Consider the following 144179-nt stretch of genomic DNA (forward strand, 5'->3'; position numbering starts at 1 on the left):
AGCCATGAACCTACTTGTCAAATTATTTTTGATCCTTTGAAAATGATGGACTATGTATAAAATGACTAATTCTTAAATGTTAATGCAATGCTTTTTTTAAACTCCTTGAAGCATAGCTGAAAGTCTACACTTCAATCAAATCTTAATTGTTAGATTTAGAATCCACTGATCAAGCCCATATAGAAAAAAAATAGAAAAAACTTATATAAGACTTGCATAAGATGTGGCCTACTTTATATAGTGAATCATATAAGGCTTACATGATTTACTCATGAAAGTGGCCACTTTCTCATTACTTTCATATATTGTTTTAGTAAGTATCCAAAACATACAAGTTTCATTTATATAATTTTTCTATGGATCTTATATCTGTTTTCACTCTTGTATGCTTTTCATACAAGTTTCACACAAGACAGATACAAACTTTATAAGATTTATATACATCTTTTCCATATGGGAGTACAGAAGCAAATTCCAAAAACCTGTTTTTATTTCAGTAAATGGACCACAGGTCAACTCTTTCCTAGTCTTCTTTCCCAATTTTGAGCATTTTATTGTCATTTGTGCAGATGACAGACTTAATACTTTTTTAATGTGACCAGTAGGAATATACTGGAGCTACTTATTTATTCATGTTTTGTACGGAAATTATGATGTACTATTACATATTCAGATTGTTCTATATTAAATATTGAAATACAGTGACATGAAAAGGGGATTTATTCTTGGTGTAGTCAATGAACATTTACCATCCTGATTGATTGCATAGCAAGTGTCCATTCATTTAGTACAAATTCACAGTTATCCTATATATGTGCCACCCATTTCCTAACACACAAACAAAATTCTAGTCAACACAGACTGTATATCATCTGTTATTTTACCTACTGAAAAACACTGGCTCTCCAGGCATCAGTGAGTGCCTGTTTTATGTGTACATGTATAGTCTGTATTAGCTGAATAGCGTGAGGTATACTTGATATTCTGTTGCTAAGTCAGAGATGACACTGAGTGACTTGAGAAGGAAGCAGTCAGGACAAACGGCGTTATTACTCATTGGTTAGTCATGCAGAGTGGAAAGTGTAATATTAAGAAAAGAAAAGGCAAATTTTATATTTTGTAGGAGAAAATATTCTTATGCAACACACATGTTTAATGAGATAAATGTCGTTTTTGTTATTTATTAAACCATATAGCCATCCACAAATCTAGGCATCTGTCCAGCTAAATGTTATTTCACATTGATCTGTGGCTAATAGCTTGTGATACATCATTCACCGTCCACTCATGAAATGAGAAGACAGCTGCAGGATGAGATGCAGCCCCTAGCATTTGTCAAGTTTCATCCTCTCGCCATATGTCCTGTCACGCCTGACGCTGTGAAGCAAAAAACACAGAAGCAATCTTTAAAATGAAAGAAATGCATCTTGAGACCTGACAAATCTCTCACCACTAACAGGGGCTCGTATTTTGTCAGCTCTGTGATCTGTTGCCTTCTGGCAATGAGCTGACTGATTAGTTCATGAGCAACCTAAATTTAAAGGAGTGCCACACCTGCATGTCAAGTTCAGGAGTAGCGTAGGTGAGTAGATTGTGTTGATTTTGGCGTATTTCAAGGATGTAAAATAGACAACTGAAGAAGTAACAAACATGAGAGTTTGGTATCTCATGACAACATAAATGAATCAGCTCAGCAGGAACTGCAGCTCATCACCACTAATGTGTGAGCCAAGTTCAGCTTTGAGGCCTCTCAAAGTCCTGCGTTTGTCTGGCATTTAATGCTCTTCGTAAATACAGGCTTTGTAAAACTTTGTACAAAAACTCAGATTGCACTGACACAATGCAGTACTAAATCTAGCCCAAAAAACTTTGCATACAGCTGGCTAATTATATAGCATATGGCATGATATCACAAACAAAAACTTTTGTAAAGGAAAAGAAACACTTATACGTGTACACTAACATGTTTTTCTTCTGTTCCTCTTGCTTTCTTGGGAGGTATCTCACAAGTCAACTCTTTAGAAGAATTTATGAGTTGGTAAAATCTTTATGGATTGTGATGGCTGCAGTTACAGCTACACAGTGGTAATATACCAAACATCAGTGTAGAGGCTTACTCATAACACTACACTTATATTTTTCTTTCTTTAAATATAGGATTTAATTTACAGGATAATAAAGAATTGGTTTAGAATTAATTTACATACTCTTATAATACTGTATTCTAAGATAAGTCCACACATTTTATTTTACACTGTTATGTATGATTTAATCTTTCTCTGTTTTCTGAGTTAGCTCTGTGGCAGCTGCTCCCAGTCCCTTGGTTGATGAGTAAGTGGAGACCTGATCATACCACTGGATCATGGGGGTGGGCGGGTGGAATTTGTTATGTTAGATTCAGTTGGGTTTTGTGTGTTCTACCCCTTTCTGTAAGTTTGTGTGCTGATCAGCCACTATTTGTCTCGTTGAGGTAGGTCAGTTTGTTTAAGTTAGTAGTATTGTTTGTGTTCAGCTTTTGAATCGAGTTTTGTTACTTTTATGGGCCCAAGATTTGGATTTTTCTGTATAATTTAACCAAATTTGTTTCTGGGTTAAATAAAAAAACTTGTTTTGGACTTTAACCTGTGCCTGACGTTCCTTCACTGCTCGGTCCATCACATGGATACATAGAAAATGTATGCATTTGTGTACATAAAAGTGACACAATTGGAAATGTAATCAGTTCAGTTTCTAGTTGATGACTCAACAGGTCTGATCCGGGTTACATTTTCACGTTGTTCAAAACACTATTCCTTTTAAGGTGTCTGTTGGATTTTTTTGGTGTATTTTATGAGTGTTGATGGTTATCTTTATTCCAAAGCAGTCTTCCATGACTTGTGTTTGTACCCATTTTATCAAATGATACCAGCAGTTGAGAGAAGTCTACACAGAGAGAGCTTCTCTCTGTGTAGACAAGTATAGGATTTATGCGCACAGCTGTGTTTTGTTGCTCTCGCTCCCTCCCCTTACCCCCATCCACTCTACTTTCATACAGTTTGTTTCTAAGTCCTTGAAATCATCACCAAAAACTGATTTTAGGACAGCACACCATAGGTTCTGACATAGTCCCCCCTATACAGTACCAAAAGAAAATGAGGACTGAGACATTTAGCAATAACAGCTGCCTCTGTTAAACAAGTAAACAATCATAATATTTTAATGCTGGATTCATAGAAACAAATAGACAGATACTGGAAGTAACAATATATGTTTGTAAGCATACTGGGTTACAGGGCTGTAGCTCATTCAGGTAGAGTGGGTTGTCTGCTGATTGGAAGGTTGGTAGTTTGATCCCTGGCTGCTCCAGCCTCAGTCTGAACAAGGCAAGTTGTATAAAATCCTTTGAGTGCTCACCAATGTAACCAATATCACCTCCAAATCATTACTGTGCAAGTAGATCTGACAAATGAATTTGTTCTGTGAATGCATTGTTAGGAAATTTTACTGTTGAGCTTCACACTGTCACACTGCTTTGACACTGCTTGCAAACAATGAGAAAAAAATAAAATGGATACAGGATGAGGCATGTCCTTCCTGCACACTGGTACATGGCTGAGGAGCTGCAATATTGAGGGTCAACCCTCAATGGAAGATGTGGACTGGGAAATCTTAGACACTCGTTGAGCTATTAGCTCTGAACTGTGAAACAATTTGTACCCAGCTGCTAATAAACAACATTATTCAATCCTAACTGATCTACGGGTTACATCAACATCAAGGCTTCTATAGCTGAAGCCTTGATGTTGCTGCAATCACCCAGGCACACTGTCCCACACCATGATAACAATAAAACCTGTCACATGCACTAACATGTCATTTGCAATCGCTAAACATTGATTAAACCATTAATGTGTCTTAATATTCCAGGTGGGGGGTCAAGGTGATGAGACTTAGTGCTCAGAGAGAGAGAGCTCTGAGGGTATAAGTTGGTCCTTTGTTAGCAGTTTTATATTTGTCCATATTAACACAATCTTCAAGGGTGTGGGCACTTGGCTGTAATTGATTTTTTACTTGCTAATGGTGGTTGCCTGCACATGGGACTAGTAACTGCATGCTTCAAGCACTCTCTGTCCTAAAATGAATCAATTCCTTCGATTGGTATGATGTTAATTTTACAGGAAAATCTTTCTCCACTTGAGCCTGTGGCTTTCACTTCTTAGTCAAGAGGTTCACATGTAATAAATTGTTGTAATTGGAGATAGTCAATACTAAATTAGCACGGGGGGGGGGGGGCGGGGGGTTGTTAAGAGAGCCTAGCAAAAGGTTAAACTATATAATGTATTTTGTTGCTTTCTATTTGAAGAAAACAAAAAGAAGTTTTAGTGATTCATATTGAGAAAAAATGTAAAAAATGTAAAAAAAAAAAAAGCAGGTAATTCAGTAACATAATTTTGTTACAAAGTCACAAACTATTTTCATATTTCACATATGTAAAGCTATATCACATAATGAAACGGCACCCCAGTCACCACTCACAGACAGACCTCCCCTGTCCCGGCCTCACTGAAATACAGAAGGCTGTTGATTAGTAGATCCTCCACAGCTGCCCTCCCTGCCTGCCCACCACTACACCCCGAGCTTGCTGTGCCACCCCTCTCCTGTAGTACAGGGTGGGCCATATATATATGGATACACCGTAATAACAGCAAGAAGGTCCTGAGATCAATTCCAACATCAGGCCGGGGTCTTTCTGTGTGGAGTTTGCATGTTCTCCCCGTGTTTGCGTGGGTTCCCTCCGGGTACTCCGGCTTCCTCCCACCGTCCAAAGACATGCAGCTTGTGGGGATAGGTTAATTGGATAACCCAAATTGTCACTAGGTGTGAATGTGCGAATGAAAGTGAGTGCGAATGGTTGTCTGTCCCTGTATGTTGGCCCTGCGACAGACTGGCGACCTGTCCAGGGTGTACCCCGCCTCTCGCCCTATGACAGCTGGGATAGGCTCCAGCGCCCCCCGCGACCCTGAAAAAGGATAAGCGGAAGCGAATGGATGGATGGATGGATGGATACACCGTAATAACATGGGAATGGTTGGTGATATTAAAGTCCTGTTTGTGGCACATTAGTATATGTGAGGGGGCAAACTCCTCAAGATGGGTGGTGACCATGGTGGCCATTTAGAAGTCGGCCATCTTGGATACAACTTTTGTTTTTTCAATAGGAAGAGGACCATGTGACACAAACTTATTGGTAATGTCACAAGAAAAACAATGGTGTGCTTGGTTTCAACGTAACTTTATTCTTTCATGAGTTATTTACAAGTTTCTCTTTGTTCACAGCCATTGACATGTCGAAGAGGTTAACATGTGAAGAGCGGATCGAAATTGTGTTGATATCTGGTGAACGCAGTAACCGGGTCATTGCAGCAGATTTCAATGCAAGACACCCTACGAGACCACCCATCTCCCATGCTACAGTTCAGTGTTGGATTTGCCAAAATGTGGACGCAAGAAAACTGTCACTAATGAAGAAACATCAGTGGCTGTCCTAGCTTCATTCAGCAAGAGCCCACAGCGTAGCACTCCCTGCATGTCACTGGAGAGTGGCATTAGTCGAACATCCCTTCGGCAGATATTAGCTACTCACAAATGGCAGCCTTACAAACTCCAGCTACTGCAGCATCTCAACGAGGATGACCCAGATCGGCGCAGAGAATTTGCAGAATGGGCAAAACAAAAATTGGAACAGGACCCTCAGTTCACGCAGAAGATTTTGTTCAGTGATGAGGCAAACTTTTATGTGAATGGTGAAGTTAACAAACAAAACCACCGTTATTGGTCCGACACTAACCCACATTGGATGGATCCCTCCAAGACTGTTGGAACAACAAAAGTGGTGGTTTGATGTGGTATATGGGGTACAACGATAGTGGGTCCAATCTTCATCAATGGAAACCTCAAGGCCACTGGATATTTGAAATTGCTACATGATGATGTGTTTCCCTCTTTATCCACTGAAGCTGGCACGTTCCCTGAGTTTTTCCAGCAAGATGGTGCACCACCACATTATGGGTGCCAGGTCCGAGCATTCCCAGATGAACAGTTTCCTGGAAAGTGGATTGGTCGTCGTGGGCCAGTTGAATGGCCCCCAAGGTCTCCCGATCTGACCCCCTTAGACTTTTATCTTTGGGGTCATCTGAAGGCAATTGTCTATGGTGTGAAGATACAAGATTGGGTTCCGAGAGACTGGATTCCTAATAAATCCCAGGCCTGTTATGTTTTTTTTTTTTTTTTTAAAAACCATGGTGTGATATAATCGACATGTCAGTACTGAGGCTCAAGAAAATACATCCAGGTAATAGCCTGCATGCAATTTCTTGTTTGTGTTTCTCTCTCGCTCGCTCACTCACTCACTCACTCACTCACTCACTCTCACACACACACACACACACACACACACACACACACACACACACACACACACACACACACACACACTTCTTACTGGTGCTATTATAAAAGCAGATGCCATCATTCATTATATACTGCCATTTTGCCTGCAGCTCCACAAACAGCACAAGGTTAGGGAGGGTGGGATTCTGCCTCTCATTAAACCACCTTGTCAGTTAGGGTGGTAATCCAAGCCATATCAATCAAGCCTAATTGGAGTAAGGCTGCAGAAAATGCTGCACTAACAGATTAATGATTCCCTAGTGAGTGAAAGGAGATAGTAAAAAAGAGAAGTGTGTGTAGGTGATGGGATTTTCTGCTGGGTCATTTATACCACTGGCTCCTTAAAAAAAATCCTGATGGCGCTTGTTAGCTTTAAGTCATACTGCATTTTTGTTCAAGGTGTATGTGACTTTGTCTACATTAGGAATAAGTACTGATCATTGACTCCTTTTTATTAAGACCCATAAAATGCAGAAGTGTTCAATTCCTGATCCACAGATACTGCGAGTTTTCTCTTGTTCAGTACAATGGACTTATGGTTCTGTGGGATGAAAATAACATGCAGAAATAATTAAAAATGCTTCAAATAAAAATTTTCTAAATGTCTTTTTCTTTTTGATGTTATGTATTTTATACAGAAGAAATTCTGCATTCTTTGTTATTTGATGTGATAAGAATTCCATTACTCAATTCAATTTAAATTGTATTTATGTAGCACCAAATCACAAAAACAGTTGCCTCAGGGCACTGTATATTTTAAAGTAAAGACCCTACAATAATACAGAGAAACCCCAACAATCATATGATCCCTTTTGAGCAAGTGCTTTGGTGACAGTGTGAAGGAAAAACTCCGCTTTTGACAGGAAGAAATCTCCAGCAGGACTCAGGCAGGGGCAGCAATTGGTCATGACCAGGTTAGGCTGAGGGGAGGAAAACACAGTGAAAGAGACCCAGAGATGAATGATAACTGATGATTTAATGCAGTGGTGTATAAACATTTAATGAGTGAAATAGAACAACTCAATCCATCATGGGAAGCCTCCAGCAGCATACACCTATTACAGCGTAACTAAGGGAGTTAGAGATTCAGGGTCACCTGATCCAGCCCTAACTGTATGCATTATGAAAAAGGAAAGATTTAAGCCTAATTTTAAAAATAGTGAGGGTGTCTGTCTCACAAAAAAGTAACAAAGCCTGCTAACTGGGATCTCAGGGATCCAGGTGACCTTTGCAGTTTCTTTGAGGTCACATCTGCAAAGTAAGCGCATCTTAGGTACGTTGAGATCAGTGGTTTGTGCTGCAGCTCATAAACCGCAATGGTTTGTTTTTATTTCAGCTAAAGCTGCCACTCTGAAGGAAATTAACTAGCTTGCTGCTGGTTATATTCAAGGGTCAGTAAACTTAAAAGTAAATGTACAGTAGGTTCTAGGAATAACCAGAATGCACAAGCTTAATATAAAGGAGTATTTAAATATTTCTGAATATTTTTATTCAGAACAGTGAGCTTAATGCAGAGTAAACATGCAGAAAACCACACCGAGTACCACTTTTGTCAGGAAACTGAGGCTACAATTTGCACCAAGAGAAGAGAGAAGTGTGTGTGTAAAAATGTTTCATGGTCTGAGTCTCAATTTCTGTAGCTACATTTGAATGAAAGAATCAGAATTTAGTGTAAAGCACATGAAAGCTGTCACGGAGGAGCAGGGAGGACTCGGCGCAGACTGAAGTCTCAGAAAAACAGGTTTATTTACACGCTCCAGGTGCACTATATACAGGTGAGGGAGAAGGGGGCCAGGGTTCCCAGGGGTGCAGAGCGGGGTCGGGAAAAGCGTCCAGAGTCTCCAAACCAAAACACGAGAAATCTGCATACAGAGAACAAGGGTTAGCACGGAACTTTTACGGACAGAGCTCAAAACTGGCTGAGGCTAAAGTAGCACTGACGAGCGTGATTCAATAGTCCAGCGGCGAGGTGCTCTCAGTCACTGCCTTAAGTAGCGGGAGCAAACAGGGTGAGGAGCCACAGGTGATTGCCTACAGGTGGTGGAGGCCGGGAGCTCACAATGAGCTCCGCCCAGGCAGCGAGCAGAGAGAGAGGAGAGAGAGAAAAGACAAAACATAACATGTAGCCACACAGGGCCAGCCGAGCAGGCACGGGGACCGTGACAGTACCCCCCCCTCAACGGGAGCCTCCCGGCGACCCACCAGGCTTACCCGGATACCGACGATGGAAGTCCCGGATCAACTCCTTGGCCAGGACAGCCGACCGGGGCACCCAGGACCGTTCCTCCGGCCCGTAGCCCTCCCAATCCACCAGGTACTGGAAACCCCGTCCCCGGCGCCGAGTGATGGCGTACACCTCCTGACCATCCACAAGCTGGGCGGGCGGAGGGGCCCTAAGAGGGGGGCACAGCGGGCTGGAGAGCACGGGCTTGACCTGAGAGACGTGGAAGACGTTGTGTATGCGCATATTGCGCGGCAGCTTCAGGCGAACAGACACCGGGTTGACAACAGAGTCAATTTCAAAAGGCCCAAGGAAGGTGGGCGCCAGTTTCTTAGACTCAGCGCGAATAGGCACAAAGCGAGTGGACAGCCATACCTTCTGACCCGCGGCGTATGCAGGGGCAGGGGTCCGACGGCGATCAGCGAGGGCCTTGTTTCGCTCCTTAGTTCGGAGCAGGGCCGCTCTGGTAGTACGCCAGGCCCGACGGCACCTTCGGAGGTGGTGTTGCAGAGAGGGGACCGCATGCTCGCCTTCAAGAGCAGGAAACAGCGGCGGTTGGTACCCCAGAGAAGCCTCGAACGGCGACATTCCCGTGGCGGACGACGTGAGGCTGTTATGAGCGTACTCAATCCACGGTAACTGGTCGCTCCAGGTGCCTTGGTTGTGGGAGACAACACAGCGAAGGGCAGCTTCCAGCTCCTGGTTGGCACGCTCCGTCTGTCCGTTGGTCTGAGGGTGAAAACCAGATGAAAGACTAACCTTTGCGCCCAGGGTCGTGCAGAACTCTTTCCAAACCCGCGAGGTGAACTGAGGGCCTCTGTCGGACACGATGTCGTCAGGGATGCCGTGCAGCCTAAACACATGTGCCGTGAGCAGTTGAGCAGTCTCCAGTGCGGTCGGGAGCTTTATGAGGGCAACAAAATGTGCAGCCTTAGAAAAACGGTCCACAATGGTTAGTATTACTGTGTTACCTGAAGAGGACGGCAGCCCCGTGACGAAGTCCAGGGCGATGTGGGACCAGGGCCGGCCAGGAGTGGGGAGAGGCTGGAGCAACCCGGATGGCGGTTGGTTGGGACGCTTGTTTTGAGTGCACGTGGGACAGGCGGTCACATAGTCTCTAGTGTCTTTTATCAGGGAGGGCCACCAGAAGTAACGTTGCAAGAAGGAGATCGTGCGATGAAGTCCAGGGTGGCAGGAAAAGCGGGCGGTGTGACCCCACTGGAGAACACGTGACCTGACGGACGTGGGAACATAAAGCCGCCCTGGTGGGCCCGTCCCTGGGTCGGGTTCGGTGACTTGCGCCTCGAGGATTTGGGATTCAATCGCCCAAGTGACTGCTCCGAACACGCAGGAGGAGGGGAGGATGGGCTCAGGGTCAGGGTCTTTCTCCGTAACGGTGAACAGCCGGGAAAGGGCGTCAGGTTTTACGTTTCGTGACCCGGGCCTGTAGGTGAGAGAAAAGTCAAACCGTGAGAAAAACAGAGCCCACCTGGCCTGCCGGGAGTTGAGACGCTTCGCTGACCGGATGTACTCCAGGTTTTTGTGGTCTGTCCATACAATAAAGGGATGCTCAGCGCCCTCTAGCCAGTGCCTCCATTCCTCTAGTGAGAGTTTCACAGCCAGCAGCTCTCGGTCCCCGATGTCGTAATTCCGCTCCGCTGGTGTGAGGCGGCGAGAGAAGAAGGCACACGGGTGGAGTTTACCTTTAAAGCGCTGAGACAGGACTGCCCCAACCCCCGTCTCCGACGCATCCACCTCCACCACGAACTGTTGGTTGAGGTCAGGCTGTTGAAGGATAGGAGCGGTGGCAAACCTTTCCTTTAGGCAGGCGAACGCCTCCTGGGCTGGCGGGTCCCACTGAAACGACACCTTCGGGGAAGTAAGTCTTGTGAGAGGCAATGCGATCTTACTATAATCTTTAATGAAGCGCCTGTAGAAATTGGCAAAGCCCAAAAAACGCTGGAGCTGCAGGCGATTTGGGGGCTTGGGCCAGTCTAGGACTGTTTGGACCTTTGCCGGGTCAGGCTTCAGATTACCTTGAGCGATGATGTACCCCAAGAACGCCACTGAGTCTACGTGGAAGTCACATTTCTCCGCCTTCACAAAGAGTCTGTTCTCCAACAGGCGCTGGAGAATCTGTCTCACATGGACTTCGTGCTCCTTCACAGTCTTTGAAAAAACAAGAATGTCATCGAGGTAGACAAAAGCACAGCGGTTAATAAAATCCCTGAGGACATCATTGACTAGCGCTTGGAAAACAGCAGGGGCGTTCGTCAGACCGAAGGGCATTACCAAATACTCAAAATGACCAAGATGTGTATTGAATGCAGTCTTCCACTCGTCTCCCTTTCGAATCCTCACTAGGTGGTAAGCGTTTCTCAGATCGAGTTTGGTGAACACTGTAGCCCCTTGAAGTAGTTCAAAGGCAGAGGAGAGAAGGGGCAGCGGGTATTTGTTTTTGATCGTGATTCTGTTGAGGCCACGATAGTCTATACACGGCCGGAGGGTTTTGTCTTTCTTGCTGACAAAAAAAACCCCCGCACCTACAGGAGAAGAAGAGGACCGCATAATGCCCGCGGCCAGCGAGTCGGTGATGTATTTCTCCATTGTCTCTCTCTCAGGTTGGGTGAGACTATACAAGCGGCCAGAGGGAAGCGGCGCCCCCGGGAGGAGGTCAATGGCACAGTCGTAGGGCCTGTGGGGGGGGAGCATTTTTGCTTTGTCCTTGCTGAATACTGCTGCCAGGTCGTGATAGACAAAGGGAACAGCGGACAAATCGCACTCCTCTGTGGGCTCAACTGTGGTTAGCCGAGTGACCGGGGGGGTGGCAGTTTTAAGACAGTTCATGTGGCATTCCACACTCCACCCCGTAACACGCTCTTTCTTCCAGTCTATCTGGGGGTTATGTTGCACCAACCAGGGGTAACCTAACACAAGTGGTGCAAACGGTGTCTTGAACACGAAGAAGCTAATCCTTTCAGTATGGTTACCGGAGAGTGTGAGAGACAAGGGTTCAGTAATATGAGTGATGTCTGGCAAACGTTGGCCTGATAAGGCAGACACACGGAGCGGATTAGGCAAAGCTGTGGTAGCAACGTTCAGCTTTGTGGCTAGTGAGATATCAATGAAGCTCTGCTCAGCACCAGAGTCTATTAATGCAGAAAGAGGGTGAATCGCTGTCTGTATCATGAGCTTTGCGGGCAATGTTAAACGTGGATGGGAGTGTTTACCAGACAGGTCGCCCACCAGTACCCTCTCCATTACTGGTGGGCGCGCTCTTTTGCCAGAGCCGGGCAGGTGGAGATAAAGTGACCCTTACGGCCGCAATACAGGCACTCACCAGCGGAGAACCGACGCTGACGTTCCGCGGGTGAAAGGCGGGAGCGTCCTATCTGCATCGGCTGCTCTCCTTCCTCGCCCCCGCTGTACTCACGGGCTCCTCGTGACTCGGGGGATGGGTCTCTTGTTGCCCGCGGCTCCCGCGGTGCGTGCCTCCGCACGCTCCGGCGCGCACGCAGCCGATCATCCACCTGAATACACAGCGACATAACAGCCTCCAGAGATTGAGGGAGTTCACGCATCATTAATTCGTCCTTTAGGTCGTCATTGATGTTGTTTAGTAATGTGGTCCTTAATGCCTCCTGCCCCCACTTTGTTTGCGCTGCCAGGGTCCAAAAATCAACAGAATAATCAGCCATGCTGCGCTTACCTTGTTTAAGGTTGAGTAAGCGGTGACCGGCGGCTTCTGTGCTGGAGCCCTTATCAAACACAGCCTTAAACTTGGAAAGGAAGTCAGCATACGTAATTACAGGGTTTGCTTGAAGTTGAGCCTGCGCCCAGGTCAAAGCACGGTCACGTAACAGCTGAACGAAATAGGCGATCTTGACCTCATCGCTAGAAAAGACATGTGGCAATTGGCGAAAATGCATAGCGCACTGCATCAAAAACCCCGCGCACTTCCCCAGCTCCCCCGTGAATGCCTCAGGTGTGGGCAACAGCTTATCCAAAGACACAGAGGAGAGAGGTGGTGCAGCAGCGCTTGCAGCAAAGCCTGATGTTACCTGAGGAGATGAGGCAGAGGCTGGGCGCTCCGGGGGGCTCGCCTCGGGGGGGCTCGCCTCTAGTGGTGTTCGTTGGGCGACGGCCAGAGCCAAGGCGGCCACCTCTCCACTTAGCCGGACTAACATCTGCTCATGCCGGTGTAGTAGCTCCTCCAAGGTAATCGGGGCCGGGGCCGAGGAAGCAGAGTCCGCTGAGTCCATGGTTGGCTGGACTATTCTGTCACGGAGGAGCAGGGAGGACTCGGCGCAGACTGAAGTCTCAGAAAAACAGGTTTATTTACACGCTCCAGGTGCACTATATACAGGTGAGGGAGAAGGGGGCCAGGGTTCCCAGGGGTGCAGAGCGGGGTCGGGAAAAGCGTCCAGAGTCTCCAAACCAAAACACGAGAAATCTGCATACAGAGAACAAGGGTTAGCACGGAACTTTTACGGACAGAGCTCAAAACTGGCTGAGGCTAAAGTAGCACTGACGAGCGTTATTCAATAGTCCAGCGGCGAGGTGCTCTCAGTCACTGCCTTAAGTAGCGGGAGCAAACAGGGTGAGGAGCCACAGGTGATTGCCTACAGGTGGTGGAGGCCGGGAGCTCACAATGAGCTCCGCCCAGGCAGCGAGCAGAGAGAGAGGAGAGAGAGAAAAGACAAAACATAACATGTAGCCACACAGGGCCAGCCGAGCAGGCACGGGGACCGTGACAAAAGCACAGATACGCCAGACTGTGTATCATAATAGTTGGTGTTATTCAAAATGGCTGTTGTTCTTGATAGAGTTTCACAAAATGTGAGTTAATGCAATTCATAAATTAGAGTCTTTGATTTCACAAGTAATGTTACAATGGCCAGTACAAAAACAATATTCATAGTTGTCTTCATTGACTTATCCCTGCAGGGCAGGGATAGCTCAGTAGGTAGAGAGGTTGGGGGTTTGACTCCACTGAACAGCTACCCTGAGGTACCCCTGAGCAAGGTACCGTCCCTACACACTGCTCCCTGGGTGTTGCATTGGGTGAATGGGTTAAATTCAGAGGAGCAATTTCCCTACGGGGACGCACACACATTATAAAACATCACTTTACAACAACAGTTGTCTCAGTGTGCTTTATATTGTAAGGTTCTACAATTTGCCCACAAATGTTAAAATTAAAAATTAAAAAAAAAACCTTTGAACTATGATGGTCTATATACTATATAGACATATATGTAGCATATAGACTAGTATCGGCAGTTGTGGATTAATCTGCTGCTAAACGTAGATACCAACAGTTTCAACTCTTGTTGCCAAAGCATAGTAAGCAGCTGTTTTGAGAAATTCTTCTCTTTTCCTAAAGATGTGTTTAATCATTAGGAAAGTGCATGGAATGAAACACACCTAGTTTATAGGATATCCACTTTAAGACTATAAAAAATTGAAAGGAGAAATTTGACACTAAGAATTTTGACAAAAATAAATTACCGGAATTTTAAGCAATCAATCAATGTCAGTTTCACACACAGGACTTTTAGCAGAGCCTGGTATTTCAGCACTGCTGTCTCAGCTCTGTAAAGCATTATTCTCAGAAGGAAACTTTGGGCTGCACGCTAATTCTTCTCAGCTATGTCACCATCTGATGCTCGCCTATTTGGCAGGTAAACACTTGGGATCTTATTGTGTGTCTATATTTAGACTGGAAAGCTGCTCAGTGTGACACCAAAGGTGCAATTGTACACAGCAATGTATATCTATCTATATCTATTCAGTGAAAACTATGGAATTAGATTTCTATCAAACGATGTGTGTGAGAAAAAGCTTATAAGCAAATAAACAGGGGCCACTACTGTGTAGAGGGGAATTAACACCACACCATAAAATTAATTGGCTGCACTCTGTCACCCAGGAGGCCATCCCCAGATCCCCCTGTCTCAGAAACAACAGTGCTATTGCAGGTCACCCTTTGCACCCTGCCCATCAACTGTTTGGCCCGCTACCCTCTGGTTGGTGCCTCAGGTCAGTCAGGTCCCACAACTCCATTAACAGGTTCTCCCACTGGACCGGTCGAACTGTTTTTTGATTCTCTTTTGCCACTGATTAAAGCATGCAACTAAAGAGGCATCTTAGCAAAGTGCCAGTCATGGAGAAAAATAGGGACAAAGCAAATAAAAGAACAGCAAACAGATGAAAGGGGAGTAACAGTTAAAATGACTGAAAGATGTATTGGAGGATGACAAGATGAATGATGGATGGTAAAAGAACGGAGAGAAGATATAAGGGCTGGTTCTGGGGACTGCAGCGTGCCTGACACCATGATTCCTTTGAAATGTTACTAAGCCTTTGCTCTTCTGTGTTGAAACAATTCATCTCAATTTACTCTGCTGACAGTTGTGAACCAACACTTACAACTTACTCTCTCTCTCTCTCCCTGTCATTTCTAACTTGATCTCTTTTCCTCCACCAATCTAGTTTATCCCCCATACTGTGGATCTCTTCTTTTGGTGGTGGGGGTGGGGGTTAATGATTTTATTGATGTTTTTTGTCACTTCTGCTACATCTGCTGTTGTTATTCATTAAACAAGAAGTAGCTAATCACAATTGCCATGTTCAGTATATTTATTACTAGTGCTATAATTTCAGTATATTAAATGGTACATATGTGAACTCAGTTTACTCACAGTGAACTCCTTTCCTTTCAAATGAGGAAAAAATAATAATTTGGAAAGGTTGGGAGGACACTGGCAGCACTGCAGCTTCAGCCCTGGTGGTGTGTGATGTAGACTGTACATTTGCACTCTTCATCACAAAAATGGCCACATGTATCTCCTTAGGGGTCCCTAGAGAAAAAATGTTGCTGGTGGGCTCCTTACTTTCATGATATGCGAGTTTGATTATTTTTCCAGACCTCCAGAAACCAATCAATAAAGCTGAAATGATCATTTAAAGTTGATTTGTCAGGTAACAAAAAAATCTATGAACTGGTTCTAGCTTGTCAATTGTGGAAATCTTCTGGCTTTCTATGGCAGTTAATCCAAAATCTGTCCTTACTTAATTTTCTAAGATATATTTTGTGGTATATACTGAATTATTAAAGAAAATCGCTTTTAGTTTACTCTGTTGTTAACCAGCTGTAAGTAACATGAATTATACTTAAGGGGCATCCACCATGCTGAATCACAATGATTTTGAGCAAGAATGCCAGACCTTAATTTTTCCTGGCTATCACATCCAGGTCTTTGGTGGAAATACCACTGACATTTTCAATACAGCTGAGAGACATAATCTCTAACAAGGCCTAACTCTGCCACTCTGAAATCCCCTCCCAAATGTAATGCTTTACTAAGGAGGTATCCACATTCCCTCTTAGTCTGATCTCTATCTACAGGGAGTGCAGAATTATTAGGCAAGTTGTATTTTTGAGGAATAATTTTATTATTGAACAACAACCATGTTCTCAATGAACCCAAAAAACTCATTAATATCAAAGCTGAATGTTTTTGGAAGTAGTTTTTAGTTTGTTTTTAGTTTTAGCTATTTTAGGGGGATATCTGTGTGTGCAGGTGACTATTACTGTGCATAATTATTAGGCAACTTAACAAAAAACAAATATATACCCATTTCAATGATTTATTTTTACCAGTGAAACCAATATAACATCTCCACATTCACAAATATACATTTCTGACATTCAAAAACAAAACAAAAACAAATCAGCGACCAATATAGCCACCTTTCTTTGCAAGGACACTCAAAAGCCTGCCATCCATGGATTCTGTCAGTGTTTTGATCTGTTCACCATCAACATTGCGTGCAGCAGCAACCACAGCCTCCCAGACACTGTTCAGAGAGGTGTACTGTTTTCCCTCCTTGTAAATCTCACATTTCCCCTTCAGTTCGCTTATCAGCCTCGTCTCGGAACAGAGGACGCCATCATCTACCTGCTCAATCGTGTCTACACCCATCTGAACCAGCCGGCGAGCACTGTGAGGGTCATGTTTTTTGACTTTTCCAGTGCTTTCAACACCATCAGGCCGACCCTCCTGGGTGATAAGTTAGCAGCGATGCAGGTGGATGCTTCTCTGGTGTCCTGGATTGTTGATTACCTGACAGGAAGACCACAATATGTACGTCTCCCACAGTGTGTGTCTGACAAGGTGATTAGCAACACAGGGGCACCACAGGGGACTGTCCTCTCCCCCTTCCTCTTCACCCTCTACACCACAGACTTCAGCCACTGCACAGAGACCTGCCATCTTCAGAAGTTTTCTGATGACTCTGCGGTGGTTGGATGCATCAGCAGGGATGATGAGACAGAGTACCGGGCTGTGGTCGACTCCTTTGTCACGTGGTGTGAGCAGAATCATCTGCAGCTCAACGTGGCAAAGACCAAGGAACTGATCGTGGACTTCAGGAAGACCAGGAAACACTTGACCCCTGTTTCAATCCAGGGGGTCAGTGTTGACATTGTGGAGGACTATAAATACCTTGGAGTACACATTGACAATAAACTGGACTGGGCTAAAAACACCACAGCACTTTACAGGAAGGGCCAGAGTCGTCTCTATTTTTTGAGGCGACTGAGGTCCTTCAACATCTGCCAGAAAATGCTGAGGATTTTCTATGAGTCTGTGGTGGCCAGTGCGATCCTCTATGCTGTTGCATGCTGGGGGAGCAGGCTGAGGGTCGCAGATGCCAACAGACTTAATAAACTGATCCGTAAGGCCAGCAATGTTGTGGGGATGGAGCTGGACTCCCTCAAGGTGGTGTCGGAGAGGCGGATGCTGTCCAAGATAAAGACAATGTTGGATAACACCTCCCACCCACTCCATGACATGTTGGTCAGTCACAGGAGCACGTTCAGTGAGAGACTGAGATTACCGAAAAGCACCACTGAACGACACAGGAAATCATTCCTGCCTGTGGCCATCTCCCTGTACAACGCATCCACTTAACACACTGTTTGCTGCTACAACTACACATGTTTCTTTTCCAAATATTTATTTATAAGTGACTTATGTATGTATGTATGTATATATATGTATATATTGTACTATTCTTAGTTAGCGTATTGTCTGTCTTGTCTTAATGTTGGTTTAAAATGGAGCACTGTAACAAAAAATAATTTCCCCCAGGGATCAATAAAGTATTCTGATTCTGATTCTGATTTGATGATGGACCACAGGTTCTCAATGGGGTTCAGATCAGGTGAACAAGAAGGCCATGTCATTAGTTTTTCTTCTTTTATACCCTTTCTTGCCAGCCACGCTGTGGAGTACTTGGACGCGTGTGATGGAGCATTGTCCTGCATGAAAATCATGTTTTTCTTGAAGGATGCAGACTTCTTCCTGTACCACTGCTTGAAGAAGGTGTCTTCCAGAAACTGGCAGTAGGACTGGGAGTTGAGCTTGACTCCATCCTCAACCCGAAAAGGCCCCACAAGCTCATCTTTGATGATAGCAGCCCAAACCAGTACTCCACCTCCACCTTGCTGGCGTCTGAGTCGGACTGGAGCTCTCTGCCCTTTACCAATCCAGCCACGGGCCCATCCATCTGGCCCATCAAGACTCCCTCTCATTTCATCAGTCCATAAAACCTTAGAAAAACCAGTCTTGAGATATTTCTTGGCCCAGTCTTGACGTTTCAGCTTGTGCGTCTTGTTCAGTGGTGGTCGTCTTTCAGCCTTTCTTACCTTGGCCATGTCTCTGAGTATTGCACACCTTGTGCTTTTGGGCACTCCAGTGATGTTGCAGCTCTGAAATATGGCCAAACTGGTGGCAAGTGGCATCTTGGCAGCTGCACGCTTGACTTTTCTCAGTTCACGGGCAGTTATTTTGCGCCTTGGTTTTTCCACGCGCTTCTTGCGACCCTGTTGACTATTTTGAATGAAACGCTTGATTGTTCGATGATCACGCTTCAGAAGCTTTGCAATTTTGAGACTGCTGCATCCCTCTGCAAGATATCTCACTATTTTTGACTTTTCTGAGCCTGTCAAGTCCTTCTTTTGACCCATTTTGCCAAAGGAAAGGACGTTGCCTAATAATTATGCACACCTGATATAGGGTGTTGATGTCATTAGACCACACCCCTTCTCATTACAGAGATGCACATCACCTAATATGCTTAATTGGTAGTAGGCTTTCAAGCCTATACAGCTTGGAGTAAGACAACATGCATGAAGAGGATGATGTGGACAAAATACTCATTTGCCTAATAATTCTGCACTCCCTGTAAAAACTTCAGCCACACACTCACGTCACCATAATAACATTTAGATTTCTGTGGGAAATCAACCTTCTAACATACATACTAACCGGAAACCTTTTATCCCTACACTGCAACCTTCAGTGTCATTCAAATATACAGCAATTGCTTCTTTTGCTGAGTGTTTGATTCACTGTTGTATCCTTGTATTTAATGTTTGCCTCTTTTATGTTATTGCCACAAATCTCAAATTTGGATTATTTAAAAAAGAATGGCCATGTTTTAAGTATGTAGCATTATATGCTCTTTGAATATCTGATTATTTCCATGTTGTTATTCAGCTATAACCGGTATTCTACATTGTTGGAGACATTTGAAACCCACGTTGCACACTACTGAAAGACAGGTGACTAATACCTACAGTAGCGGTCCTCATTTTTTTTGGTCTTCATCACACACAACTAAATAAATGCAAGCACTGAGTCAATGAAGACTGCTCTTTACTAGATGGATGATGTTTAAATAGCAATCCATAAAATCGACATGCGGAAACAATGGAGAATTTTATATGGCTCTATTAGGCTTCCTTGCTCGTAGAAACCAAAGAGAGGAATGATAAAAGTGAAATGCCTGACTTTGGACATTTGATTAATGTTCCTCGCTCGACTCTTCCTGCTAAAAACATCTCTTTCTGTTTTTCCTCCACATCTTCCTCCCTTCTTCTCTGGCTCTCAGTCCTTTATTTTGTTTCCTTTTCTCTGGCAGTATCAGTGTCTGTTTATCACATCACTGTTCACTTGCCAAATAGGCCCACTGTCAACAATAAAAATCCAAATTTAATAACCTCAATATCTCACTGTGACCAGTTCAGTGACTGCACTACTACTGTTAAACGCTCACAAAGAGACAAGAAGGCTAGGTTTTATATGAATTTGTTAGGAAATACATTTGATGAAATTTAGCATGAACACAGAAGATCAAAGTCGTTGTAACTGAAAGCTCCATCAAAACATATCTTGTAATTCTTTTCATCTAATTAAATGTATTTTGAATCTCGATATTTTTTGAACCACTTCTCTATTAATTTGCTTTTCATTTAAATTCTGTGTATTCACCTCAGCTGCTGCAGTGATATAGCACAGCAGAATCCTTGATAAAATATCCCTACACTGAGACCAGAGTCAAGAAAAATATGTTGTGTATTTAAATATAGTATGGCATCTCTTCATAATTAAAAACTGAATTTAAATGGCATTATCCCTACTGATCGAGGTTGGGATGGTTAAATGTTTTGTTAACCAAGCTTTTATAGAATGCTTAACTGAAAAAAAAAATGGCAACGTAAACGTGAATACCTGACTACTTAATATTTAGAGATTTATGTTATTTCACTGGATATAAATCTGGTAAAATGTGATTTTAGCAATTAAATTAAGAAAATTAAGGACAAAAAAGAAACCATTTAATAACATCTATAACATAATGTAAATACTCACACACAGTGGTAGAAAGCTTGGCTTAATATGGGCATGGGGTTTTAGTCCAAGCAAGTGTTGAAACTGTTAAAATGGTGGATGAAGGGGAAATAATATTTAGTCATTGTGCTTATTGGCAGTCACATGTACAATTGACAACTGAAGATGAAAACATCAAAAGGGCGGCACGGTGGTTAGCACTGTTGCCTCACAGCAAGAAGGTCCTGAGTTCAGTTCCACCATCAGCCTGGGGTCTTTCTGTGTGGAGTTGGCATGTTCTCTCCGGGATCTTGGACTGTGGCTTCCTCCCACAGTCCAAAGACATGCACTTAGTGGGGGTAGGTTAATTGCAAACTCTAAATTGCCCATTGGTGTGGATGCGGGAGTGAATGTGAGCGCGAATGGTTGTCTATGTGTGTGACAGACTGGAGACCTCCAAAACATAACTATCCAGAGTTGCGACCAAGGAACAGATTTTTAGTCTCATATGCTTCACTCCTCCTTTCATCACCTAAAAGCTATAGAGACCGTGTCTTCTCCCAGACCACCAAAAACAAAAATCAGCAAAAAACGATTTAAACATAAAAGAAGAACATATCTTCTTCCACTGCAAGAGTAAAACTGTGAAATGTGGATTTTTAAACATTATGTCTCTCTCTTCTAAGCCTGTTTAGTAAATTATTCAACAACTGATCAACATATTGATTTACAGAAACCTTGTATCAACAGGATTATTATGTTAATTTAAATGACTTACAGTAACACCTCCGAGTCATACTACTGTAACTGTCTGAATCCTTAAACCAGAGACTGAAAACAATCTTTTACTCCAGCTTATTAATCAACCAAAGACTCCCCCGACAATTCATTTGACAGTCTAACTCTTTGCCTTTGTAATATTATAGAGTCTTTACCTTACAATGTAAAACCCCTCTGAGGCAACTGTATAAATAAAAAGTACATACACTGTTAAGATTAACAATTTATATAAAACTACTGACAATATTAGAATACTATGAAAATTGGTTGCATTATCTTTTTCCTCCACATTTTTGTGAAAATCACATTCAGGGTGTACACTTCACCCCTGGCGTCGTTGCCCACCTCTCAATTTTGAATACACGTAGACATTGAGGGCTAACAGGAGGGACTATGCGCTTACCTGCTGCTCTCTGGCAGGTAGCTCCATGCCCTCCTGGGTTTTAATTGCACCTTAGAACACACATGCATCAACACTACAATGAGCGGGTGGAGGGAGGTTTGGAGTCTTCTCTCACCCCCGTTCTCTGCGGCCTGCTGGAGCGGGGGGGCTAGGAGGAGTTAGCCGTCCAACTGCGGTCTGGAGTGTGGGGCCTCCCTGCTGCTGCGGAGTCGGGGCGGTCTGCCTCTCCCCACCGCAGGGAAAAGGGTAACACCACCTGGGTCTGGGTGCAGTTCCCCCCTCCAGGGGCAAGGGCACCTAGACCCGGTTTGTAGAGTACGCTTGGGGAGTGTGATCGTGTGTACAGCGTCTCTTTATGTCTGTCTCCACGTTGGTTGAGTGTGGAGTAAGTGTATATGAGAGCATGAGGGTGGGGATGGATGTTTGTATCTGTGTGTGCCTGTATTTCTGTGTCTATATGTCAGGTTGGGTATCAGACGCCACCTCTCTGGGGACATCTCAGGCCCTCCAAGGTTTGGAGGCCTATCTCCACCCACCACCACTTCCCCTGCCAGTGGCGGACTCCCTCAGGTGTCGGTGCGTTGGTGGTTCTTTGTGTCTGGGGATGGGCGTCCGGGTACACACCGGCTCACTCCTTGGCAGCCGCTTATCGGGGCCTGATGCCTGGGGCTCGCTCGGGCCACTTCGGAGGTGGGGTGCCCCCGGCCTCTCGGCCTGGGGCTCGGTCACTCAGGCACAGCTGGCTGCCGGCGGAGCTCACGGGCGCGTCAATGCAACTCCCCCTGGCTTCTGCTCCGCGGCTGCTGAGTGAGCCCTCATCTGGGACTCTCCTCAGCTCTTACTGGGACAGTGGCGCGGCTGCCCCTCTGTTGGTCTTCCTTGGTCTCTTGTGTTCTGGGGGCCTCTGCATGTCTGGAGTTTTGATCTCCTCCATACCTGCTTCATACCCTGGAGGACGGGGCTGTGTCTCCCCACACTCCCTAGCAGATCGTTACATGGAGAAACCTTTGGAATGCAAGCATGCTGATCCACACAGGTATGCACACAGGTATGCACACAGGTGTACACACGGGTATTCACAGACGCGGACTACAGCTTTCTTGGCTGCTGCCTCAAAGCACACTGTGCGCTGTCTATCTTGCGTGCTGCACAATATCGTTTATTATTTAGTATCTACTGATATCTACTGCTAGCTAGTTTATTGTGATGGTGCTTTTTTTTTATATTATGTTGCTCTTTGTTGTTTGCTTTCTCTTCTGTTTTTTTTCTCCATACAGGTGACCCAGGTGTTTTGTTTTTTTTGTTTGTTTTTCTTTCTTTCTTCCCCCCTTCTCACCGTCTCTTCTCCCCTTTGGTTTTCTTTCTCTCCCTCTCTTTCTTTCATTCTTTCTCCCTGTCCTATCCCCCAGTCATGTCTGTCCCGTTTGTAGCAACTGAAAATAAAATAAATTCATAATTATAATAAAGGTCAATCAAATGGACCAATATGGCAAGGCCATGATGATCCACTTGGTAAAATAAATCCGCTTGGCATCTTTCTTGGCCTTAAGACAACAATTCTGATGGCTAAAGATCCAAACGGGACACAAAAAAATAAATAAGTAAATAAATAAAACGACTTCCGCAGTCACCAGATTTTAATCCAACTGTCATGGTCCGGGTGAGTACGGGGTTTTTCCACTCCGCTGGGTTCCACCTTCAGGCAGAGACTCCAATCAGCTTCCACACCTGGTTCCAATCAAGTCACCAGTATATAAGACCAGCATTCACAACAGACCTCTGCCAGATCTTTTGCTAACTCACGACCCACCTGGCAGTCGCACTTCCCAAGCTAAACTACTCACATCTCCGCCTGGATGCTGGTTCTGTCATCTGGTTGCTTCCTTTCCATCATTGGACTACACCTGCCTGCCTCCCTGCCAAGTCCCTCACTCCAAGTATATTCTGGATCCTCTCTGGACACTCCTCATCCGGAACCCCTTGGACACCCCCTCCTCGCATGACACTTTAACCTACAACGCTGACTGCGTACCTCCATCCAAGCCGCTGCCCCTTTTTCCATTCCCAGGATCCATCCGTGAAATCTAGCACCTAGTCATAGCACTCAGAGTTTCATGTTCATAGTTTGGCCTCACAATTCACAGTTCATAGCTTCCACAGTTTCCCGCTTTGTAAGTTCACTAGGCACTGTAAATAAAGCACTGTGTTCACGCCCAAAAAAAAAAAAAAAAAAAAAAAAAAAGATTAACAATTTATATAAAACTACTGACAATATTAGAATACTATTAAAATTGGTTGCATTATCTTTTTCATCCACATTTTTGCTTTTGGTGAAGGAGACTCCTTCTCAAATAAAAGATAAGTTTAGTTGATGCTAACCTGATCTCATGGCAAAAAGTGAAATACACGTCATCCATGGACAAAAGCTTTCCTGTTACAGTCATCATCAAATTCAAACAAATGCCATAACTAAAGTGAAAAATAACACTAATGAGAGCATAAAATAATCTACATAAGACTCCAACTATAGGTATAATTATAGCTGTAAGGGATCAAAGAGGCAAACAATGACCCCTTCAGTCTTAAAATATGGACCATTTCATTCCTTTAAATTGATGAAAAATGTCACTTTGTTTACATTGACACAAATCAATAGATGTGAGCTTTCCCTGATGAAAAATGTTGCTCGTGGAATCAAAAAACAAAACACAAATAGCAAAAATCCACAACCAGGAGCGAATCATTACAATAAATGTCATGAAGACTGTGTTGTGTGTGAACATACAGAAAAAACTGAAACACTAGTCCATGTGAAGTGCAAGTACAGTATCTTTGTATGCTGGACAGATACTTTCTGGGTCTGAAACCCTACAACAAGAGCCCATCTGTGCTTCACCTGCTTTCTCCTGTAATCCCTCATTCTCCAAAGCAATTACTAGAGCTCGGAACTTCAAGGTGTCATCCAGTTAATTTTCAGTGACGTGCCACTCTGGCAACATGTGTGCAGAATATTCAAGTCGGGATCGATAGCGACGCCTCTTCATCAGTCAGCAGAGCAGCTCAGTGAATTGAACCCTGCCACCAATGTCATTTTCTGTTAACTTAAATTGGCTAAATTGCATCAGACTACTTTGCCTATCATACTATTTATCCTACTGATACAAGTCCTATATCTCCTCCATTCTGTGTGTACAATAACAGGGGTAAGCTAATTGCTGCACCCATACAGAAAACAAGAGTAACCTTCAGATATGCTGTCTAAGCTGTTTGTTTTGGTTTCCTTGCTGGTAACCTTTTCACAGTAAATCCTGCCTCTCTTTCTCCCACAGTCCTTTGCATTCTGGGTTGTAAGGATCTGTCTACTGTCAGATAAATTTGATTATTTACCCCAATTATGTCATTTTGCTCACTGTCCAGGAAAGATGGTAATGTATATGTGACTCACAGTGACATTTATAGGTAATGGAAGATACCATGCAAATAAATTATGTTGCTATTTCTCTTTCTCTGTGTCTTTTCTTGTAGTGACTTTATGCAGGGATTGGAGTTATAAGGTTGGCATGTGTGACATAACTGTCTAGTAAAAATATTCTGATATTCCTGCACCAGCTGCAGGCTCAAATTCATCTGTAGTGCTCTGTCTCAGCATGAATTCACACTTGGCAAGGTTTTAATGGACCCACATACTCACATCTGTTGTTCAATCCATAAATACATTTTACTTACAAATGTGTCACCATTTAAGGTGAAATAAAATAAAGTATAAAATAATTTCTTTCTCATCACACAAAAAGAAAGAAGAAAACAAAAATATTCAGGAGCTAGAAAAAACCATCAAATCCTTAGAAGAAGCCTACACGTGCGACCAAGATCAAGAAATAATGAACAAAATATGCAAAACAAAACTAGAGTTAAATGAAATTATTAATAAAAAAAACGCACTTCCTAGTACAAAGACGTCGCTTGCAGAATTTTGAACACAGTAACAAATCAGGTCGATTTCTAGCTAACCAGTTAAAAATAAAGAAAGAAAAAACAACTGTAGGTACTGCTAAAGATTTATCAGGAAACACAATATATGACCCTGGAAAAATAAACAACATTTTTAGGGATTTCTATGAAACTCTATATTCACCACAAATAAACCCATCTAAAAATGAAATTGATCAGTTTCTTGACAACGTAACTCTTCCAAAATAATGTTTAATGTTTAAAAATCCACATTTCACAGTTTTACTCTTGCAGTGGAAGCAATGGCACTGGATTCGCCACTGACGCCAGGTGAACTCCAGGAAGCCCTGATAATTTTAAATTTCTCAATTTTAAATCCATGTAGACATTGAGGGTTCTCGGGAGGGGCCGTGCTAACACCTGCTGCTCTCTGGCAGCAGCACCATGCTCTCCCGTGTTTTAAATGCACCTTAGAACAACACGCGGCAACACTACACATGAGCGAGAGGAGGGAGGTTTGGGGTCTTCACACATCCCTGTTCTCTGCTGGCCATCAGGGCGGGGGGGCTGGGAGGAGGTGTTGGCCGTCTGATTGGGATCTGGGATGCGGGGCCTCCCTGCTGCTGCGGAGCCTGGGGCGGTCTGCTTGCCTCCACCCCGGGGGAAAGGGTAACCTCACCCCTGGAGGGGGAAACGGCACCTAGACCCGGGGTATATAGTATGTTTGGGGAGTGTGACTGTGTGTACAGTGTCCATGTATGTCTATCCCTATGTTGGGTGAGTGCTGAGTATTTGTATATGTGTGCATGAGGGTGGGAATGCATGTTTGTATCTGTGTGTGCCTGTTTGTCTGTGTCTATGTGTCAGGTCGGGTCTTACGCTCCACCTCTCTGGGAACTCCCAGGCCCTCCAAAGGCCTATCTTCCCTCACCACACTCCCTGCCGGTAACTGATGCCCTCAGGGGTCGGTGCGTTGGTGGTTCTTGGTGTCCGGGGCTGGGCGCTCAGGTATGTACCAGCTCACTCCCGGTGACTACTTGGCGGGGCCTGGTGCCTGTTGCTCGGTCAGGCCTCCTCCGGGGCAAAGGGGGCCCTCGGGCCTCCGAGCCTGCGGCTCGGTTCACTCTGGCACATCTGGCTGCCGGCAGAGCCGGCGGGCACGCCACTGCAGCCCCCTCTGGCTTCTGCTCCGTGGCTACTGGGTGAACCCTTATCTGGGGCTCTCCTCAGCTCTTCCCAGGAGGGTGGCGCGGATGCCCCTCCGGTGGGCCTCCTTGGGCTCTCGCACTCTGGGGCCTCTGGATGTCTGGAGCCTGGATCTCCTCCATGCCTGCTTCATGCCCTGGGGGACGGGGCTATGGCTCCCTACATCCTCTAGCAGACCATTACATGGGGAAACCTTTTGAATACAAGCGCGCTGATCGACACAGGTGTGCACACCCGTGTTCACTGTTCATAGACATAAACTGCACCTTTATTGGCTGCTATTTCCAAGCACATTGTGCGCTGTCAGTCCTGCTTGCTACACAACAATATTCAATATTTAGTATTTATTGCTGTTTACACTTAGCTAGATTAACGTGATGGTGTTGTGTTTAGTATGTTGCTCTGGGGTTTTTTTTGCTTGTTTTCTCTTCTTTTTCTCTAAACAGGTGATCCAGGAGATTTTTTTTCTCTTCTTCAGTGAGAAAGTGCCTTTTCTCACTGTCCCTCTTCCCTTCTGTTTTTCTTTTCCTTCATCTTTCTTTCTCCCTTTCCTATCCCTCAGTCATGTCTGTCCCGTCTGTAACAACTGAAAATAAAATAAAATAAATAATAACAACAAAGGTCGATCAAATGGACCAATATGTCAAGGCCGTGATGATCCATTTGGCAAAGTAAATCCATTGGGTATCCTTGTTGGTCTTCAGACAACAATTCTGATGGCTAAAGAACCAAACGGGACAGGCAAACCAATGTAATTGGTGTCCTCCCTTTGGAAGGGGGCCTGTGTGTCCTGTTCTGTCGCGGCTACCTGAGCTTGAACATGTTGTTTTAGAGCTTAGGGAATCTGTGGGTCCCTGAACAGAAAAATTCCACCTAGGATTTCAAATTTATACTATAGGTGCATCTTCCAAAAAGTCTCAGACTAGTTTGGATCTTAGTGACCTTCACCTCAAGGTCAAGTTTTCTTAAAATCCTGTGAATGGGATAAGTCAAGAAGGAAGCCACCAAGAATTTTCAAATTAACATCGTAGATGCATATACTAGGAGGTTAAGGTGTAGCACTGGTGGCTGTCAGTGTTTTCAGACAGTGCATTAATACTTGGCAAGTGAAGGGCCTTAATCTGTAGTCTGACACATAACAAACACAATTTGATAATGAATTGTAAGGTCTATTGGCAACTAACAGAAAAAAAGCATACATTGCAGTAATCTCATTACTGCAACAAAGCAATGCCATTTCATTATGAAACGGTCACCACAAGGTCCCTTGAGGATAATTACATGCCTACCATTTTTTTTGTGATATACACAAACCTATCCATTGAGACCATACAATATAGTGCACAAATGATATATGTGCCCTTTGGTTACAAAGATGTATAGCATGAATGTGTGGTGTCTGTGTCCTCAGTAGAAAATAATCTTTGCTTAATGAGCTGAGGTAGAGAGCTTTGCTCTTTTGCTTTTAGGTGCTTGGGTCATTTGATGATGACACCAGTGGGTTGGTTTCCTAGCATGGTGGAGTCAACAAGGACCAGGAAATGATCCTGAGGAAGATATTGTCATTATCCTTGTTTAGACTGCTGGCGCTGCAACCCAGGTTTGAACACAGTGCGTTCGTACCTTTTCTGAATGACGTCTAAAGAAACTGCCTAGTTATTGTTTTTAAAAGGATCCCCTTAAATTTTTCATTTACCCCAGATTAAAACAAGAAAAGCCTAATTGGCTCAGGTTATTATCTCTACTCATGTGCTTGTTGAAGCTTGGGTTACAATCCTGCTCTTATGCACCTCATTATTTCTTAGAGGCTCTGTTTTATTCTGCTCCCTTTATGTCTATCAGTATAAAGCTCTTGTAAACACACACACACACTGTCACACACACACCCACAGGGTAATGAAAAAAAAAAAAAAAACAGCCTTCATGTCATCTGTGTTAGTCTGTCTGTGAAGATCTATGACACCAAATGCAGTCTTAAAGACCTTTGAGACATTGCAGCTGTGCTTTTGCTGACACAACAAGGTTATAGAGAAGTGACCATCTGACTCTGCCAGGCTGAAGGACGTTTTCAACAAAGCAGCATGTGCTAAAATATAAAAAAAGGAAAGGAAAAGAAAGAAAAGGAAAATAATTAAATCATTTGAAAGCAGGAGTACCCAGAGCCATTTGCCCACATCATAACCAATGTCCTCCAGCAACTGTTGATAACAGTGTAGTTGAATACGCTAGACTGGTTGGATGGGATGTATATCTTCGACATGAAAGCCATGGGCCATTTCATTTTTCTATTATAAAATCACAAATAAACTGCACAGCAAGATGTCCTACATGCATTGCTCATATGGCTGCAGATTTACAGCACCACAAAATTAACATTTAATTACATTTTATCAGGACTTTAAGTCTTCTCACTGATTTCTGCAAATGAATCATGACAAATGTTAAGGGTTTTTTTTCAGGGAAAATATAAATTTGACAAAGTTATAGTCAAAGAAAATAATGCATAGTGATGATCAGGTTGATGGACTGTACTACAGTCAACTCTACTCGGACTCCTGTATTCATTGACAAAGGTTTAGCTTGTTCTTTAATCTGAGTTGCTACATATGTATAATTCTGGTGTGCCAGTGCTTCACTTGGATATTTCCTTATTAATCTCCTTTTCTGTGTTTGTGTTTATTACATTGTGTTTTTGAGAGAAATCAGCATTTTAACTGCACAAATTTTTTAAGAATAATATAAATATTATTTATATTATTATATTATATTATATATTATTTAACACTAAACTCACCACACACACATGCCTGTATTTTGTTGTGCCAAATTGGTGTGAAAAAAGTTCTTGGGGCTGTAATTCCAAAATATTTGGAAAACTATTACTTTGAGAACTGCCATATTGACATGACTGACATTTTTTAAATTTTTTCAGCTGCATATCCATATCTGTTGTTCTAGCACATACTGGTGCCATACTAGACTGAGATATAGTGACTGGAGATATCCATGAATAAAAACAGTTCAAGGCAGCTAGTGATTCGTTATCCAGAATGAAGTGAGAAAACTGCAGCTGTGGACAGAAAAGGTTGAACATGGTCAACATCAATACATGGATAGGTTGTTGCATTCAAGCCTTGAGGTGTGCCAAGGAAACATTCCCCACACTATCAAACCATCTGGGCTGCAGGGTTGGGCTGACGGATTCTTGCTGATGAAGCCAAATTCTGAGCAAACCATCTGTAGCCTCAGCAGAAATGGAAACTCATCAGACCGACCTATGTGTTTCCAGTTATCACGTATCCAGTTTTGGTGAACCTATTTAAGCTCCAGCCTCAGATTGTTGTCCTTGGCTCAGGGGAATGAAATCCATATGCGTTCTTCTTTGTAACCCCAAAAGTAAAATACAGTATTTTAATATGATTAAAATAGTGTTGTTGTTTTTTGACTACACCTAATGCAATTTTATTATTATCTAAAATATACTGCGAGAAACATTAGTATCAAACAAGAAGACACAAATAATTTATCAACTAAAGAAACCCTTACAGGAGTAAATAAAACAATAAACAAGCCCACTAAGCTGAAAAAGTGTTAAGAGTAAGTCAGATGACTTTTCTCAGCATTCTTGTAATACTGAGAAAAAGCTATTTTTGGGAAGACTACAGTTACATCACCACCAGATCATGTTTGTTGTCACGTTCATAAGAGAACACACTCACACCTCCAGTGAATGTCATGCAGTAAAGGGGGAAAACAATCAAGCTCAGTAGCGAAGTCACCTCAGTTCACCTTATTTTTTAAGTTGCAAAGTAAAATCTCTTTGCATCTCTTTGTTTCACTGTCCCTTTTGTCTATTAACATTTTTTAATGTTTTAAAAAATTTTCTTTTTTGTGTTCTTTTTTCAAACACAACATTTTATATGTTGTGTTTTTTCAAACACAACATATAAAAGAATGCACCATACTAAGCAAAAGGCTTATCCGCACCACCTCACTGAAGAAAACGTTTTAGTCTCTTCATTACTCAGAGTTGTTCTGAGAGTGTTCCTAAATCACTCTATGCTGGGAGTCCTTGCTATTAGCCACAGAAAGTTGCTTAAATGAATGAGCACCAAAAATGGTTTCACATACTCTTGATTACAAGTAAATGCGACCAGTGGGACATTTAACATCATACAGAGTGGACATTCTGACCTCTACGTACTTGTCTTCTTTCCTGTTAACGTAATATAAACAGTATAGTCAATTTTTTTTATTGATTTAAAGAATAACTACGTTTTCTTTTATAAAGTATCTAAGCCATTAAGAAAACTCTTAAAGTTAAAACTCTGTGTGAGCAGAAAATAGCAGACAGTCATAGGAGTGAAATAAAATGACTCACCTCCACAGTTGGAGATGGTGGGACAGATGGTTGAGTTTATGAACTATTTTTGCAGTCCAAAATTAATTGTGTGGTTGTAGTTAATTAATGTATGTAAACTTTTCAAAATAAAAACAGTTATTACATATTGTAGAGAAGAATCACAACTCAGTCATAAAAGTGTGTGATATCATTTTAAAGAAATACAAATATTGTCAAACATTAATGACAGTGAGTTAATGAAACTGCACAGATCTCATTATTGAGATATGCTTTTTTATATTGCAAAACTTAAGTCTCACAAAATATTGATTTTAAAACAAGAATACATAACAATAACATCACAGGGAGAAGAAAAAATGGCATTAACTTGAGTGCATGTGACTAGTATCATCATTTTAGTCGATATAGGAAATGAACTGGTTCTTGTATACCGCTTTTCTACTCTGAGCACTCTTTCTACAACTTGCCTCATTCATCCCTATTCATACAAGCACTTTTTCTATGTAAGTCCTTTCTAAGATTCACACACGTTCATGGCTGGGTGCACCGGACAGCAACTTGGGGTTAGTATCTTGGTCAAGGATATTTGGCACTTGACTGATTGATCTCTTTATGAGGTGATGTGAGGTGAGCCACCTTCAGCTGAATGTGGCCAAGGCTATGTCTACACTAGCCCGGATAAATTTAAAAACTGCGTTTTTGTCTGAAAACGCTCCGGGTCCACTTTATCGTTTTCAGCCGGTTTCACAGAGTTGTGCGTCCACATTGAAACGGCCGAAAACGCTTACGTTTCAGTACTACGCATGCATGTAAAACAAGACGATTCGACTTGCATCATTTCTTTCTGCCATTTACGTACTTTCCGGCTCTTTGAAACACCAGGTACAAAGTTGCAAAAGCAAGTGAGAATTAAAGAATTTGAAGAAAAGCTATCTGGAGAATGTACAAACTGATATCAGTCTTTAATAGGGCTGTCAATATTGAGCGCAAACAAAACTGCTGTATAATCCCTCCGCTATCTTCGTTTAATTGGTCACATGACTGCATCACAGGACTAAAATGTGTCATCGTTTTCGTTCGCTGTCCACACTGCAATGCGAAAATGGCGTTTTCAAATGTATTTGCTTTGGAGAGCGTTTTCAAAACGCTGCATTTTCCTTGCCTGAAAACGTCTCAGTGTGGACAGAAGGCCAAAGCGGAGAGAAAAAGATGCATTTTCAAACGAAAATGTATTAGTGTAGACATGGCCTTGGTTAGCTCCGTATGCGTGGTTTGAATATGAGTGGGAGGCAGGACATGATACGACATTGGACTAGTTTAACACATTATAACAGGTGTCAGATCAACTGGTTGGTAGCCTGGTAGATCTGCAGTCAATTTCACATGCTAAGACATGTGATATTGAATATCATGGCATTATTGTATGCATTATTCCAGCTCAGTACAACCCTTGAATGGCACTGAGACTGACTATCATTTAGTTTCCCCTGGTTTGAAAAAAGGTTCTGATTTGCTTTGGTTCTGGTAATGATTATAATTTAGAAATTTCTATATTTAATTGCTGGGCTCCAATCTGCCTTACAAAGCAAAAAACACACTAACTAGCTTACACACTTAATAATATCAATTTAAGAAAATAAAAGTTTGTTGTTAAAATATACATTCAATAACAATGGATATTTTTTGAGGGTGGAACAAGGAAAAGCAAAAAAAAAAATTAATACCTTCACTGAAAATGAAGTTTCAACCCTCGTGGAAAAAGCTGAACAAAAATAGTCCCTCAGTATAGGCTGAAAACGATTATATTATTATTATATTACTGAACACTGAAAATAAAACCTCAATTCTCAGTCTTTCTCCTATAAGTTGCCCAGGCCTCTCTGATGCCTGTAGTGCATTGCACTCTATCGTTGGAACTGAAAGCACATTGCATCAGCAGGACCTGGACGTTTTTAGTCATTCAAGGTCTCCAGCTGGAGATCTCCAGATCTCTACAGTGACATGTATTATTGAATTATCACGTACTATTATGTACTATTGGATAAACTGATATGTATTATTGCAGAGATTTCAACTCTTTTTTTAGATTGCCTTTGTTATTTATTCCTACATTTTGAATGCTATTAGTTTTGCTATTGATTTATGCTCATAGTTATAGTTTATAGTTTCTTAGTACTGCAATTCCTGCTTAGCTACCTTACATACTTGATAATATTTATTTGAGAAAAAAGCCTTGGCAGTTTACCATTTTTTAAAAAAATCCATATTTTTTGAAGATGGAACAAGGAAAAGCAAGAAAAATATATACGCTCACTGTCTTTAAGACTAGCTAAGAAGTAAATCATGCTAGAGAGAAAAAAGAAAAACTATTCTGTCTACGTAGATAGAACAAACTAATATAGAAAAAAGACACCTGTGCCTGTCATGTCATGTTGGACATCCTCCTTGAACATTCTTTGGATCCATGTTTTAAACTGTTTAGCAAGGGAAGGCTTATTTAATTAACTGATGGATTAGACTTGACTAAGAGAAAAGTTGGAGTTGGAAATTCATGAATAAAAAAATCCCCACAAATCTAAAGCTGGTGTAGATCCATCCTGCAGCCCAGGTTCATAATACTGACATGATACTGAATCTATACATTCAGTACATTACATAAATACGTCCCTTACATTTACAGGAGGGGCATGGGCAGTGATTGCATCCATTCAGTGGCTGTTGTGTGATTGGCTGTTCAGAACCATATTATAACCAAACAAGCTGTCAATCAAAATCAGTAAAATATGACAAAAATAGATGTGCGTCTGTTTTGATTGCAACTAAAGGATCCCTGTCTCATGCTCTGTAAGAAGACTGTCTGGTTGGACAACTGTGGTATGTGGACACAAAGTGAACTTCTGTCTATATACTGCGCAGGTTTTGCTTCATGCTGCAACCAGTTTTGGCTAGGGAGATGACATAAATAGACATTCTTGTTTTCTTTTATGAACATTCTGTTGGCAATACTTAAAAAACCAATGCTGATTGATATTATATGGTGAGAATGAAAAGGTCACCTGATCAATAACATTATTAATTACACTCAAATAAATTTCAGACTCCATGTGACTCGAACTGAGACATTAAGGACATTTTTATTTCCACTGAAAATCTGTTTCACCTTATTCACGACTACCATTTCCTGTTTTCCTTAGTGGGAAAATAACAACAGACTGCTACCAAGGGCTCACCATGTAAGAGTGAAGGCTTTAGGGAACTGAACTGAGGATGTTTGCTTTGTGACTCAGTTGTTTACAAGCTTTTTCCACAGTAAGAGAAGAGTGATGTATTGGGAGCTGTCAGCTGGCCTATAAAACTGTACATCAGGGAGAAAAGACAGCAAGAAGAAAAGCTCTTAACAAGTTCAGTGGAAAACATTTAAGTTTTAATTTATGAATAAAAGAAATCCACTGATTTTTCAAATAATATAAGAACTGTATTATTTATCATGACCACTGCAGTCAAATTATTTAAGTCTATGAATGACTTCAGATGACCTTTGAAATTTCTGGCTTTACAAAAATTAAACCTTGCAAGGCAGTTTTCAACTGCCATGAAACTAAGTACCTGACATCACACAGTTGTCAAACTGTTGCAATTTATTTCTGTCTCAAGTTTAACATAGCCTTCACTCTGCCTTCAAAAAGGAAGCAAAAAGCATTTTCTCTTCCCAGTCACTAGAAACCAACACATCCACCTGAATTTGATGTAATTTTAAATCAAAATGATGTGTAGCCATGACAATCCTTGCTTTCCTAGTGTTTTATGAGAGGCAAAGCAACTTAATAAAAAGTTCCTTTAATTGACCTTCAGCAGTCTAGCTTTATAAAAACAACAACAACAACAGAAAACTGGCTACTCTTCACCACATAGAGCTTAACAAGGCTTCAGAACACTCCGATCCATTCTTCCAACAGTTCTACTTGAGCTAAGCAGGGCAAATTAATGTGGAGCCACAGTCACCAGAATGTGGCAGTAGAAATGGAAAGTTCCACTGGTGATGGCAGCCAGTAGGATATCTGGCCTAATGTGTCCTTTGATGCATGGGCCATGAGGTAGTATTGTTACCCTCAATATAACAGTCATCTGTTAATGGAGTTGTACTACATCTCACATTTAATTGAAATTGCTTTAAAATGACTTTTTCCTCCATGCCTATTGCCATGACACCTCTATCCTAATGTCTCAGTAAGAGGATAGTATGACTTTCAGTGTGAAAGCCATCCTCTGTTTAGCATTCCACCTCAACTGAGCTGTTTGCACATTATCTGTGGAGCTGTTGTCTTTTAAGAGAAGAGGTATGTTATCAAAGTAAACAACATAATTTCATGACAATAGCAAGTGTTATTGTGAAAAAGGCCTTTTTAATTCATCTTCGTCATTGTGTATGTGGTGTGTTGCAGTGATGGATTGTAACAATATGACAACTCAATCAAAGCAGGGCTGTGATAAAACCCACACAAATGGACAAAACTATCTCAAAGACCAACTCATAATCTAGAGTCACCCAGAGTTTTTTTTTAAGGAAGAGATCTCTACCAGAACCAGGGATAAAGGGTTACGTCAGGTCTTAGGTGAAAGAAAAAAAGGAAAAAGAAGAGCAAAGAGGCCACAAGGCTAAATGAATACAGGGAAGCCTAGATAATAACTGCAGTTAGCATTCTAGACAACAGCTACTCACATTGTTGAATGTAATCTGCCGTTTTCCTTACTCAGTGATCACATTGCAATAATGTTTTTCATTACAAATCACCAAACATGTCTTTGTTTCCCTAGCAGTGTGCTACAATCACCAGATTTCAGTTCATGTAGAGGAAGAAAAAGGTGGAGCCATCTTACAACGTTCGAGGAGTGAAGATACGGGCACGTCTTTTTTTAAATTATACAAAAAGATGAAGACGACATTAAAAACAGGAATCCAGGCACCAAACAGCTGTTAACACACAGCACTCACAAAAACAGCATTGTAACACAACTTTACAGTGATATTCAAGCCGAGTGTGTCGTTACCTAATCTTATATATGTAACAAAAGCAGTGATGAGCAGTCATTGTGGCTTCTAGATGTATTTTTAAAGCAGTTTCGCTGTGGTTGTGACTGTGTGGAACTACTCTCTGCTTGGTAGTGAATGATTACCATGCAGATGTCAAATCTGTTAAATGTAAGCAGAGCAGTGAAAAATAATGTGACTGACATTAACATGGGGATTACTTTTCTGATAAATACACCAGCCTGGAAGGTAAAATTAGCTTTTTTTGTTTTTATTCAAAATGGCTGATAGATAAACAGAGTGGTAAGAACAACTACAGATTCAGCGTGGCCCGTCGTGTGAGCATGTCTCTCTAAATCCTGTCACACAATCACATGATGAGATAAGCTTTGATTACATCTACTTCAAAAGATACTGAGCTATTGACTGAGCTATTGTGCTCACTCAGTCAACACTTTGCCTTACTGCAGCTCTGAAATGCGGACTCTGAAACAGCCCATGAAATGGAATAATATTGGGTATCCACCTAACTCCTGACTTTAGATTATTAACACTCACCTTTGTTTTGATAATGAAGAATTTCTCAAACCGGAGAATTGCTGTTCTATACAAATCAAGACTAAGTACAATACTCAGGCTGGTGATGCATATGGATCTGTGTGCAATTAAAGAAATATGAGATTGTTATTTTGTGCACTTTGTTCATATGATTTAAATATTTGTTGTTTGAAACAGATCAACCCTGGACACAGCAAGTTAGAGTGATTTTTTGTTCCATCTCCTGTGACTTAAGACTATGAATAAAACATTCAAGATAGAAGGAAACACAGAGGGCACAGCCTCTGATCCTCCCACAGGCCAGAGCAATGTAAAGGTTTTGGTTTTGACTTTTTAAAAGAATTTATTATTTTACTTGAGTGATTCTTTGTTTCTCTTTTCTTTTTCTCAGTGAGTGATTAAAGAAAATTGACCATGCATGTCTCACATCCTGTGTTTGGATTGTGGAAGAAGGTGGAGCACTTGGAAGACTGCAGGTAGATACTTAACAGTACTATCATCAGACTGCATCATGGCTCCCAACGAAGAAATCAAACTGCATGAAATACAGTAACAAAGGAAAATCATCATCTCTACTCATCTTGGTTTGTGTCAGTAATCAAATCACTTAACAATGCACTAAGCTAAAGTTATAGCTAAAGAAATATAGTGATTATATATGAAGTTATGGTGTAGAGTTAAGAGCAGTATCCATTTACATGTACGTAACGTAAGTCATGATGTAGATTTCCAGCTGAAGCATAATTCAGGCATTAAGCACAGTCCCAGATAACCTGTATTAAACTTGCACCCTGTATTGGTTTTATGGGTTAAAGTTAGGCCAGTCTGGTGTGTCTCACCTCTGCCAATTTGGACCTCTCATGATCATATTGTTGCTTTTTTCAGTATTTTTAGTATTTCTTTCAGTTGTCAGACACTTAATACATGTGAAGATACAGGATGATATTTGTGTTTCAGCTGGAAAGGTGCAGAATGCTAACAGAATGCTAACTAAGCCTGTTAGCTTTACCTGATAACTTAGCACTTCACCCTCCCTTCCCTTCAGTCTTTTGTCAAGGTATTGAAAATCTCAGCACCTCACCCTTTTAGGAAGCCCCCGGTTTCATCACATCATGCAACTAAATATCCACAACAATGGAGGAGAAACTTGTTGCCTTCTGTGGTGCCAGCATGTCATTTCAATACATTATGCAGTGTTAAGATCATACATATCTCTTTTTGATCAGACTGCTTCCTGTATCCTTTTAAAACATTCTATTACCATGTTATTTTGGCACACATGCTCCACTACACCCCCACACACGGTTCAGTTTTTAATGTGCTAACTCACCCCAGGTATCATCTATTCTTCCTCTTGCCCTCAGGGAAGAGATTTAAATCAAGTCCAAAACCAACAATTAAAAAACTGCTTTTTCCTGCTTCCCCAGTAAAAAGCGTAACCCCTCCACCTCTCCCTAAAAGTAGAGCTGGATGTTGGATTTAAACATGTTGCTCTCATCTATTGTTCTACATTCTTATTTAGAGCTTATCTTTAGTTCTGTTTATTTATACTTTAGTCTTTTGGTATTTTCATTTCTCGCTGTTTAACAGTTTCCATGGTTTTTCACTGTTTTGTGACCACTGACAATAAATATCTATATGTCTTCTTATCTTTATAAGTTACCGCTTTTACACAATGAAATTGTGGGCTTTGTTTGTGCTCTTGGTTAAATGCAGGCAGCTTTTGCAGAGAAATGATGAATGGATTTTTGACTGTTATGAAAATTGCATTGGCTATAAATCAGTTTTAGTAACCCTCTGGGACTCTCAAATTTGTCCTCACAGAGAAAAACCAGTCAGCATCCATCTTCCACAATAATCTATTGCTCTACACTTTTTGTCCCTGTAATCTATGGGATTAACAAGATAACTAGCAGCTGCTCAGCTTTTGCTGCAAACAGCTCTACAATAAAGCAGGCCACCAGTAGAGAAAGAACTTAAAATGACCCCATGGCCAAGTCTAATAATAAAAAGTATTAATTTGCTCACTGATTGTTTTTTGTTTTTTTTTTGTTTTTTTGAGAAAAAAAAGCAAAGCTAAGTCAGACAAAACACACACGAAAAAAATTCACCAATCAGACATTTTGCAACTATATTGAATGCTGTTCCTGCCCTCTGTCTTTAATACATACCCAGAAACATTTGCACTGTATCCCTAAACCCGTCCTACATTGTCCAAAGGTCATATGTGAATTTCCACAGTTTACTCTGTGCAGAAAAGTAATTCATGCATGATTGAGACTTTTATTGCTTTTTAAAATTGTATTATTCTGTTCTAATTTAGAATCTCAAAAGTACTGAAGATTCATTAAAGGGTTGTGGGGAAATTATGATGTGTTTCTAGTATTTCCTACTGAAGATGCAAAAGTAGGACTAGCTGTTGTATTTTTACCTTTTAATTTCATCCCACCCATTTAATGATGACTTGGGGTTACAGCTTTATCCCATAAAACTGGAGCTGTTAGTCAAGATGAAAATATATAAAATGCTAAGTGTGTCTAATTCTCTATTACACTGCACAAGACTCTGGGAAATTTTAGAAAGCTTTTAGGAGGCATGATATGAGAATGTGCTCATATCATGCCTGATCCTTCTGCCTTCACTATGGCACAAGACACTTTAACACCCCACTCACACAATGTTCATTCTCAGATTTCGAACTGTAAATTTACAGATTGTTTTATTTTATTTTATTTATATATAGCTCACTCACTTACTGCGCATAATGTCCTCTTTGTATATATTCACTCACTGCATACAATGTTCTTTCTCTTTTTGCACAGTCGAGTAGCGTATCAGGTCACATTTCACTACACGTTGTACTTGTATAACTATGCACGTGACAAATAAAGAATCTTGAATACAGAAGAATAGACTATGTGGTTTTTATCATAGTAGCCTGTGAGAATAATTTCTGAGTTTGCACAGAATATTATGCACATAATTGTGAAGCCAAAACAACTCTGACCCTTCAGAACATGGACACTGGACATATGGGATGTCCTGTGGAGTCTGAAACCAGGACACTGGCAGCAGATCCTGTGGGTGTTTGGGGTTACAGAATGGAGCTACAGTGAATCAGGCTTGTTATGGTGAATCTTGTGGATGCTTAGTGTGATTGGCATATGCGAGGATTAGAGGACTTGATTTTTTTTTTGTTGTATTCCTCAAGCCATTTCTGACCAGCTGATGGAGTGTCTGGATTGGTCTGGATGGGTGGTGCATGTCAATCTAAATCTAACCTAATTCAGAGTCAGTCATGAACCAAATTTTAAAGACCAGACAACTGACTCTACTCTATCCTTTTTAAATGTATGCACCCATTTGTGCTCATTTGTAAATCAGTAAATTTTAGGACCTTGGTTAGAAACGTTAGGTTATGTTTAACTTACAATAAAATAAAGTAATTTAGTGTTTTCCATGAAGTGATGGAAATACAATATGTGTGTAATTGTATTACTTATGCTGTGGGGGTATAAATTTGTAGGGGGCAGAAGACCAGAGGCAGGTTACCATTACATTAATAGTTATATTTTAGTCTGAAAACTGAAAAGGTAAAGGTGAAGATTCATTATTTTTCTAAGAAATGAATTTAAGCAAGTGTAATGCCTTCCTAATGATGGACACACAGCTTTGTCTTGTCTGTATCTTGTGATATCTCGTGATTATAGACAGAAGTACTTCTGTCACAGGAGCTTTTCTATCTGTAATGTTGTCTCAAGAGTCACATGCCTCTGTTGACTACATGTATTTTCAACACCTCGCTGTTATGGCCTGAGGTGAAGGAGACACAGTGAGAGAGAAAACTGAGATAATAAGGCCTATCCCCAAAACAAAGAAGCAAAAAAGAAGGGGCCATTCTACTGTTGACTCTCTTGCATCTATCTCAGTGGGGAATCTAGTCAGAGGTTGCTAATGCCGTGTTCACACATGCGCCTGCATTCTGTTGTCTCCTGCTGTTTGTGTTGCATACACAGGAAGCTGGGGACAAATCCCACAGTCAGGAAACAGTGGAACAGGGAGTTGCTGAGTAACAGTGAGTGGTTTTCTGCTTGAATCTTACAATTCAATAACACGATGCACACATTACTAAAACTTCCACGAACACAGGCTACTCAACAGAGCATCCCTGGTAGGAAGAGAGAGTGTTGCCATGGTAATGCACAGGGAAGCGGTCAGCCAAAGCCCTAAAGGTGGACCTTCCTGAAAAGATGCATATATGCATTCCCACGGAGACTCAGCTTCTTGTGGCAAAAACACAAACAATAAATCTTCTCCTGTCCTTTACAGGACAACATCATGAAAACATCAATTAGTTATATTGCTGCTCTACATTGCATGGTATAATGGTGTACCACAGCATAAATCAATTCTTATCAAGAAATATAAAAGTGTAACCATTACATTAGGATACAGTAAAAACATCCGAACATGGATTAGTTGGTATCTAAATAAAAGGCCGCATAATGCAAGTTTCTCTTTGTATTATTTTCTTCAGTCAGAAAGACTTACACCAGAATTTGTTAATCCTATGACTTAAATGTGTTTATTTATTGGGACAGCCTGAGCCTGTGGGTTTTCATTTGGGATCTATTGGTTTTCAATTGTAACTTACATCTGGACTGAGTTTAGCTTTTGCTTTGCAAATCAGTGACTCTAAAATATAACTATATTCTGACATTGGTAATACAGAATACAAATAAAAAATAAATATGAATACAAATAAATAAAAATGTCACATTAAACTTGGAGGCTATTATTAAGTATCTAGCCTGTAACCTCACAGTACCATGAACAGCAACTTCAAGAACGCATGCTGAAGACTTTAACAATTTCCACTGTCGCTGCAGAAACAAAAACTCATTCTCTTTTAAATTCCCATTTTGCATAACACAAGCTTTTCTTGGCGTCTCCCCATCCACTGATCTCTGGCTCACATTCATTGCCAACACCCCTCATCACTTCTTTATGTTAAGGTGTGAATGAAACATGTCTGCCAGGGTGAAACTAACACCACTCATTTCCAAAACAAAGGAAAGTTTGCAAAGTTGCATTTGTCATGTGAATCCTCATCAACGAGAGGCCGCAAAGACCCAGCACAGAGGGCCAAATGGGAAATTGCATTACATTAGATAAGCTATACTAACTTCCGTGGTGAGATTTAGTATGCAGTCGTGTTACACTGGTTTCATTTGCAGACTGATAATGCAGAGTTTAGAATTCAGCACATGGCTTTCCAGCTCAGATAGGGTCATCCCATACACTTGAAGAGAAATTCAAAGAGCAAACTATCCACAACCAAATGTGCAGTGTGTCAATGATGTTTTTGTTAATAACTAAAAAATATTTTCTAAAAAGCTCATCACTGCAAAAGACTGAAAGTTTACACTTACACTTAAAGGTTGATGCTAAATTTAGTACTTTCTACACTGTGATGAAACACATCAGTGCTAGTGTTAATGTTGGTATTTCTACCAAAATCTATCGACCTATGTCATGGAATGACCTTTTAATGAAAGACTAGCATCCCTCTAGCTGCTCTTAAACTAAAATCTACCTCAGTGTTTTAAACTAGCACAGACAGAGTCTGCCTCAGTTCCCAGATATTTCCTGTTGTGAAAAGAAACTAGTTGCTGTACCTATTCTTGTCTGACACAGAGCAGTCCAGGCTCTTCTATGTTGAATTGTTGTTGTTATGTGACGTGCCAAATGTTTTGCAGCTGGCTCACTCTGGGAAAATATCTGTTATCACACAGTGTTATGTCCTGTTTTACCTAATACATACAAAAATAACATCCACAGTGATTTCAATATATTTTATTGAAAACTAAAATGAGAAGAAAATTGTGAAAGTGTTAAGATTTATTATGTAACCACTATTGCCAAAAAACTTTAAACATCAAATCTGTATCATTACAAAAATTATGATCATTACAATTTTGCCATAGCAATAATAATTCAACATTTAATCACACTTAGCTTATTGCAAACTAGACTGGGAAACGGCCCATTAACCACAGTCGCTGTAATGGCAGCTGAGGTGTCTTCAATGACCTCCTCAACCCCTCTTTTTATTTTTGTGTATTTTGGTCACTTTGGAAAAGTCACCAAATTTCAGGCTAAAAGAATGACATTTAGAGCATTTTTATTGCTCTCAAATTTCATAACTGAGAAAGTAAAACTTAACTTGAACAGCATGTAAGGGTCACCTGAATGCCAAAAGGTCAGAGACATATTTTTTATGTACTGTGGCTGATGAGATGCTCAAAGTCTTTGTGACTTTATTTTGAAGTTACCAAGAAGCCTTTATTTTATCTGTGGCCTGAATTTCTTTCTGTATTTGGTAACATGGCAGCTCCAGCTACTCAGATTTAATTCACTAACGAGCAGGTAGCTTTGAGTATATTATAGCTTGCACTAACTTTGTATTCAAATAGTGCATGGAGTATTGTACCACATTTAGCAACTTATTTTAACCTAGTAACAGTGAGAACATGTTGCTCTCCTGTTTTGTTTGCTTCATTTATAAGTATGTCAGAAATATCAGTAGTTTGACTCACACATTATTTTTAATTTCTTTCATGTGACCAAATATTAAATGACTTTTGAAATGTAACCCCTCTATATTTCTATGCATTTTTAAAGACTTCAATTTTAACACTGTTTATATCCTGGCCTTCAGGAGTGGGCCCTTCACTCCAAAAGACCTGAGTCTCAGGCTGTACCTGCTGCGGAGACTCAGGTCTTTTGGAGTGAAGGGCCCACTCCTGAAGACCGTCTATGACTCTGTGGTGGCCTCAACCATCTTTTATGGTGTGGTCTGCTGGGGTGGCAACATCTCTGTCGGGGACAGGAAGAGACTGAACAGGCTGATCTGCAGGGCCAGCTCTGTTCTGCTATCTCTGTTTTATTATTGGAAAGCACTTTGGTCAACTTTGTTGTTTTTAAAAGTGCTATATATAAAGTTGGATTGGATTGGATTGTTCTAGGATGCCCTCTGGACCCAGTGGAGGTGGTGAGTGACAGGAGAATTGTGGCTAAGCTGTCATCCCTGTTGGACAACATCTCCCACCCCATGCAGGAGACTCGGACAGCACTGAGCAACTCCTTCAGTGGCTGCAGCACCCGCTATGCGGGACGGAGAGATTTCGCAGGTCTTTCCTCCCCACTGCTGTCAGACTCCACATCAAAGACTTTTGCAGCTGATCAAACACACACAAACCCACACATGTGCAATAAGACAAAGTGCAATACTCTTTTTCTGACAAAGTTGAACTCTCATCTCATCTTCTTTTAAAGGGTCCTGAAAGCCACAACTACAACACTCTATTACTAAAGAACCTAACCAGTAGCAGTCACACTGTATGTGTGTGTGTGGCACTGGTTTTAGTGAATGTGTTTTGAACAAAATAGGAGCTCCAGTCCAGCTGTGAATTACAGGTGATTTCTCCATCAATACAGCAGGCACTTTTGAAGTAAATCAGATAAACAGTAATAGCTTGCACAGGCTCCTAATTCATGGGTGTTTATGATATATTTTTATAACCTTTTCTTAGCTTTTTTTTTACTCTGGTGCAGCGGTTGTCCAGTTGTAAAACCTCACATGGATGTTTTTTTTTTCCTTTCAGACTTTGATAAGGTTTATGACCAAAGCCGATGCCATGAATTTATTTGTCACGAAGGCGTCATGGTCAGTCCTTTGCTACACTAACGTTCATTTCAGGGGAACGTGGAGGCTTTTGCAACCTTGTGTTTCTTACCTCTTAAAACCTCAAGCTTGGGGTGAAGTTACATTTTAGTTAGAAATTCAAATGCAAATTTTAAAAAGTGTTCCGCTTAAGTTGCTCAGATGCAACTTAAAAGGTAATGTACTCACTATTTTAATTAGATTCCAACAATTATGTTACACTTTTTTGTGACATTATAAAATAAGCATTAAAAACAGCTCAACACAGCAATCAACCAATGAATCCCTTGAATTCAGAGCTGCACTACAGGAGACAAAGAGACAAAAAAGGCAGAATGTTAAGTATCCCACACTAAAACTTTGTGGATTTCTCCCAGATAAACGGAAGATGAGTTCAGTAGCATCCATAAAGGTTCTACTGTGACTGTGAGTTAGTTTGGAAGTGTTCACAGACATGTCTCTGTGCCACCACCTGATAGTTATAAGATGAACTTGGTCAAGGTGAGAGGAAACCCCAGTTTGGGGAAGAATCCTAAACATTGTAGCATCTCTACAAGACTTCTAATGAGGGGGGAAACTGCTGAGTCCTCTTTCTCACACTGTCACTTTATGCTGCTCCCATGACATTATCAAAATACAGTATTTTTTTCATGACTGCAAATAGCTGGGAGCCAGTTTTGTGCTTTTGGGGGAAGTATTTGACCAAAATTAGGTTTATTGATGAGTGTTTGTGTGTGTGTGTGTGTGTGTGTGTGTGTGTGTGGGGGGGGGGGGGGGGGGGGGGTGGAATCACATGCACCAGCAATCGCAAAGGTATCAGCTTGTCATTTTGGAATAATACAATAAAAAATATATTTTTATTCAGTTTTTTTACTGGAGATAATTTGGTTAATTTGGTTTTTCCTGTGTAAAAGTATATAAAATTGAAGCATATAAGTGAAGTATATAAAATTAAATAAAACTGAGTGAGTTACTCAGAAACCCAGTGCTATTTAATTAAATGACTTAGGCATTGGGAATCGTAAATGTAAGCTTGTCCATGAATTTGGATTGACTTGCAAAGGTTATCTTAATGTTGAATTAGAACTCATGTAAAGCAGTTCTGCACACACTGATAGTTCTTCCCATGGTGCTGCTAGTATTACCGCTGTGACTACTGGAGTATAATGCAAACAAAAGCAAATGCAAAATGAATTAAGATAATTGAACATCTTTACATCCACAACATCCCCAATGACCTGTTCATTATTAGGGCTAGGATCGTGCTACAGCTTTATATGATAATTTCACCTATTTGGCAAATGAACGGTGACTTAAGAGGTTACAAGATGTGTCCTTTGTGTGCTTGTGTGTGGTCTAGGTATTATACATGTTGTGGGGACCTAAATATCTTTATACAGTCCCATAATGGAGATAACATAAATTAAGACATTTTAAGGGGGAAACATATTAGAATAGCTTTGATAAAGGTTTGGTTAGTACTTTCACATTTTCGGTCTCTCTCTCTCTTTTGTGTGTGTGATTAATATTATGCATTTGACACTATGTATCTAAACGAATTCAGCACTACGGTGCTAATTAGAGAAATGTTTATCTACTGCCTGATTGTCCCCCACTGCCCTCTATTTGGGCATCTTTGTGGGGATGTGACTCATACTGTGTTTACCACATACAGTGCATCTTTATCTTTATCCTAAAGCAATTATATTACAGACTGGGTGGACGAGAGGCTCTGTGTGGTGAGAAAACAATAACTATGTGGAAAAATTACGTTTTTGTTTGTTTGTTTTTAACTGTGTGTAGCTTAATGCTACTCTAAGAATGCAAAAAAAGTAACTATGTCTTCAGTTAAATGTATAATAATAAACATGACATAACATTCTAATAAATAATAGTTATAACACGTGGATTTTATTCACTCCAAACACTTTTACTTTGTTTTTTTTTTAAAAGCTGTTTCTAATAGTTTTTGCACGCTTTTAGTGAGACAGGTTTTTTTTTATCACAGCACTCTTTCTTGCAACTGAAAAATATCCCATTTTGGATTTAGGAGTGTAGCACATGAGGAACTAAATGAATATTTTGTCATTATTTCTGGGTCAAGGTTTCCTTCTTCTCTGTAGGAGAACTGCCTATAAGACCAGTGCTCAGCAGAAAATCAGCAATGGCACTAATATTTCCACTCATAGCCCATAAGGTTTTTTCCAAATAGCAACATGAATCATGAATTTGAGCGGTTTTAGTTATTATAATTTTTCAGCAAAGAACAGATGCTAAAGATACAGGCATATTTTAAAATCTCAATCACATTGATCTGAGTCATCCACATAGCATCAGACCAAATGGATCTTTAAAAGAAGATTATTAGGGAAATGAGTCTATTCACTTTCAGCATTGTGAAATAAATTTGCAACATGATACAGTGTGGGCAAACAGCATTGATCCACCAAAGTGACATATCCCATTTCCAGGTACGAAGTGGATGGAGGATATATGAATTGTGTGGAGTTGGGAACACATCCCCACAAGTCTTTAGTCAGACTGTTTAAACAGCAGGAAGAGTGAGCCCATCCATCACCAAGGGAATCTCATTTCGACCGTGTGTCCGATGCAAATGAACATCGCTTGCAATCAGAGAGCTGCAGTTTTGCCAATAGTAGCACAGGAGTGGAAGGAATGTTAGCTCATCCATCTTGGCTTGGTTAATAAAGCACTGTTTAGATGAGAGATCTCAAATCATATTTGCATTCTGGGAACATATTCACAGTTTGCTCTTTGTTATTGTGCGTTATTAGTACTGTACGTTCATTGAACGAAACAACAAGTACAATTCATTATGCTTCTTGTTTAGAAGCATAAACATAGAGAAATGCGAATAGGAAAGAAAAGAATACAGAAATCCTTCAACTGTAATCCAAGTCATCAGATGTGACCCTTTTTATCCACAGCAGTCCTGTCATTGACTCTACTTTTACTAAGGAAAATCTACAGCACCATCATTATGGAGTGCACATGGTGATTTTGGCTCTACAGAGTAAGTTCTTAAAATAAATACAACTACAAGAACAAATTTTGGCATATTTATGCATCACACAGTGTTCACCACATGAAGTACATAAGCTCTCATGGATGTTGCTGTGCTCTGGTATGCTACACTTTAGGATTTTATTTTTAATTCTTTGAATATTTCATTTTTTTTATTTTATTTCTGATGCTAGAAGCTGTTCAACCAAATGTCACAAAAGTGGAGTCACAATTAAAGTCAGCTATGGCTACATTTATGGCTTCCAGGTGCCCATTTCTGCATAACGTGTAAGAATGAGAAACAGAATCAGAATACTTGATAATCACTGAGAAAATTATGTAGTCACAGCTGCTACAAGAAAGCAAGACGATGCTAGAAGTCTGAAGACCTGCAGCAGTATGGCAGCTAAGAAGGGTTGCTGCAGATTCAAGCTCAGGGACCAGGTATCAATGCATTTTGAGAGGCTGTTGTTTAGTATTCCTCTTTCAGAAAAACGTTTTGCAGTCATACTAATCAAATGTATTTTATTTATTTATCAGCAACTGTGAGCACCTCTATACAAGCACAAGTTTTGGCAGTTTCCTTGGCTTGAGCATTCAGATGTGTGCCAAGGAGGAATGACATCAGCATCGAGGAAATTGCTTATCCCATCAGTCCTGGAAGGTTCATAAGGTCATTTCCACACAATTTGGAGTTCATTATTCTAATGTCAGAAAAATTATTTACAAGTGGAAAACATTTGAGACAGTTACTTATCTTCTCTGTGGATGCCCCAGCATATTCACCTCAAGGTCAGTCAGTGCAAAATTCCAAGAATTTAAGAGCTACATTTCAGACGCTACAGGCCTCAGTTAATGTGGTAAATATTAAAGTTCATAACATCACAGTTAGAAAAAGACCGAAGAAGTATGACTAAGGAAGAAAGACTAAAACAAATATGGCAGCACAGTTTAGTTGTATCTGAACAAATGACAACACTTTGTCAACTGTAAAGCAGAGCTCTTAACAATAATCACCAGTGATGAATTATTCCAGCAATCAGTGTGTTCACATTGCATGATCATGTTATAACAAATTCTGCTTTTCTTATGATATATCGTTTGAATGACTAGTGATTCAGAAGTCACTGTATGTTCAAAATAATATTCCTGATTTTTTTTAAAGAGTTGCACAAACCTTAATGAACTTAAGCAACACTGTGAAGAAGAGAGGACTACAATTCCTGCATAATGAAGTTGCTGCTGAAGGTACACTGCAGGAGCACTTTCTTTTTTCCGTTACTGTAGGTTGTGTTTGGGATGTTGTAATATGACATAACACTAGTGACTTTTTCTGGCATGAATTTTGTCTTATATTCTCATTTGCTCATTTTTTGCATGTTACAGTCCTAGATCATAATGACTTTATCTAAATTCTACTTTACTATTTCAAAGTTACACATTTCCATATTATGACAGTTGCTCTTTTGAGCAACTTTTTCGTTGCCATTTAGTCTAACACAGGGGTGTCAAACTTAAATGAGCTGTGGGCCACTGCTGGCACTCTCATCTCAATGGAGGGCCACTTTAGTGTTCAAGTAGTACAAAAACAAACAAACAAACGAACAAGAAAACACCAACAAATATTTCTGAAAATGTAGTGTTTTGTTTGTTTTTTATTTCAAATATTGTATAACTGCAAACGTGAACACAAATTTTGTTTTCTCACATTAGTCTTTGACTGCTAGTGAAAATTGTTTTCTTTACTCTCTCACTGAACTAACACAGCCAATCCCTCAACATGTTATTCACATTGTCTTCATATTAAATACTTTTTTGCTTTTTAAAGAACTTATTTTACCATTGCACTCAACAACAAACAAATCCTCTCTAACAAAAAAAGTTCAACTTCAATTGCATTATATATCTTCACATCAATATACAAGTAGGGGTGATGTGGGATGCAGCGAGTTTGAGGCCCCTGGTCTAAAACAAGTACTTGCTGATTTCTTTTAAAAATCTTCTTGTTAACATAACCTTCTCCTTCATTACGTTACACTTATTATGAACAGTGCTGTTCTGTAATATAGTCACGATTATTTATGGGATCTATAAAAATGATGTAAACACATTTTCTTATTGTCAGAGGCTCGATGACCATGATTGAAAGTAAAACGAGGAAATGACATACTCTGAGGCTACCTTCCTAGCACTGCACAGGTTTCATACGTTTGTTGAAAGGGGCTTATGAGTGAGAGCAGAGAGGGGACAAGGCCTTTGGTTGAGATTTCAAGAAAGTTCCATCCTTGGCTTTAAACTGTCATCTAATTAAAAACATTGTGGCTAATATCACCTTATGGTAAATTTGCCAGCAGTTTGTTGCCTTCGGCTAACATTGCGCCTTGTGAAACCAGTTTTATGACCTCTGTCAGTTTTCTCTTTGAGACATTTTCATGAGAACAGTATGGAGCTTTCCATCGTTCACCATTCTTGATCCTTCTTTCCTCTGTGGTCTCCATTCCTGTAAAGTGGCATTGGATGTGATCTGATTTGTTAAACACCATTTCTCTCTTTCTCTCTGTCTCACACACACACACACACACACACACACACACACACACACACACACACACACACACACACACACACACACACACACACACACACACATACAACAAAAGAGAGGGAGAGATTCATAACCTCACAGTTTTTAAGCGTGCTGCTGAGGGATTCAAACAAGAGAATTACAAAGCAGCTCTTTACAATCATAAGACTAACCTACATTCAAAAGACTATTCAAGAAAATATAGCTTTAATTTATGCATTTGCTTAAGTTGGTTTTTTTGTTGTTTTTTGTTTTGTCCATGGTGTTGACAAAATTGTGTATAGCACAGTTTTGGGTGTTTTTTGGGGTGTTTTTTGAAAGAAGAGTTTTCACAAAGAATATAAGGCCAAAATACCATTCCCACAGATAAGAATCTCTCTCTCTCTCTCTTTCTCTGTGTGTGTGTGTGAGTATGCAAATTAGTTTAAGAGACAAAGAGAAAGAAAGTGGCAGACACACAGACTTGAAGGTGAAACTGTAGGTGTGAAACTCAGCAGGCACTAGTATATTGAAATTGAGGTGAATTGTTAGGAGACTCTAAAATAAATATTTGTCTGCAGCTGCATCAAAAAGCGCTGAAACATGTATGTCAAAAGAGAGAGAAGAGCATTATAGTTTGAAACCACTCAGCAAGTAAAAAAAGACAATCAAAGATTGCATTAAAACACAGTTTGGTTCATAATAAATCCTATCAGGTATACAACAGTATCAGTGAACAATATATCAGCTTTCACGTTAAGATAACTACTTAATCATAACATAATTATTCTAGCTTTCACTGATTTACACTAAAGTAAGTGCTAATTTTTCAGGTTAAGGTCCTTTTCTCAGTAGTCATGAAAATATCATTATAGACTTAAGTCATTATTTTTTAACCCAAGTTAAATGCTATAAGTGAGGAATTTAACTGATGAATGACATATGGGAAACCATAGATTGCTATCACAGACAAATATGACTTATATATGTTCTGTATTAAGGAGATTTTAAAAACTTTTGGCTGAAAGTTTTTATTTCTAATTTTTTTCATGCCATTTCTAAATATCACTTTAGCCCTAGTTCTATCAAGTAAATCTAACTCCCGAATGTCTGATGACCTGAGTTAAGGTGTGACAATGGTTCTTTGTTAATCATGGTTGGTCGTTGGCCAGCCATTATCTAGACCATTTAAAATTTGGTGTGAAAGAAGGCGGAGTTGGGTGGAAGAGGTAGCACCCAGCAGTTAGGAGTACCCTATAAGTATATCACCACATCCACTGCAAAAGGGAAACCACACGGCAGATGCTACAAACCATGTTCAACTTCATCGGTAAGTAAGCATGTTCTTTACATATGTGTTATTGATCCATTGGTTTTATGTTCTATGATTTTTACCACATTGTCTTATTTAGTTCTGTTTATAATTATCCTTTGATGGAAGTAATCCAAAGTATACTTATCATGAGAACAGTAACTTTGGTTTTTTTGTGTTTTAATGAAGTACTTCTGTTAAGATACTTGATCATGTTAGGTGTCTATTTATAGTTCTATCAGGGTCACATGATGATATAAACTTCTGAATTGGTCACCAACATCACAGCAACATGAGCACTTAAGTGAATTCTGAAAGCATCAAGTGCTAATTGTTGTTGTAATGCTGTTGTCCACAACAAACCATAAACTGACTGAAAACAGTAGGATTAGGTTGATTTCTGAAAGAGTAACTGTGTATGTAAATGATTTAGTAAACTGTATTCCTAAACCATAATGTTGAATTGTGACTCAAGATGCAATTAAGCTTCTTTTTTTTTTTTTAAAGAAAAGGTTGGATTTGATTTCAACTAAAAAATCACAGATCACACGTCTTTAATTAAAGTGCTTTGCTAAATTAAGTCAACAACATTACGGCAACACAGGCACTTATTTGAATTCTGAATACAGTAAGTGCTCATTGTTGTTGTATTGTTGATGTCTTCTACAGTCAAAATTCACTATAAAATTACCGTTGCATTATGAATTGTAGCTGACTTTGTCCAACAGAAATCTTTGTTGAAAATATTTCCTCTTTGCCAAGGTTGATAAGATAAGATAAAACTTTATTAATCCCTCGGGTGGGTTGCTCTGGGAAATTCGGTTTCCCAGGTTGCAAGACTTGATTAAAAAATGCATGTTAACTTTAGTTAAGAAGACTTTACATTTTCAGGACGTATCACATTAAGATCACCTCGAACGGAGACACTGATGGTTCCATGTTTTCCTAAGTGCTTCCTTTCGAAGTAATCTTGATTGTAATACATCAGGATCACACAGCCAGGTTATTTCAGGACTTGTTCACCATCATGTAAAACAACTGTCACCAACTAGAAATTTAAACTGCAGTAAGTGCTAATTGTTGTACTCCTGATGTCATCAACAAAGAATGCTTTGCAGGCATCTTCTGTCTCAGTGGATGTATGGCTTTTTATGTTTTTCATCAGGGTCAAATGAAATCACCATTTCACAAATTAGTCACCAACATCACGACAACATAGGCACTTATTTGAATTCTGAATATAGTAAGTGCTGATTGTTGTTGTGTTGCTGATGTCTTCTACAGCCAACAATCACTGTAAAATTACCATTGCATTATGCATTGTAGCTCCTTTTGACCATCAGAAATCTTTGTTGCAAATCTTTCCTCTTTGCCAAGGTTGCAGGACTTGATATAAAGATGCATGTTAACTTAAGCTGACTTTAGATTTTCAGGACATAATATAATTAAGATCACCTCGAACGGAGACACTGATGGTTCTTGTTTTCCTAAGTGCTTCCTTTCGAAGTAATCTTGATTGTATTACATCAGGATCACACAGCTACCTTTTAAGAATTAGTCACCCATCATAAGTAAAACACCATTACCAAGTCTCAGTGGATGCGTTGCTTTTTTATTAGGTTATTAGGTTCAAACGAAATCATGATTTCAGTAAATAATCACCAACATCACGGCAACATGGGCACTTATTTGATTTCTGAATATAGTAAATGCTGATTGTTGTTGTGTTGCTGATGTCTTCTACAGCCAACAATCACTGTAAAATTACAGTGATACATTGCATTATGCATTGTAGCTCATTTTGACCATCAGAAGTCTGTTTTGCAAATATTTCCTCTTCGCCAAGGTTGAAGCACTTGATTAAAAAATGCATGTTAACTTTAGTTAAGAAGACTTTAGATATTCAGGACGTATCACAGAAAGATCACCTCGAACGGAGACACTAATGGTTCCATGTTTTCCTAAGTGCTTCCTTTCGAAGTAATCTTGATTGTAGGATCACACAGCCAGATTATTTCAGGACTTGTTCAACATCATTTAAAACAACTGTCACCAACTGAAATTCAAACTACAGTAAGTGCAAGTTTTCGTGCTGTATAAGTCATCAACAAAGAGTGTTTTGCAGGCATCTTCTGTCTCAGTGGATGCATGGCTTTTTATGTTTTTCATCAGGGTCAAATGAAATCATCATTTCAGAAATTAGTCACCAACATCACGACAACATAAGCACTTATTTGAATTCTGAATATAGTAAGTGCTGATTGTTGTTGTGTTGCTGATGTCTTCTACAGCCAACAATCACTGTAAAATTACCATTGCATTATGCATTGTAGCTCATTTTGACCATCAGAAATCTTTGTTGCAAATCTTTCCTCTTTGCCAAGGTTGCAGGACTTGATTAAAAAAATGCATGTTAACTATAGTTAAGCAGACTTTACATTTTCAGGACGTATCACAGAAAGATCACCTCGAACGGAGACACTGATGGTTCTTGTTTTCCTAAGTGCTTCCTTTCGAAGTAATCTTGATTGTATTACATCAGGATCACGCAGCTACCTTTTAAGAATTAGTCACCCATCACAAGTAAAACACCATTACCAACTGTAATTCAAACTAGAGTAAGTGCCAAATGTCATCAACAAAGAGTGTTTTGAAGACATATTCTGTCTCAGTGGATGCGTTGCTTTTTATTAGGTTATTAGGTTCAAAAGAAGTCATGATTTCAGGAATTAATCACCAACATCACGGCAACATAGGCACTTATTTGATTACTGAATATAGTAAGTGCTGATTGTTGTTGTGTTGTTGATGTCTTCTACAGCCAACAATCACTGTAAAATTACCTTTGCATTATGCATTGTAGCTCATTTTGACCATCAGAAATCTTTGTTGCAAATCTTTCCTCTTTGCCAAGGTTGCAGGACTTGATATAAAGATGTATGTTAACTTAAGCTGACTTTAGATTTTCAGGACATATCACATTAAGATCACCTCGAACGGAGACACTGATGGTTCCATGTTTTCCTAAGTGCTTCCTTTCGAAGTAATCTTGATTGTATTACATCAGGATCACATAGCCAGATTATTTCAGGACTTGTTCACCATCATGTAAAACAACTGTCACCAACTAGAAATTTAAACTGCAGTAAGTGCTAATTGTTGTACTCCTGACGTCATCAACAAAGAATGCTTTGAAGGAATCTTCTGTCTCAGTGGATGCATGGCTTCTTATGCTTTTTCATCAGGGTCAAATGAAATCATCATTTCACAAATTAATCACCAACATCACGGCAAAATAGGCACTTATTTGATTACTGAATATAGTAAGTGCTGATTGTTGTTGTGTTGCTGATGTCTTCTACAGTCAAAAATCACTGTAAAATTACAGTGATACATTGCATTATGCATTGTAGCTCATTTTGACCATCAGAAATCTTTGTTGCAAATCTTTCCTCTTTGCCAAGGTTGCAGGACTTGATATAAAGATGCATGTTAACTTAAGCTGACTTTAGATTTTCAGGACATATCACATTAAGATCACCTCGAACGGAGACACTAATGGTTCCATGTTTTCCTAAGTGCTTCCTTTCGAAGTAATCTTGATTGTAGGATCACACAGCCAGATTATTTCAGGACTTGTTCAACATCATTTAAAAGAACTGTCATCAACTGGAATTCAAACTACAGTAAGTGCAAGTTTTCGTGCTGTATAAGTCATCAACAAAGAGTGTTTTGCAGGCATCTTCTGTCTCAGTGGATGCATGGCTTTTTATGTTTTTCATCAGGGTCAAATGAAATCATCATTTCAGAAATTAGTCACCAACATCACGGCAACAAGGGCACTTATTTGAATTCTTAAAATAGTAAGTGCTGATTGTTGTTGTGTTGCTGATGTCTTCTTCAGCCAACAATCACTGTAAAATTACCATTGCATTATGCATTGTAGCTCATTTTGACCATCAGAAATCTTTGTTGCAAATCTTTCCTCTTTGCCAAGGTTGCAGGACTTGATATGAAGATGCATGTTAACTTAAAGCTGACTTTAGATTTTCAGGACATATCACATTAAGATCACCTCGAACGGAGACACTGATGGTTCCATGTTTTCCAAAGTGCATCCTTTCGAAGTAATCTTGATTGTAATACATCAGGATCACACAGCCAGATTATTTCAGGACTTGTTCACCATCATGTAAAACAACTGTCACCAACTAGAAATTTAAACTGCAGTAAGTGCTAATTGTTGTACTCCTGACGTCATCAACAAAGAATGCTTTGAAGGAATCTTCTGTCTCAGTGGATGCATGGCTTCTTATGCTTTTTCATCAGGGTCAAATGAAATCATCATTTCACAAATTAGTCACCAACATCACGGCAACATAGGCACTTATTTGAATTCTGAATATAGTAAGTGCTGATTGTTGTTGTGTTGTTGATGTCTTCTACAGCCAACAATCACTGTAAAATTACCATTGCATTATGCATTGTAGCTCATTTTGACCATCAGAAATCTTTGTTGCAAATCTTTCCTCTTTGCCAAGGGTTGCAGCACTTGATAAAAAAAAATGCATGTTAACTGTAGTTAATCAGACTTTAGATTTTCAGGACGTATCACAGAAAGATCACCTCGAACGGAGACACTGATGGTTCTTGTTTTCCTAAGTGCTTCCTTTCGAAGTAATCTTGATTGTATTACATCAGGATCACACAATCCACATTATTTCAAGACTTGTTCACCATCATTAAAAATAACTTTCACCAACTGGAATTCAAAGTACAGTAGGTTCTACATTAAGGTACAGTAAGTTTTCCTCCTTTTTAGGTCATTAACAAAGAGTGTTTTGCAGGAATCTTCTGTCTTAGTGGGTGCGTTTGTTCTTATGTTTTTCATCGGGGTCACATAAAGTCATCATTTCAGGAATTAGCCACCATCATTGCCAACATCGCGACAATATAAGTAGTTATTTGAATTCTGAATATAGTAAGTGCTGATTGTTGTTGTGTTGCTGATGTCTTCTACAGTCAAAAATCACTGTAAAATTACAGTGATACATTGCATTATGCATTGTAGCTCATTTTGACCATCAGAAATCTTTGTTGCAAATCTTTCCTCTTTGCCAAGGTTGCAGGACTTGATATAAAGATGCATGTTAACTATAGTTAAGCAGACTTCACATTTTCAGGACATATCACATTAAGATCACCTCGAACGGAGACACTGATGGTTCTTGTTATCCTAAGTGCTTCCTTTCGAAGTAATCTTGATTGTATTACATCAGGATCACACAGGCAGCTTATTTCAGGACTTGTTCAACATCATGTAAAACAACTCTCACCAACTAAAAATTTTAACTGCAGTAAGTCCAAGTTTTCGTGCTGTATATGTCATCAACAAAGAGTGTTTTGCAGGAATCTTCTGTCTCAGTGGATGCATGGCTTCTTATGCTTTTTCATCAGGGTCAAATGAAATCATCATTTCACAAATTAGTCACCAACATCACGGCAACATAGGCACTTATTTGAATTCTGAATATAGTAAGTGCTGATTGTTGTTGTGTTGTTGATGTCTTCTACAGCCAACAATCACTGTAAAATTACCATTGCATTATGCATTGTAGCTCATTTTGACCATCAGAAATCTTTGTTGCAAATCTTTCCTCTTTGCCAAGGGTTGCAGCACTTGATAAAAAAAATGCATGTTAACTGTAGTTAATCAGACTTTAGATTTTCAGGACGTATCACAGAAAGATCACCTCGAACGGAGACACTGATGGTTCTTGTTTTCCTAAGTGCTTCCTTTCGAAGTAATCTTGATTGTATTACATCAGGATCACACAATCCACATTATTTCAAGATTTGTTCACCATCATTAAAAATAACTTTCACCAACTGGAATTCAAAGTACAGTAGGTTCTACATTAAGGTACAGTAAGTTTTCCTCCTTTTTAGGTCATTAACAAAGAGTGTTTTGCAGGAATCTTCTGTCTTAGTGGGTGCGTTTGTTCTTATGTTTTTCATCGGGGTCACATAAAGTCATCATTTCAGGAATTAGCCACCATCATTGCCAACATCGCGACAATATAAGTAGTTATTTGAATTCTGAATATAGTAAGTGCTGATTGTTGTTGTGTTGCTGATGTCTTCTACAGTCAAAAATCACTGTAAAATTACAGTGATACATTGCATTATGCATTGTAGCTCATTTTGACCATCAGAAATCTTTGTTGCAAATCTTTCCTCTTTGCCAAGGTTGCAGGACTTGATATAAAGATGTATGTTAACTTAAAGCTTACTTTAGATTTTCAGGACATATCACATTAAGATCACCTCGAACGGAGACACTGATGGTTCCGTGTTTTCCTAAGTGCTTCCTTTCGAAGTAATCTTGATTGTATTACATCAGGATCACACAGCCAGATTATTTCAGGACTTGTTCACCATCATTAAAAACAACTGTCACCAACTGGAATTCAAAGTACAGTAGGTTCTACATTAAGGTACAGTAAGTTTTCCTCCTTTTTAGGTCATTAACAAAGAGTGTTTTGCAGGCATCTTCTGTCTTAGTGGGTGCGTTTGTTCTTATGTTTTTCATCTGGGTCACATAAAGTCATCATTTCAGGAATTAGCCACCATCATTGCCAACATCGCGACAATATAGGTAGTTATTTGAATTCTGAATACAGTAAGTGCTGATTGTTGTTGTGTTGTTGATGTCTTCTATACCTAATCATAACTGTAAACTTAATCTTGGATTTTGATTTATATTGTATTTTGACATTCCGAAATCTTTATGTCCTTTTAAAATAAAATTCCTTATTACAACTTAAGCGTAAAACTTTCCTTTTTGCTAAAGCATATAGTTAGGGCTGGATCAGGTGACCCTGAGTCCTCCCTTAGTTATGCTGCAATAGGTGTAGACTGTTGGGGGATTCCCATGATGCACTGAGTATTTTCTTCTAGTCACCTATCTCACTCAACATGTGTTAATAGATCTCTCTGCATTTAATCACACTCGTTATTAATCTCTGACTCTCTTCCACATTAGGGAGTTTTTCCTTCCCACTATCACCAAGTTCTTTCTCATAGGGGGTCATATGATTGTTGGGTTTTTCTCTGAATTTTTTATTGTAAGGTCTACATAATATATAAAGCACCTTGAGACGTCTGTTGTTGTTATTTGGTGGTGTATAAATACAGTTGAATTGAACTGAATTGTCAAGATTTCATGGAATGAAAATGGAATGATTCTTTTTTTCCCAAGTGCTTCCTTTGAGATAACCTTGGGTTCACATCAGGATGAAACAATGACATAATTTAAGGAATTATTCACCATCATAACAAAAAAGACTATTACCACCTGGAATGGTAGGTACAGTGTTACAAATTATACTCTTGATCTCAGCAACAAAGTATCACATTCAAGACATCAGCTTTTTCAACGATACCCTTGTTATATATGTATTCAATAAGCATAAGATTGGTCATGAACATTACAGAGACTTAAGCACTTACTTGGATTCTGAGTACATTAAGTGCTAATTATTGTTGTGCTCATTAGTAATCATGGATTATAGCTATACATAACAAATTCAAAAATATTTGAAGCTACATGTCCTGTGCTTCATATCAATGGTGGTTCTTTTCCTAAGTGCACCCAATAAAAGTGAACTTGCATATGAGTTTACAGCAATTAGACACTTTAAAGCAAACTTCAAATAGAGCACCAAATAGAGGAAAATTCAATGTGACTTCACTGTATATGTTTCACTTAAAGAATATATCAAGTAGAGACCCCTCAAATGGAAACAGTTGAGGTTTTCCTCTTTACTTAGTGCTTCTATTTGGGGAATTATTTTGAATAGTTCAGGGAATCGTTGATTTATGTGTTAATAAGATAACTGTGATTAGAACAGTATAAAACCTTCAACAGCTACTGGAGACAAAGGATGACAACAAAATACAATGGGCCGCTACTACAGTCGTTAGCCATCCATTTGTTTCATGATTGAATCTCGTTGATTTAAATGTGGGTGGGACTGAAGTTTACAACAGTTAGACAGTTTGAAGCAAACTTTAGATAATATGTTTCATTTAAAGAAGATCTCAAATATAGACTCATCGACTGCTACAAATTCTACGTCACTCTCCATGTTAGGTCTATCAAATTGAGTTCTATGTTTCATATCAAGATCACTTTGAATGGAGACACTGATGGTGGTTGTTTTCCTAAGTGCACCCACTCAAAGTGACCTTGCATATGAGTTTACAACAATTAGATACTTTGAAGCAAACTTTAGATTATATGTTTCACTTAAAGAAGATCTCAAATAGACACACTCATCGACTGTTACAAATTCTACCTGAGCCTGCATGTTACGTCTATCAAATTGAGTTCTATGTTTCATATCAAGATCACTTTGAATGGAGACACTGATGGTGGTTGTTTTCCTAAGTGCACCCACTCAAAGTGACCTTACATGTGAGTTTACAGCAATTAGACACTTTAAAGCAAACTTTAGTTAACACGGTTCACTTACAGAAAATCTCAAGTAGAGACCCCGCAAATGGAAACACTTGTGGTTTTCCTCTTTACTTAGTGCTCCTATTTTGGGAATTCTTTATTTTGAATAGTTCAGGGAATCATTAATTCATGTGTTAATAAGATGCCTCTTATTGAAACCGCACAACTCCTTCAACAGCTACTGGAGACAAAAGAGGAAACCAAAATACAATGGGCCGCTACTACAGTCGTTAGCCAACCATTGGTTTCATGACTGAATGTCATTGACTTAAATGTGGGTGGGACTGCAAGAGGAGTCTTGAGTTCATATAAAAGGAGACTCATGTCCAGGTATCCCTCATGGATTTGGAAACACAGACAACACAGGATTTTCCAAAAGAACTTCCGGACTCACTGGTAAGGAAGAGCATTCATTACAAGTCTGTATTATTGGTCCAACTCATGCAAGAACTTGTCTCTTGAATTCAGTAAGTGCATCTGCTTGGACCAGTTGTACACAACAACTGCTACAAATTCTACCTGACCCTCCATGTTAGGTCTATCAAATTGAGTTCTATGTTTCATATCAAGATCACTTTGAATGGAGACACTGATGGTGGTTGTTTTCCTAAGTGCACCCACTCAAAGTGACCTTACATGTGAGTTTACAGCAATTAGACACTTTGAAGCAAACTTGAGATAACACGGTTCACTTACAGAAAATCTCAAGTAGAGACCCCTCAAATGAAAAAAGTTGTGGTTTTCCTCTTTACTTAGTGCTCCTATTTGGGGAATTCTTTTTTTTTTTTTTTTGAATAGTTCAGGGAATCGTTGATTTATGTGTTAATAAGATGCCTCTGATTGAAACCGCACAAAACCTTCCAAAAGCTACTGGAGACAAAAGAGCAAACCAAAATACAATGGGCCGCTACTACAGTCATAGCCAACCATTGGTTTCATGACTGAATGTCCTTGACTTAAATGTGGATGGGACTGCAAGAGGAGTCTTGAGTTCATATAAAAGGAGACTCATGTCCAGGTATTCTTCATGGATTTGGAAACACAGACAACACAGGATATTCCAAAAGATCTTCGGGACTCACTGGTAAGGAAGAGCATTCATTACAAGTCTGTATTATTGGTCCAACTCATGCAAGAACTTGTCTCTTGAATTCAGTAAGTGCATTTGCTTGGACCAGTTGTACACAACAACTGCTACAAATTCTACCTGATTACATCTAAAAAATTGAGTTCTATGTTTCATATCGAGATCACTTTGAATGGAGACACTGATGGTGGTTGTATTCCTAAGTGCACCCACTCAAAGTGACCTTACATGTGAGTTTACAACAATTAGACACTTTGAAGCACACTTTAGATTATATATTTCACTTAAAGAAGATCTCAAATAGACACACTCATCGACTGTTACAAATTCTACCTGAGCCTGCATGTTACGTCTATCAAATTGAGTTCTATGTTTCATATCAAGATCACTTTGAATGGAGACACTGATGGTGGTTGTTTTCCTAAGTGCACCCACTCAAAGTGACCTTACATGTGAGTTTACAGCAATTAGACACTTTAAAGCAAACTTTAGTTAACACGGTTCACTTACAGAAAATCTCAAGTAGAGACCCTTCAAATGGAAACACTTGTGGTTTTCCTCTTTACTTAGTGCTCCTATTTTGGGAATTCTTTCTTTTGAATAGTTCAGGGAATCATTAATTTAGGTGTTAATAAGATTCCTCTGATTGAAACTGCACAAATCCTTCCAACAGCTACTGGAGACAAAAGATGACAACAAAATACAGTGGGGTGCTACGACAGTCGTTAGCCAACCATTAGTCTCATGATTGAATCTCGTTGATTTAAATGTGGGACTGCAAGAGGACTCTTGAGTTCATATAAACGATAACTCATGTCCAGGTATCCCTCATGGATTTGGAAACACAGACAACACAGGATTTTCCAAAAGAACTTCCGGACTCACTGGTAAGGAAGAGCATTCATTACAAGTCTGTATTATTGGTCCAACTCATGCAAGAACTTGTCTCTTGAATTCAGTAAGTGCATCTGCTTGGACCAGTTGTACACAACAACTGCTACAAATTCTACCTGATTGCATCTAAAAAATTGAGTTCTATGTTTCATATCAAGATCACTTTGAATGGAGACACTGATGGTGGTTGTTTTCCTAAGTGCACCCACTCAAAGTGACCTTAAATGTGAGTTTACAGCAATTAGACACTTTGAAGCAAACTTTAGATTATATGTTTCACTTAAAGAAGATCTCAAATATAGACTCATCGACTGCTACAAATTCTATGTCACCCTCCATGTTATGTCTATCAAATTGAGTTCTATGTTTCATATCAAGATCACTTTGAATGGAGACACTGATGGTGGTTGTTTTCCTAAGTGCACCCACTCAAAGTGACCTTACATGTGAGTTTACAGCAATTAGACACTTTGAAGCAAACTTTAGATAACACGGTTCACTTACAGAAAATCTCAAGTAGAGACCCCTCAAATGAAAAAAGTTGTGGTTTTCTTCTTTACTTAGTGCTCCTATTTGGGGAATTCTTTTTTTTTTTTTTGAATAGTTCAGGGAATCGTTGATTTATGTGTTAATAAGATGCCTCTGATTGAAACCGCACAAATCCTTCAACAGCTACTGAAGACAAAAGAGGAAACCAAAATACAGTGGGGTGCTACGACAGTCGTTAGTCAACCATTAGTCTCATGATTGAATCTCGTTGATTTAAATGTGGATGGAGCAAGAGGAGTCTTGAGTTCATATAAAAGGAGACTCATGTCCAGGTATCCCTCATGGATTTGGAAACACAGACAACACAGGATATTCCAAAAGAACTTCCGGACTCACTGGTAAGGAAGAGCATTCATTACAAGTCTGTATTATTGGTCCAACTCATGCAAGAACTTGTCTCTTGAATTCAGTAAGTGCATTTGCTTGGACCAGTTGTACACAACTGCTACAAATTCTACCTGACCCTTCATGTTATGTCTATCAAATTGAGTTCTATGTTTCATATCAAGATCACTTTGAATGGAGACACTGACGGTGGTTGTTTTCCTAAGTGCACCCACTCAAAGTGACCTTGCATACGAGTTTACAACAATTAGACACGTTGAAGGACACTTTAGATTAAATGTTTCACTTAAAGATCTCAAATAGACACACTCATCGACTGCTACAAATTCTACCTGACCCTCCATGTTATGTCTATCAAATTGAGTTCTATGTTTCATATCAAGATCACTTTGAATGGAGACACTGATGGTGGTTGTATTCCCAAGTGCACCCACTCAAAGTGACCTTGCATACAAGTTTACAGCAATTAGACACTTTGAAGCAAACTTTAGATTATATGTTTCACTTAAAGAAGATCTCAAATATAGACTCATCGACTGCTATAAATTCTACGTCACCCTCCATGTTAGGTCTATCAAATTGAGTTCTATGGTTCATATCAAGATCACTTTGAATGGAGACACTGATGGTGGTTGTTTTCCTAAGTGCACCCACTCAAAGTGACCTTACATGTGAGTTTACAGCAATTAGACACTTTGAAGCAAACTTTAGATAACACGGTTCACTTACAGAAAATCTCAAGTAGAGACCCCTCAAATGAAAAAAGTTGTGGTTTTCCTCTTTACTTAGTGCTCCTATTTTGGGAATTCTTTCTTTTGAATAGTTCAGGGAATCATTAATTTAGGTGTTAATAAGATTCATCTGATTGAAACTGCACAAATCCTTCCAACAGCTACTGGAGACAAAAGATGACAACAAAATACAGTGGGGTGCTACGACAGTCGTTAGCCAACCATTAGTCTCATGATTGAATCTCGTTGATTTAAATGTGGGTGGGACTGCAAGAGGAGTCTTGAGTTCATATAAAAGGAGACTCATGTCCAGGTAACCCTCATGGATTTGGAAACACAGACAACACAGGATTTTCCAAAAGAACTTCCGGACTCACTGGTAAGGAAGAGCATTCATTACAAGTCTGTATTATTGGTCCAACTCATGCAAGAACTTGTCTCTTGAATTCAGTAAGTGCATCTGCTTGGACCAGTTGTACACAACAACTGCTACAAATTCTACCTGATTGCATCTAAAAAATTGAGTTCTATGTTTCATATCAAGATCACTTTGAATGGAGACACTGATGGTGGTTGTTTTCCTAAGTGCACCCACTCAAAGTGACCTTACATGTGAGTTTACAGCAATTAGACACTTTGAAGCAAACTTTAGATAACACGGTTCACTTACAGAAAATCTCAAGTAGAGACCCTTCAAATGGAAACACTTGTGGTTTTCCTCTTTACTTAGTGCTCCTATTTGGGGAATTCTTTCTTTTGAATAGTTCAGGGAATCATTGATTTATGTGTTAATAAGATCCCTCTTATTGAAACCGCACAAATCCTTCAACAGCTACTGGAGACAAAAGAGCAAACCAAAATACAATGGGCTGCTACGACAGTCGTTAGCCAACCATTGGTTTCATGACTGAATGTCATTGACTTAAATGTGGGTGGGACTGCAAGAGGAGTCTTGAGTTCATATAAAAGGAGACTCATGTTCAAGCATCTCATGGATTTGGAAACACAGACAATACAGAATATTCCAAAAGAACTTCCGGACTCACTGGTAAGGAAGAGCATTCATTACAAGTCTGTATTATTGGTCCAACTCATGCAAGAACTTGTCTCTTGAATTCAGTAAGTGCATTTGCTTGGACCAGTTGTACACAACAACTGCTACAAATTCTACCTGACCCTCCATGTTACGTCTATCAAATTGAGTTCTATGTTTCATATCAAGATCACTTTGAATGGAGACATGGTGGTGGTTGTATTCCTAAGCAGTGTTGGTGAGTAACTGAATACATGTACCGCCTTTACATATTTAAAATACAAAATATGATTAATTGTATTCTATTACTAGGGCAGCACGGTGGCACGATGGTTAGCACTGTTGCCGCACAGGAAGAAGTTCCTGAGTTCAATTCCACCATCAGGTCGGGGTCTTTCTGTGTGGAGTTTGCATGTACTCCCCGTGTTTGTGTGGGTTTCCTCCGGGTACTCCGGCTTCCTCCCACCGTCCAAAAACATGCAGCTTATGGGGATAGGTTAATTGGATAATCCAAATTGCCACTAGGTGTGAATGTGAGTGTGAATGGTTGTCTGTCCCTGTGTGTTGGCCCTGCGACAGACTGGCGACCTGTCCAGGGTGTACCCCGCCTCTTGCCCTATGCCAGCTGGGATAGGCTCCAGCGCCCCCCCGTGACCCTGAAAAGGACAAGCGGAAGCAAATGGATGGATGTATTCCGTTAGAGTTACCGTTTAAAAAGGTGGTATTCAGAATACAGTTACTTTTCTAAAATAAAGGGATTACACAGAAAGTCTTTTCCTGTTTCATACTTTAGGCTATGCCCTGTCTAATTTTTGGTAATCCCACGCTGGTGGAAACCCAAACAAAACACACATTAAGAGGCTCTAATGCCTGAGTCTCAATCTCGCATCTCATAATGACGTGAAGAAATATTTTTTATGATTTAATATGAAGGCAATAGGCAGAGTGTTACATGCCCATGAGGCTACACCCTAAAGAATGTAGCCTCATGTAGTCTGTGCTGCAGGGAAAAAGCATGGTAATATATTAAGTAATCCAAAGTATTCAGAATACGTTACTCTCATTGAGTAATGTAACGGGAATACGTTACAAAATACATTTGGGGCATGTATTCTGTAATCTGCAGTAGAATACATTTTAAAATTAACCTTCCCAACACTGTTCCTAAGTGCACCCATTCAAAGTTACCTTGCATACGAGTTTACAGCAATTAGACACTTTGAAGCAAACACTAGTTAACATGGTTCACTTAAAGAACATTTCAAGTAGAGACCCCTCAAACGGAAACACTTGGAGGGATTTTCCCCACGGGGACCAATAAAGTACACTTTCTTCTTCTTCTTTTCCTTTTTCCTTAATTCTCCTATTTGGCGAATTCTTTATTTTGAATAGTTCAGGGAATCGTTGATTTATGTGTTAATAAGATGCCTCTGATTGAAACCGCACAAATCCTTCAGCAGCTACTGGAGACAAAAGATGACAACAAAATACAATGGTGGTTGTATTTCTTAGTGCACCCACTCAAAGTGACCTTGCATATGAGTTTATTCACGTTGAAGGGAACATTAGGTTATATTTTTCACTCAAAATGATTTGAAACTGAGACACTTTAAATGAAAACATTTGTGCTTCTCCTCTTTCTTTATTCTTTCTTTATCTTTGTTTTGGGAAATTCTTTATTTTGAATGGTTCATTGAATAGTTAATTTATGTGTTCAATATCTTTCAAATATTCAGAGAAGTCCAGTTGTCTTTCTTCAACGCTCCTGAGACCACCAAGAGGTAGATAACTGAGAATTTGATATGATATAATACATATCATACTTGACATGATACATATGCACTTTTCATTCCAAGCCAATAAGTAATTGGGAACCATTTTCACTGTCAGTCATTGAACTCAGTCTCTTCTCCTTGCATGCAAGAGCATGCACATGTACAAATACATGTACTGTATACTAATGTTCTAATTAAATGAGTAAATAAATAATGTCATACTGTACACACAGTGCAAGTTTTTAATGGGGTAGTAGCAAATTGTGCTCCTACAAAATTTGCTATATGTAGCATCTACTGAAACAAAGCAGCATGTTACTTTTGGACGCTTGGCTGGAAAAGGCTTTTCCTGCTCCAAGTTTGCATTTTGTCCTCAGAATGAATCAACGCAGTTGAGCTTACCACTCAGCGTCTGTAGCTTAGGAATGGCCTGTTCTAAATAGAATGAGATCTCATTTGTGGGTATTATTACTCAACCTTTACTCACCACCTGAAAAAGATGGTTGTCCATAAAATTGGCACTGATTACTCAACCATTAATCCAATAGTTGTTTACAACTCTATACTCTATACTTCAATTGGCTTTTAGTTGCTTCATCGTGTGTGTGTGTGTGTGTGTGTGTGTGTGTGTGTGTGTGTGTGTGTGTGTGTGTGTGTGAATCCACCAATTCTAACTCAACTGAGCCATTTTTACATAAAGTCACTTTATTAGCTTTTACATATGTCTCTGAATAGAATAAGTAGTTTTATAATACCAAGAAGTCAAAAATAATAACCTATATATTTATAAAACTAAGTAGATTTACTACTCTTGACTTTTTAAAAACAAACAAGGTCTTTGATAATATAGTAGTATTTTCTGCCTTGTTAACCTTTCAACAAATCTAGACACTCAGGGTGAAGAGGTTATACAGAAAAGAGTTTGGATAACTGTATGTGTGTGGATGTCTGTATGTCGATATTACTGTGAGTCATTAGGTATGCACCAAGTAAAATGTTTTCCACACATCTGAGCAGTAACAAGAAAACAGATAGTGAGAAGCAAACAGTAGAAAACAATGGTTCAGTTCTGCCCTAAAGTGAAATCAGAAGCATTTCTGGTACTCTGAAACCTTTGATTGTGTGCATTTTAGCTACCAATGGGCAAATTGAAAGTAGTGGTAAAAACTTCAAATAGTTTCAATTGCTTTCTATTTCATGTTGAGCAAAAACAGAGAGTTTATAAATAAAGTAAGGTATCATTGGGGGCGAGAGAGTCTGTACTTAAATCAGTACAGTCTGGAACATATGTGTTAAGTGCTAGGATCTACAAGATGCTACTATGAAATTGCTAACGGAACAGTGAACAGTTAAGAACAGTAAAGAATGGCTGCATTATTCTAAATTCTATAATCTGTTCTTTAGTGTGTCCTTCCAAAAAAGGACGTGTAATAAAATGGGGAAAGGGGACAAGGAGCAAGTGACATTGAAACCCCAACAACTTTAAAAATTGATATAATAAACAAAGCTTGGCTTTTATATTTACCAACCCATAGTAGTTAATCCCTTCACAATTTTGGGGGGGGGGGGGAACTGATATCAGTATATCCTGTGGTTAACTGACATCTGAAAAGTCTAAAAGTCTTAAAATGTCTTTAAAGCTAAGAAAACATACCAGTTAAATTTTTAAGTTGACAAATTTTTCTAGTGTTTTAACTGAAAACAGTGTCTGATAGTAGTAATTTTCATGCCTGAGTTTCTTCCCATCCAATGAGAAAACGTTGCTCAAGCCTGTTATCCATAAAACCCAGAGGTGTGGAAAACGAAAAGCACACACAGCTACATATATGATTTGATGTTGACACAAGGTTTAGAGTACATGATGTTGTTGGTATATGAACACATCTTGACACAAAGCTGAATAAGGAGCAGAAACTAAACAAGAAAATATTTAAACATATATCCCCTCGATCCCTGACATCCTATTCTCACAGTAACCCTTTAAATAAATGTCTCATTATTAAGCAAGAACTTTATTTCACAAAAATTCAACAATACTTCCAAATATAGTAAGAGGAATCTGGAATTTGATGTGGATTTTTTTAATTAAAAATCTATTACAAGATGAATTTTGTAACAATTACTGTACTTGTATAACATTTTGCAGAGGTATAATTTTGTTTGCACCAGTGAATGACGTGAAAAAACAAGGGAAAGACAAAATTTAGGTTAACGTTTGTTGTAGGTCAGGATTAGGCTAGTAGTGGTTATGGTTGAAAGTGACCTATCATGCTAATCGCCAGCTCCATATTTTTTAAACAATTTTTTTGACAGTATAAAAGATGGATGTAGGTGCTGGGTCTGGAAGGTGAAGCCAGCATGCAAGTGCCTAAACCTGCATTTCTTTTTAATGTCCACCATAGAGCCAAACCTGTGGTTAAAAAAGACGTAGTCTCCTTCGAAAGTCTACAGCCCTCAGATTTTTAAAGGCTTTTCTGCTGTAAAGGCTTTTCCGCTCATTTTGGGGTCACACTAAAAATAAATAAAATAAGTAAATTTGGTAAATCTTAGTCATGCTGTGTTTTAGGGAAGAGAATTATTTGGGGTATGCTGAATGATTTATCCTGTTTTCCTTCTCTCTCCCCAACCAGTCGCGGCAGATGGCCCCGCCCCTCCCTGGGCCTGGTTCTGCCGGAGGTTTCTTCCTGTTCAAAGGGAGTTTTCCTTCCCACTGTCACAAAAGTCCTTGCTCATAGGGGGTCATTTGATTGTTGGGTTTTTCCCTGTAGGTATTATTGTAGGGTCTACCTTACAATATAAATTCTCTTGAGCACTTTTGTGATTTGGCGCTGTATAAATAAAATTGAATTGAATTGATATGGGGTTTCAAAATAAGACTTGTCTATCTTTTCAAATGTGGTTTCAGAATACTAAGATGGCAATCGCAAAACTCTTTACCTTGACGCTTCAAGATGGGACTTTAGAAACCAAGACCTACATCCATCTTTTATATTTGAAGATAAATGGTTTGTGTTTCCAGTTTGAGCTGCTTTTTTCACAGTTTCACTACAGATGAACAAGTAGTTGGTGAGTTTTTGCAGACAAGTCAGCAGCTTCCATGAAAACTATGGGTAATGGTTGCCACAAGGTCACTGGCCAGTCTCTAGGGCTAGCAACAATCAGCAACTTCCACAACCGCTCACCAACTGGTTAGGAAAACACGTCTTTTCCTATCGACCGGTGAACCCAGCGGCTTCCAAACGTTCTCTGGGCGTGTGTGAATGGGGCCTTAAACCCTTTTAAAGATTGTATTCCTTTAGAGAAATGAGTTTGAATGGCACCTGTGGTGGCCAGAAGTAGAGAAAAAGTGAAAGTTAAAAAAAAAAATTCATTCTGAACACTGAGCTTTTGAGATATTTCTCCAAAAGTTGATTCTGTTCATCTGGACGTAGCGTTTTGTGGCAGAAACGTTTCGTCACTCATCCAAGTGACTTCTTCAGTCTCAGCTGACTGCAGGTTTCCCCAATCTTATAAACAGTACATTTGCATAATGACTGAAACCAGCCCACTGAAGGAACAATGGGCTGGGAGGTCAGCTCCTTAATCTTAATTATGCAAATTCTCATGACCATTGATCAACAACCTTTGTGACTGCCAATTGTCAAATTAGTTTCTTGTCTTACATCTTGAGAAATTCTGTAGTGAATAGAAATATAATTTCTGACAATTATGGCCAAAACTATCAAATTTATCCACAAAAAATGTTAACCTCCTAACATCCACCAGGTGAACCAAATAAGGAAAAGGTTATAATTAAGTTTAAGCCACATGCTAAATAAGCATAGTTTCATAAACTAGAAAATGTTGCTTTTCAAATCAGTTCTTTTACATGCATGTTGGTCTAACAGTTTTAAGATTTTCAATTGGTTACAATTCAATATAAAAAGTAGACATAAACCTAATACTAACGCAAACTTGTCACTGGTAATCTAACAGATGTTGAGAGGTTAAAGTAAACTTTGTGCTTCAATTCCAGATCCACAATTACTTTGTAAAAGTAGTTACCATTACCTAAAACTGCGTTTTCACACATTTTAATTTTCAAATGCTTACAGGTGTGACAGCGAAGAGACAGTTAGCAGGAACAACTACTCTTGATATATAACTTAATTTATCCATAAGGGCTCTGTCTTTCCAAAGAGGTAGGGCTTTATAATTGGCAACCGCAGATTCTCAGTTGTTTTGTTTTCTTCTGTTCCTTTTGGCAATGCAGGGACAAATCTTCGCCCATCTGAACAATGACATTTGTTTTTTCTGGTGGTCCTCAGTAAATGCATAGCAGCATCAGTAGCAGCAACCGCAGAAAAGGCAGAGAGAGTATTTATGTCTGCTTGTAGTCGCTGTTCACTGCGAAGTTTTGATTGGCCTGATCATTTATGCGACCGGTTATGTATCGATCCTCTTGCCCCTTCTGCTCTCTCTGGGGTGCATGTTGTCACAGCAGCATCTCATCAAGAGGCATGTCATGGTAAGGAAGCATCGAAGCTGAAAGACAGGAAAGAAACAAAAAACGTGCTGTCATTTGTGTGTGTGTGTGTGTGTGTGTGTGTGTAGCTTCTGGGTTCAGAATGCAGAAATCTGTCAACTCCAGGTAAAGATGAAGGTTGATTTATTCATCCATTAGGAACTTCTTCAACATTAAATATTAACCAAGTCCCATCACTCAGTTGATGCATTAAAGCAGGGATTACACAAGGGTGACCTCTCACACACACACACAATTTGCCTTTTCCAACACTATCCTATACCATGCACATTCACCCAATGTGTGTGTGTGTGTGTGTGTGTGTGTGTGTGTGTGTGTGTGTGTGTGTGTGTGTGTGTGTATATATATATATATATATATATATATAGTGGGGCAAAAAAGTATTTAGTCAGCCACCGATTATGCAAGTTCCCCCACCTAAAATGATGACAGAGGTCAGTAATTTGCACCAGAGGTACACTTCAACTGTGAGAGACAGAATGTGAAAAAAAAATCCATGAATCCACATGGTAGGATTTGTAAAGAATTTATTCGTAAATCAGGGTGGAAAATAAGTATTTGGTCAATAACAAAAATACAACTCAATACTTTGTAACATAACCTTTGTTGGCAATAACAGAGGTCAAACGTTTACTATAGGTCTTTACCAGGTTTGCACACACAGTAGCTGGTATTTTGGCCCATTCCTCCATGCAGATCTTCTCGAGAGCAGTGATGTTTTGGGGCTGTCGCCGAGCAACACGGACTTTCAACTCCCGCCACAGATTTTCTATGGGGTTGAGGTCTGGAGACTGGCTAGGCCACTCCAGGACTTTCAAATGCTTCTTACGGAGCCACTCCTTTGTTGCCCGGGCGGTGTGTTTTAGATCATTGTCATGTTGGAAGACCCAGCCTCGTTTCATCTTCAAAGTTCTCACTGATGGAAGGAGGTTTTGGCTCAAAATCTCACGATACATGGCCCCATTCATTCTGTCCTTAACACGGATCAGTCGTCCTGTCCCCTTGGCAGAAAAACAGCCCCATAGCATGATGTTTCCACCCCCATGCTTCACAGTAGGTATGGTGTTCTTGGGATGCAACTCAGTATTCTTCTTCCTCCAAACACGACGAGTTGAGTTTATACCAAAAAGTTCTACTTTGGTTTCATCTGACCACATGACATTCTCCCAATCCTCTGCTGTATCATCCATGTGCTCTCTGGCAAACTTCAGACGGGCCTGGACATGCACTGGCTTCAGCAGCGGAACACGTCTGGCACTGCGGGATTTGATTCCCTGCCGTTGTAGTGTGTTACTGATGGTGACCTTTGTTACTTTGGTCCCAGCTCTCTGCAGGTCATTCACCAGGTCCCCCCGTGTGGTTCTGGGATCTTTGCTCACCATTCTCATGATCATTTTGACCCCACGGGATGAGATCTTGCGTGGAGCCCCAGATCGAGGGAGATTATCAGTGGTCTTGTATGTCTTCCATTTTCTGATGATTGCTCCCACAGTTGATTTTTTCACACCAAGCTGCTTGCCTATTGTAGATTCACTCTTCCCAGTCTGGTGCAGGTCTACAATACTTTTCCTGGTGTCCTTCGAAAGCTCTTTGGTCTTGGCCATGGCGGCGTTTGGAGTCTGACTGTTTGAGGCTGTGGACAGGTGTCTTTTATACAGATGATGAGTTCAAACAGGTGCCATTCATACAGGTAACGAGTGGGGGACAGAAAAGCTTCTTACAGAAGACGTTACAGGTCTGTGAGAGCCAGAGATTTTCCTTGTTTGAGGTGACCAAATACTTATTTTCCACCCTAATTTACGAATAAATTCTTTACAAATCCTACCATGTGGATTCATGGATTTTTTTTTCACATTCTGTCTCTCACAGTTGAAGTGTACCTCTGGTGCAAATTACTGACCTCTGTCATCATTTTAAGTGGGGGAACTTGCACAATCGGTGGCTGACTAAATACTTTTTTGCCCCACTGTGTGTGTGTGTGTGTGTGTGTGTGTGTGTGTGTGTGTGTGTGTGTGTGTGTGTGTGTGTGTGTGTGTGTATATATATATATATATATATATATATATATATATATATAAAAAATGTTCTTCCTCCACCCCCCATTTTTTGCACATGTCGAGGAGCATGTCAGGCTACATTTCACTGTGTGTTATACTTGTATAACTATGCATGTGACAAATAAAGAACCTTGAACCTTGAACCTATCCATTGCCCAAGATGACTTCTTATGTCAGCACTTCAACTACCAAAGGTGTTACCTACTCCATGTTTTTCCAAATTTTCATAACCTGTAGATGATTTACATTCTCTGTTCTCTCTGAATTTATTGGGTTTTCACATATTACCGACTGAATAAATTAAAAAGCGTTGCCAAATTTGATCATTTCTGGATTTGATACTGGACTTTTTTTTCGTTTCATCTCAACTGAACTTCAGACTAATTCTGTCTTAATAGCAATGCTTTCCTGTGAAATCGTCTTGCTTGTTCTCACTCTTGTTATATTTGGTGTAACACTTGCATATCATTTCACTTAAGTAAAATAATATGTGTTAGGTTTTGTATTGTTGATTGTCATTTATGCTTAGAAATATTTAACCATATATGCTTAGAGGTGTATAATCAATTGTGTAGTGATAGGACTGTGATCTTTAGCAGGCTGCAAAGGCTTGGTGTGCATTCTAGAGTGGAATGCACACCCACATCCTAGGAGCATAAGAGAGGTCCTATCTTCTCTTTGTTGATATAGCAAACACACGTATATCTCTTTAAGTATAAGAGCCTTTTGTTCAGATGGACCCGCTAGACTCCTGGCACCAGCTTTGGGGAGTCTTCACAGGGTCACATCTTGACCTCACACAAATCACACACACACACACACACACACACACACACACACACACACACACACACACACACACAAAGGCAAGGTACTCTTTGTTTGTATGTAGACATCATATGTTAATGAACCTATGCATATTCATGTAACCTCAATAAAAGAGCAGTGTTACGGGAGAACGGACGAGAGCAACTGGGGTCAAGCGAAGGAACGGCGTTTGTCCGGTTCTCTCCCGTGCACGAGAAACATGAAGAACTTTGCCTACTTCGTGTCTTGCTTGCGGTGTAATTATATTGCCTTCAACGTTCCAGCGAATAGGTTCAAGCTACAAACCTATCAATATGTTCTTATCAAATATAAATATTATCCTGGTATGTGTAAGTCATCATTTGTGATGACTTATTTCTACCCTTATTCCAACCCTAGGCTATTAGAATTATATCAGTAGTTTTATTTATTTTTATTTATTTATTTTTAATTTTTATTTATTTAAGAATTATTTATCCAAGCACAATCAAAGGACAAGAAAATCAGTCATTCACTCAGCCTGAGAGCAGGGGAAGGTGGAGCTAATTTGACTGTAAATGTTAACTGCCTCCATCAACTCGTAAACTGAGCTAAACTTTTTTTTCTTTAATCGTTTGATTTTATCCTTTGTTAGTTAATTACTAAACACCTGTTTACCAAATGTATATGTTCGGATTATATTTTATGTTACATTTTAAATGACAAAGTAAGGGAAGCAATGTTTACGTCAAGTCTGGTGTTGCCTTGCAAATGATCTGATAAATGATTATCAGAAATTGAACAGTGGTATTGGCACTGTAGTATTGAGAGAACTGTGCTGATCTGTGTTCCAACACACTGGAACTGGAAAACATCAGACTGGTACATAGTTACTCACAAACCTGTTCATTTGATATAATGACAGTTAAGATAACTGAAATAAATAAATAAAGATCACAAAACTTTTTCCGCATTAAGGTCACTTGTGATAAAGTCTTAGCACTCAAAAGTATTTTGCACACCGGACTTTTATGTTAAAAACAGCTCCACCACATAGTGATTTAACCATATCTTCTAAATATAAAATAATATAAAATAATATAAAAAGTTCAGATATAATATATAAAAGATAAGAATTCTGGGGACTCACCTGTCCCAAAGTTTAACACTCCTACATGAGTTGGTGCAGCAGCCAGCAGATATCAGAGCTGTAAAAATAAACCAGCAGAAATCATCAGAAACTGGATACTCTTAGTTAAGATTAGTAATTGTTGTACACACATGCACACACAGTGAAAAAATGTATCTTCCCACACTGAATTGCCTCAATGATGAGTGTTTTCCCTTGATGTCAATCCTCCTTCGTTCTCTTTTCAATTTTGAATACATACAAGTAAGAGTCACGCTATGCTTCCACAGTCAGCAATAAATTACTCAGTGATATAATGACTGCAAAAACTGGTTCTCACCCCTGTCTTGAGTTGTGACTAATTGTGTTTCTGTTACTCAAATACGTGCCAGTCAGTCAGGAACAGAGCCAGCCATGCCAAATATTGTCACTGTCTACCACACACATAATTACACTGAGGAGGAGGAAAAAGGAAAAACTATTAACCAAATCACTCGTGAATCTTATGTTGTTGTCATAGAGGGAAGTTGTCCGAGACAAAGAAGTCAGCTCTGTCTGAAGAGGTTAAAAGAAGACTTCCTAGACCTCAAACAAAACATTGCGCTCATTGATATATAAATGCCAGGGAATTTTCATTTACATTAGTTACTTGTAGCTTTAGTTACATACAAGGAAGGTTGCCGGTTTGAGCCCCGGCTCCGACAGTCTTGGTCGTTGTGTCCTTGGGCAAGACACTTCACCCGTTGCCTACTGGTGGTGGTCAGAGAGCTCGGTGGCGCCAGTGTCCGGCAGCCTCGCCTCTGTCAGTGTGCCCCAGGGTGGCTGTGGCTACACTGTAGCTTGCCATCACCAGTGTGTGAATGTGTGTGTGAATGGGTGGATGATTGTGTATAGTGTAAAGTGCTTTGGGGTCCTTAGGACCAAGTAAAACGCTATACAAATTAGAGATGGACCGATCCGATATTACGTATCGGTATCGGTCCGATACTGACCTAAATTACTGGATCGGATATCGGAGAAAAATAAAAAATGTAATCCGATCCATTAAATATCACGAAAGCACCTCACAAAACTTGCAACACGCCGTAACTCACCTCAGAACGTTAGCACGTCGGAGCAGTATGCATCACGTGATAGAGCGGCTGTGGCATGCGGGACCTGTCAGTGGTCTGGATAGCATGTGGAGCTTCGCTAGCAACCCGGCATTTCATCTCCGACAAAGTTATCCCGAGAGAAGTAAAGCAAATGTGTAAGTCCATCTCTGAATGTTTGTAAAGCATTCCTGCGTTAAGCTTAACAAGCGACTGCCTCTTCTTGCTGCTACTTCAATCATGAAACTGCTTAACGATCAGCTGATCGGCTTTTCTGTCGCGAGTCCGTGTCTCTAGTTTGCTTTTGGCCCACTTTGCACCAGAAAGAGCAAACCAGCGGCTGAACAACAGCAGCACGTTTAAGCTTGATCAGCTATTGTTAGAATGTATTTAATATTACTTTCTACTCGAGGATCTTTTTCTACGTAGCTGACGGCTGGTAACTGTGCAGGGGCGGATCTAGCAAAGTTTAGCCAGGGGGGCCGATAGGGCATTAACAGGGAAAAGGGGGCACAAAGACATACTTTTCTTTCTTATTCTCATTTAAAATGTCTAGCTTTTAATAAATAATTATCTGACAGCCAAAGTTTTAATTTGATGCAAAATGTATAGAAGTCCATTACTGTATATAGTAACTATTAAGTCTAATATACCCTAGTAAGCTATAGTACATTTTCCTTTGGGAAGGTACCATCTGTGCAGTCTGCAATTTTGTTGAAGAAAGATGTTGAATCTATTTAATATTTCTTGAAAAATAATTGATTTCTGTGCATTTTTTTTTCACACTGCATCAAATTAAGGTTGATTACGTCGATTAAGCATCATGAGGTGGCGCGTGAGGGGTGGTTCCCTATTTTTTATTTATTTATTTTTGTTGTTGCTGGGAGTTGGAACCCTATTAGTTAGGTTGCTTAATATTTACGCTAAGTACTCTTTAAAATACCAGAATAGGGAGGATGGTGTAGGTTTAAGTTTATTAGATTGATCAGTATTGCTGTACTATGAAATATTTTTTTTTGCATACAGGTATAACAGAATAGCTTTAGTGTAGTTGTTGTTTTAAACTTGAGTATGAACTTATACAAAATGCAGCAAGATATTTAAAAAAAAAACAGTTTTGTTGATTAAAAAACACCATATCGGATTCATATCGGTATCGGCAGATATCCAAATTTATGATATCGGTATCGGACATAAAAAAGTGGTATCGTGCCATCTCTAATACAAATACAGACCATATACCATTTACCAAATGATGGACACTAAATGTAAACCTGCCTTTACATTTAAAAAGAGATATATTATCAGAAACTAGAAGATACTGTAGAAGATACTGTAGTTCAAATGACGTCTCTCTTCAAGTTTTACCATTAAATGCTTTTTCCAGAATTCCAAACTGTTATAAATTTGAAAACCCCACATCCAACCCAAACCTTAGATGGGTGACCAGTGTTCTCTTGGAGATTAAGGGCTTGATTTAGTAACACGCTGTGCCAGTACAAACTGGGTTTTGCTGTAAAAATTGGTTTTTTTTTAAAGTACTGTATTTACAAGGAAAGTGCAGTGATAAGACTGCACGTTACAGAGTTTTGTGACTGGCCCAGCTTGATATTGAAATGAACCAGCTGTGCCTGTGTTCAGAAAACAGTTTCAACAACTTTCATAAATCACCCGTAAAACTAACCACATATACAGCTCACATGAGGTTAACAGTAATCGATGAGGTATGTGGGAGGATGTTCATATATTAAGTGGACTCGGGTTAAACAGCTGTTGAACCAAAACTCTTAGTGCTGCTACACTCATCAAAGCTGGACAGTGCAGGTGGAATACTGACAGAGAAGACGACCAAATGCAGATGTGTTTGTGCTGTGTAAACAGGAGATTTTGCCCAGACCACAGTGACAGTGAACACATGCTGTGATTATATAACCAGTGTTTCCGGCAGTTTACCATGCTTACACTGGAGGCCTGCTGCATGTGCTTCACCACTCCAAGTGAGCATGTGGCACAGCAGCTGTAGGGAGGAAGAAAGGCTGACCGCTGACTGTGGTCATCTATCAACTCTAACACAGATTAACCACTCACTTTGTGTGTACCCGTGTGTGTGAAGATGCTGAATATTCTAATTAAACAGCAAGCACAGACAGTTCTTTGAGTCAACGGTGCTACTCTCTGATTGTTTCTCGTGCACTGAGAGTGCCCTCATTCTCATGTTGACCTGTTTACACCTCTGGTTGTGTCCCAGTGGTCCAAGCTGTCAAGACACACAGACATACACAGAAAGGGAGAAAGAGAGAGAGGACAAGCCCCTGGGCTGGTTCACAGCTGTGTGCTCTGCTTCACTTGAATGCACTTCGCTGCGTGCGCCATGAAGAGTGATGGACAAAAAGAGGGATAGTGTGTGTGCACGTGTTTGTGCCACTGTTCAGTATTTTACTCTGTAGTTTATTTTTCCATTTTTGTTAAGAAGAGATGGAAAAATGAGTTAGAAAAGAACAAGAGCAAAGAGAGAGAAGAAATGAGTGATCAAGGGAGAACTGGTCTTTTGTCCAGCATCAAAGGGCACAAAAACACACACACATCCGATAGGTGGTAGAGGGACAGAGCAGCAGCGTTTGTAATTTCTGCAATGCGCAATTATAAACACCCACGCTACCACACACACACGCACATGCAGGTGGTGAATATGTTGCATTTATTTGAATACATAATAGATAAACCAACCTTGGAACTAACACCTGGTCACTTGTGTTTCTCAGATGCTTGTATCTACAAAGGGATGTTAAATGTGTTTGTGTAAAAGTCCGGCAAGTAAAAATGATGATGGTCAGTGTACCAGAATACAAAAGAAAGCTCAATTAATATGTCAAATGTGCCTGGTTTGAAATAATAAGAGGAAAAAGCAGGCTTCAAAGCTGACTGGAGATGAATTGCCAGGGAAGCAGCTGTTGGCCTACTTAGCAGGCCTGTCCTTAACACAGGACCTCTGATCTCACACACATACGCACATGCGCACACAAGCACATTTGCAAACTTTCAATTACACAAGCTACACACATAAATTGAACTTGCTGGGAGCTTGCTTTTGCATGTGCTTCTGTTGAACTTTGCCATCACTTTGCTGACCTGCCTGTGTGCCTCACCATTGTATGTGTGTAAAATTACACATTTTTGTGTGAACTCGTGATTTCACTGAATTGTGCCATCCCATCATCCAACAGACCTTCAGTTCAACCCTTAATGAAGTTTCCAGCTAAATGTTCCCAGGCCTTTTCACTTTCCTGACACACTTTCTAATAAAAGAGGTCCCAATATTCTGTGTAATATATAGTAAACCTGTACCGGCAAGGTTTTTATGTGAAAATAGGGGAGGTCTGTCAGCCTGCATCATAAAATGCATAAGGGAGATGCTGTAGATGAACAGCTAAATTCGTTCCAGTGTCAAGCATGTTTACATCTGGGAAATCAACTCCACCCATGCAAAACAACAAATCAAATTTTACATGCAAATAACAAAAGCAAATAACCCCCATGAGCTAAATCTAGATGACTGAATCTACATTTGTTATAATTTGAAGGTAATCAAGTAAGCTATTTAGCCTATAGTTGCTCAGCAACTATCAAAGATTAAGCTAATAGTTCAACAGTTTTAAACTGATGCATCCTCATTTGGTTTCCAAGACTAAGATGAGGAGATTGATACCACTCGCATGTTTGTGTGTTTGAAATAAAAGATATGATAACGAAATTGCAAAATTGTCCCATATCGGCACTAAGCACAGCTAAACACAACAAAACACAAAACAGTAAACTTTAAAGTGGATAAAAAGTGCAAAAAAGGTATGAATGATAAATTAAAGAATGAATGTTTATTCCACACGATTGCCCCCCAAAAAGTCCAGGGAAGTAGCCAATCAGGTCAGCTGTTAGCATTGATTGGGGTTATTGCCCTGTTCTAAAAGCTGTCCTTGAGTCTGCTTGTCCACGACCTCAGCAACCTAATTCTCCTGCTAGACGGCAGCAGCTTAAACACTCGGTGTCCTGGGTGTGTGCAGTAAGATGCCACGTGCCCCTTTGAGACAGCGAGTGCTGTACAGGTCCTCCGGGGAGAGAAGAGGTTGTCCGAGGATTTTTTTGGCCATATTAATGACCCTGAAGAAGAAGCATCTTCCCCCAGGCTATTCGGGCCCTGAACCAGGTGTAGGACTGAACTCTCCCACACACATCACATCTCCACACGCACTCTGGTTTTTCTTTTTGCATGCGTCTTATAATTTCTTTTTATTAATAAAATCTGTAAGTTTTTGTAGTGATCTGTAAATCTGTAAATATTACTGTCAATTCTTACTGTCATTTAATGGTTGGGCATTGCACAGCAATAAACATTTCACCTCATGTCATACTGTGTATGGTTGTGTGTGTGACAAATACAATTTGAATTTGAATGTAAAGTGCCTGTTTGTGTGCCACGGTGCAGCTGGAGAACCATACAGAGATGCAGTATGTATCAGTATGCAATATGTGCAAAACGTAAACGCTAAAAGCTACACCTCAGTCAAATATGCACTGTTGAATCTGAACTATGGAGTTCAATTATGGTTACTATGGTTATTCTTCTACTTGATGAAGTTGAAGAGTAACCAACATATTTACCACCCACAGATTTAACTTGGGTCAGCCGATATTTAACAAACTATATTTTCTTTCATTCATATAAGAAAAAAACACCTTCATTTACAAATGGACAAATCTCTCACTTTTCTGTTCAGCGTTCAGTTGCTGCTGATGAGTAACTCCTGTTTTCCTACCAGTGGGCTGATCAGGTTGCTGTTATGGAAATCCCAAACCATCAACTTTTTTCATTTCAGTTCAATCCAGTTTTATTCACATAGCAATAATTCAAAACAGTATCTGGATTGAGATGCTTGTATTGTAAGAAAAATGTCAGTGAGAGAATCCCAGTGATTCAAGTACTTTTTCATAGTGTTTGCCCTATGAGAACTTGAGAATTTAGAAGAATTCAGTTTTAACAGGAAGCAATAGCCAGCAGAGCCAGGCTAACAACTACTGAGGAGAAAGAGAGAGGAAAAAGGAGAGCACAGGACAAAACACATACTATGGCATATTGAGATTTGAGTGCAATGGCAGTGAAAAGAGGTGAGCTGATAAGAAATGCTCAGTGCATCATAGAAAGAACCCCAACTGCAACCAAGTCAGAAGAAATACTATCACTAACTGCAGATCAGAGCTGCAGTGAAGCTAAAGCTCTTCCAGTACTAATTTGTATTCTATTGTATTTAAGACTTCACTGGTGTGCCTCCTGTCGTACACACATTCGCTACCACCACAAACACAGTCAAATACTGGGAAACACAAACATCATTTACCAGAAATGAAATTTGAAATTTGGGCTACTGGATGAATAACAGCTGAGGGAGTAAATGTGATTACCTGACAACGCTAGCCTCTTTATTTCATTTTTCCTTTTCTGTCTTTTTTCAAGCTGTTTTCAACATCTTTAAAAACAATTTATGCCAACAATATGCTAACAAGCAATCTTAATAGTTGAGGTTTAAAAACAAATGCAGTACACTAGCTGAAATCATCTCATGCTGTACCTTGAGTATTTACTCATTTTGAATCAGGGAAAATTCAAACTGAGATGTGGTGGCATCCGTCAGGTGATTTTGCATTCAAGCAATTTTCCCTGCCTTTCATTCTAAAGAAAGAAAAAAACCCAGAGTGTATAGACTATGCATATTTAATTCTTCAATATATTAATTTTTTATGTGTGTTCAGGCTTAATGCTAAATTTTAGAGGTGAAACAAATGGACTAATGCATATACAACTAATGATACAAGAGGATATGTAGGATAATTAACTAAAAGGAGTTTGCACAAAACAGAAGCAAACAGGGGAAACAGTAAAGAATTCAAATCTTGCAATAAATTGTGAGATGTCATTTACATACAGGTGAACAGGCCTCTTGCAGAGGATAGCTTTAGAAAAGTGTCATACTTGGACAATGTGTATAGTCTTAGGTTATCAAAAAGTCATATCATAACTCATAAACATTAAATCAACAAAAGTTAATAACAAACCGTTATACTACAGGGTGGGCCATTTATATGGATACACCGTAATAAAATGGGAATGGTTGGTTATATTAAAGTCCTGTTTGTGGCACATTAGTATATGTGAGGGGGCAAACTCCTCAAGATGGGTGGTGACCATGGTGGCCATTTTGAAGTCGGCCATCTTGGATACAACTTTTGTTTTTTCAATAGGAAGAGGGCCATGTGACACATCAAACTTATTGGTAATGTCACAAGAAAAACAATGGTGTACTTGGTTTCAACATAACTTTATTCTTTCATGAGTTATTTACAAGTTTCTCTTTGTTCACAGCCATTGACATGTCAAAGAGGTTAACACGTGAGGAGCGGATCGAAATTGTGTTGATATCTGGTGAATGGAATAACCGGATCATTGCAGCAGATTTCAATGCAAGACACCCTACGAGACCACCCATCTCCCATGCTACAGTTAGCAAACTGCTTGCTAAGTTTTGTGAAACTGGTTCAGTGTTGGATTTGCCAAAATGTGGACGCAAGAAAACTGTCACTAATGAAGAAACATCAGTGGCTGTCCTAGCTTCATTCAGCAAGAGCCCACAGCGTAGCACTCGCCGCATGTCACTGGAGAGTGGCATTAGTCGAACATCCCTTCGGAGAATATTAGCTACTCACAAATGGCAGCCTTACAAACTCCAGCTACTGCAGCATCTCAACGAGGATGACCCAGATCGGCGCACAGAATTTGCAGAATGGGCAAAACAAAAATTGGAACAGGACCCTCAGTTCACGCAGAAGACTTTGTTCAGTGATGAGGCAAACTTTTATGTGAATGGTGAAGTTAACAAACAAAACCACCGCTATTGGTCTGACACTAACCCACATTGGATGGATGCCTCCAAGACTGTTGGAACAACAAAAGTGATGGTTTGGTGTGGTATATGGGGTACAACGATAGTGGGTCCATTCTTCATCAATGGAAACCTCAAGGCCACTGGATATTTGAAATTGCTACATGATGATGTGTTTCCCTCTTTATGCACTGAAGCTGGCACGTTCCCTGAGTTTTTCCAGCAAGATGGTGCACCACCACATTATGGGTGCCAGGTCTGAGCATTCCTAGATGAACAGTTTCCTGGAAAGTGGATTGGTCGTCGTGGGCCAGTTGAATGGCCCCCAAGGTCTCCCGATCTGACCCCCTTAGACTTTTATCTTTGGGGTCATCTGAAGGCAACTGTCTATGGTGTGAAGATACGAGATGTGCAGCACCTGAAACTACAGATACTGGATGCCTGTGCTGGCATTTCTCCTGCAGTGTTGCTATCAGTGTGTGAAGAGTGGGAGAAGAGGGTTGCATTGACAATCCAACACAATGGGCAGCACATTGAACACATTTTATAAGTGGTCAGAAACTTGTAAACAATTCGTGAAAGAATAAAGTTACGTTGGAACCAAGCACACCATTGTTTTTCTTGTGACATTACCAATAAGATCCACACAGAATGAGGGACGACACAACAATGACTCAGAGAAACACAGGGTTTAAATACACTGGGAAGTAACGAGGGGAATGAGACACAGAAGGAGAGCGCAGCTGGGGGAAATCAGAACTGACGAGACAAGGAAGCGTAAACTGAACACACTGAGATAAGACAGAGACCCTCAAAGTAAAACAGGAAACACATAACACAGACTGAACAAAAGACACAGACTCACATGCAGGCACTAAAACAGAGGGAACAGAGATGTGGGACCAGGGCAGACACAGGCACTGACTGGACACGGGGATATAGCGGACAGGGGAGACAGCAACTAAGGATTACACAGAGACAAACCATAAGACATAACTCTAACAAAGAAACCAAAGAATAGAAATGATAAATAATATATAAACTCAAAACCCTGGGTCAACGACCCAGCCATCCTAACATGTATCCATATAAATGGCCCACCCTGTATAACCATATTATTGGTTCCAAAAGGCATTCACACCACAAACACTGTCAAGAGGTCCAGTTAGCAAAGGTGAGGCTCAGCAGACACAAGTTGACCACACTTCCATGTGTCAGGGTATTATCAATCAAAGCAGGCCCAATGCCCATCTGCTCCATCTCGTTACCAATCACAGAAAACAGAAAAGTAATAAAAGGCTGAAAAAACATATAAGAGTTCAATCTTAAGTAGGCTGCGTGAAAAGTGCTGCTGTAACAGTAGCACATCACTGGTCTATAGATTCTTACAGAAAACTGCTTACATATGCATAATGTGGAAAATGTATCCTAGTGGATACTGAAATCCACACAGGACTGTACACCACTTCCTCTCTTTTTCTTATTACTTTGACTTCATAAGCCTTTCCTGAAAAATTGCTTCCTTATCAGTTTTTGTCTTTTGTGTAGTGAAAAACTGTAAACAGGCTTATTTGGATTGAGTCACATTAAGGCAAAAATGCATCAGTGGAACATAAACTATGATCGCACAGAGACAGCAGAAAATAAGAGTGTCATCACAAGCTCAGCACTGGCTTACTTGCTTTCTCTGCATTGATGCTATAGGCATGCTAGTTGTCCCGAGCTAATGCAGCCTGCTAATACAGGCTGGTTGGAAAGTGCACAATAGGCAGGTAAAAAAAACATTACAACAAAAAACTAGTATTATAAATAACAAATAACCCTAACCACCTTGGGGTTTTTGCTTGGATAATGTTATTCAATTTAATTATATGTCAGTTTAAGTAGTGATTAAATTATTTTCTTACTTTAGACAGAGGTGGTACATACTTCAGTTGAATTTGTAGGTTCTTGTACTGTACTTAAACATTCTTTTTTTTTTTTTTTTTTACTGAAAACAAGCCAAAAACAGTTATACTGAGGTAAAGCTATGTGATGTTGAGTTATGTTAACGCCACAACCTTTCCTGTAACTAAGCAGCCATATGAATGCAGGTTTGACAGCTAACTCCGCAGTTCCCTAGCAACAAAAAAGGACACTTGGGCTCTTTAGGGTTTATCACTGAGGGTTACGTGTTAATTTAACCTAATACTAGGGAAGTTCTTTTTAAGCTCAGCTTGTAGGATTCACATCAGTGGTTGCACCTGTTTGTGAAAGAAATAACAGTTGTTTTCAACAGGCTCTATTTGATTTGGAATGCAGCTTATTCATCTGTACTGAATGATACACAAGAGGAATTGACTGACAGCGAAAAAGAGAAGTGAAAAAGGTACGCTTGCCTCCACAGACCCACTGCTTTGACACTTCAGCCAGGCTCCAGTTCTAGTACTATCCAGACATCATGCATAAAGTCACACCTTTTCTATACATGCAGCATTTATTCGGTGGCTGAGAGTCACAGGGAAATACACTGTGCTTTTGCATGAATATCTGAGTGGACTAGAGGTGACAGCAAATTCTTTACCGCCAGAGTGTGTGGCGGAAAAGATGTTTATATCATGTTCCAGTACATCTATATTAAAAACATTAGAAGCATATATGTGTATGATTTGTTCACAATATGGACACAGCCAAAGTCCTTTCTCTTGATTTGTGAATTTTAAAACAATGAAAATATATGGAGAGATATTATTAAGACCCACAACTTGAATTAGCTTGATCTTGACTTTTTCCCCTTGATATTTAAAACATTCAGTTAAGTGCAGAAAAACATTTTACTTAACATAACACTTAGTAATGAGTAAAAGTGAAAAAAGCACAGAATTACCATCATATTCATGAAATATGCACACTTCCAATGTATTTCTTAGGACCTTGAATATCTTAGCAAAACAGAATTATTCTAAATCTGTTTCTTCCCTGTTTCTCAAACTTGAGACTCTGAAGCACTTGTTCTTTTGCTTAGCCGTAAACACAAGCATTGCAGATTTCTTCCAATCTCATTAGTCTGTTTGCACTGGTTTGTTTTATTTTGGCAGTTTTCCATGCGGAACAGTTTCTGTTTCCAAGAACGGATTATTATATAATATTATATAAGTTTCAAATGAAAGTCCTTCATTATTCAAGTTGAGACTGTAATATACACTCAACAAAAATATAAACGCAACACCTTTGTTACTGCTCCCATTCCCCATGGGATGGACGTAGAGACCTAAAATTCATTCCAGATACACAATATAACCATCCCTCCCAAACAGTGGTCACAAATCAGTCCAAATGTGTGGTAGTGGGCACATCTGCTATATTGAGATAATCCATCCCACCTCACAGGTGTGCCACATCAGGATGCTGATCTGACATCATGAGTAGTGCACAGGTGTACCTCAGACTGCCCACAACAAAAGGCCACCCTGGAATGTGCAGTTTTTTGCGCTATTGGGGGTCTGGGGACCCAGAACCGGTCAGTATCTGGTGTGACCACCATTTGCCTCATGCAGTGCAACACATCGTCGCATGGAGTCTATCAGATTGTCAATTGTGGCCTGTGGAATGTTGGTCCACTCCACTTCAATGGCTGTGCGAGGTTGTTGGATATTCGTGGGAACTGGTACACGCTGTCGTATACGCCGGTCAAGCACATCCCGAACATGCTCAATGGGTGACATGTCCGGTGAGTATGCTGGCCATGCAAGAACTGGGACATTCTCAGCTGTCATCTGCCCTGAACAATGTGAACCATGATTCATCCGTAAAGCGCACACCTCTCCAACGTGCCAGACGCCATCGAATGTGAGCATTTGCCCACACAAGTCTGTTACGGCGACGAGCTGGAGTCAGGTTCAAGGTTCAAGGTTCAAGGTTCTTTATTTGTCACATGCATAGTTATACAAGTATAACACTGTGAAATGTAGCCTGACACGCTCCTCGACATGTGCAAAAATTGGGGGGGGGGGGGGGGGGGTGTAGAGGAAGAACACTATATATATATATACATACATATAGTATATACACAGGGTGAATGTGCAGTAGTAGCAGCAAGCAGGTGAATTCTGTACATTAATATGAATAGACATCTGACTATTTTACAGGATAGACAATATAAACATATTTAAAATTAAAGGAATTGAAATGTACATTGTGCCTTGGTTTAGCGTGTCTGGAAGAGAGTCCTGTCTCAGTCAATTATAGATGATGTGAGAGGGCGGGTGTGTGTGTTTAGGGCACGGATGGCTTGGGGATAGAAGCTCCTCTTGAGTCTCTCTGTCCTTGCCCGGAAGATGCGGAACCTTCTACCAGATTGCAGAAGTTGGAACAGTTTGTTGCCTGGATGGGACGGGTCCTTCAGTATCTGCGCTGCTCTAGTCCGGCATCTCCTGGTGTAGGTGTCCTGAAGCGGGGGGAGAGCAATCCTGCAGCAGCGTTCTGCTGTACGGATCACTCTCTGGAGAGCTTTTTGGTCCTTCACACAGCTGTTCCCAAACCACGATGTCATGTTCTGTGTGAGGATGCTCTCCACAGCGCCTGTATAGAAAATCCTGAGGATCTTTGGAGAGACCCTGAACTTCCTCAGTTGTCGTAGGTGATACAGGTGCTGCCTAGCCTTTTTGGTCTGGACCTGAATGTGGGCAGCCCATGTCAGGTCTGAGGAGATGTGGACACCAAGATACTTGAAGGACTGCACCCTCTCCACTGGAGCACCATTGATGATGATGGGCTTGTAGTCTCTGTGCTGACCCCTTCTGAAGTCCACCACCAGCTCCTTGGTCTTGCTGACGTTCAGCTGGAGGTGGTTGTCCTGGCACCACGATGCCAGATTCTTCACTTCATCCATGTAGGCCGCCTCATCGTTGTTGGAGATGGCACCCAACACCACTGTGTCGTCAGCAAACTTCACAATGGTGTTGGAGCCATGGGTGGCCACACAGTCTGAAGTGTAGAGGGAGTAGAGCAGTGGTGAGAGGACACATCCCTGAGGTGCTCCTGTGTTGATGCTGATGCTGTTGGAGAAGCACCTGCCCACCCTCACCACCTGAGTTCTGCCAGTGAGGAAGTCCAACACCCATGCACACAGACGGCTGTTAAGTCCCAGATCCCTCAGCTTTGTGAACAGTCTGCAGGGCACTATTGTGTTAAACGCTGAACTGTAATCAACAAACAGCATTCGCACATAGTTACCCTGTTTCTTGTCCACGTGGCTGAGAGTGGTGTGTAGGACGTGGGTGATGGCATCCTCTGTGGATCTGTTGGATCTGTAGGCGAACTGCAGCGGATCTGTGGTGTCTGGGATGGAGGGGGAGATGATGTTCTTCAGCAGCCTCTCAAACACCTTCATTACTACCGAGGTCAGTGCAACTGGCCGGTAATCGTTCAGGGATGAGGGTTTGCTGTTCTTGGGCACAGGGATGATGGTGGATCTTTTGAAGCATGTGGGGACCACAGACTTCGCCAGGGACTCGTTGAAGATGTAAGTGAACACACCTGCTAGCTGGTCAGCACAGCAGCGCAGCAGACGGCCGGTGATGCCGTCTGGCCCCGCCGCTTTCCTTGTGTTCACTCTCCTCAGTGCCACTCGGACATCATGCTCCGCGATGCTGGTCACCGGTCTCTCGCTGATGACGTCACTGTCCTCGGTAGTCAGGCAGTAGATAGCATTAGCTGCCTGGCTAACCTCGAAACGGGCGTAGAACCGATTCAGCTCGTTGGTGAATGCAGAGTCGGCGTTGATCGGCGCAGTGTCCCTGGCTTTGTAGTCCATAATGGTGCGTAGTCCGTGCCACATACTCCGTGTGTCACCCTGGTGGAAGCGGGACTCCACACGTTCCCGGTACCGGCGTTTGGCATCTCTCACCGCGCGCCGCACGCCGTATGAGGCCGCTTTGTAGGCGCTCATATCGCCAGTGGCGAGACCCGCGTTGTAGGAGGCGGTCCTGGTGTTTACGGCAGTGCGGATCGATCTGTCCATCCACGGTTTCTGGTTTGGGAATGTGGTGACTCTCGCAGTGGGGATAATCTCCTCCGCTAGCATATTGACGAAGCATACTGCTACTTCCGTAAACTCGTTGATGTCGACTGCGCATGCTCTGAACATGTCCCAGTCGACGTCGTTGAGTGCGTCCTGTAGCGTAGCTTCTGATTGGGCAGTCCACCGTTTTACCTCCCTCTTGGTCACGTCTTCCCTCCGTATGCTTTGTTTATACTGGGGAATGAGGAAGATGGCGTTGTGGTCAGACTTCCCAAAAGCCGGGTGTGAGACAGCTTTGTAGCCCTGCTTGTATGGCGTGTAGCAGTGATCCAAAATCCGATCCCCTCTCGTTGGACACGAGACATGCTGGTAAAAGTTTGGCATGACTTGTCTGAGGTTCGCTTTGTTAAAGTCTCCTGCTACAATGAGGGCTGCGCCCGGGTCCTTGTTTTGAAGCGAGCTCAGCACATCATGTAATTCGGACAAAGCCATACCTGTGTCCGCTTGGGGTGGGATGTAGACCGCCGTGGCGATGACTGAGGTGAACTCACGGGGCAGATAGAAAGGGCGGCACTTAATGCTCAGGAACTCCAGATGTGGCGAGCAGCCGCTGGAGAGAGTAGAAATGCTCCTGGCATCACACCACTTTCTGTTTATCATGAAACACACTCCCCCACCTTTGGTTTTGTTCGACTCTGCCGTTCTGTCCGCGCGGAGCACAAAGAATGAATCCGACGGAGTTACGGCCTGGTCCAGCACGGTGGGGGTCAGCCATGTCTCCGTGAAGCACAGAATGTTGCAGTCCCTTGCTCTTAGGTCATCGAGCTTGTTCTCCATGGATTGTACATTGGCCAGTAGGATACTGGGCAGTGGTGCGCGATGCGCCTGCTGTCTCAGTCTGTTCCTAATACCAGCGCGTTTTCCCCGGCGCTTCTTTGTTCTGCGCCTCGGATGAGCGGCCCGTCCTTTGTTGTTTTCCGCGCCGCGTAGAATCTCTGGCGGCCAGTTTACAAGTGATCCGCTGTTGTATACTATAAGACTAGAGGATTTTGGGATGTAAACCAGAGCAAAAAATAGGTAAAAAACAAGAAAAGTGGATAGTCGGAGCGGAGCGGTCAGGAAGGCGTCTGGACGTGGCCGCGCCATCTTGTGTCAAAATGTCAAGACCCCGATGAGGACGACGGGCATGCAGTTGAGCGTCCCTGAGACGGTTTCTGACAGTTTGTGCAGAAATTGTTTGGTTGTGCAAACCAATTGTTCCAGCAGCTGTCTGGGTGGCTGGTCTCAGACGATCTTGGAGGTGAACCTGCTGGATGTGGAGGTCCTGGGCTGGTGTGGTTACACGAGGTCTGCGGTTGTGAGGCCGGTTGGATGTGCTGCCATATTCTCTGAAACGCCTGTGGAGACGGCTTATGGTTGAGAAATGAACATTCAATGCACGGGCGACAGATTTGGTTGAAATTCCTGCTGTCAGCATGCCAATTGCACGCTCCCTCATTGCTTGTGGCATCTGTGGCATTTTGCTGTGAGACAAAACTGCACATTCCAGGGTGGCCTTTTGTTGTGGGCAGTCTGAGGTACACCTGTGCACTACTCATGATGTCAGATCAACATCCTGATGTGGCACACCTGTGAGGTGGGATGGATTATCTCAATATAGCAGATGTGCCCACTACCACACATTTGGACTGATTTGTGACCACTGTTTGGGAGGGATGGTTATATTGTGTATCTGGAATGAATTTTAGGTCTCTACGTCCATCCCATGGGGAATGGGAGCAGTAACAAAGGTGTTGCGTTTATATTTTTGTTGAGTGTAGTAGGGTTGTGTCAATGGACAATGGATGGCAATCACAGCATTCAAGCATATTTTACCAGTCTAGATAATTAATATTATTATTACTATATCATCACTAACCCCACTGTAGTTTCATGTTAGCATCTCTGCATTTAACATGCCCAGATGTGCATACAATTCCCTGCACTCGCTCCCTCCACAAAACAGTGCAAACAAACTAATGAGATTGGAAGAAATTTGCAATGCTTGTGCACTGATTCATCATCTCAAAACCAGAGACGAAGAAACAAAGAGTGGGTGTTTCTCTGTTAGCCTGGTTTTAAAATTGAATTTAAGGTAACAGTGCATTTTTAGAGATGGTCTGTCCTAGGGCTGGGCGATATGGCCTAAAATTCATATCGTGATATAATTTGAAGCATGTGCGGTAACGATATATATCACGATATATTCTTTTCTTCTGTATAACGTATTTTCCGCACTATAAGGCACACTGAAAATCCTTTAATTTTCTCAAAAATTGAGAGTGTTCCTTATGTTTGAATTCTGGTTGTACTTACTGACCTCGAACTGATTTTGGCGTGCAGAAATCTGTTAAAAAATGTTTTAGTACAACTTTGGTAAGCCGCACTGCTTGATGGATTGTCAGAGCATTACGGCTGCCGTAGTGAGGAGCTTCGCGGAGTAATCTGGGTCCAAAACTCCGTCCATTTCAGGTCCCAAAGTCAAACAAACACTAAGAGTTAAAAACGGTCTAAATTCTCTCATCTTTAATTAAATCATCAACGTTGCTGCTTTATCGGGTGTAACAATTACGTTTTACAACCATGCATCCATGAAAACAGAATTTATTAAATTTAACGCAGTTAGAAGTTAACAGGAAGTTAGCTCGCTAGTTTAAACCTAAACATTTCATACCATGTTCTGACTGAGAGATTTTTGAAACGAATTAAAACGTACAGCTCTGCTACCACTTCCAACATAAATGAAGACAGAAAACTAAACAGCAGTGGCGTTTGCAGGGTTACTGAAGTTGGACTACCTGGTATATAATGTTGTGCTACGTGATTGCTAGCTAACAGCTATGTTAGCATAACATTAGCACAGTGAAGCTGGAGGATGAACGGCAACTTTTTTTCCACTCCATAAAAGTTAACGTGAGGGATTCTGGTGGTCAGGGACAAATGCAATCGCATAGCAGGATGCTATACACGGGCCAAACTTCAGTCAGGAGAACAATTGAGATTATTCATCCACAATACGAGGTTAGTTATTAATATACTGCAACAACATGGGAATAGAACAGCTGCGAGAGAATTCAACATTAATGAATCAATGTTACGGAAGTGGAGGAAGCGTAGTTTTTGGCTTCCCCCATATTTCAAAAGTGCTTCATCTCTTTGCTGTGACTGTCGCCCGCCATAATTTGCAGATGATAATGGTTATAGCCGCTGCGATGCTTTCGACCAAAACAGGCGCAGCTTGATGACATAATCAACATGCGCTATCGCGATAGAGCGATATAGTCAAAATCTCTATAGCTGGCCAAATTTATATCGTTTCTATTGTATATGGTTTATATCGCCCACCCCTAGTCTGTCCCCTAATAAACTTTTTTCATTCTTTGTAGTTGAAAGACTTTGTTGTGCATCCGTAAGGCGAAGACTGGTGGAAGACAGGCAGAAGATAGAATGGGGTGGAACCTGGAATCCAGTTAATGAGCAATATGATAGTCAGATTAACACATAATACTAAGTGAAATAATTTTTCATGTACTGCAGCCTGGTATTGCTCCCAGCTGAAAGCATAAAGATACTTGGTCACCAGTATGAAAGCAATAAAGAATGTCAATAAAGTTGTAGTCAAGATCATAAATCTACATTAGCTGTATTTACCAGTAAGAAAAAAATATTTGATGAAGTCAAATATTTTTGTTTCATAAATAAATAAACTTTAAAATGACTTCAAACTTTTGGCCAGTATATATATATATATATGTGTGAAACACTTAATGAAAGACTAGTGTAATTTCTACAAAGAATGAATAGGAAGTAATTGGAAGAAGGTATAGATGCATGTTTGTTTTACCCAGTTACTCACAGTGATCATGAACGGCACAGCGACCTTCAGCTTGGCACACAGCTCTTATGACACATCACCAAGGTAAATACTCACAGCCTGCGTCAGTCTATCAGCATGCGTCATGCACTAGTTAGTCGTCAGACAGTTTTTATTCAACGACAGATGACAGACTGCTCTTACACACACAAACACTAAATTGGGCAGATTGTAGAGGCTTAGCTTGCACTGACTGTCCATTCCAAACTTCCCATTCCCTTCCCTTTCCCCCCAAAGAAGGAATTCAGATTGAGGCAGTGAAATCTCCCTTCATTTTGGCTTGCTGAATCTTCATCCAAACATACCACTCATCTCCACCCTATGTGTTTTCTCTCTCTGTGGAGATGAAAGACGATCAGATGTAGGTTTCATCCTTGTAGTAACAAATGTTACGTCAAATTATGAAATCAAACATCTCAGGCTAGAATGGAATATTTACAAAATAATTAAAAGTACCATTAGCTCTAATATGAAATTAGTGCCATCCAATTCCGCAACTCCTTTTCAGTGCTCATTTTCCAACTCTTATAGTTGCCATAAAGTATTGCTTTACTCCTGGAACTACATTGCTGCAAACCAAATACTTATGTTCATAATCCCTAACACCAATAGCATAGCTAAGGGAGCAAAGTGAATTTTATTCCTTCATCTCTTTTGCCAAGTTCCTCAAGAGTAATTCTGGAAATAATTCAAGATAATGTCTCTGTTAGGCCATTTCTGCAGAAATAACCAGGCCTTTACATGTAGAAGTTATACACAGCAGGTTCTATTTTTCTCAGTTTCCCATAGAGCTGGGCGATATGAGATTTTTTAATATCACGATATGTTTTTTTCATTTCAGGCGATAACGATATCTATCACGATATAAGCCAAATAACTATATTTGTAAGATTTAAATGTGCCGTTGCTCACAAGTAAAATGTGAAATAATCAGCAGCTTGTTTTTATTTAAATATTTATTTCCCATAATAAGTTCAACAGGGTAGATGTACTTAAGGAACATGAGACTTTTTCAGATAAATAAAGGCAAATATTCCAAACTACACAAAAGGCAGCCACTAAAGCGTTTAAGTTTCAAAATAGAACAAACAAAACAGACTAAATTGTCAATTCCACTTAGAAACAAAATATTAATTCTAAAAATAAATCTTAGTTTGTTTTACAGAAGAACAGACAAAACTGACTAACTTTTGTCAATATCAAATAAACTGAGAACTAAAAGGAAATTCTCAATCTCTCCTTGTTGTATAGTTGAGCTTTTCAAACAGTTTTAACAGTTACTTTACTTTAGCCGAATGACGAATTAGCGCTTCCAGTCAGAGACTGAGGCTACGTCCACACGTACACGGGTATTTTTGAAAACGGAGATTTTCCGTTTTCGTTTTAAAAAATAATCCCGTCCACACATAAAGGCAGAAATGAAGGAAAACGCTGCTATGAACATGCCAAAGCAGCAGGTGGCGCTAGATTCCTAACCGTGCAGAAATGTTGGCCAATCAGAAGTCTAGAAGCCTGGTGGGAAAAAGTAAACAAAGCTGCGGCATAGAAGCAGAACCGAGTCGTATGTGTGGAGGGACAGTAACTGTGTGTATATGTAAGCATTTAAACACTGCAGAGTGTAGAATTAACAGTATTGTAGAAATTCATTTCACCGAAACAATAACGTGGCGCACAGTGTGACGCATGCACCAGTTTATTGTATTTCCAGACTTGCTTTCGGCACAATTTACAGTGCACGCTACTCTATTTTTTGTCAGACTTGAAATAGCCGAAATACCTTCACACTACGGAACTTCTTTGGCTCTTCCGTTCGACAATCTCTCCGGCATTGGAACCATCATCTGTTTTCTCTTCGGTCACGCTCGGTTGATTTTTCTAGTCGGCACACTCATTTCCTCCATTACGCGCTGGCTCCATTACCCGCTGGCTGCTTCCCAAACAAACACACGTGCGGCTTGGCACTTGTGCTGTACGTAACAAGTCACGCGACGTGACGCTGCGGCTGTGATTGGTTCGGCTCTGCGCTACTTAATTTGGATTGGCTGACCTTTTTTTTTTTTTTTTTTTTTTTTGAGGACAAGAGCGGCGAGGTCTATCGCGATAGCTTAATTTCTCTATCGAGTAAAAGTTATATCGCGATACGTATCATTATCGTTCTATCGCCCAGCTCTAGTTTCCCAAGTATTTTCCTCTATCTTTTAGTTTTAATCTCTGTTGATGCTGCTATGTTGCTATGCTATGATGATGGTGCACAGCAGATGGCCGCCCCTCCCTGAGCCTGGTTCTGCCGGTTTCTTCCTGTTCAAAGGGAGTTTTTCCTTCCCACTGTCGCCAAAGTGCTTGCTCATAGGAGGTCATATGATTGTTGGGTTTTTATCTGTATGTATTATTGTAGGGTCCACCTTACAATATACAGCGCCTTGAAGTGACTGTTGTTTTGATTTGTATAAATAAAATTGAATTGAATTGAATTGTAAGGACTGTGTCCTCTAGAGTCAAATTAAAACAATACTTCATTTGTTTCCCAATCACTAACACAGGCCTCGTCAGCTCTTCGTGATATATTCCAACTCCAGATTTCAGAAGAACCAAGCACAGTAATGTCCTTGACATGAAAGCAATAATTGTGTTTCATGTGGAACAATCAGCCTCTTATCTTTAACTGGTTCTTAGTGTTTGTCCCATCATTTTAGAGAGCCAAAAGTCAATGTCATGCAATGCAACATGATTTAGAGCAATCATTGTTATGATGGCAGAGGGACCTGCTGTCTCAGAGGCACTTAAATTAAATCCCATTGCTGATGGATGGGAATTATTTGATTATTGAGGGATTTAGCATTGTGATCATCTTCTTCAGTGCACTAAAGCATTATTAATGGGGGCTCATAATGCAGCTAAACCCTGACCCAGAGGCATCACAGGAGAAAAATCCTTATATCAATCATAATTTCAGATTATTTATAGCATTCTTTGTGACCAACGGCAACTACAATATGGACTATACACATTTGTGCTTTCATTATTTCAAGAATCTACTACTCTGTTATAAATACACTAGCAGTGAAGATAAACCAGATCAAAGAAATACCAAAAATATAGAGCTGCTGTAGTATCTCTCAGCAAGAATGGACACTAATGAGGAAAAAAAGATGGAGCCTCTTGTTCCAGATATGTTTTTCTCAGCTTCACATAACAAAGCACAGCATATATATTATCATCACAGTATGCTACAAAAAAGTATACAGGCCAGAATGTAAGCATTTTGCTACTATAGCACACCTAAATCTTAGGCTAAATTCCTGACAGTCAAGTGGCATTGTCAATAACGTAGGTGCCAAATTTATTGGGGTACACAGTTTGCTATTAAAAGCAAACATCTGTAGTGCTCCTTATTTGCATGAAGTCATACTGCTGCTCACTGATCATCACCTCTCTGCTTAACCTAGCTTCAACAACTTTCCGATATCTTCATGGTGTGTATAGCTCTGTACAGCACTGTTGCTCTTGAAAATCGGTACCAGTAGACTCTTCTCCATTTCTCAGAAATCCTTCCACTCACCAGAATAGGATTAAACAATCTAATTAAAAAGCACACATCTCCATACCTCAGCAGGTATGTAATCTGGACCTACTGCCTTTCCACTATTCATGATTAGGGATGGGATTAGGTTTTATCCGATACCGGTGCCAAATCGGTACTTTTGAAACGGTGCCGGTGCTTAAACGGTGCTCGAACCAGTGCTTAAAGAATGGAGAACACAAAATTGGTCCAAAAACCTCTCATGTTCAGCTGGTTTTTTTTGTAAAAAGATAACAATGTTAGCCTTTTCTGCAGCTATGGGGCATATATGGCATCACTCTTGGCTGGAAGCAGTGCTTAAACAATGGAAAAAACACAAACTTAAACCCTCTCATGTTTAACTGTTTCCCACTTTTTCTTTGGTCATTTTAGCCTTTTTGGCCAGGGTGAAGGGAGTATCTGCCATCAAACAAGAAGACAGCCGCATGTAGCTATGATGATGTTTGCTAGTTCACCTTACGTGCATTAATGTAATAACGTGGTTAGCCTACTCAACGTAAATTACACACGAACAACATTAAGCTACTCATGCAGAGAAGAACGGCTGCTGCTGCCATTATCATCTGTCATCATTTCTGCTACACTGGCAGGGCTAGGGGCCAGGACTCTATTCTTCGGGTTTTTGGGGGATGTTGCTCCGGGTCCGATAACTGGCAACCCACCCGACGTGCACGGTATGAGGTCTCGCAGCAAGCTATCAAATACGGCGCATTTCTCGGCTTTTAAAAAAAACGCTATGCGTCGCCAGGTGTTTCATCGGATTTGAGGTGTTACCTCCTTTGACAGTATCACAGTATCAGCTTAAAGCACTTGTTGCAGGCTGCTGAGTTTGCATATTTTGCTGTGAAGTACAGCCAGACTTTTGACCGCTTCGCCTTGGACATTTTTAATCTGTAGCTCTGCTCTAACAGAACGTACGTACCTGGCCCCGCCTACTATCCTCGGAAACGTAAAATGATTGGCTAGAAGTGTATCACAGCTCAGGAAAAAAAAGCACCGAAATAAAGCACCGAAATGTGCGCTGCTTTTCGGTCTGGTTACTACCGTTTATGTCAGAACCGGTGCCATCATGGCACCGGACACCGGTACCCATCCCTATTCATGATCTTATATAGGTTCTTCCACGTCCTCCTACTTTGCACTTTGTGATTCACTAACTTTCCTCCAGCTGTCCACTTTTCTCTTTCTCTCTCGCTCTCATTTTCTTCACTCTGACACTCAACACACGCGCTTCACTCACTTGTACATTTCCATCTCTATCTTTGATCACTCAAACCTGCTGCACATCCATTAACTATTACACATATAAATATTTTATATTTTACAGCCATTTAACATCTTTAATAACATTATTTGATAACATCTGATTTGATTTTAAATTACACTGAAATGCACTACATAGAGCCCTGTACACAGCAATGTCAGATTAACTTGTGGGGTCTGCTAACAGTTGGCGGGCTAGCAATAACAGACCTTTCTTTGTAGATTAATGTCCATGTGTCTGTGCTGAATGTCAGTACTCACTGCTTTGAGTGGTTATATGTCAGTTTAGTCTATATAAAGGCATTAATTTTCTCCATGAATGATACTCACAAGCCAACAAGCTAGTCTCTAGTACTGGGATGCTACAGGCATCAGTCTATTTAATAGTAACCATAGTAGTAATTTTTAAACACCTATAATACCACAAAACTTGGCACTATGGAACTAGACTATAAGTTTAATGATTGAAAAAGTCAGCCCCCCTCCTCGCTTTAATATTACTGACAAATGGCCAACTAAACATTTTTGATCGTAACACTTATTTAATATGGAAGGTACTTCCGATGTTCAAATGTCACATGTGGCTTTTTACGTAACAGCGAGATATACTTAAGTAGTTCAGATGTTCAGACCATCTCTGAATGTGTTTATGCCCACATTTGTTTTAGTGACAGCTCAAACAGTGCAGGTATCCACAAGTACATAGCTTGTGTTTGTTACTAGCAGCAGCAGTAGGGTAATATATTATGTGCTCCCTTGGCACTAACTAGATGGTGATGTGTTTGTCTGTGTATACACTCTGAGCTTTCCGTGAAGATAGGCTATTTTCTGCCTATGCACAGTAATGTGAGCCCAGGTCAGCAGAGCCCAACAAAACTGCTGTGATTTCACTTGATGAAGCACACATACACACAAACAGAGAGAGAGAGAGAGAAAGACACACAGAGAGATTAGCAGAACTAGAAAAACTACAGTCCCTGATAAACAAGTGTAACCTGTGCAAAGTATGATAAACAGCCAACTTGAGCTACATCAGGGGAAAATGTCTAAATTTGTAGTGAAACTGATAAATTTATGGGATATCACACTCAATAGTAATGTTAATCAAGATGAGCCATTGTTGGGGATTGAGTCTGTTTAACTCTGGGACCATTAACAGATGAATAATGACAAAAAGAGGCCTTTCTCATTTCCTAAATCGCCTGCTGTGATGTAAAAGCAACAAATCCTTTTGCTGCAATTTCAGCCAGAAGGATGTAATGAAATATCCAGTAGGTGTACATAAATCACAACAGTTAAGTGATCTTACTCTACCTGCTCCTAGGCTAATAGCTTTGCCTATTTACAGGCAACAGAATTCGAAAAAGTGACAGTGGCAGGAAATAAATTACTGTACTACTTTAGAAAACTAGGCTTCATTGAAAACAACCTTTTGTAAAAATTTCTGAACAAATGATGGAAATCTGAGAAACCTATATTAATTTCAAGGAGATTGTAATGATGGCGACAAACAGAAACAGGAGACGTGTCTGGATAAGAAGAAACAGGGAGAAATTAAGTGGTAATGAGCTATTTTCTCTTTCTTAGTAATATTAAAAAAAATGAAGTTGACAGCTTTCTTTGGGAAGAATGGTCCAGAGACAGCGGACTTCAATGAAGATAGTCTGAATCGTTAAAGTACACTACAAAAAGACATTGAAATTCACAAAACTGATTTTTACAATCTGGACCATAGTCAGTAATGTAATACCAGTGGTTGGGGTTTTTTTTTGTTGCCACTATTATTAAATTAAATTACTAAATCCACCACATATAATTTTTGTAAAATGAAATTCTGTAACCACACATGTACAGCTTTTACAGTAAAGATTTATGTAAGTATGTCTTAAGTCAGGGCAGTAGTTCATGATGAAAAACCACCAGTTCCCAAACAGGAGAGGCCTGATTTAGAAATAGAAATGGACAGAAAAGGATGGGAGGAGAAAGGATGAGCAGATGTAGGATGGAAAAGAGATGCAGTCCCGGCTCCATCTCTCCCTCCTACAGTCAAGATCTCTGAGAGACACAAATTACATTCCAGTTTGACACCAAAACAGGCCAAGTCGACGTTATGCTCTGATGCCTTGCGTCAGAGTAAAAAACACACACACACAGTCACACAAACTGTCTGCAGCACAGTAATTCAATTAGACCAGCACTTGCTAAATAGGCTTATCTGAAGAGCGCAAGCTTGTTACATGACACCCTTAAGCCCCTGTCTCTGTGTGTGTGCGTGCATGCGTGTGTGCATGTGTGTTTGTTTGTGTGTGTAAGACAGAGAGAGACAGAAAAATATAAAAAAGGGCTGAGAAACCACAAAATGTGAACAGATATGAAGTCAAAATCTTCAAAAAATGTATTATTTTAATTATGTAGCAACGGATCACAATCATCTGAAGGTGTTTTACACTGTAAGCGAGATCTTGTAACAAAACCATGAAACGAAACCACACCTGATGTAGTTCTCCCTGTGTATGGCTCGATTCTCCAGCTTCTTCCTAGAGTCATGTTAACTTAATGAGTGAAAGGTGTGAATGTGACTGTGAATGATTGTCTTCTCTTTCAGGCCCGGAACAGACTAATCACCTTTCCAAGGTGCAGCCCGCCTCTCACCCTATGACAGCTCGGACAGGTTTCAGCCAGAAGGTGGCGGAGCACCATTCCAGATCATCTCAGCCCAGCGTTACCCTACTTCTCTTACTAATAATTGTAGTTCTACTACAATATTGAGTGACTATTTGGTTTTGGCATTATAGTTATATATGACTATATACAAGTGATTCAAAACTTTATTACTAATTGTAATTATCTGAATGTTTTTTAAAGGTATACTATGTAATATTTTGAGGCTAAGAGAAAAAAGAGAATGTTGCACTCCACTGTTTGTGGAAGCTGTCTTGTTTCCCTGGAATGGATATCACCATCACCATTCTGTCTCATTTCTGGATTTTTGATTGAACTTTAGTTCAATCAAAAATCCAGAAACACATTACATAAAAGTTATGAATTGATTTGCATATTAGTGAGGAAACTCAGTATTTAATCCCTGCCTCCCACAGATTACAATCAATAATTCTTTAGGAATTTTGTGTACAAAGCACACCTGTCCACAGAATCAGTTTCTTCCATTCCAACCTCTCCACCACCATGAGCAAGACCAAAGAGCTGTCAGAGTACATCAGACAGAAAGAAGACCAGGCTGGAAGAAGCTTTTTGAGAAGTCCATGCTACTCATCTGGTGTTGTCATTAAAGTAAAAAGTAAAGCAAACATATTCTAAGATATTCTAACAGTCTCTGAGTTTCTGTTGTCAGAAACTTGAATTTTTAACTGAAGAATCCAATACTGATGCAAAACAGAATAATCGCCAGTAGTGATCTGAGACCTATAGACCTCACTCTATCTACCAGGAGAACAGTACCTTCAGGACTGTTCAGTATGTGTTAGTTCTAGTACATGATTCAGCTCATGGTTTGTTAGAATGCCAGTATTTTTTCTGCACACTGACATTAGGGTTGGCTGTAACTCAGGAGGTAGAGCAGGTCATCTACTGATCGGAAGGTTGGCAGTTCGATTCCTGGCTCCTCCAGTCTGCATGTCAAGTATCCTTGGGCAAGATACTAACCCCAAGTTGCTCTCCAATGCATCCATCAGCGTATGAATGTGTGTGAATGTATTTAGAAAGCATTATCTATAATGAAAGTGCTTGTGAGATTGGGTGAATGTGGCATGTTGTATAGAGCACTTTGAGTACTCCGGGAGAGTAGAAAAGCGCTCTATAAGAATCAGTCCATTTACATTCTTGGAGAAGCCAGTTTAGAAAGTGATATCTCTATTCTTCCCCCAAAATTTGGAAATCTTCAGATGCTCCTATTACTTAATTCATAATTTTTCTCTTTAATTAGAGAGCTTTTTATGCTTGTACAAATAATTGTGTGTTTATGAAATGGGGATGCATTTAAGGGTTAGTGTTTAATGTTTGCATTGCGTGCACCTGTGGCTTGTGTCTGTGCATGTAGCTACAAGATATATATAGATATAGATAGAGAGAGATAGAGAGAGATAGATATATAGATATATACTTATTTACACACACATCCAAAGTTGTGTGTGTAAATAAGCTTGTGTGTGATTATGTGATATGCAGCTGTGAATGTACCTGTGTGTATTGGTATAGCTGTTTCCATGATTGGGTCTCTGCCACGCATGCTTCATTCAAGATAATAGTTTTTTTTTTAAAAAAGCACAGAAAATCTTCTGATCCCCTTCTGTGCAAGAACAAAGACTTTGTAACTAACCAACCGCCATTAGACCGTACTTTGGGTTCTGGCTATTTACAGAGCCTAATGAGTTTGGCACACTCATTTTTCCCATCTGATTCAGCACAAATATAACCTGAGTTGACAGCCAGACCAGCTGGGCTCAATATAACAGCTCAAACCACTAAACAAAAGGACTAACAGAGACATCCTACATGTGTCTATCTCAAACCAAGCAGATCCTTCAACTTCTTTTCATTTCTTTGGGGAGCAGAAGAGGGAGATAAATCTTGTGACTAGGGCATGTGATGAGTGAAGATTATGTAATGTATATAGTATTGAAAACCCTGTGTTTTAAACATGCTCTGGGCCAGCATGTGATAGCATGATAGAAACATGCATAACACTGCCCCCTGGGTTTTACTGTGCACAACACCGTGAATACTGGATAAGCATGCTCTTATTCTTGCTCATCCTCAAAGTGAGGTACTGCCTTCAGGTTTGGAAAAGTGAGACTCTTGGGCCATTTGGGTCAGCTGGAAAGAGAATTTGGTGTTTGCTCCCTGCAAAAGTTTGCTGACCATGTCAAAGCTGTGGAGGGCACAGTGTAAGGGATCAAAATGGGACCAGGGAGCAATCTGAAAAAGCTGTTACTTGTCCAGCTGTCTGGACAAGCCTGGGAAGAATGGGAACAGGATATTGGCCAAATAAAATCAGGTAAGATTTTTTCTAGGTAATTCTTAGAGCTTTTTGATCATGCCTCATACTCCAGAAAAAACAATTGTATGGTCCCACTAGCTCCAGAAGAGCTTTGTCAGAACTGAGAAAAATAGCACTATTGGATTTCACAATAATAACAAGCTCGCTCAGGAGATAGCAGAAGGAGATAACAGATTTAAATCCTGTGCAATAAACCAGGGGCCAAAATAGAGCTGTGGATGCTGGATGTACATTTTATCATTTCCTAGACAAAAATACTAATACTAATAATTGGTGATTGCAATTTTACTAACATATATTTTCCCCCTTTAGAAGAACTGTAACAGCCCTTTATATCTAGGACTAATCAATGAAATGATAAAGCTAGTTATGCTAAAATAACTTTTCTGTTGTCATTGTAAAGTCGATAGAACTCATTCCATCCACGTTTTGACTGATAAGACAAAAAACCACTGACAATGAGAATTGTGTCACGCTAAATCAATCATGTGGTTGGAACAACACATGTTTGGGCTGCTGCATCTGTGCCATTGAGCTTGCTAGGAGCATGGGCAAGATAAAAGACAAAATAACAACAAAAAACCTTAATGAAAATTTAACAACCCAATGGATGCAGCCCAAGGCTCATAAGACAAGGATCCTTATTTGCTGAAAAGATGGGTCTAAGGAAGTCGGTAGTGTGGAGATATTTTACTACTTAAGGTCTGCCAAGAAATCAAAGCACCATACAAACTGTGTCAAAAACATGTTCCTAGAAAGGCAGGTAATACCAAAATATATTTTTTTCTATCTGAAGCATTGCCAACATGCTTTTTTTCTCATTTTCTGTTTTCTTTTTGGTGCGGCCATGAATAAATTTGAACATTGCACAGTTGATTGTTTAGCTGCAGAATGCAATCCGTGCATAATTCCCAGAAATTTCCTCCCGTACCGTATGACATAAAAAAAACCACAGCGATATCACAAATGCAACAGATTTTTTTTTCATGATTTATGTCATGAATAAAATATTGTGATGTAAACATGACTAAATGTGGAACATGCCAAGCACTGTCAATACTTTCTAGATGCACTGTATATCCCTCAGAATAACAATGAATATTTACTGAAGCACAGCTCTTTTTTCCCCCTTTGAAATAGTGTAATAGGTGCTAAAAGCTCACTGTCCTACCTTAATAAAGATGCCATAACTGCTACAGCCCACATCTGATTTTATATGATTAAATTTAAAATTGTATCATGGCATCTTCTACCCATGCAGTATGAACGAAAATAAAATCACTATCAGTGAATAGTTGCAAATAACATATCTTTAAATGGCATTAAAATATATGACGAACTTTAAACTTGAGTATATTTATACCCAGTTATGGTTGATTGGTTGATTGAATCTTTATTTTGAACATGTTGAAAAAGTACAACAAAATAGAATTAAAAGAGACAAATGAACAAAGAAAAACAAAAGGAAAACGAGCAACCACAACTCCAAATAACGTTCATGTTCAAAAAGGAGCAGGAAGAAGCATAAGCTTATTTAATCCCACCCCTTTTCCATTATCTAGTATCAATAGACTACAGAAATACCTCCTTGTAATTACATTATATGTTATGTGTAATTTTTTTTTTTTTTTTTTACAGTTCATTCAGTGTCATTTGTCATGATAAAGTACTGTATCTAATATCATTTAATGTGTATATCTCTACAATTGACATACCTCAATTACAGTCCCAGTAGACAGCCTGAGGGTCACATTACATAGACACCATATACTGATACCAGCATAGCAGTGCTACTATAAAGGGTGAAAATTACATAGCGCCTAGTCAATTATTTAGTGCACCAAGACTGGAGAGCAGAGAGCATATTGATGTTAATGACCTCAATTTGTAAAGGTGCTGGCCCTTGATGGAACTTGCTTAATGAAGATTTAGACTGGCTGTGTGTAAGTTTGCAACAAGAAGTGAAGAGCTTCAGTTAAGAATTTGTATTATCCAACTGCTATAGTCCAAAGGCATGAAGTAGACAGAAAGGAGACAGCACAAAGGAAGCAGAAGCAGAATGAATGAGCAGTAGAAGAGATAGATGATCTTAAAGAATAAGAGGATAAGAACGTTGCAGTGATCATTTCATGAACCAATCAAAGAAAAAAAAGTAGAATGAATAATAATTCTTTTATAAAATAACCAATGAATTATTTCTACTAATACTAAATAAGTCCAAACATATCCAATTTGTAGTGCAGCAACAACACTTGGATGTCACAAGGAGCTAAAACTCTGGATGTTCTTCTATCATACCACTTGAGGTAGAATGGGCAGCAAGTGCAGGTCCAGCCAACAGTCTGTAGTGACTGAAATATTTGTAAAGAATTATTTAGTTAGCATAGCATCAGTTATTAATTTATATATATATATATATATATATATATATATATATATATATATATATATATATATATATATATATATATATATATACGTACAGATAACACACACCAATTAGTTAAACTGCAGGAATGTCTTAAAGACATAAAGACCTGGATGGCCGCTAACTTTCTGCTTCTTAATTCAGATCAAACTGAGGTTATTGTACTCGGCCCTGAAAAGCTTAGAAATATGGTATCTAAGCAGATTCTTACTCTGGATGGCATTACCTTGGCCTCCAGTAACGCTGTGAGGAACCTTGGAGTCATTTTTGACCAGGACATGTCCTTCAATGCACATATTAAACAAATATGTAAGACTGCGTTCTTCCATTTGCGCAACATCTCTAAAATTAGAAATATCCTGTCTCAGAGTGACGCTGAAAAACTAGTTCATGCATTTATTACTTCCAGGCTGGACTACTGTAATTCATTATTATCAGGATGTCCAAAAAACTCGCTGAAAAGCCTTCAGCTAATCCAAAATGCTGCAGCAAGAGTCCTGACAGGGACTAGAAAGAGAGAGCAGATTTCTCCTGTTTTGGCTTCCCTTCATTGGCTTCCTGTTAAATCCAGAATTGAATTCAAAATCCTGCTCCTCACATACAAGGTCTTAAATAATCAGGCCCCATCTTATCTTAATGACCTTGTAGTACCATATCACCCTATTAGAGCACTTCGCTCTCGCGCTGCAGGCCTACTTGTTGTTCCTAGAGTATTTAAAAGTAGAATGGGAGGGAGAGCCTTCAGTTTCCAGGCCCCTCTTCTGTGGAACCAGCTTCCAGTTTGGATTCAGGAGACAGACACTATCTCTACTTTTAAGATTAGGCTTCAAACTTTCCTTTTTGCTAAAGCATATAGTTAGGGCTGGACCAGGTGACCCTGAATCCTCCCTTAGTTATGCTGCAATAGACGTAGGCTGCCGGGGGATTCCCATGATGCATTGAGTTTTTCCTTTCCAGTCACCTTTCTCGCTCACTGTGTTAACAGACCTCTCTGCATTGAATCATATCTGTTATTAACCTCTGTCTCTCTTCCACAGCATGTCTTTTATCCTGTCTTCTTTCTCTCACCCCAACCGGTCGCAGCAGATGGCCCCGCCCCTCCCTGAGCCTGGTTCTGCCGGAGGTTTCTTCCTGTTAAAAGGGAGTTTTTCCTTCCCACTGTTGCCAAAGTGCTTGCTCATAGGGGGTCATATGATTGTTGGGTTTTTCTCTGTATCTATGAAGCGCCTTGAGGCGACTTATGTTGTGATTTGGCGCTATATAAATAAAATTGAATTGAATTGAATTATGTATATATCAATGTATGTAGGTAACCAAAGTGAGGGTAATTAAAAAAAACTATTTATATGCTTTTAGAGATAAACACCTGAGCACTGATAGTTTGAAGGCCCTGTTGTATCTTATTATTTACACAAATAAATATCTTATTTAGGGCCTAAACATATTTAAAAGCTCATAAAAACTTACACACATCACAGGTGTGCTGAAAGCTTGTGTCTCTTAAATGGGTAGAACAAGATGCCTCTGCCCCACCGCTGTGTTTCATGTATATGTATGAAAATGCTGGATTCGAAAGGCAACAGAAAGTCATTTTGGCACCATTTTTGTGACTTTTTTGGGATGAGGCCAGCTGCATATTTGGTCAGATAATACTTTGTTTGGCTTATTGAAGAGTGTGTTGTTGATTTCTTCACCATAGTGTGTATAATCCAGATTCATTCACTTTAAGCTTCAGCTTCCCTGCAACTCTTCCTGCAACAGCATTTCCCTCTGAATATCTACAAAGAGCATTTAACTTCATTTTAATGCCAAAAAACTCATTAAGTCTCAATTTGGAGCAAATTAAATCTTAATAAACTAAATCAGCATTTCTGTTCCTGCCTCCTGAATTTAGTCTCCTGCAGCTAAAATTTCAGCTATGGTGACATCCGTGTTCTTAGTTAAACCATTTATAACCAGACCGGGTTTCATAGCATCCGACTCATTTTTCAGATCGATTTATTTTTTTAGGTCTATGCATCTTTTTGTTACTTGCTATTCTCTCTGAGAGCTAATAGACAGAAAACTTCTGAGGAGCTTGTGATTTTCTATACTGTAAATTCTACCAAAAGCATATGCTTTGTTCTCTTTCATAGTAGGATGTGTGAAAAGTTGTGCAGCATCTCAGTTTACAGTACAGTACATCCAGCCACTATTGTTTCCTAGTAATAGCTGAGTCAGGCATCCTGTGTCCACCTAAGGTACAAAGCTATTTCCCATGGTCTCAGCTGTAATATAGAGCACTTCCACTCAGCACAGTAGAAATCATTACTGATGCTAGACTACCACAACACAGTATTTATACAGTCATGTTTCAGTAGGAAGGGTCATGTGCACTTTGTAATGTAGTGCTAAATACAAAGACCTAACTGCAACCTTTAATGTTGTCTTACAATGGCAAAGTGATAGTGTGCATCATACTTTTTAACTATTGTTTAAAATAACAGATTGAAAATACACAAATTAAATCAAGAACACTTCATTTTGTTCTACTTATACTAGTGCTGAACTAGTATGTCCTACAGCAGCCATGAGCTTCATTACTGAAGGCTAGAAACAAGGATCTCCCGGGAATATGAGGATTTTTAAGACAGCATTTGCCATTTTTTATGTAAACGAGCCACTGCACAAGCAGACAGACATAGAGCATGATAAGATTTGTCACTCCCCACTGTGTCACGTGTACGTTTGACAAATCACACTTTCCTTATTTATATAGCCCTCATGCATATTTTCAAATTAGTTATGTTCCCTCTTATTTTGAAAGGTCAGTCGCTGCTAAGCCCTGTCCATCACAACTTTTAATCCTGGCAGTGAGAACTGTGTATAAAAATAGATGTCTGTTTGAAACAGTTGTTTAGTTCAACCTTGAGAAATAAAGCTGAAAGACTGTACTTAAGTCACATCTTGATTGTTTGATTTAAATTCTACTACGGTGATGTACAAAATTATAAAAACATGTGCCATTGTAATTCATATACTTGGTGGTATCTGAACTGTCTACCCTGATTTAAAATGTGGCCAATTTCTGGTGTAAGATCGCCGTCTTCTGAACCTATTTTAAGACTGAGCCACTTCAGTATGGTTCTAACCACTTCCTCACTTGCCTCTGCAGTCCCCTCTGGTTCTCCTACTGTGTGTCAAAACCTAATTTCATTTTGGATGTAGGGAGGCAGGTTTGGGCAGGAGATAAACAAAGATTGTGTTATGGCCTAAAAATACATGATTTATTCATGAACTCTATGTTTTTTACAGCACAAGTGATATGCTGTAATATGAGGCAATATTCTTCTTCAGATGTTTTAGAATAAAACAGTCATAGTTTGTGTTGACAGTCTAGCCCAAGAATTCACAACATACAATCCTGTGAAATTAGAAAAATCATGAAAATGGCCTGGGTTGTACAGACATGTAAAAAAGTAATTTAGAGATTAGATAGAGCCAGTTGCTGCAGATCCAATGCATTTGATTAGTTGATCAACAAGTGTGACACCCCTCTGTCAAATCGTTTTGGCAGTTTGATCATCTGGAGTATTCAGGTGTGTGTTAATACTTTCCAGAAGAAGGTCAGACTGTAGTAGACTCCTTGAAATTCCAAAAATCCAGAGACTTGCATCTCAGACCCTAAAATCCTCAGATAGTATGTAAATATTAAAGTTCGTGACAGTGCAATTAGAAAAAGACTGAGGAGAAAGCCTTTTCTCTCTAAAGAGAACATGGCAGCATCACAAAGGTTTGCAAAGTTGCATCTGAAGAAACCACAAGAGTATTCCTTTGGACAGACAACACTAGAGCATTGTGATTTGCTGGTGTGTCCTTGGGATCATTGTTCTGTTGCATGTTCCAGCTTTGGCAAAGCTGTCAGACAGATGGCCTCATATGTGACTCTAGAATACAAAGCTGCTACTACAGAGGAGATCATGCTCCACTCATTGACTGCAGAAGAGCATTATGGAAAAGTTAAAGCTCACTGTGAAAGATTAAACTAGTCACTTCCTGCATTTTAAAACAAAATAAGAAACATTTGAATAAATTATTGTGAAAGTAAAAAAAGTTCATCATCTTGTCTGCATCTGCCTGTAGCCTCTCTCATATCTACCATTTACGCTTTTTCGTCTCAGTCTGCAGCTCTCAACATCCTCAGCTTTGCTCTTCAGACCTTAAACCATCTGATTGTGGTGCTCTGCTCGAGTTTATTCTGCTTGCTCGGATTAGTCGTCCACTCTCTGGATACTCTGCTCAGTTCAGCAACAGTTCCCCCACTGCTCTGCACAGCCAACAACCATGGCTCAATATTCCATTTGCAACTCAAGTCCACGAGCCGCTACGTAATTATAACAGGTGGCTAATGCGGCTAATGAGTAACTGCTAATAGTTAAGGAGCTAAATGTGCATGTGCACCAGCCAGGTTAACATTTTTTATAACTATTTATAAATGAATGTTTTGAAAACATTTATTGACCACTAAAAATCATCCCAAAGTGTAGTTCAATATCATGAATGTTAAATACTTCAACTGTTAGTGAGGGGAGGAGCTGAACGCCCGTCTGTCTGCAGCGGTGCAGCTAGAAGATATCGATCGTTGCAAGTGAACACTGTAATATTGTATGAATTGAGTGATTTAATTTAGTATCAATTAATATGTGAGTATCGATTTTTTGGACCACCCTAGTTGATGTGAGCTTGTTGTGCCGATGCTGTTTTTCACATGCAAAGCCGACACTCAAAAACACAGAGAAACAACTAAACCAAAGAGTCACAAGGGAGGACTTTGGAATATTTAATGGAAGCCAAAATTAAGTCAAGCTTAAAAGCCAAGCCAATGCATTTCAAATCCGCTCAGCTGTTTCAAAGAATGTCATGAGTCCTTTTGCTGTCAAAAATTGAAGGGGCCTGTGCAGTGTGCATGTGGAAAAATTCCACGTGAGCGTTTCAGAAGAGCTGAGCAGCTGTCAGATGTGAGCTAATAAAAATGAATGGGTACAAAGTCACACTTACCTGTGTCCCTGCATGCATACTACACTATATATACATGCATGTTAAACTCTCTTTATTTGTTTCCATGCCTAAATACTGTCTACTCATCCTTCAGCTGTCACTGTGTGCGCATGTGCATCCAAACATGTATGTGCGACTATAATTGTAGGTCTAGCTCATAGGCCACGTCTAAACCTAGCTAAGTCCTCAGCAGTTTCTATGAGTTAACTCAGTCTTGTGTTTCCTTGAACCAAGGTCATCCATTACTGTGACTTTACACTTAAGAGTTTGGGAGTACCACAGCATAGAAAGTCCATGAGCAGTCCATTAGTTTGTATAATCTTTTATACTGAAAGATTATAAAATAATGAGAATTTATCTCTACAAATTCTCACTTCCATTCTCCACTTCCTGAACTGTTTTGATATTGCATCAGTTTTTGGTCAACTGAGTTATTGTTAATAAAAGTATTACATGTGCTTCTTTCTGTTTTTTAATTATATTAGCAACTAAAAGCTTGTTGTTATAAATACAAACTTCCCAGAGAACACTGGCAAATAAGCCATAAGTTAATATTTTTTCATTTAACTTACATTGAAAGGCTCAACTTTTTAATATATGTAAAGATATACAAAAATGAATCTGAATCACAAATAATATAAATGAAAGGTGGAATATGGGAGTAGAAGCCTGGTTGAAAATTATTAAAATGGTCAAGTAAAAAAAAGCATTAGATCAAATAGACTAAGGTGTATTTACATAACAAATCTTCTATATGCCTATTAGGTTTTAACAATCTGAAGGAATACGTTAAAAAATAATATACTGAGATGATGGCAAACAAATACTAAAGCATTGATATCAGCTATGTAGTTCCTTTACATATCTATATTATTGCTAATATATATTGTAATATATCTATATCACTGAAGAACTTCTGCATGGATGCAAACTGCATTTCGTTGCCCTGTACCTGTGCATGTGCAATGACAATAAAGTTTAATTCTATTCTATTCTATTCTTTATCTTGTTGCTTTAATAGGCACACCGCTAACATGGACTCCAAACAGTAAACAGTTTAATAATAATAATGGATTGCATTTTTATATAGTGCTTTTCGGGACCCCTCAAAGCGCTTTACAATACCACTATTCATTCACTCTCACATTCACACACTGGTGGAGGCAGCTACAGTTGTAGCCACAGCTGCCCTGGGGCAGACTGACAGAGGCGAGGCTGCCATATCGCGCCATCGCCCCCTTTATCCTCATTAAGTAAAGAAATGCAATAAATGTATATTGTTGAAAACATTCAAATGTTTGTATGCTTGTTGTGAATGTACGGCTCATGTAATTGATAAAAATATCTCTATTTGGTCATTATTAGTACTTGCTTCCACCATTTTCTAGTTAGATAAAACAATATGTTAGTGCATCTCTCTATAAATGTATAAGTGTTCATTTATGTGTCATAAAATGGTTTATGAATGAAAAAATACAAGATAAGAGTTACCATGTGCCTACCGTTGTACAGACTCTGGTGGTGGGGGGCAATCTCTTCACCCGCTGGTCTCCTGTGACTTCCATCCCTGCCAGGGGAGCCACTACTATACTTCCCCTTGCTGTGCTCCACCCCTGGGCTCTGATGATAGTGATAGTGGTGCCGTATAGACTCTGGACTTCCCACAATCACCCGCCCTTTTCTCAGGTGCTCAGGTGTGCCCATTGCTACCTGCTTGGCTTCAGGACTCCCAGCCCCTGCTGAGTTTACCTGCCGGTGTCGCTGACTCAGATCTGGGCTGGACTTAGCTGAGCCCTTGTCACTGCCTGGAGATGCCTGTCCTGACATCAGTAGCTGTTTCTGTGCTAGTAGGTCAGAGCTGCAGGGTTTGGAGTGGGAGCCACAAGGTAGCCTGGTAGGAGACTTGCTGTGTTTCTCTGGGCTGTGTCCTCGAAAGCTGTGAAGCTCTAGGTTGGTGAGGGAACCTCCACGGGGCCGGCAGGACTGGGGAAAGGTGTGGTACTCCGTGGTGGAGCTGCGCCTCCTCCCGCTGAATTCACAAACATCTCTCTTTTGTCCTGAAGAGCTGCATCTTGAGCCAGATCCAGGGCTTGAATTGGAGCCAAGAGGGGAGGGTTTATGGTGAGGGTTATCTGGGCTGTCTGTGCTCCCTGCGCTGGAGGTGCTGCTTCCATCGCCAACATCCCGCAACAGGCCTGGTGTAGGCATGCCACCGCCCAGCTGAGACAGGCTACTTTGACTGTCAATGGAGCTCCTGCAGCCAGGCCCTCCCTGACCACCACCACTTCCCCCTGTGCTTGCAGCCACAACTGTGGCCCTCTCCTCTTCTAACATGAGGCACACCTCCTTAAGCTCCAGGTTCTCCCGGATCACCTCCATCTGCCGCTGCTCCAGCTCCTTAAGCTTCTGCAAATAGATAGCCACTTCCTTCCTCATCAGGCCAGCGCTGTAGCGACCCAATCGCTGCCATTCCCGCGACACCCGCTTCCCTTTCTGCCGGTCGTCATCCAGGAAGCAGCACAGGTCCCTCAGCTCCTGGTTGTCCTCCTGCAGTTTCTGGTTCACGTCCTGGTTTACACAGAGCACGCGCGCACACACACACACACACACACACACACACACACACACACACACACACACACACACACACACACACACACACACACACACACAGCACAGAAGCACATAGAGAGATTACATAGTCATTCCTGCTATGAATGAAGCTTTGATGAAGAAGATTACGTGTGTGTGTGTGTGTGTGTGTGTGTGTCTCTGTGTGTCTCTCTGTGTCTCTGTGTGTGTGTCTGTGTGTGTGTCTGTGTGTGTCTTTAGCTTCTGGACTATTAGGGAGGCAGGGCAGAATGATGGACAATTTTATCTATTCTTCAACATTTTATTGGTTAAAGGATAAAATGGTTTGTCAAGGACGCAACCAATACGTAACCACTAATGAAACTGGAGCTTCAGTCAATGATAATTGGCAGTATTAGTCTACCAGCTCCACTAACTGATTTTTTAGTGCAGAAAATTTAAAAAAAAAATGCATTACAAAATAGTTTCTCAGAAAACCTGTTCTAAGTTAATATGTTGTTTAGCACATAATAATAAACCATAAAACAGAGGTACAAGGTACAATTTTCCTTTTATTAATGTTTCCAAATTCCTGCATGGAGAAGCAACAGGTTTAATCTGCTTATTTAAAGCTAAATTTGACCTTAAATCTACCCCTGTAACCTGGCCGTATTTCTTCTCATGCAGAGCCCACACTTGTTTCAGTCAGTAGGCTGTCTACACATAGTCTACACATTGGAAGAAACCCCACACGGGCCCTGGCACAGCCTGGCTCCCCGGGATCCCCTTCATCAGCACCACCCGACCTCACCTTCAAACTCCGTATCTCGTTCAGGTGTTGTTGGAGTCTCCGGTTCACCTCCCGCATCAGATTGCCGTGCTCCACGATGACGCCCCTTTTTTCTGCTTCTGCCCTCCGCAGCCGCCTCACCAGCTCCTCTTTACCCCACTTCAGCAGCTCCTCATCGGGTATTTTGGAGATGTCCTCTGCTGGTCTCTCTGCGCTTTTGGACTGCTGCTGTGCGCTTTTCTCCATCCCTTTAAACTCCGGTGAAGGTAGACCGGGAGGTAAAACAAAGTGTTGTGTCTGATGAATTTTAGAGCAACCAAATCGAAGCTTTCAAATGCACAACTCTGGTCCAAACGTAACTCGGGTTCCCCCCACCCACCCTTCTTATATCTGTGGAATCACATCGCTGTCATTGCGCCTCTTTCCCACGCCCATGCTGCAGCTCTGATATCCACCCGGTGCTCTGCTGCTATATCACTGTCGTTAGAGCATCGTTCCGCATCCTGCTGCGTCTCTGGTTAAGCCCTTGGCCGGCTTGGCGGGGCGGTTTCTCTCCAGGTGCATGCCGACCGCTTTGCGCACTCCCGCTGCTGAGCGCGCACTACCTCAGTCCGACCGCCGGGCGGAGGGCGGAAAAAAGAGGAGGATGATAAGAAGGGGGGCTCCAAGGAGAGGTTGCAGGTGCATAGCCGAAGAGCCAGGATGATAAGGTGTGATAGTGTGGAGAGCCTCTCTCGTTCTACCATCACTCGCTTACTCGCTCTCTCCTTGTGCCTCTTGGTTTGTTACGCCATCTGCTGGAGTTAGATGTGAACAGTGCTGCACTCTGATTGTTCAAAGTGACGGGCTGCTTCTATTTTTAGGTTCGTTTATAATCAGGGCAGATAGCACTGATCATGGTTTGCTCTGATATTTATGGAAGCGTGACCTCTCTTCTTAAGGATAGCAATCACTAAAAGGGGAAGAGTCAATCCTCATTTCCAAAAAGTGTCACTGCCAGATTGTAAGCTAAAAATACAACTCCCAGGAGCATTTCCAGGATTTTTATAAATGAGATGATACCAAAACCGGTCAGGAGAGGGCCAAGGAAAATAGAAAAAATCTATATAAATAAATACAGTAAAAAGAACGCACACCCTCTTTCATTTCCAAGGTATTACATATCAGGAGATAATAAAACATAGTGTCATGTGTATTAATTAATCTAACCTCAGATGAATAACAAAACACGATATTTTACACAATGTCATTATTTATTTGACAAAAATTAAACTAAAATGCAGAAGCAGCATGTATTTACACATGATTACTGTGACACTATATCTATGAAGAAATACACTCATGTAGAGAGGTCTGGTATGTTTTAGGTGTTTTGTTTTTGCTTGAGGCCTCCCAGCTGAGACAGGTGAAAGTCTGACGTGGAACAGAAATAAAGATTAGCTGTTTGATAGTGACAGATTGATGCTGTTTTGATTTATTATTATTAAGAAGAATAAGAAGAATGAAAGGCACTCATGGACAGGCATTTAAAAATCACAGTATGGATAAAATAAAAGTTGGAAACACTATAGATATCACGTGACTATGGCTTTTTGAGGTTTTGGTGTATTTCACCCCAGTTTCAACAGATGGCTTACCGCTGCTTCTAGGTTTGATTGAGAGAGTGTAGAAAAAACCTGATGACACTGCAAACTCTGACAGAGCTTAAGAGTCAGCAGCATCACTACGAGTTTAAGTGGCAACAACAACAATGCACTCAGACAATTTGTGGGAACTTTTTGACAGTGTAAACCACAAGACCCACAGTGCAACTGCTGATGGTGCTGTAGTGGACAAAAAATATCTCACTAATACATTTGTTCCAAGGGCACATGAGCCAATCATGTGTTGCCTTTACATTTTTGCAAATAATACCTATGGATAACCATAAGGGTCACACTATGATTAGATATTTTTTGCATGTGGAGTAGTTATTCATTAAGAAAGGAAGCACTCTCCACCCAAAACAGTTGAAAAAAATATTATTTTCATATAAAAATCTTTATATCCATTGCTACTCAATTTCCCCATATTCTTTTTCCATGAGCATGGTGTTCATTTACTACTTTCTATTGTTGACTAAACATCTTTCATAAAGATTATAGCTCTATACTTAGCCTATCCACAAAGTAGGTGACATTTATCCATCCATCGATCCATTCGCTACCGCTTATCCTTTTCAGGGTCGCGGGGGGTGCTGGAGCCAATCCCAGCTGTCATAGGGCGAGAGGCGGGGTACACCCTGGACAGGTCGCCAGTCTGTCGCAGGGCTAACACACAAGGACAGACAACCATTCACACTCACATTCACACCTAGTGGCAATTTGGATTATCCAATTAACCTATCCCCACAAGTTGCATGTCTTTGGACTGTGGGAGGAAGCCGGAGTACCCGGAGAGAACCCACGCAAACACAGGGAGAACATGCAAACTCCACACAGAAAGTCCCCGGCCTGATGGTGGAATTGAACTCAGGACCTTCTTGCTGTGCAGCAACAGTGCTAACCACCGTGCCACCGTGCTGCCCTTTTCAGTGAAAGATTATTTCTTAATTTTAGTTTCTGGACAAAAGAGTGCCCAGGCATCCCGAATGACTTTTAAAAGGTTCAAAGAACATGGCAACATGGCTTAGATTTGCAAAACTGCATCTGAAATTAAACAAAACACAACCAAAGACTTACTGAACAATCTCTTTTGGGCCCACCAAAGTAGAGATGCTTGGTCATAATGCATAGCATCACATATAGTTAAAACCAAACATAGCGTATCAGCACAAACAGCTCATACTAACTGTCAAACATGATGATGAAAAGATGATGATGGTTTGACTTATATTACAACCTCAGAACCTGGCCACCTTCCACTCATTGACCACAATGTGGACCGAAGTGTTCTAGAGTCACATGTGAGGCCATCTGTCTGACAGCTAGAGGTTAGGTCAAAGGTGGGCCAGTGATCCCAAGCACAGCAGCAAATCAGCAGCAGAACAGCTGAAAAAGAAAAGAATCAAATTGTTATAATGGCCCAGTCAAAGTTCAGAGCATAGGGTTAGGGTTAGGCTGACCTGCCACAGCATTTCATTCGAATGAAATGCTGTGGCAGGTCCTAAAGAGAGTTGTACATAAACAAACCCTGGCGGACCTCAATGAACTGAAGCAATGAGAAGAGGAGGCCACAATTCCTCCATAATAATGTGAAAGATATGTATGAGAAGTCATACTGAAAAGCTCACTTCAAGTTATTGTCGCTCAAAATAGTGCTGCAAGCTATTGAATCTGTGTAGGTAGTTTGATTGATTCTGCATTTTGTCTTAGTTTCTGTTAACATGGCGTAATTTTAACGCCTGTTAAACAATAGATTATTAGGACTTGATGTGTGACGTGAAACGTAAAAGAGGGCAGGCATTCTTTCTAAACCAGTGGAAAATTAACTAAAAATTTAGTGAATCCTAATGACTGTAACCAATGTTCCCTCTAAGCTGCGGGTGTGCGCAATTGCACACTGCGTTGCGTACAAAAAAAAAATCTAACCTGAATTGAAATTAACATTAACACTTTAACAATTCTGTTTTGCAGTGTTAGTCAGTAAGTGACTGGCTGCTGTATGGGATTAGAACGATGTTGCCTTATCCCATAGTCCAGCCAATAATGCGATTCATCAGCGCAAAGCACAGGGCTCGCGTGCGGAGTGAAGCGGAAAAAAAGTGCGAGAGAGAGGGTGAGAGAAAGAAAGAAACCCAGGGCTCGCGTCGTTCACTTCAAAGAGTCGGCTCAGTTTCATTCGCGACCGACACATCACTACTATGAAGAACACCTCAGGCTGTCAGGTTAAAACAGTCGGTCGTGTTTTCGTAACGTAAACGCTAGCCCTCCTCTCACAGCCTACGCTCCATCTGCTATTCCCGAACAGAGATACGCAAGTTTCTCCGTGACTCCAGTCAAAGCTGCTATGATGACGTTACACCCCAATTTAACATCACCGTGGTAGAAATTAGAATCAAACTTATGGGAAACGAGACCCCTTGGACATAAATCAGCGTGATGAGAACTATTGATAACAAAGGAAGAATCTTTGGAAAAACATGATCTGAGGAGAATTAATTTATTTTAGTCTGACCCTTGTCCCATCCGCTAACATGTAGGAGGCGGGGTTTATGACCTGTACTACAGCCAGACACCAGGGGGCGATAGAGACGTTTTGGCTTCATTTTTGGGGAGCTGTCGCGTCGTCCATATTTTCTACAGTCGCTGGGGGTCACACATTGAAACAGACTGACGTGCAGAGGTACAAGGCAGCCCAGACAGAGAATGTTGCTTTTAGACTTTGCGACTCATTTTATTTCTCTATCTGATAAGAAAACTATTCAATCAGATAGTTATTTGTAGTGAATGAAATACGGTTACAGTTTCAAGAGGTTTTAAGCACCAAATCTGAAATCCAATACTACAATATTATAATCCAAGATTTTTCAAGCATTTCAAGCACCCGTACGAAACCTGGATATGAAGTTGATGATTGCTAAAATAAAATAGAACGTTTTAATCAATTTCTTGTTTGCTCCTAAATCTATCTATATATATATATATATATATATATATATATATATATATATATATATATACATATAATTCATAATTCATGTGCTTTACACCACTCAGGTCTGATTTTCCTCTGCAGAAATACACATTTCCAAAATCAAAAACTGAAAAGAACTGAAAACATATTTTGATTGAGGAAGCACTTGTTTTTACTAAACCATTTAACCCATGTATTTTCTCAGATGGTTGCGATATTATGTCATATCCATATCACAACAGACAACATATGCTCAAGTGATGAGTTTTCTTAGTTATATTTTGTAGGGTCTTAAACCTACACTGTGAAGTGCTTTGGCATTCATTTTGTTGGCACCATACAAATAAACTGAATTGAAATGAATAGAACATCAAGCCCCACACTTCTGCCTCTATATACACTTATCCAAAATACTGGCTCACACCACCAAATCAATGTACAAAGCAGGGTCTACAAGGACATGGAGGAGCAGGACCTGCACTGAACCCTGATCTTGCTTTGTGGACCGAGTTCATTGATTTGTAGGGTGAGCTAATGCATGTGACAATAAAAGTGTAAGTACCTGAAATAAATTTTAAGAAACGGGTAAAAGAAGGGGGAAAAAATCAAAACTGTTGCACTCATAAAACCTATTGGACAGAGACAGCTTCTTGCAAGGTGGCAAAAGAGCTTGTCTTCATTGTTGTTCGCCTCGTGTAAATGTCCAGAAAGCATGGGCCATGGATCATCTGTGGAGACACAGGTAACAATACATTCTTCACTTAAATTATGCAAGAAATTTACTATAAATGGCAACAACAGTTACCTAATTTGAAGTTTTCCACTCAAATTCAGTAAGCCGCTGGAGGAAAGTTGTGACATGAGGGTTAATGTGAACAACCTTTCGCTTCACAGTGGTCCCAGTCTTTCTGCCTGGTTTCAGTCATTATGCAAATGTACTGTTTATAAGATTGGGGAAACCTGCAGTCAGCTGAGACTGAAGAAGTCACTTGGATGAGTGACGAAAAGTTTCTCCCACAAAATGCTACGTCCAGATGAACAGAATCAACTTTTTGGAGACATGAGGGTTAATGTGAACAACCTTTCGCTTCACAGTGGTCCCAGTCTTTCTGCTTGTCCCAACCTTGGAGGTACATTTGGTTCCCTCTTCAGGGTTTATCCTTACAAAAACCCTTAAAGCATGCCACAATAAATAGTAACATACAGTAACATTGAGTTGTGATGTGAAAAAAATGACCTACTTAGGGATAATTTATTCATCATCTGTCACAATTAGCTAACTGTTAAAACATACCTCTGAATTAGTTCCAATGTTGCACATGCTGACTCCTGGTATTCCAGGTTCAATACATAGAATGAACCAAAGAAGACTGACATTGCATCAGCAAAGGTGTTCTCTTTGTCCAGCTCAACAATTACACGCCCCTCTGCACTCACCATCCAGCAGGTGGCGGTCATTAAACTTTGTCTTTAAATGTACAGGGGCAACATTGTCATTATGTAACACAAAATAATTTCAATACTTCACTTCTTCACACTGTCTAGATAATCATAAAGGAAATAGCTACGTACAGTTAATTATTAATGGCCTTATGTAGTCCGTGTTAACATATTATTATTGTACATAATTGGGAATTATTCTGCACATTAAACACACCTAACAAAGAGTCAGCCCAGTTAAATTACTGGAGTTCCATCAACTGTATGGTTATTTTGGAGTTTATAGTTTGTGGTGCTGTTAAACTTTACAGTATTGACTTCAGTATTTCTGCTGTTAGTGTAGCTAGACTACCATGTTGATCAGTAATATGTAATGTGAAATTTGATATTGTTACTTTGCTGGATTCACCGAAACACATATCCAACAACCTTGGTTTATAAAGGAAATTACAGAAATGTGAGCTAAATAAACAGAGACTGGATACCTGTCTCCATGAAAAACTCCTGTGCCAAACAGAAGTTGTAATATGGTCTAATCAGCTCTATTTCATAAATGATTTCTTACCAAGCATAATCAGCCTTGGGTTGATTGCCAGGTTGCTCTTGGCTTCAAGGGACATCCTGGTTTCCTGCCAGATAAAGGACCAAGACATTTTATGTAATGAAAAAAAAAAACAGGACAGCAAGCAACAGCATTAAACCTAGAGCTGTATTAAAGAAGCTTACATCTGCTAAGACAAAGAGAGAGTCTTCATTTTCCTTGTAATACTTCATCATGAGAAGTATGGCTGCTGTGCCAACCTTGTTGTTGGTCAAAACTTCCTCACTTTCTATCTGCTGGAGAAGTGTCCTTATACCAAGGTTTCATTTGAGCTTCTGGCTGGAGAAATAGTTAACAATCCTTCTGCCTTTGGTTATGAGGGCCCGACTTAAGCGCTCACTGATATCAATACCTGTGAGTTTCTGAAAGTGGTTTGAAAGACCTTTCCGAGTAAACAAGAATGGCCACTGCTCCTGAATTTCAGCTACTGAAAGTGAGGGACAACTGTTAATAAGCTGCCGCTGAGAAATATATGTGAGGCACATGAAGTCATCCACATCAGGTCTCTCCACAGCTCCAGGTCCTTGTGAATTAAAAATTGTTAACAGGATGTCTTTCTTTTGCAACCCAGTCTTTCTCCCTTTTCAGTAAAATCTGCAAATGTTTGAGGGTATCTGTTTAGTTTTTAATGATCTTAGCAACCTCTTCACAAGATGCACGTTTAGGGTTTCTGCAGAGGACTTGCATGGCCTCCACAACAATTCTAACCATACTTCTCCTGTCCTCTGGATGAGCTGGCAGCTGTGGTTGCCAGAATTTCACCGTGAAAAATAAACTGTAAATGTAGAACACAAAACGGTTTCCTATTTTGGTAACCATAAATTTCACAGTAAATAATAATTTATTTATTTTTTACCGTAAATGACTATGAATTTAAAAATAAATTGTAAAATTGTTTATGGGTAATTCATGTGAAAACAACAGACATTCCGTTAACCTGATTACAGTCTTACTTCGTTAAATATAGTGAAACTGTATAAAATAATATAGGGCTTTGGAGCGTGATGTCCCGGGAGGGGGCGTGGCCAAGATTTCTGGTCGAGCCGCCATCTTAGTGGGCCAAACAAAGCACACGGGAGCGAAAGCACACGGAAACATTAGCTATGGTTCGTACTTGCTGTGTTGTCGGTTGCAACGTTAGATCACACGATCGGGAAGGCAAGAAGCTGGAAAATGGGCTTTCTTTTTATTGTTTCCCCTCCTGGAAGCAATGTGAGGGATCTCATGTATCCGATATTACTAAACGAATGGTAAATGGCCTGTATTTGTACAGCGCTTTACTAGTCACTAAGGACCCCAAAGCGCTTTACACATCCAGTCATCCACCCATTCACACACTGGTGATGGCAGCTACATTGTAGCCACAGCCACCCAGGGGCGCACTGACAGAGATGAGGCTGCCGGACACTGGCGCCACCGGGCACTCTGACCACCACCAGTAGGCTACGGGTGAAGTGTCTTGCCCAAGGACACAACGACAGAGACTGTCCAAGCCAGGGCTCGAACTGGCAACCTTCCGATTACAAGGCGAACTCTCAACTCTTGAGCCACAATAAGATAAGATAAGATAAGATAACCTTTATTAGTCCCACACGTGGGAAATTTGTTATTGCCACCACGAAGACGTCAGGCTTGGATAGCAGCGGTGAGACGAGCTGATATCGAGTTCTCTGCAATCCCCAGTTTTGTGTTGGTTTGCTCGCGACATTTTCTTTCCGGTAAGTTCTAAATAAATTCATGTCACTCTTAATAGGCTTTTAGTGTTATTTTAAATGTGCTGAGGTCATAGATAATTAGATCAAACATCCTAATGAGTGATGCTGCAGAACCAGATCATGTTGACGGAGTAGCTTATTATTTGGCATTATTGCAGGCAAACCAGCATATGAAATGGATATAACAAATCCAGACTGGGCTCCAACGCTGCACATGGGGCATGACGACATACCTGTGTCAAACTCGGACCGGTGTTCTGCCTGAAAAAACGTCCTACCCAATGTTTCTGCGCAGACGCGACGCATGCGCACAACACCAACGCCGAATTAACTTCTTTTTCTGTCACCCATCCGGAATACTTCTTAAGGTTAAGGTTATGGTTAGGGTTAGGTTTAGTCGCAAGTCACCATCAAATTAGAATACGGGTAGCACGTTTTGTCAGAGTAGGATGGTTTCTCAGAACACCGGCATGCAAGGCAAGGCACACTTTTTGGAAGAAGTCTTGTGCTTGCTTTAAACGTGGTTCCCAAAAATCTACATCAGGGAAGATGCGTATCACAGCACAGTCTCTTTGTGTCCATACGACGAGGTCACAGTGGCTGGCGCCGGTAACAAAGGTTTGTGTTTGTACCTGAGAGTAGTATGGGTGCGCCCGCTTCAACTGAAGACCATTAACAGCTACCTCCGAGCAAAAGGCTTTGTCCTGTGCCAATGCCTGCTTAAAAGGACACTTTATCTCCAGACACCCCTTCCCACAACATTCACACATTGTGAGTCAGTCTGGAGATGTTCCGACTTCAGGAAAATTGGTGTTCACACAGAAACCACATAAACGAACCTGCAGTTTGTGGTGATGTGCTGCCATTATCTCGGTGTAGGCCTTTCGTGCGTCCTCTTCATGCTTGATGCCCCATCTTGTTTGCACAGTAGAGGTCCTTTCGGGGGTAACACACACGATTCACAACACTTTGGGCTGGAGTGTCCAAACTTGTAGCAAAAACAGCATGCATCACCGAAGCTCTGATTCTCCCTGCACGCCAGCGAAACCATGCAGGGGTCATGTGCTGTGATCTAGTCTGTGCTTCAATTTCTTCTGCCTGTGCCTCAGTAAGAGTTGCTGCCGTAAGAAACTTTACACAGTGCACCTGAAGATCTGGAAGGCCAAGGGACTCAGCGTCTCTGTTGTGTAATGTGAGTGACTGGGTAGTGTAATTGGTGTAATAGTTTTATAGATTTCAATTCCAGACAAACCCACAGTGTTACTGTGTTCCTGCAGTGTATCCAGTAACGGTGACAAATCCTCCAGCGTAGCAGTTGGAATTTGCCTTTTTTGCGGACGCCTCCTTTTGTCTTTCACTGCAGAAGGTGTGTTTATGTTTTCATCAAGAGCAAGTTTTTGGGCAGCAGCTGAGGAGAAGACAATGTTATGTGCAACCTCGGGCTGTATCTTGGTCATATTTCCGGGCAACACCCAATATGCAGGCTCATCTGTTACAGTTCTGGTGCCTCTGATACACACTGTAGCCTCGACTTTAAACAAAAGAGCAGTGACATGGATGGAGGTCTCTGCGACTCCGGCCATGCATGTGCAGTGGGCAGCCTCAACCCTCCCATTGGTGCTCACAATCACCCATGGCTTTTAAATACACGTAGACATTGAGGGCTAGCAGAAGGGGCTATGCGCTAACCTGCTGCTCTCTAGCAGGTAGCTCCATGCCCTCCTGGGTTTTAAAGGCACCTTAGAACACACATGCATCAACACTACAGGAGGGAGGTTTGGAGTCTTCACATTCCCCCCCCCCCCCCCCCCCCCCCCCCCGTTCTCTGCGGCCTGCTGGAGCGGGGGGGCTAGGAGGAGGAGTTGGCCGTCCGACTGGGGTCTGGAATGTGGGGCCTCCCTGCTGCTGCAGAGTCGGGGCGGTCTGCTTCTCCCCACCCCAAGGAAAAGGGTAACACCACCGGGGTCTGGGTGCAGTTCCCCCCTCCAGGGGCAAGGGTACCTAGACCCGGGGCTTAGAGTACGCTTGGGGAGTGTGATTGTGTGTACAGTGTCTCTCTATGTCTGTCTCCACGTTGGGTGAGTGTTGAGTAATTGCATATGAGAGCATGAGGGTGGGAATGGATGTTTGTATCTGTGTGTGCCTGTATGTCTGTGTCTATATGTCAGGTTGGGTATCAGACGCCACCTCCCTGGGGACATCCCAGGTCCTCCAAGGTATGGAGGCCTATCTCCCCCACCACTTCCCCTGCCAGCGGCAGATGGCCTCAGACATCGTGCGTTGGTGGTTCTTTGTGTCTGGGGATGGGCGTCCAGGTACACACCGGCTTACTCCTTGGTGGCTGCTTATCGGGGCCTGGAGCCTCGGGCTCGCTCGGGCCACTTCGGGGGTGGGGTGCCCTCGGCCTCTCGGCCTGGGGCTCGATCACTCTGGCACAGCTGGCTGCCGGCGGAGCTCACGGGCATGTCACTGCAACCCCCCCGGCTTCTGCTCCGCGGCTGCTGAGTGACCCCTCATCTGGGACTCTCCTCAGCTCTTTCTGGGACAGTGGCGCGGCTGCCCCTCTGTTGGTCTTCCTTGGTCTCTTGTGTTCTGAGGGCCTCTGGATGTCTGGAGTTTTGATCTCCTCCATACCTGCTTCATGCCCTGGTGGACGGGGCTGTGGCCCCCCCACACCCTCTAGCAGATCATTACATGAAGGAACCTTTTAAAACAAACGCATTCATGCTCACAGGTGTACACACGGGTGATCGCACCCACAAACTACACCCTTTTTGGCTCCTACCTCAAAGCACACTGTCTTCTGTTGATCTTATGTGCTGCACAATAATGTTTAACATTTAGTATTTACAGTTATATTCCCATATATCATCGTGATGTTGTTTATTCTATTGCTCTCATTTTCTTCTGCTTGTTTTCTTTTTTCATTCTCAACAGGTGAAATTAAAAAAGTATCTACTGTTATCTATTGTTAGCTAGTTTATTGTGATGGTGTTGTTTTTATTATGTTGCTCTTTGGTGATCGTGGTGATCCAGGTGTTTTGTTTGTTTTTCTTTTTTGTTCTTCCCCCCTTTCTCACCATCTCTTCCCCCCTCTATTTTTCTTTCTCTCCCTCTCTTTCTTTCATTCTTTCTCCCTGTCCTATCGCCCAGTCATGTCTGTCCCGTCTTTAAAAAATGAAAATAAAATAAATACATAATTATAATAAAGGTCAATCAAATGGACCAATATGGCAAGATGATCCACTTGGTAAAGTAAATCCACTTGGCATCTTTCTTGGCCTTCAGACAACAATTCTGATGGCTAAAGATCCAAACGGGACAGGCAATAAAAAAAAATATATATATATATATATTACGGTAAATTAATGCAGCTGTGGTTGCCAGAATTTATAGTGATAATGCAGAATACATAACGGTGTACTTTGTTGATAAATGTAAAATTCACAGTGAACTTTGGTTTTTGTACAATAATTACATTGAAATAAAAAACTAATATAATCTAAACCAGTTAAAATACATTTTTAATAAGCTTGATTGCTGTCTCCTATTGACAAAGCACAGAAGAGCTGTATAATACAAAGCATGTTTTTTTTTAATTCAAAAGTTCATATTTACAGTAAATTATTGGCAGCTGTTTTAGAGGTCAAAAGGCTGCTGGTTATATCCAGGTGATGCAGAGAGCATCCCTCATGACTGAGGGCCCTTGTCTGTGTGGTAACGACTGGGTTTTTCAACAGGACAATCCTACAGTACACAATGCCCACAGGACAAAGGACTTCTTCCAGGAGAATAACATCACTCTTTTGGACCATCCTGCGTCTTCCCCTGATCTGAATCCAACTGAGAATGGACAACAGTTCCAGACAGTAGACGCCCTTCGTGTGGTCATCTTCACCACTTGGAGAAATGTTCCCACTCACCTAATGGAAACACTTGCATGAAGTGATCAACAATAACAGTGGACCTATTCATTACTGATTTCAAGTTTGGACCTTTAATTTCTGTTTTGGGGGTTTACCAATGTTTTTTTGGAGGTGTGGTCCTAAACTTTTGATCAGCTGTAAAACAGCCTGTTTCAGTTTAAGCATTGTTTTTAATAAATTACATGCTCAAAAAATGTTTTGCTTTACTCCTATTTCTGCTTGTGGCATGTTGAAGATCTACTTGGAACCTTGTTAAGATCCAACCATGCAAAATATCATTTTTTTGCCATTTTTAAAATGGTCTTAAACTTTTGATCAGGACTGGCCAAGCTAAAAATAACACCAATTAGTTTTCTTCAGCCACATACAACAGTGGACCAAGAAGTGCAGTTTTTGTTCAGACAAGTTTTGAGCAATAAAAAAAGTAGCTTATATGTAACCTCCTTTATTTGTTGATGAAAACAAACAAACTGAAATAAAGTTATCATGATGCATTGGAATATTGAATTGTATCGTTGACACGATAATTGCAATTGAATTGAAATTCGAGTAGGACTGGGTACCAAAACACGATACCTTTTTAGTACTGACTGAAAACATTCAGTAGGTATTGATACAAAAGAAAATTATATTTTCCGGCGCAAAATTTCTGTACTTTTCTAATAAAATCTCTGTTATTGAGGCTCACAGGTCCTTTTCTGCTGCTGTGCATCACATGCCAGCAGTGGCTTCACACATGCGCGATTCATTTGCAGTCTGGATGCAGTGGGGTAAAAATCATCTGTTCCATCTTCCACTCCACCACGTCACCAATTATGAGAGGCAACAGCCTTAAAAAGTTCCAGGTTTATATTAACTGTCCTGAGAGTTTGTTTGAGGACTGACTTCAGACAGCTTTGAAGAGGTATCAGAGTCAGAGTATTTAAACTGTTTAACGCTCTGATTCAGAATGGAGTGGGTGAACCATTCTTTTTTTTCACAAACAATTTAAGAAACAGCGCAACATCATATGACAAAATGCCCTAAAAATGTTGTGTCCTAATCAAAATGGCAAACCTTGCTGACAGATGTGAAAATATTTTTAAACAGTTGAAAAGCTGACTCAAACTTTACTCCTCCTATATCTGGTGTACCTTCAGCCTTGAGGTGTTCAACAGGAGAGTTGTACATCTCTATGGTGCATTCTGCTCCACACTGATTTCGATCACCACCGTGAAAAACAGATTGTGTCATTAAATAATATCTACAGAAATGATGTGTACGACTAAAGCAAAAGCCACCAGTGCAATGTAAGCCTAAATTATCTCCAGCATGCAAAACAAGGTTCCTTTAACTACAGTTTTATCAATTTATTTCCATAACCTAAAGGATTAACAACGCCAAGCAGGTCGCAATGAAATACATAACCCCTCAGTGACTTCACTGACTTGGCACAGAAATCAAAAAGGAACATTTAGCTGCTCCTGGTAAATTAAACCGGCATTTGTTTTACAGTAAAGCTAGCTAAAATATTCAACCAGCTGCATTAGCATGAGCTTTCTAGAAAACTAAATCGGACTGAAGGCAAAGCCTGTGACAGAGGAACGCTTTCAACACAACAAGAAAACTGACCAAGGTAACTATGGTTACAGCTGATATACGTTTCACGTCTGATCATATACTTACATTGAAATAGCAGGTTGTTGGTTCAGTGCTGGGTGCTGCTGTTTGGAGGACTACACGCTTCCAAGGAGTATTGGTGCCCTCTGCTGTTGCAGTACCTCACAGTCAGACAGCTATCTCTGACAACATAGCACCCTCCTCGTCTAAGTTTTTTTTAATATATATATATATATATATATATATATATATATATATATATATATATATATATACTAGGGGTGCAACGATATTCGTATCGATATTGAACCGTTCGATACAGTGCTTTCGGTTCGGTACGCATATGTATCGAACAATACAACATTTGTAATTTATTTTATCAATTTTCCTTCTGACGATGCTGTCTGTGTTGAGCGCTCAGTGAATCTGTGTTCGACTACTCCGCCTAGGCTGCACTGTCGAGCGCAGATCCACTGAGCGCTCAACACAGACAGCATAGTCAGAAGGAAGAGAGCAGGGCAAGCTAGCGAGACAGAAGTTAAGCTCTACTTGCAACAGGCAAATTGAACCTCATTCAGATCTGGCGTTTGGAATTATTTTGGTTTTCATGTGACGTATGACCCTGAAGGTAAGCGAGTCATGGACTAAAGTAAAACAGTATGTTGGATGTGCCATGCAATGCTCAATTACATTGGTGTGAACTAGTGTGTTAGCGCAGTTAGCTCGTTAACGTGTTTGCCGTCTAGCCCCATGCACGGAGTGATCGGCGGTAGCTCGTTAACGGAGATTTGCCGTGTTGTGGCGTTAAGGTCATTTCAACGAGATTAACCTGAAAGCACTAGTGGGAACACAACGAATATGACTGCACATTTACGCCGACATCATCCTAGTGCAAAGACAAAAACAACAAGCATGCTACTAACTTTAGCCGAGTCATTTAGACAGCTGTTAGCACATGATTCTCCTTATGCTGCTGAGAATATAGCCCAGAAGAAGCGGATAGTATAGCTTTTATTTTGGAAAGAGCTATTTCTCTGTAACAAACTCTCTTTTCCAAAGATGAGTGATTCCTCAATCAGATACAGGGCTTGCAATATCGCTAGCCCGACGTCCCGGAGCTAGCGATTTTTTCAGTCGGGCTACCAAAATCTATCTCTTCCCTGCCCGTCGGGCTATTGTAGGAAAAATATATGTCAATGCTTTTGCATTCTTTCAGAAATGTAGCTGGGTAATTATGTCATTGGCATCGGTGAGCCACTGTCAATATGTGACATATTGAAGTCGCGTTTGAATTTGCGCTTGTTTTTTTGCTTTCACTTTGCAATCGTGCGAACTGTGTATAGAGAGCGACAGCACTGATCTGTGAGTGATGATAATTTGTGCACCAATTCCTCTGACATCGTCTTATTAATCGTTAGCTTACTATGCAAACATGACAAGTGAAATCTCCCGCAGCTTAAACATGTGAGAGGTTGATCGCGCAGAGAATCGCTGAGCTTATGTGAGTGAGCGTGTAAAAGCATTTCAGTTCTGCTGAGCCAAATAAGACAGGTCAGGGTGAAGAAGTGACAGCCAAAGAAAAGCTTACCACAAAACGGAGAAGTTATGACAAATCAGACTATAAGGCAAAAAGAAAGTGCAGCTTTATGGTTTCATGGACAAAATAATTTCTGTGGCTGCAATATGATGAGCTAAATAACCAGGGCTGCACATAAGTGGTCCGCAGGTGCGCATTCGCTGTCAAAATAAAAAACACGCACAAGGGTTAGGGTTAAATTTAAAAACTGTACTTTTGAGTTAAAATATATATTTATAATTTTAATAAATGACAAATTAAAAATGCATGAACATTTTTTTTGTATCGGAAAAATATCGAACCGTGACACCAAAGTATCGAACCGAACCGAACCGTGAATTTTGTGTATCGTTGCACCCCTAATATATACATATATATACATATATACACACATATATATATATATATATATATATATACATATACACATATATATATATATATATATATATATATATATATATATATACTTTGGTGTCACGGTTCGATATTTTTCCGATACAAAAAAAATGTTCATGCCTTTTTAATTTGTCATTTATTAAAATTATAAATATATATTTTAACTCAAAAGTACAGTTTTTAAATTTAACCCTAACCCTTGTGCGTGTTTTTTATTTTGACAGCGAATGCGCACCTGCGGACCACTTATGTGCAGCCCTGGTTATTTAGCTCGTCATATTGCAGCCACAGAAATTATTTTGTCCATGAAACCATAAAGCTGCACTTTCTTTTTGCCTTATAGTCTGATTTGTCATAACTTTTCCGTTTTGTGGTAAGCTTTTCTTTGGCTGTCACTTCTTCACCCTGACCTGTCTTATTTGGCTCAGCAGAACTAAAATATATATCGTGCTGCTTTTACACACGCACTCACATAAGCTCAGCAATTCTCTGTGCGATCAACCTCTCACATGTTTAAGCTTGCTGCGGGAGATTTCACTTGTCATGTTTGCATAGTAAGCTAACGATTAATAAGACGATGTCAGAGGAATTGGTGCACAAATTATCATCACTCACAGATCAGTGCTGTCGCTCTCTATACACAGTTCACGCGATTGCAAAGTGAAAGCAAAAAAACAAGCGCAAATTCAAACGTGATTTCAATATGTCACATATTGACAGTGGCTCACCAATGCCAATGACATAATTACCCAGCTACATTTCTGAAAGAATGCAAAAGCATTGACATATATTTTTCCTTCCTACAATAGCCCGACGGGCAGGGCAGAGATAGATTTTGGTAGCCCGACTGAAAAAATCGCTAGCCCCAGGACGTCGGGCTAGCGATATTGCAAGCCCTGTATCTGATTGAGGAATCACTCATCTTTGGAAAAGAGAGTTTATTACAGAGAAATGTCTCTTTCCAAAATAAAAGCTATACTATCCGCTTCTTCTGGGCTATATTCTCAGCAGCATAAGGAGAATCATGTGCTAACAGCTGTCTAAATGACTCGGCTAAAGTTAGTAGCATGCTTGTTGTTTTTGTCTTTGCACTACGATGATGTCGGCGTAAATGTGCAGTCATATTCGTTGTGTTCCCACTAGTGCTTTCAGGTTGATCTCGTTGAAATGACCTTAACGCCACAACACGGCAAATCTCCGTTAACGAGCTACCGCCGATCGCCCCATGCATGGGGCTAGACGGCCAACACCTTAACGAGCTAACTGCGCTAACATACTAGTTCCCACCCATGTAATTGAGCATTGCATGGCACATCCAACATACTGTTTTACTTTAGTTCATGACTCGCTTACCTTCAGGGTCATACGTCACATGAAAACCAAAATAATTCCAAACGCCAGATCTGAATGTTGCAAGGAGAGCTTAACTTCTGTCTTGCTAGCTTGCCCTGCGCTCTTCCTTCTGACGATGCTGTCTGTGTTGAGCGCTCAGTGGATCTGCGCTCGACAGTGCAGCCTAGGCGGAGTAGTCGAACGCAGATTCACTGAGCGCTCAACACAGACAGCATCGTCAGAAGGAAAGTTGATAAAATAAATTACAAATGTTGTATTGTTCGATACATATGCGTACCGAACCGAAAGCACTGTATCGAACGGTTCAATATCGATACGAATATCGTTGCACCCCTAATATATATATATATATATATATATATATATATATATATTATATATTATATATATCCCACCCAGGGACGCCAAAGAGAGGGAAGGTAGTCAGAACTGAGGGGATTGAACTACCAGAAGGCAACATTGCAGACATGGAGGACAGTTACAAGTACCTGGGGATCCTGCAGGCGAATGGGAACCATGAAGAGGCCGCTAGAAAAGCTGCAACCACCAAGTACCCGCAGAGGGTCAGGCAAGTCCTGAGGAGTCAGCTGAATGGTAGGAACAAGGTCCGGGCCATCAACACATACGCCCTGCCCGTGATCAGGTACCCTGCTGGGGTAATAGGCTGGCCAAAGGAGGAGATAGAAGCCACTGACATAAAGACAAGAAAGCTCCTTACCATGCATGGAGGGTTTTACCCCAAGTCCAGCACCCTGAGGCTGTACGCTAAGCGGAAGGAAGGGGGCCGAGGACTGGTGAGTGTCAGCACCACAGTCCAGGATGAGACAACGAACATCCAAGAATACATTGGGAAGATGGCCCCAACTGACCGAGTGCTCAGTGAATACCTCAGGCAGCAGAAACCCAAGAAAGAGGAGGGAGACGAGGAACCATCATGGAAGGACAGGCCCCTGCACGGTATGTACCACCGGCAGATAGAGGAGGTGGCTGATATCCAGAAATCCTACCAGTGGCTGGACAAAGCTGGACTGAAAGACAGCACAGAGGCACTAATCATGGCAGCACAAGAACAAGCTCTGAGTACAAGATCCATAGAGGCTGGGGTCTATCACACCAGGCAAGACCCCAGGTGCAGGCTGTGTAAAGATGCCCCAGAGACAATCCAGCACATAACAGCAGGGTGCAAGATGCTAGCAGGCAAGGCATACATGGAACGCCATAACCAGGTGGCCGGCATAGTGTACAGGAACATCTGTGCCGAGTATAACCTGGAAGTCAAAATGGGAGATGCCCCCAAGGGTGGTGGAGAATGACCGAGCTAAGATCCTGTGGGACTTCCAGATACAGACGGACAAAATGGTGGTGGCTAACCAACCGGACATAGTGGTGGTAGACAAACAGAAGAAGACGGCCGTAGTGATCGATGTAGCGGTTCCGAATGACAGCAATATCAGGAAGAAGGAACACGAGAAGCTGGAGAAATACCAAGGGCTCAGAGAAGAGCTCGAGAGGATGTGGAGGGTGAAGGTAACGGTGGTCCCCGTGGTAATCGGAGCACTAGGTGCGGTGACTCCCAAGCTAGGGGAGTGGCTCCAGCAGATCCCGGGAATAACATCGGAGATCTCTGTCCAGAAGAGCGCAGTCCTGGGAACAGCTAAGATACTGCGCAGGACCCTCAAGCTCCCAGGCCTCTGGTAGAGGACCCGAGCTTGAAGGATAAACCGCCCGCAGGGGCGTGCTGGGTGTTTTTTTTTTGTTTGTTTTTTTTTTTTATATATATATATATAGGCTATTAATGGAACCTATTCTCAAAGGGTCTCATTTAGGTTCATCCTGGGATAATATGGCAATGATATCAGAGCGTCTGATGAAAAAGGGGGTTACCACTGTAAGGCATTTGCTTGAACTTGTTGGTGCCAAAATGGATGATGCTGTCTCCTTGGCAAGAAGACTGGAGGTTCAATCTCTCCAGATTGTAGGCCTGATGTTGACAAAATTCAAGCGAGTGCTATCAGAAGATGATAAAAGACTTTTGAATGGAGGGGCCAATGGACTTTTCACACCTGATGAAATGGACCATTTCTTTAGATTGTGCATTAGGCCGCAGCTTAAGGGCTTTCAAAGCCCTGGTCCTTTTTTGGAGAAGGAGAAATATCCTGGACAGCACTGGATTTGGTGAATGTACAAAAGTACAAAAGATGTGTTAAGATGCTCTGAACAAAGCAAAGCTAAAAGGTAAAAATGATACACCTTGGAGAGATTATTTTAAAGTTGGTTTTGATGTGAAACCTGTATGGGGGTTTCTGTACACCATTGACTAAGAACACTGGTGATTTACAGTGACTGGTTGTTATATAGCACTTTTCACTTAAAGCATATCTAACATTCACACTCCAATGGATGCATCAGAGGGTAACATGGGGTTAATATCTTACCCAAGGATATTTGGCACGTAGACTGGTGGAGCCTGGGATCGAACCACCAACCTTCCGGCGGGTAGGTGACCCGCTCTACCACCTGAGCTACGGCCTCCCCACCCCCATGTGACCATCATTAAGCCTAAGGTTTCAGATAAGTGTCCTTTTTGTTCAATGAGAGAAACTATTTTTCATGGTTTTGGGCAGTATTTCAGATTATTGGATTTATTTTCAGTACTTTGTGGTATTTGGGATTCCTTTGGAGAATGTTTTACAACACAGTGTTTTATTTTTGGTTTCACATACGACAAAAGAAAGGAGAAAAGGGACCAATTGCTGAATTTTTTCCCGGGTCAAGCAAAGGTGGCAATTTACTTGAGTAGAAAATATAAGGTTGATAATAGACAAAATACTGATTGTGTAGAGCTTTTCAAGAGTATGTTAAGTATTATTTCAAAATGGATGAGTTGGATGTTTTTTGAAATCTTTGGGAGTATGAACTTAGTCGGTTGTCTTTAACAAATTCTGAACTTTAATTTAGGAATGTGTTGATTTGAGCTGTATTTTGCATGATTAACTATTAAGTGAATAAATGTGTTTTTAAAAATCAAATCTCTCTCTCTCTCTCTCTCTCTGGGGCGGAACTCATTGCAGATTCATGCCCTCGGCCCACGCTCCTCGGAGGAAGAAACACCTGAGCCTCATCAGTATGGCCAGCATTTAAGCCAGGGAGCGACTGCTGTTCTTCGCTGGATCCTTGTGTGACTCGCGTTGATGAAGTCATGCCTCAGCAAGTATTCTCTCGTGTCTTAGTGCTTTTGTATTGATAAGTGGTTCTCTGTGTACAGACTACCTGGACTGTTTCTCCTGTGTTTCCCGTGTGGTGAGTGTCAGAGAGAGAGACTGGTCTCGTGTGTGGTTTGTTTGAAGAGGAACGAGTGCTTTTACCCTCCGCTGGAGGATCCAAGGGGCAGCTTCAGCCTTCGCCTGTCTCTGCTGGATGGTCCATGGTACCTCTTCTGCCTCTGCTGGAGGGTCCAAGGGGCCCGTCCAGCCTTCGTCTGCCTCCACTGAAGGGTCCGAGGGCCCCTTCCGGCCATCGTCGCCTGCAGTGCCACCACCTGCAGCTTTCACAACATCGCCTGCAGCTGCTTCATCTGGTCCTTTCTCGTCTGGTCCTACCTCTTCTGGTCCTGCAGTTGCTACGCCACCGTCTGATCTATGTCCAGGGCTTCAACTTCATCGGCCACTTTCCAGGCCACAGGCTGGACGTCATCGCCATCGTGGGCGGCCTCTGGACCTGCTTAGTCGCCGCTGCTGCCTTCTGAGCAGTCGGCCCCCTGAACTGTTCTGGTTTGGACCGCTGTGCTGCTGGCCTCCTGGTCGGCCTCCTGAGTTGTTTCCACATGGCCACTGCCTTCCGCGTGGTTGGCCTCCTGAACATTTTCTCTCTGGGCTCCCGTGCTGCCATCCTCCAGGTTGGCCACCTGAACTGTGTTTTGAACGGTTCCAGTGCCATTAATAGACCTTTTGTTTTCGACGCTCTGTTCCCTGCGGTCCTGTGCCTTTTGTGAACATTTTGTTTTGGACATGAGGGCTGAGGGCAAAAACAACAAGAACAACATAAGAAAGAAAGAAAACAAAATTTAGAAACAAGCAGGGTTACAGGAGATGCCAGCTGTGCAGAGGTAAGCCTGTGAATCTGAATTTAACTCCTATATATGACCTCCTACTACAGAGTGTGATGACATCACTATGACTTCACTGGCTTTGTGCTTAGATGTGTGGTGATTGGAAGTGTCAGTGTGGTGCTGTCTGGACTGTCTAGAGACAGACTAGACTGGCTGCACCACACTAACACAGACACATCAAACCTCATCTGAGGCCAAAAACCACAAGAATAACATTTTTTAAAAAAACCAAAAAAAAACGTACCTCAGAAACATGCCGGGTTACAGGAGACGGCAGCAAAGCAGGTGCTGCGACATCTGCATGTTGCAGATGCTAACAGACTAAATAAACTGATCCGCAAGGCCATTAATGTTGTGGGGATGGAGCTGGACTCCGTTGGGGTGGTGTCAGTGAGGCGGATGTTGTCCAAGATAAAGAAAATGCTGGATAATAACTCCCACCTACTCCATGACATGCTGGCTAGTCACAGGAGCACTGTCATGATCCGGAGTTTGTGACTCCGTGTTTATGTTTTAGTAGTTATTATTATTCTGGGTTTTGTTTTCATGTGTTCCCCAGTCTGTGTGAAGTTTGTGTGTTGTGTCATTGCGTGTATGTGTTTCCTGTTTTATTTTGAAGGTCTGCGTCTTATGTGAGTGTTTTCAGTTTGCCTCCCTATTACTCGACACTGTTGAATGTGTTACACTGTTTTCTTGACATGCTTTACTGCTGAATCATAAAAAGAAAGATTGTTCAGGAGACTTTGTGTCTAGGGCAGGGGAGATAAACCACATTCCATACCCCCACCTTCTGTAGAAGCAGAGGAGCAAGGAGCCGAGGTCATAATTTAGGCGCCGTAAGGGAGAAAGAATGTGAATGTTTAGGCTTTTACGACTAGGTGGGAGCCACTAGAGGCTATAAGAAGCTGAGCAACCCGCCACCATTTTGAGATTTTGCTGTGACGCTCTTCATGCATGTCTCCCCATCATGATGGCTTATGCTCATAAGTGTTGAATTGTATGGAAATAAATGATTGTTGATTGAGCATTTATACACCGAGTACTGTCCTTCCTTCAGCCCAAAGATTAAAAGAATTGGGAGATTTCAACAGTACGAACCAGGCACCATGGACCCTGCGGCACTCAATCCGTCCGAGGAGCTCCAGGATGACATCAGCTACAATGTGGAAATCCTCCTCGGGCTGTGGCTGGAGAATCCTCCATACGAGCTTTGCCGCACCGTTGAAAACAGGCTACAACGGCTCTTTTCCGGCCTGCCATGGCTTTTGAAATCGCTTCCTCCGACCATGCAGGTTTTTCTCCGGCACACACCTCACCTTCTCTCAGCCACTCCTGCCTCGCTGCCTGACTCGCCGGGTGTGATCTTGCCCGGCCCGTCAGAGCCGTCTGCAGGGAGGAAACCCCGATCGCGCCACCGGCGCACCACCCCACAGCCGGACGTTCGGGCTTCTAATTCGCCGGCTGTGGTGAGTGAGGACTCTTTTCAGTTTTCTGACTGTGTGACTGTTCATTCAGGGGCTGTGTTCTGTGCTGCAGATGATTATGTGAACAGCGTATCACCTGCTCAGCAGCCACTCTCAGCTCAGTTAGCTGCCCCGCAGCCACTCTCTGCTCTGTCACCAGTGTCTCCAGTGCCACTTTCAGTTCAGTCTCCAGCGCCCCCAGTGTCACCTGTAGTTCAGGCTCCAGCGCCCCCAGTGTCACATGTAGTTCAGGCTCCAGCACCCCCCAGTGTCACATGTAGTTCAGGCTCCAGCGCCTCCAGTGTCGCCTGTAGTCCAGGCCCCTGTGTCACTGTTACTCGTAGTTCAGGCTCCAGTTTCACCAGTTTCACTCCATGCAGGGAGAAAGACTTGTTTCTACTCAAGGTTCCTAGCTGATTCTGGACCCCTGAAGTTTAAGCAGCCACCTGAGAACTGCACCATGTCAGCGTTGCCTGGGCAGAGCCAGTGCTCAGTGCATTGCCAGTCGCCTTTGTGTCAGCTAGTGGCATCCATGACTGCTGGCTTAGTGATGCCTTCTGCTGGAGGGTCCGATGGACCGCTCCGACCTTTCGTCTCGTGTCTCCGCTGGAGGGTCCGAGGGACCGCTCCGGCCTTCGTCTCGTGTCTCCGCTGGAGGGTCCGAGGGATCCTTCCAGCCTGCAGCGCCTCCGGCTCCCACGCCGCCGCCTGCAGCGCCCCCGTCTGGTCCAGCTTCAGAGCCTTCAGCCTCGTCTGGTCCAAGCACGTTCAGAGACTGAGATTACCAAAAAGCACCACTGAACAACACAGGAAATCATTCCTACCTGTGGCCATCTCCCTGCACAACTCCTCCATCTAATACACTGTAAACACTACAATAGTTACACCCTTTTGCACACGCTCCTTTCTACTTTTCTGTAATATTCCTGTCGATATTCTTGATATTTATTTATAATCACCTCTGTTAATCCTTGTATTTATTAGTGCTATTTTTAAACTTCTAAATCTGTAACATATTGTATCATTTAATTTGTTTAGTCTGTTATCCGAGCAACTGTAACCCACATAATTTCCTTAGGGATTAATAAAAGTATTCTGATTCTGATTAAATAGCAGCATATGCAGCATGCAATAGCATGCCAACTCAGTTTTTTGAATTTTATTTTAATAAAAACAAGATAAATCTGACAAAACTTAAAACTCTGCTTTTTTTTAAGGAAGCTCAGATGTGTGAAGCAAGGTGTTTGAGTCAGTGAGAGGCAGGCGGTTAATGAACAAACTGCTGTCCATCATGAACCAACCCATCACATCCACTCCACTCCACACTCCTTCTCCCTCAGACTAATTGAACCTAACAGCCATAAAGAAAGTTTCAGAAAATTGTTCCTACCATACTCTACCCATATGGAAAAGATATATATAAATCTTATAAAGTTTTTATCTGTCTTGTATGAAACTTGTATGAAAAGCATACAAGAGTGAAAACACATATAAGATCCCTTGAAAAATTGTATAATGAAACTTGTATGTTTTGTATACATACTAAAAAATATATGAAAGTAATGAGAAAGTGGCCACTTTCATGAGTAAATCATATAAGTTTTTACTATTTCTTTTCCATATGGGTATTAAGCTGTATAACAACTCTTAATTCTATGATAGGTGATTTATAATGTACATATTTATTTATTAATGCAATTTGCACTTCTCTTCTCTCTTACACAATGTCCCAATGTTTCATAAGACATCTTTCATAAGACTGTGTGTCTCACACACACACACACACACACACACACACACACACACACACACACACATGACATATGCAAACACTGTTTAATTTGTGCTCAAGCCTGTTTAACCACTTTCTGAAACTGCAAGGACACAGGAATTTTAAACTCAGTAAGTTTCTGTGAAGCATTAAATTTCCTGCTCAGGTTACAGTAATGATAAGTATCTAAAAGCAACATTTCAAATATGAGCCAGCTGAGACAGGCCAGCATTACATATCTGTGATGGTGAAATGTGAATCTCCAGTTTTAGTTGACAGTTTGAAAAGTAACTTATGATCAGTGGAGGGACAATCAGGTGTAAGGATCGCATCAGGAGCAAAATATGTAAGGGACGGAAAAACTAAAATAAGTCTCACTAGCTGTGCTGCTAGCATGGCTATAAAGAAAAGCTTTACTGTGGGAAAAGAAAATAAATTATCAAATGTGACTGCCTGTCCACTCAAAGGCATGTTTGCACTATAGACATGTACAGTAAAATTTATCTAAGTCTGCAGAGCACACAACAACCTATTCATAATGAGAAAAGAATATTTAAAAGTACACAAACTACTTAAAAGTTTGAAAGTGTTACCCATCACATTCCAAACAAATGGGAAAAGGGTTTCTTATGTTCAATGGAAGCTGATAAAATGAAAGAAGACAAAAATATCACACACTTCTGTATGTCTCTTGGCCTTGAATTTGTTTTGTCACAAAACATTTTCAGAGACAGCTTGTCTGTTTTGTTTCTTTTTCCACAGACAAGATAAACTGGCTGATCTGCCTTGCAGCACAGCTATGTCGGCGTGTCTGATATAATCTGGTGCAATAGGGCATCGCTTTGATGTACTTTTAAGTTGCAGTATTGTTTGTGGAGCTGCATTTGCACTTCCTCAGAAGACTCAGTGAAGATGGCACAGGTGGTTTTTGCACTCTTAGCTGTGTTCCTGGTGTCACTCTGCACCGGACAGGACTTTTGCCCAAAGGAAAAATGTCCTCAGTACAAAGTGGTTGAGACGCACCAGGTAGGCTTTGGAACAGTTCACATATACTATTGTTGTGTTCTTATTTCTAGTCGCCAAGTATAGTTTTTGCTTCTGTTGTGTGCAGGACTTTGAGGTGCGCTTATATGGTGCTACCGACTGGATTACCACAAAGCTCGACAGCACCAGGATCAGGGATTATTTAGCTGCAAATTCACGCCTGAAGACCTACGTCAAGAGACAGGCTGAAGCAGGTACATGAGGCACTGAAATATCACTCGAGTATGTAATTTAGTTTGTGATGGCAGTAGCTAAACTAAACATGGAACTGTATAAATAAGTAATATGTTGATCTAAGATCTAAGATGGTGTGCAGAACTTCTAAATTAGTTGAGAAATGTAAGATTAAAATCAACATAACAACAACTAGAATCTGATACCTTGTATTTCTTTAGTCTTGTGTTACCTGGTTTAATATTCAAGTTGCCATATTAGAACCTGAGCTGTTGTGGAGGGAAATATTTTAAGAGAGTAGGATATTTGATAAATGCAATCATTTATTAACTGAAATAAACCCTGGTCCCTAACCAGTACTTGACAAACAAAATCCTCTTTAAAGAGTTCCCACAATAACTTGCATCATATTAAACTGTTACAGGTAAGGAACAGTTCATTTTCTATTTTTTATTATGTTCTATGGGGTTCTTTGGCAAAAAATTAAGATTTCACATCATATCTTAAGAAATATATCACAAATTGAAATTTGACTCTTCAAGTTTTTTTTTCTTTTTGTCTTAAAAAACAGATTTAGTCCTTAGGCTTCCCACTTATTGGGGTGGCTTTAGCTCTGGTGGTAGAGCAGGTCGCCTACTAATTGGAAGGTTGGTGGTTTGATCCCCATCTGCTACAGTCTGCATGCTCTCCAGGTGCATCAGTGTATGAATGTGTGTGAAAGTTAGATAGAAAAAGTGCTGGACGAATGAGGCCTAGTTGTGTAAAGTGTTTTGAGTGCTCAGATAGAGTAGACAAGCATTATATAAGAACCAGTCCATTTACCACTTTGAGTTCTGTACAGTGTTTGTTTCTTTCAGGTTTTGAGATTCCTGATGATTGCTGGCCTGTACTGGTCACTGTTACTGAAGGTGAAGGTGATCCTAAAATGTCGGTGTCGTGGTTTGTTCCTTCTGGTGGCAAAAAGGGAGAAATATATGATCCATTAGTCAAACTAGAAACTAAACCTGAAGCCACTATCTATGTAAGGTGAGCGGTGTGTCCATTTATCTTTTAAATCACTTTGATTTCTTCAGTAGATCCAAAGTTTTTCATTTTGCAGTTGTATTGTAGAATAAAACTGCAAGTTTGTGCAAAATTGTGAAGTTCTAAATGAACAAAATCAGTCATTATGACAGAAAAGAGAATTAAAAGAGAGCAGCTAACACACAAGTCTAAATCTCACAGGGAAAGATGACTCAATTTTGCTTTTCTTTGTTTTAAGGGTTTTCGGTGGTGCTCCAAGCACTGAGACTGGCCAGGAAAACACAAAGACTCTTCGTGAGGCCTTGGCTAAGACTGGGAAAACCTTTGATCCCAGCACTCATGCTGCAGCTACCTATGAATCCTATTTTTCTTTTACTCACCACAATGAAATCTGGATCAGTGCTGCCTCACAACAACAGAACTAAGTAAATGCTCTTGTCAGGTTGCAGACCTTTTGCATTGGTTGCTGCATAGATATGATGTGTGCACAAAGGAACAGGGAAGAGAGAACCTCAACAGAACTAAGCAAACTGATTTCTGGAATGTTGTGGTTTAGTTTAGTTCCTGGAACTGAAAACATAGTAACAGTTTGTTCTACTTTTTCTTTATTCTCTTTCATCTGTGAATAGAAAGTAATGATTTCAGATCACCCCTTAATCCCAGGAGGACTTGGCTCACAAAACATTGTTTGCTGGTTGATTGTTTAGAACACCTTGATAACTTTTAGAGTCTAACATGACATTTTATGTCTATTTCTGGAGTTATCATATATATTGAAGAGTTTATTTTTAACCATCTTATTCTTAAAATTTGAAAAGTGCATTGTCCCTAAGAGATATAAAATTGTTTTGTCGTTTTTCTAAATTCCTGTTATTTCTTACTGGGTAATTTATATTCTGCAATAAAACAGCATTTTGTGAGCATTTTGCATTCTGTTATTGTGAAATTTTCTATAACTACACCTCCTATAAAAGTCCCTTCCCCACCTATACCTCACCTATACCCCACCTATCACTTTCATGAGCAAGTTCAGAGACAAGCTAGAAGATTCCACTCAGAAGTCTGCTGGACCAGAACGGGTGAATTCCCATGCCCTCAAGGCCTGCTCCCCCCAGCTTTGTGAAGACTTTTATAAACTGATGAGTCTGAGTCTGCAGAGGGTCATTCCTTGTTCCTGTACCAAAGACACCACGTCCCAGTGGCCCCCAGGATTACAGACCTTTAGCACAGGCTTCCCATGTCATGAAGACACTGGAAAAACTCATTGTTGACCAGCTCCAACCTATGTTCAGGCCACATTAGGTTCCCCTTCATTTTGCTTACCAGGCCCCCCTTGGAGCTTGGGACGCCATCTGTTCAATCACCCATCTGGACCAGCCAGCGAGCACTGTGAAGATCAGGCTTTTTGACATTTAATACCATCAGGCCGATCCTCCTCGGTGATAAGCTGACAGCGATGCAGGTGGATGCCTCTCTTGTATCCTGGATTGGTGATTAGCTGACAAGAAGACCACAGTCTGTGCATCTCCAACACCGAGTGTGTATAAGGTGATCAGCAACACAGGGGAACCACAAGGGACCATCCTGTCCCCTTTTCCTTTCACCCTCTACACCACAGACTTCAGCCACTGCACAAAGACCTACCATCTTCAGAAGTTTTCTGATAACTATGGTTGGATACGACGAGTGATGAGGCTCAACATTACAAAAACCAAAAAAGTATTTGTGGACTTTTGAGTTGAGTGAGAACCAGGAAACCTGTGACCCCTGTTTCAATCCAAAGGGGTCAATGCGGACATTGTGGAGGACTATAAATACCTTGAAATACACAGAGACAATAAACTGGACTGGGTTAAAAACACCACTGCACTCTACAGAAAGGGCCACGGTCGTCTCTATTTTCTGAGGCAGCTGAGTTCTTTTAACATCTGTCGGACAATGCTCAGGATTTTCTATGAGTCTGTTGTGGACAGCAGTGTTGGTCAAGTTACTTGAAAAAAGTAATTACTACCTAACTACTAATTACTTCTCCAAGAATGTAATCCCGTTACTTTACTGATTCAGTTCTATTTTTTTTTCTGCATAATCCATCATATAAAATTGAATCAAATGAAAAAGTCTCTTTTTAAAAATTGTTTTATTAGTTTTAATCTTTTGACTTTATGCACATTGCATTAAGCAAAAATTAAATTACATGCAACAGTCTTTGACTTGCGTTTAACATTTAAATCTATTTTCTGCATATTTCAGCATATAAAACTGCAAAAAATAAATAAAATTTAAGATTCAGCGGTTTCACATTCCCGTGGCAGCATGCTAGGTATTCACTCAGATTTGAAGTTTTTTCGCTGTAGAAAGAAGTTTTCTTCCCACGCAGAGTGTACAGCGCACACTGTACAACAGAAGAGCCACCTCCACGGGACAAGACTCAGCTGTCCATCTGCATCTAAAGGACAAAGGTCACTCTTTCGAGGATGCCAATGTTCACATTTTGGACAGAGAAGACAGGTTTGAAAGAGGAGTGAAAAAAGCCATCTATGTACAGTGTTGTGATGGCCAAACCCATGGCCACACTCTAAAGTCGGTAACTTTTGTATTTTCATTCTTCATTTTGAACATAGTAATACATTTTAGTTGCCAATAACTTCATTGATTGGTTTGGATACATTTGTTCTATTTGTAAGCGCGCACATTTAGTTTACTTATGTATTCATACTACTTCATTTCTTTGCTTTCTGACTAACTTTTGTCTTCTTATTTCTTACCTGCCATCATCCCTGGGAGTTGCTGGACAAAAGATGGTAGCCAGGGTTTGAAACCATTAAATATGGAGGAAGATAATTGGACCACACCACCACTTCCTGCTGAAGGGGGGAATGTGTGTTTTCTTTACTTTAAAAATAAAGTATTTGTATTTAATTAAATATTTGAGTTTAGGGTTTAATGGGGTTTTTTGATTTTCTTCTTTAGTGTTTAGTTTATTAACAAACTAGATTGTACTGCATCGTTTGTGATTTATGATTGTGTTTTGTTTGTTACCCCTCATGTGTCACAATGGTCTGATCAGCCATTATATATACCCTTGTATGTCATTTCATGTTTAGGTCAATTATGTATGTTTGGGCAGTCATTTGGTTTGTTAAGGTTGCAGTCTTTGCCTGAGTTCAGTTTTGTTTCTTTGACCTCTTTTATGAGCTCAACATTTATTAGTCTTGTAAATCTAATTTTTGGGGGTTAAATAAATGGAAACTATATTTTTCTAATAATTCCTGGGCTCCTCCTGTTTTTCAACTCGGTCCATCACAAGTGTGAACGACCATCTTTGAACACAGGCGGCAGTTTACGACATCAACTGTCTGCCATCTATAATCCAGTTCTGAGATCCCTTCCCAGACACCTTAACGCCCACTCACATCCTGGGCCATCTGACCTCAGGAAATCACATGATAGGGGCTAGGTTACACAATGAGCTCATCCGACACCTTAGCTGATAGTGACCTACACCCATTTTCACACCTTGGCTTGTATGATTAGGTAGAGGATCATTAGGGGGTCCATTGTCCCCCTTGGGGGGACACTCCCACAGGGCTTACATCTTGGACTCTCCACCATTTGACCCTAGAACTGAAGAAGCTTCTCGGATGAGAGGTGAAACGTCTTCAAGCAACTGAAAGAAGTCCAGACGCTTTTCTTTCTAAACTCCTTAGACTACGATGACCTGGATGACTGAGAACCTTCACCTCACCTGAGGCCAAAAACCACAAGAACAACATAAAAAAACCCAAAAATAAAACAAAATCAAAAACGTACCTTAGAAACATGCCGGGTTACAGGAGATGGCAGCAAAGCAGATGCTGCAACATCTGCATGTTGCAGATGCCAACAGACTAAATAAACTGATCCGCAAGGCCATTAATGTTGTGGGGATGGAGCTGGACTCCGTTGGGGTGGTGTCAGTGAGGCGGATGTTGTCCAAGATAAAGAAAATGCTGGATAATAACTCCCACCTACTCCATGACATGCTGGCTAGTCACAGGAGCACTGTCATGATCCAGAGTTTGTGACTCCGTGTTTA

The 144179-nt window shown here is 40.7% G+C and overlaps 2 protein-coding genes across 3 annotated transcripts; one reads left to right on the plus strand and one right to left on the minus strand.

Moving 5' to 3' along the window:
• Positions 1-66890: 66890 nt before the first annotated feature.
• Positions 66891-114021, minus strand: LOC146656100 (uncharacterized). 2 transcript variants are annotated; one of them, XR_014914411.1, is made up of 4 exons: positions 113320-114021; positions 111429-112505; positions 74700-74757; positions 66891-70705 (listed from the first exon to the last, which is right to left on the minus strand). XR_014914411.1 is itself a non-coding variant. In XM_085428987.1 (4 exons), the coding sequence occupies exons 1-4, from the start codon at positions 113542-113544 to the stop codon at positions 70684-70686; spliced, it is 1371 nt and encodes a 456-aa protein (XP_085285113.1). In that variant the 5' UTR covers positions 113545-114021; the 3' UTR covers positions 66891-70683. The 2 variants fall into 2 exon arrangements, 1 of the variants encoding a protein (XP_085285113.1); XM_085428987.1 differs by having other exon boundaries at positions 111440-112505.
• Positions 114022-138636: 24615 nt separating this feature from the next.
• LOC146656101 (uncharacterized) lies at positions 138637-141420 on the plus strand. Its single transcript, XM_085428037.1, has 4 exons — positions 138637-138889; positions 138975-139101; positions 139939-140107; positions 140343-141420. The coding sequence occupies exons 1-4, from the start codon at positions 138776-138778 to the stop codon at positions 140527-140529; spliced, it is 597 nt and encodes a 198-aa protein (XP_085284163.1). The 5' UTR covers positions 138637-138775; the 3' UTR covers positions 140530-141420.
• The last annotated feature ends 2759 nt before the right edge of the window (positions 141421-144179 follow it).

This window comes from Rhamphochromis longiceps, linkage group LG13, assembly GCF_057381845.1.
Source record: "Rhamphochromis longiceps isolate RC_006_pf linkage group LG13, R_longiceps_female_GT1.1, whole genome shotgun sequence".
Lineage (NCBI taxonomy): Eukaryota > Metazoa > Chordata > Actinopteri > Cichliformes > Cichlidae > Rhamphochromis > Rhamphochromis longiceps.

What these genes read in the sequence shown, in the direction of transcription:
- LOC146656100 (XM_085428987.1), bottom strand. Translation starts at nt 113,544, where the DNA reads ATGGAGAAAAGCGCACAGCAGCAGTCCAAAAGCGCAGAGAGACCAGCA. An exon ending in ACGAGATACGGAGTTTGAAG is followed by an intron (nt 112,506 to 113,319) that starts GTGAGGTCGGGT and finishes TGTGTAAACCAG; the next exon opens with GACGTGAACCAGAAACTGCA. An exon ending in AGTGTTAAACTTTGGGACAG is followed by an intron (nt 70,706 to 74,699) that starts GTGAGTCCCCAG and finishes CCTGTCTTTCAG; the next exon opens with CTTCGATGCTTCCTTACCAT.
- LOC146656101 (XM_085428037.1), top strand. Translation starts at nt 138,776, where the DNA reads ATGGCACAGGTGGTTTTTGCACTCTTAGCTGTGTTCCTGGTGTCACTC. An exon ending in CAAGAGACAGGCTGAAGCAG is followed by an intron (nt 139,102 to 139,938) that starts GTACATGAGGCA and finishes TGTTTCTTTCAG; the next exon opens with GTTTTGAGATTCCTGATGAT. An exon ending in GAAGCCACTATCTATGTAAG is followed by an intron (nt 140,108 to 140,342) that starts GTGAGCGGTGTG and finishes CTTTGTTTTAAG; the next exon opens with GGTTTTCGGTGGTGCTCCAA.